Here is a 144,179-nt window from a genome sequence, read left to right as displayed (position 1 = left end):
TCGGAACCCCCGCTCCAAGCCCGTTCCCACACACATATACAGCAGAAGTCCCCACCCCGGTCACAACAGGTGATGATTATCGCGCAGCTGGACATTCCGCCGATTCACGGAATGTGGGGGGTTTGATCGGATCTCATACGGTGGGGGCTTTGATCAACTCGAGGGTCTTTTAATGAGGGGAGCTTCCTACTGTACGGGGGGGCAATAAACAGTATCCGCAGAGCTTAGGTGGTGGCTTGGGAATGAGGAAGACAAACGGGCACACAGGAAAAGGGGGTTTGCATCAAAGGGCCTGGGACCATGAAAGGAATGAAGGGAAGTGTCGCGCTGGGAACAGGATGGGGTTCCGAGGCAGAGCCGCGCTGAAGAGGGGTTTATGACCCAAGACATGTGAGAGCGGAGGGGGGGTTGTCAGCGCGCGGGGGGTTTTGCCTGCGAGGTCGGGAGAGAGAGACGCTGGCTATCGGTGAGGGGCAGGGAGGCCACGGTGCACAAAATGGCTGCCGCTTACGCGCACGAATGGGCCCAAGGAGAGCAAGATGGTGCCGATAATGTTGACATTTTCAGTCTAATCTTTAACAGTCCTCCCTTTTCAACATATCTAGCCAACTTGCCTACTCAATGTCAATCTTCATCAAATTCCCAACCTCGGCATCATATAATGCTCCCATGCGTTCGTTTCCAAAGTCCACGGCCTTAGGGCAAATACAGTTTGCACATAATGAACACAGGGGTGGCAGACATTGAATTCCTAAGCATAGGCCACATATTACTACTACAGGAATTAGGATAATGGTGAACAGTCTCCAACCCCAGTTCTTAACGGTGTTCCAGAACCAACCACCAAGCGACCATTCTTCCTGATCCTGGTGGACTTCTGAAGAGAGTCTGTGAAGATGTTCGATGGCTTTATACACTGAGGGCGAGTTGTCCGGTATGTATGTACAGCAGCTGGACCCAATAATGCGGCATGCTCCACCACGGTCCGCAAGAACCACATCTAGGACAAGGCGGTTCTGTAGGGCCACCAAGCGGACCGCTTGGAGTTCAGCGGTGTTGTTGGCAAAGATACCAGCTGTGATGTTCATTGTTGTCTCAACTGCCTGAGTCAAATGTCGGATGGCACGGCTGTTTGCCATCGGGCCCCAAAGAGGAACAAGTCCCTTCATAGCATCGAGGAACTGCGCTCCTGTTGAGTCGGCTTGCTCAATGTCCTTGGCTCGTTTTTGCCTATGATGATTCGCTGGGGCCACATAAGTCGGAGGAAGGACGAAGGAGATGAAACAAGTGCCCCCCCAGCCTTTGGGGAGCCAGGTGTAGGCCTTTGTGCCGCAGACGAAATACATGTTTGGGGACGACACAAAGGAAGATGGATCCGTGGTGTCCAAAGTTCTGGTAAACCGGCAAGCACTGCGGCCCACCAGCTGTGTCCCATGTCCTTCTATGCACATGTGGCCTGTGACGTTGATGACTGTTAGGGCCACAGTCAGAGTGGCAGCCGTTCGTTTCCGCAGGTAGGAGAAGGTGGGTCTGGTTGGATTGTTGAACACCTGCATTTCAATTCGTTCTTTAGCAGGGATGTCCATGTGGATGGAGTCGTTGGAGGTCTGTGGGCAGAAGTGTGTCTTTGTTTTGTTTCGCCGGACCCCGTGGGAAAAAGGCGTTACGGTTTTGCTGGAGGTGGCGTTGTCCTTATAACTTTCTTGCAGGAGGATCAGCCAAGCAAGGCAGGAGCCATGAACCGAGAAAGGTGAGGGGATGCATGGTATCGAGTGTCCAGTGGCGTGGGGTAGCAACCCACAGATCCAGCAGTTGGTGGCATTGGTGGCAAGATTGTGCTGGTGGAGGAGCTGTACGAAAGAGTTATTCCAAAACTCCTTCCGCCTCTCTCTGAGTTGAGGGGAGAGCGAAATCAGATAATGTTCCTTCATGGTGGTAGGCTGAGCAGTGGTCAGGAATGTTTCGTGAGCAGGTGCATTTTCTTCCACAATCCAGAGTGTGGTCATGAGGAGAAAGCAAAAAAGGATTGCGATGAAGAGTGCAATTGTCTTTGAGCTGTGGAGTCTGTCTGTTCTTGGGTCTCTGTAATGGGTATTTCCTGTTGTCTCCATCATCTTCTTATTTGGCGCTTCCATCATCTTCTTATCTGGCGCTTCCATCATCTTCATTTTCAAGGTGCTCGGTAGTGGGCAGAACCACAGACTTAGTTTAGCTTCTCTCCAGGCAACCCTTGATTGCTTTGGGTCACCGTTTTGAGATTCAACTTAGTTTGTGGTCTACTTAGCCGAAGCTCCCTCCTTTCGACGCAGGAAATACCCTTCTCTGGATGGCACAGTGGGATCAGAGAATTTTGAAAGTTCAAGTGCTTCGGTATCTGGATAGCAGGTTAGTGACGGTCGGTCCTTGTTCAGGAGCTCTTCTTGGTCGCCGATGTTTTCTGTCGTGGCCAGGGTCGGGGAGACCTTCTTACAGTGGTGCGCGTGCAGCCAATGCCTTTTCCCCTCCACACGAAGAGCCGTCCGGGTGGTGATTAACAATTGCCAGGGGCCCGTCCACCGGGGTTCCAAACTCTTCGTCCGCTGAAAGTTTCGGATCAGCACGAAATCCCCGGGTTGGATGGCGTGACCCGGACCCCTGGAAGCATCGGGGATGGCCTGCTGCACCTGCTGATGAATGACAGACAGAGTTTCAGTCAATTTATACAGATAATCAGACATTAGGACGTCCGGGACGTCATGAATGGAAGTTGGCTTTGGTGCTGACCAGATACTCATGGGTCGGCCGAAAACAACTTCATAAGGGGTTAAGTGATGTCTGGTGGGGGTGGAACGCATCGATAACAATGCTAGTGGGAGGGCGTCTGGCCATTTCAGACCCGTGGTAGCTACTATCTTGGCCAGTTTAAGTTTTAGTGTGGCATTGTGTCGCTCAACAAGTCCAGCGGACTGGGGGTGAAAGACTGCATGAAATTTCTGCTTGATGCCCAACCCCTTTAAGATGAACTGGATGACTTCAGCTATGAAGTGGGGGCCATTATCGCTCCATAAAATACGACAAAGGCCGTAACGGGGGAAAAACTCCTTTAACAGTACTTTTGCGGTGGCCATAGCAGTGTTGTCACGGGTTGGGTATGCTTCCACCCATTTGCTAAAGGCGCACACCACGACAAGTACATATTTCAGGCCTTGGCACCTATCTAGCTGGATGTAGTCCATTTGCAGGACCTCAAATGGGTGGTTCGGGACCCCAAATCCTCCCCGGGGCACTACAGTTCCTTTCCCGGGGTTGTGTTGCAGGCATATCAAGCATTGTTGGACCAGACGTTTGGCGGAATCTGTGATTTTATCATTGTGCCAAACCCTGGAGACAAGTTCAATCATGGGGGCTGATCCTATGTGGGCAGGGGAGTGTGCCATAGCCAGTATGGGAATCAGGTACGAATCGGGTAGCAACCATTTGTTTGTGTCTTTTGTCCGCCAGCAGCCTTCATCATCCTTTAATCCCACCCGTGTCCATTCAGTCAACTCGTGTTGTGTGCTAGCCGTTTGAATGTCTCTAATAGTGTCTCTAGCGTCAGTCCATTTTTCTGCTTGTGACCTGGTCACGTACATATGTGTTGTCGTCCTATTTTCAGCTGTCGTTCGGGCAGTGATGTCGGCTAGCGCATTTCCCTGCCCAATGATGTCTGTCACCTTTTTGTGTGCCTGGCATTTGACGACTGCAAGCTTGTTGGGGAGAAGGACGGCCTCGATCAAGGCGGAGACTAGATCCCCGTGCAAAATGGGGGTGCCGTGTGAGGTCAAGAATCCCCTTTCCCTCCAAAGGAGCCCAAAATGGTGAACCACCCCAAAGGCATACTGGCTGTCGGTGTAAATGTTTGCTGTAGTTCCTGTTGCCAGGATGCAGGCTCGGGTCAGGGCAATCAGTTCCGCTGCCTGGGCGGATCGTTGCGTGATACGGGCTGTCTCAACTACAGTTCGGGCCGTGGTGACTGCATAGGCAGCGGAAGTGGTGCCATCGGGGAGTTTGATGCAAGAACCGTCCACCCACAGCTCTCCGTCAGGGTCAGGGAAAGCCGTGTCTCTGAGGTCAACCCTACTTCTAGTCTGTTCGTCCGTGAGAGTCACACAGTCATGTACAGGGTGCACGTTGGGATCGTTCTCTGGCAAGGGTAACAGAGTTGCCGGGTTCAGTGTGGTGCATCTTTTCAGGGCGATATGGGGTGCAAGCAAAGTCAGTTCGTATCCAGTCAGTCGTGCACTCGTCAGGTGTTGCGTCTTGGTTTGGTTCAGGAGGGTGTCGACTGCATGGGGTACCAGTACCGTGAGGGAATTCGAGAGCACGATCCCCTCACTCTGTCGGATAGAGATCGCAGCAGCAGCTACGGCTCGAAGGCAGGCAGGCAAGGCTCTGGCTACAGGGTCAAGAGTGGCAGAGAAGTAAGCGCACGGTCGTTGCTTAGGGCCGATGGCCTGGGTCAGGACAGATAAAGCGCACCCCTCCCTTTCGTGAGTGTAAAGGGAGAAGGGCTTTTTGTAATCAGGGGTACCTAGGACGGGGGCTGAACAAAGGGCATCTCGTAGTTCCGTGAAGGAGGTTTGACACTCAGGGGTCCAAGGGAGTGGGAAAGGGACGTCTTTACCTAGCAGAGAAAGCAGCGGTTTCACAACGAGGCTAAAGTTTGGTAACCACTGTCGGCAGAAGGAGGTGAGGCCTAATAGGGAGCGAACCTGCTTCTGGGTCTTAGGGACAGGAGTATCTAGAATGGTTTGGATTCGATCAGGAGTGAGTTTTCTTCCTTCTTTGGACAAAAGGTGGCCTAGGTAAGTGACCTGGGGTTGGCAGAACTGCAACTTCTTCTTGAAGACCTTGTGGCCATTTTCCGCAAGGAAGTGCAGGAGTTGAATGGTGGCTGTGACTGCTAATGGAGTGGTGTCGGCTGCTAAGAGGATGTCATCGACATATTGCACTAACACCACTCCGTCGGGTAACTGGACTTGATCCAGTTGTCTCTTGAGGGCCTGGCTGTAGATGCTAGGGCTTTCTGTGTAGCCCTGGGGTGCTCGGCAGAACCTATATGAGCGTTTTTTTAGGGTGAAGCCGAAGAGGTATCGGCTGTCTGGGTGGATGGGGATGGAAAAGAATGCGTTTTTGAGGTCAATGACAGTGAAGGTGGTGGCAGTAGAAGGAATCAAAGTCAGGATGGTGGTGATGTCCGAGACCACAGGGTACTGGGGTACCACCACTTTGTTGATCTCTCGAAGGTCAATGATAAAACGGTATGCTTTCTCATCTCCCTCTCCCTGTTTCTTGATGATGGGCAAGATAGGGCTGTTGCAAACGTTGCTAACTACTTCCTCTACCACTGCTGCGTCGACTAGCGACTGAATAATCTTTACCAATGCCTTCTCGCCCTCGGGCGATATCCGATATTGTGGAAGTTTTGGGAGAGTTGCGTCTGGTCGGACAGTAATGTGCACTGGGTCGATCAACATGCGCCCTACGTCCGAATCCGCCTTGGCCCATAGATATGGAGGCAGAGTGTCAAGCAGGGATGTGTCAGCGTCGGTGATGGAAAACATGCGTCGGGGAGGGCAATGTCTAAGCAGGACAGGGTTGTCGTAAAGGAAAACTCGAACTCCTTCTTGAGAACATCTGATCGTCGCTCGGAAGTGTTTCAATAGGTCGAGTCCCATAATGGCATCAGGGCTATTGGAGGAAAGCAAAAACGTGGTGTCAGTGGTGTTGTTTTCTACGTCAAAGAGGATCGGGGCGGACAAAGGGTTAGTGGAGGGCGTTCCATCGAAACCTGTCGATGTTATAAGTGAGCCAGACAAGGGTGCCCCCGGAATCAGTCGTTTAGATAACGCACTACGTGTTGCGCCAGTGTCTACCAGAAATGGAGACTTGGTACCCAGGACCTTAGCAGTGACGTAAGGGCCTTGCTGGTCAACATAGAGCTCGACTGGATCCCTCCCTTGCCCTTGGCAGTCCTATGCAAAGTTGTGGGTGTCATCATAGTCAGATTGCTGGTATTGGTTCTGTCTGGGTCGATCAAAGGTATTTGGTCTGCCTGATCTGTCGTTAGTCGTGTCATTTGGGGGCCCTCGCTGTTGTCCCTTATTTCTCGGCCCATTTGCTATGTCCTTGGGGTCTTTGTTTCTGATCATGTCCAGAAGAACTGGGCACTGGGATTTCCAATGGCCAGTTCCTTTACAGAAAGCACACTGGTCCTCTCTAATGTCTGTACGTCCACTGTGGGGAGTCGAGGTACGGTCCTGGGACTTAGGGGCGTTCGTCTGATAGTTTCCCCGGTATTGGTCTCGTCCTATAGTCACCCCTTGCAGCTGGGCCATCATCACCCTCTCTTTCAAGTCCTTCTTCTTTCTCTCTGTTGCCCTATCGTTTTCATTTTTCTGATGTTCATAATATTGGGCCATCTGGAGGATAGCCGTAGGTTTGGAGGCTGCCCAACTACTCTCGCTAGCCTGCAGTTTCTGGGAGACCTCGGATGACAGACCCTTAACATAATTCTGGACAAACAGATGGTGTCCGGTTGCAGTGGTCATGTCCTGGCCGCTGTAATCGGAGAACACCGTTTCGAACCGGGAGAAGTATTCCGATACATCCTCCTGGGGTTTCTGACGACAGGCCGTTACTATCGACCAGTCCACTTTCTTTTCTGGAATCAGGGTTTTTAATTTCTGTACGATTTTATCTGGGAGGTCTAAAATGGATTTCAAAGGCTTCTGTCCCGGTCCTCGTTGTTTATCAATCTCCTCGAATTGTGTCCAGGTATGTCCGAGCAGCTCATGGTGGTCGACTTTCCGGATTTGCTTCCACACATCAGCTGGTAGACATAACCCGAAAAACAAGTCGATGTCAGCCAGGGTCATAATCGTTGAACCTAGGGCTGTACCCAATTCAGTATAGAAGGCAGTGGGGTTTTTACGTAGGTCAGGTAGAGATTTCCGGAATGTCAGAATCTCTTGTCGATCCCATGGCTGGTAGACCCAGTTGTACACTACTCTTCCTTTTGCAGCTTGGTGGTTTGCATCATCGTGAGTCCCTGCACCTCGTGGAGGAACCCAGTAAGGGGCAGCCTCTCGTATTGGCATCATGGTGCTAGGTTGCTCAGTTTGTGGTTCGGTCGCCACGGATGTCGTGGGTTTAGTTCCCGATTCTCGTTCAGTGAGGTGGCGGAAAACCTCAAGCGTACGCGTAAGGAGGTCCGTCACATCACACTCGCCCTCATCCCCGATATCGACCTTCCGGTACAGAGTCGTTAGGCTCTCGGGACCTTGGTCTCGATATCGGTCCTCGCATGCGTTCAAGACATGGTAACACAGTCGTACAGTAAAGTGTCGTCTGTGACTCCCTGTATATGATTTAAACATATCCGTGATGTACTCTTCACCTTCCTTCCTTTCTACCAGTGTTCTTACTATCTTGTCGATCCCTGTTCGCTCATCTTTGCTTAGTCTGTTTATTCTTGCGGAACCGGTCCCTCGGGTGTCAGGGTCGCCTAACGTTGCCGTTTGCGGAGTATTTGGTACAAGGGGTTCGGCCGGCACAGAGACCATGGGGGCCGAAGCTGTGGCACTACCCTCATTTGCACCTGGGGGTGGTGGGTGTTGTGCTAAGGGTTGGGAAGGGGCATATGGAGGGGGCATGTAGATGGTCGGAGGGCCTAACAGCAGATCATCGCTCGCTCGTTTTTGTCTCGATGATAAATCAGGGTAGAGCATGGAGGGCGTTCTAACCGGACACTGGCTTGATGTTTCCATTTCTAGTTTCTGTTTGGCTTTCTCTCTTTCCTTTATCTCTCCTTCTAGTTTCTGAGCAGCTAGGTGGGCTGCTTTTCGCAGCTCTTTTTCCAACCTACTCTCAATTTTCCTTTTACGTTGTTCAGTTTCTTTGCGCCACATGCCGAAACTATCAAGCATAGCTCTATAACTTCACCTCTGAGGCGGAAAGCCGGAGGAAATACACGCAAATTGTTTTAATCTGTTAATTCTTGTTTCACATATTTTAAAACTTTGTTTCCTGCCCTGAGCTCTGTGCTGGGCTGCCTGCCACTAAAGCATTCCACTTTCAGCGGATTTTAGCGCTGTTTTGGGGTGTTTGTTGACTTCTGCCGCCATCGCCAGCCGCGAGGCCACGCCCACCTGATAGGCCACGCCCACCTCTCCCGCCTATAAGTAAGCACTGAACCACGAGTGCGCTCTCTATAACTTCACCTCTGAGGCGGAAAGCCGGAGGAAATACACGCAAATTGTTTTAATCTGTTAATTCTTGTTTCACATATTTTAAAACTTTGTTTCCTGCCCTGAGCTCTGTGCTGGGCTGCCTGCCACTAAAGCATTCCACTTTCAGCGGATTTTAGCGCTGTTTTGGGGTGTTTGTTGACTTCTGCCGCCATCGCCAGCCGCGAGGCCACGCCCACCTGATAGGCCACGCCCACCTCTCCCGCCTATAAGTAAGCACTGAACCACGAGTGCGCTCTCTATAACTTCACCTCTGAGGCGGAAAGCCGGAGGAAATACACGCAAATTGTTTTAATCTGTTAATTCTTGTTTCACATATTTTAAAACTTTGTTTCCTGCCCTGAGCTCTGTGCTGGGCTGCCTGCCACTAAAGCATTCCACTTTCAGCGGATTTTAGCGCTGTTTTGGGGTGTTTGTTGACTTCTGCCGCCATCGCCAGCCGCGAGGCCACGCCCACCTGATAGGCCACGCCCACCTCTCCCGCCTATAAGTAAGCACTGAACCACGAGTGCGCTCTCTATAACTTCACCTCTGAGGCGGAAAGCCGGAGGAAATACACGCAAATTGTTTTAATCTGTTAATTCTTGTTTCACATATTTTAAAACTTTGTTTCCTGCCCTGAGCTCTGTGCTGGGCTGCCTGCCACTAAAGCATTCCACTTTCAGCGGATTTTAGCGCTGTTTTGGGGTGTTTGTTGACTTCTGCCGCCATCGCCAGCCGCGAGGCCACGCCCACCTGATAGGCCACGCCCACCTCTCCCGCCTATAAGTAAGCACTGAACCACGAGTGCGCTCTCTATAACTTCACCTCTGAGGCGGAAAGCCGGAGGAAATACACGCAAATTGTTTTAATCTGTTAATTCTTGTTTCACATATTTTAAAACTTTGTTTCCTGCCCTGAGCTCTGTGCTGGGCTGCCTGCCACTAAAGCATTCCACTTTCAGCGGATTTTAGCGCTGTTTTGGGGTGTTTGTTGACTTCTGCCGCCATCGCCAGCCGCGAGGCCACGCCCACCTGATAGGCCACGCCCACCTCTCCTCCCCCTAAAATGTGTTTCCCACGCAAGCGCAGCGGACGAGCGCAGCGGGAGCGCCGTTTGCGCGCCGAAGGCGCGCCTAAGGCAAGCCCGTCTGCGCCCGTCATCGCCAGACCATCACCTCTCGCCAGTCCCCCTGCTCAACTTGCACCACTTAAACTCCAGTACGACAGAAAATCCCTCCTTGCACTTAAACCAGATTCAAGATGCAAGAAACTTGAAGGCTGTTTAGGACAAACAGGTCTGTACTGTAAGTCATGTTGTTTTCAGACACCCTTACCCAGGCTAGTTAGCCACAATACTACTGCTTATAAGCAACACTTTCTTTCCATTCTCCAACTTAATGCCAGATCTCTTGTGAAACACCACGCCGAGGTGTTCACTCTCATAACAGAGGAACATCCTGACATTATGTTTATCTGTGAAACTTGGCTCCACGATGACCAAAACAGCATCCTTAATCTCTCGCTGCCAGAGGGTTTCTCCATAAAAACCATTAATAGAGATTCCAGGGGGGGGGGGATAGCTGTTGTCTACAAATCATCTTACAACTGCACTTTTGAAAAGGAAGCCATTTGGGGCTGTGAAAGTGCAAGATTTAAAATCTCCACCAACCCCCAGTTCACCCTCTCCGGATTATATATCTACCGGCCCCCTGGCCCCACTGCCAGGTTCATTGAGGAACTCCTAGATGCCGCTCACACTTTAGTGATATCCTCTCCCAATTTTACCATCCTGGGAGACCTTAATTTACACTTCGACTCCATGACTGACCACACCATTAAGAACCTTCAGGCGGACCTCACGGCCCTTCAGCTTAACCCACTCATTCTAACTCCCACTCATTCGGCCGGGCATTTACTGGACCCTGTGTTTTCCAATCTTCCAGATGCCTCGGCGGCCCCTCCTAAACCTATGGGGTGGACTGACCACTCCCTTATCAAATTTACCCTGAAGACCAGAGACTCGGTTGCGAAAAACACTTCCAGTTCCCGATATAAGAGGCCGTGGCATAAACTGGCTCCTAGCGACCTTACTAGCAAACTAGGTAACCTCCATCTTAACCTCTCAGACGGAGATATTAACTCCACATACGCGGCCTTTCAACATTGGATTAATTTAGGACTAGACTCCCTAATACCAGCAAAATGGACTAGAACCCGCAATATGCCATCCAACCCATGGTATAACGAAAATCTTTTAACCATGCGGAAAGACTGCAAAAGGGCTGAACGCCAGTGGAGGAGAGATTACAAGGACATCGATAAAGCTGCCTACCTGCTAAAATTGAGGTTATATCACAAGGCGGTGCGCGCCACCCGTGCTTCCTTCTATGCGGAAACAATTAGCTCCAGTAAGAACCCTTCAAAAACTATCTTTGATCTTGTTCAAAAACTTAAAGACAGTCCTACTCCTACCTCGGGCATAACCTCTGCACAACAATGCGAGGAACTTGCCACCTTCTTTACGGAAAAGGTAAAGAAAATCTACACCTCCTTCCCTCAGATCCTTACGGATACCTTCAAACCACGTGAGCCCTCGTCAGATAGTCCCAGTCTGTCTCTTATCCCCAGCTTAACTTCTGACGAACTCGCCCAACTGTGCGCCAAAGTCAAATCCGGCTCGCCCACAGACGCCATGAGACCCGCCAAATATCTAGAATCTCTCGATTTCTTCCTTCCTTCGTTGACTACCCTACTTAATCTATCTTTCTCCTCAGCAGTGGTTCCCACGTGTTGGAAGCAGGCCTGGGTCTCTCCAATTATAAAAAAACCTAACCTAGACCCATTACAACCAGGAAACTTCAGACCAATTTCATTGCTTCCATGGGTTTCCAAATTGGCTGAAGCCCATGTGAACAAGGTCTTAACCAACTACATGACGCAATACCAAATTCTAGACCCCTCACAAAATGGCTTTAGGCCAGGATTCAGCACCGAATCCGCCCTGCTGACCACTATTGAAAGCTTACGGAACATTTTGGATGCCGGTCAAAGTGCTGCGCTGATTTTACTCGATCTCAGCGCAGCCTTTGATACGGTCTCCCACTCCATCTTATTAAAACGTCTCGAAGCCATTGGTATTAAAGACCTTGCATTAGAGTGGTTCCGTTCATTTTTAACTGACAGGTCCTTCCGGGTCTCTGCCCCCCCGTTTATATCAGAGCCTCACCCTATAGAGCAAGGCGTCCCCCAGGGTTCGGCGCTCAGCCCGTCCCTATTCAATCTTTATGTACAGCCTCTCGCCGAAATAGCAAAAGAATGGGACCTGACACTAGTGTCGTACGCCGACGACACCCAGCTGGTCATTTCCCTGACTGAGGGCCCCTCGATCTCAGCGGCGAAATTTAAGAACGGGCTAGAGGCAGTCGCTCGCTGGATGTCACATAATTGCCTCCAGCTGAACGCTGGCAAAACAGAGGTGTTGCTCTTGGGCAAAAACCCTGACTACTGGACTGATCACTGGTGGCCATCCGCATTGGGCCCGACCCCCCCCCTAAAACTGTGGTAAAAAACCTTGGCGTCTGGGTGGATGCATCCCTTACCTTCCAGACCCACACTAAGAACCTGGCTGCCACTTGTGTGGGCCTGTTGAGGAACCTTCATCCTATTCTTGGCTTTTTTGATCGCCATACGCGTCAACTTATAGTCCAATCCACCATCTTGGCTCGACTGGACTACGCCAATGTCCTTTTCCTCGGCCTTAATAAAGCTGAGATGATGCGGCTTCAACGTATTCAAAACTCTGCCGCCAGGGCAGTTGTAGGCCTCCCCCGAAGGTGTTCCGCAAGAAACACCATCCAGAAACTACATTGGCTACGCATAGAAGCCCGCGTCCAGTTTAAAGCCCTCACTACGGTCTTCAAAATTCTCAAGACTGACTGTCCTGGTCTCTTGCGTCCTCTCCTAGAGCCCTACATCCCTCAGCGGGCCCTACGCTCCTTGGGTCAAAACTTGGTTGTTACCCCACGTATAAGGCTAAGCAGAATGGGCGGTCGCTCTTTCAGAGTCCTGGGGGCAAGGCTCTGGAACTCCCTCCCATCTCACATTCGTTCCATAACTAATCTGCTCGCCTTCCGCAAATCGATCAAAACACTTCTTTTTTCCCCATCCTAATTTCTTATTGCCTCTCCGTTTCATCTCCCCCTCTTGGTTTTGTTATAGTTTAGCGCCGGGACGCCTCGTTGCTGGGGCAGCTGTTCGCGCTCAATAAAACGTTATAACATAACATAACATAACATAACATAGCGGGCGTTGTCTTATTTTTACCTAGGGCTGTTTCTAGCGCGTTTATTTTGTCATCATCGAAGGATCCTATCAGTGGCCACTGACTTTCTCCATTCTTTTTCGTATATTTATGCCACAGTTTGTTATAGGCTATAGCGATCAATCCATGCTTCATGAACATGTCCTTATTAGGGGTGTCTTCCGGTGGAGCCGGATGGTTCATCTCTAATAAGCGGTCCGGGCTAAACAGGCTACCGATCAGTGGGGAGAAGACAGACATGACGGCTCGCAACGAGGGACAAAAAGTCAGCACTGCCTATCTTATCACTGTGTGCAAAGACTAGACAGAATATTTCTATTCTACGTTGTTTGCAGGCAGTGAATACCTCATGAACCAATAAAAATAAAAAAACAATTCAGTGGGGAGAATAAGTAGGCTCGCAAAGGTCTGCGTTACCTACCCTTTCACTATCTGTAAAAAGGGTGGGGAGAGGGGCTCTTTCCTGTTTACAGACAGAGAATCTCCAGAAAAACAGTCTGTGAACAATAGTTCAGTTTCAAGTAATTAATCAGTGGGGAGAAAGATAGACACGACAGTTGTATTACCTATCCTCCACCGTTTGCAAAGGGAGAGCCTGTTGTTTCTCCGTTTGCAGACAGAGGATCTCCAAATAAATTAACAAAGAGTAATACTAGTATTTTCTAGACAATTCAAATTACCATTTCGTAATTCGTCGTGTTTACACGACCTTACCCGGACCGCATGGACAGTTTCTTGTCTTCCGAATCCAGCGCCCGATCGTCCTCTTTTCCTCGTATTCCTCGCGGCACTCCTGATGGTTCCCAGTCAGGACCGTAAATCACTCGAGAGAGGTCTGTTCGGAACCAGTGAAGTTCGGATGATCGGCTGTCAGACGAGGGTCTATCGGACAGGCGCGCTCCCGATCGTTGCAGTCGTTCACTCTGTCGTCAGGACCTCTCCCACTGGATCCACGAGTCACTGATGGGCCCCACGTTTGGGACGCCAATTGTTAAAGGTCAGGCTACCAACCGAATTAAAAAGATCCTTAAGTATTGCCCGGTGGTGTCGCCTCTTAAACCCACAAGATATTAACCAATAAAGAGGCAGGCGCTGGAGACTGGAAGGCAGGAAACAAGGGTTTTTATTCTCTCCGGAGGAGAACACATCAGTTCGGACAGCAAGTATCGTCACGAGGTGCTCTAGCCGCATCTCTGAGGCCTGGCCTCTTATACACAGGTTTATTGCTTTATTACATACAACACATTCTTGGCAATGCTTTGATGTACGGAAAGACATTCTCGGAACCCCCGCTCCAAGCCCGTTCCCACACACATATACAGCAGAAGTCCCCACCCCGGTCACAACAGGTGATGATTATCGCGCAGCTGGACATTCCGCCGATTCACGGAATGTGGGGGGTTTGATTGGATCTCATAGGGTGGGGGCTTTGATCAACTCGAGGGTCTTTTAATGAGGGGAGCTTCCTACTGTACGGGGGGGGCAATAAACAGTATCCGCAGAGCTTAGGTGGTGGCTTGGGAATGAGGAAGACAAACGGGCACACAGGAAAAGGGGGTTTGCATCAAAGGGCCTGGGACCATGAAAGGAATGAAGGGAAGTGTCGCGCTGGGAACAGGATGGGGTTCCGAGGCAGAGCCGCGCTGAAGAGGGGTTTATGACCCAAGACATGTGAGAGCGGAGGGGGGGTTGTCAGCGCGCGGGGGGTTTTGCCTGCGAGGTCGGGAGAGAGAGAGAGACGCTGGCTATCGGTGAGGGGCAGGGAGGCCATGGTGCACAAAATGGCTGCCGCTTACGCGCACGAATGGGCCCAAGGAGAGCAAGATGGTGCCGATAATGTTGACATTTTCAGTCTAATCTTTAACAGTGCCACTAACCCTGTTCAACGTAAAACAGCGACATGTAGATGAGGGCTCAGGCCTACCCTGCGGACCAGTAGGTCCCAAATCCAGCTCTCAGTCGCGAATCATGAATGGCAGAGTCCACACCAGTGAACGCATGGAGAGGAGTAAGAGGAAGATGCAGTTCAGTCCGCCAATCAGCGGCCCGTGGCGTTAGGCCCGTGCAGGACGCTGTGCATCCGGGACCACTAACTCTGTGCAGCACAAGTCATGGGGCCTTTCTGGTTGAATGGTTGTGTCCTTTACGATGTACACTGTATTAGATTTCTGACTGCACCAGGCAGCCCTTGCTGGCTGGTGTGCCCACATCCCACACACATCCAACACAGGTGTTACTCGGTATGTGTGCCTGCTAATAAATGTGTCCGTACCCACGAGCCCATAGCCATTCACACCATATGAGCAAGTGTGTCCGTGTGGTCATTGTGTCAGCATGATGGGCACGGGCCCTGCACCATCACAGTGTGCTGTCTTCAGGGGACGTTACCATGCCACCTCAGTATTGGCAGTGACCCTGGACAAGTAGCTTCGCACGCACCCCCCTGCATGCACAATCGGCGTGTGTTGGTCCGGCGTACGTCAGGTCAGCACAGGGGCGTGCTGATTCAGCAGGGGGAGAAGGGCGTGGCTCGGACCTGGCCTTGGGCAGGAAGTGCAGTAAGTGTGTCTCTGTGTTGGGGTGTAGTCGCCACCAGGGTCACAGTAGCCGATGTTGCAATGTAGCATGCACCAGGAGGGCTGGCCCACATGTACGGGGACATGTAGGAGCACAGGACCGCTCGGGGTCTTGGCACATGCATACCAAGTGTTATGTGCATCAGTCCTGCCAGTGCATGTCTCAGTTGCCTGGCCTCATTTGCAGCGGGATCACAGCCAGCCATGGGCTGTACACCTGTGTCCACCCTTCCCAGACCATTTGCCTACACTCACGTGGCCGCACACCCTCAAAGGCCAGCGGTATGGTGTTGTTGGCATGCTGCTGGACATGAGCGGACAGGCATTACAATGGTGTGCCTTAGGAGTGCACATGATGCAACCCGGCAGCGCACACAAGTTTGGGGGCTTGTGGGGGGGGAGTAGCAGCTGTGTGGCAACGTAACACCAGTGAGGTGCAATTACTGTGGGATGAAAGGTCCTTTGTCTGAACTATCAGGCGGTAGCACATCTGCAGCTCCGAGCAGGAACTTGCATGTGGCCAGCATCCTCTGACAGATACGATTACATTTGCTTGCGACTCCTACACCACACACTGCCCAACTTGAGACTAATGTGTACACATCCCACACGCAGAAGTCCTTGGTCGCAGTTAGCGTGCGTGAAATGGCCTTCACACGTACTCCCATCCCACCCCAGGCCTCCACCCGTTGCACACAGACACTGCTCATTGCACCGAGCTGTGCCATTTCATCCACAGGATTGGCGCAGGGAAAGCCAGTGCCGCTTCAAGCAGAGCCACTGACACAATGGCAGACCATCTCGGACACATGCTTGACTCCAGTCTCGTGGACCTGTACCGTGCACGTCTGCTGCATGTACTGGGGGCACTGCCGTTGGCAGTGTGGTGGATCAGTTACCGGCTGAGCTTCCACTGTGCGGACATCACCTGCTTTCAGCCTGTGTTGCATTGTCGCTCGTCAGCCGCGGCCCGTTTACTTACCTGCAATTATCCATATTCTGTTGTTTACCACTGACCACCCTGCCCCTCCCGCGCACCGCCTCCCTGCCCCACCAAACTCCCTCCACGGGCCGCGGCTGTCGCTCGTGCATATTCGAGTGGTCATGGATGTCAACCTCTCCAATGTAACGGTAGCTGACCGGGATTTCGACATGTGTGTGCGCCCCCTGTTGGCCCACGACCAGGAGTGTCACCTTGATGCCCGTTTATGACATGCATGGATGTTTGGCATGCAGCCTGGTAACTGGACTGGGGAGATTGCACGAATCCTCGTGTGCAGTGAGCACATTGAGACACTACCCGATTGGGCTTTGGTGCACATTCGGTCCAGTGGTTGGAGTCAGCATATCTCTCCGGGTCAGCTGATGGATTACTTCGACGACATGTCACATATGGTGGAGTACGATCACTCATTGGAGATGTTGGCCTACTCTGCTGCACTCGTGTTCATGGACGAGTGACAAGGTACCTGCAGCCACAACTGGATGTACCCGTTGCACGTGTCCCGATGCCTGGTTGCATGTTGGGAATCTAGTCACGTGTCCCAAGATGACAGTGAACATGGCTGCATTGGCCTGCACTCATGATCCAGGCACGGATAACCAACCCAGGTTGACACTGACTTGTGTTGGTGATGGACTCCCCCGAGGTGGACTAGGGCACTTTCCAATGTTCCTCATTTAGGCATGCTGCTGCATTCGTCTGCATATCGTGGCACTTCTCTTGGCCGTACTGACACGCACTTGATGATAAAGTTTCCGCACATTCACTTGTCTCTGACTGTGTTGTATCTTGATTTGTATGCCAATGTGTGTGTCACAGACTCTCTGGCTCCCTGCCATACATGCATTGCTACCCCATCAGGACTGTGGGATTGCACTTGTTCATTATCATGTCCCTGTTTCATGCTTTGCTAGATGCGTATGGCTGTTTACCGGCCACAGGCGGGTGCACTTGTGTCCTGTGTTCAGCTGTGCAAATGTTGGTGTTTGTACCACATTGTGTTCAATGTTGGGGTGCTCTGCTTCCTATGTGTGTGTGCTGCATTGTATGTGGGATGTCCCTTCAGCTCTGATTTGGCTCACCCTTCTCCCTTTCAGGCAGTGTGGTTTTCACTTCTGTGCTTGTTCAGTGGTGTGATATTGCCGGGTTGTGTGACTTGTGCTCTTGGTTGGTGTTGTTACTCTTGGACATGGTTTGTCTGTAGTTGCTTAATTGTGCATATGTGCCATTCTGCCCATCTCCCCCCGTCCCCCAGGCCCTGCTGGTTCCTCTCCCTGTTGCTGTTGTGTCTGTTGTTGTGGGCAGTTTCTGGTCCCCGGGTCCTGCCACCATCTCCAGACTGATGTGGTGGACACCATTTCCTCCATGTCATCCAGCTCCTGGTGTGGCGCTGGACTCCCACCTCCGGTGTGCATTGCTGCCTTCTTGTTGTTGGCGTGTTTCTGCTTGTTTGTGCATTTCGCATCATTTCGGATGTTCTGGTTTTCTTCCATTATCCTTCTCTGCTCTCCGGCTGCATTCACCTTGTCAAAGATGGTCTGACATGTACAGCGTTTTGTTGCCAATGGTGCTTGTGGGGTTGTATACTGGCTTGTGTTGCCTCCATTGTGCTTGGCTGTTGTTTTCTGTTGGGTTTGTTTTTCTTTTTCAGGCTTTTGTTGTGCTTATTCCCGCCGGCCGTGTGTGTTGCGGGCATGGCGGTGCTTATCCCTGCTTTTCTCATTGCGAATGGGCTCATCGCATGTTTTTTTGTGTTGTGGTTTGTGTTTTTATCTCCGTCGAGGTGGTTGTATCGTGGACATTGGCTGCGGTTTCGGCAGACTATCGCATTGTTAAGAATTCCACGTTGACACAGGGTTATTTTCCCGCGATAGGCTGCGATGTGTAAAGTTGCGTTAGCATTTTTTGGTGATGTCTAGCACACGTTCTTGTGAATATACCCCTAATTCTTTTGTTTGCCAACTCTTCCAAAAACTCAACCACAAATAAACTTGCCTCTTAATGGAAAATGTCTTTGACTTGTAAACTAGCCAGGTCTATTTTCGTTGCCAATCCTTGTCCTTCTCTTTTTTTTCAACAAATCGTTTTGAATTTTACTCTTTTTTTTCTCATGTGGTGAGCTTTTGTTTAATTTTTAATTTATTTTATTTTTGGAGATAACGAAGCGCAGACTTTTAGAACGCAATATTATATTTATTGGCCTCAATCCTCAGTCCGTTGCTTACTTTTGTTTCTCGTTGTGTTTGTAATTGCACTAGTGTCATAATTGGATTTTAAATTTGGCCAATTATATTTTATACACATGGTATTTTATTGCGCACATTGTGCAGAAAAATACCAAAAACTATCCCTGCTTTTTCTTATTTTTTACTGCATTCTCAGTTTACAGGAATTCTAATTAAGCAGAAGAAAGTGTTTAATGGTTTCTGTTATGATTTAGTGCAAATGTGGCCCTCCAGGCATTCTAATAATTACACTGTTTACTGGATAGACTTACAAAGAACGGTTGCACAACTACTGCAGGTCAGGGGTCTGGGGATGCTTGGCACAGGATGCTTGTCTCAGCAATGGTCATTGGCCCCCTAGCTAAGAAATGTGTCTGTTTGGGAAGGGGCCACGGTGACGCAACAAAGCTCTTGAAATGGAAAGATCTCAGCTAACAGCTTCTCAGAGGTTCAGTGAAAAAATGCCTGCGCTTTTTAAAAGGTCAAGAGCTCGCGCGAGTTTTACTGCTGCAATGTACAGTGTTTTTACGTTTTTAATTGCTGTGCCTCCACTCTTCATTTTTTATAAGATCTTTTATCAAAACATGCCCTAATTTACACGTCATCTTCACAGGGAAACTGCGTCAATCACATCCTTCCAGACATAATGCTGGGAAGGTTTTGCAAATTCAGGGGCATATTAGCAAGGAACCTCGTTAAAATTATCGCCGTTTTATCGGCAGGAAACTGCTGATAAAACGGCGATAATGGGCTTGCTAATATGCGTTATAGAATTCCTATAGAATCCCAGGTTAGATGTGCAGGACATCTAACCTGAGATTCTATAGGATTTCTATAACGCATATTAGCAATCCCATTATCGCCGTTTTATCTGCAGTTTCCTGCCGCTAAAACGGCGATAATTTTAATGAGGTTCCTTGCTAATATGCCCCTCAGTTTTTTTCACCTTGGTCACTGGTATTTCAACAACGTGTGAGGTACAGTTGTGCACTGTGAAATGCCAGCCCCTTTAGGGTATACATGTTTCCCAATGGAAAACCCTCTCCCTACATCATTGACGTTTAGGAGTCTTCTCTTCCCCTTCTAACTCTGGAAAGGCCTTTATTTATGTTCTTGGCTACGAGTAAATCTCCAACTGTTATCAGGGTGGGCAGTAACAGTGGCTTAGCAGGCAACATGAGTTTTGGGACGGCGGAACCCTCCATCCTCCTCACCCCTCTTACCTCCGGTCGTCGCGGGGCGGCCAACGCAGGGACATTCACCACCCCCACCCCCGCTCTTACCTGCTGTTTGTGGGAATTGCCAAACTTTCAAGGCCAACCGCACTTTAAAACACCCACTCTCTACCCCTTCTGGGGGACTAGCTTACGCATGTTTTTCACAATTGTGGGGCAAAATTACACGGGGTAAATTGATTTATGACGGAAAGGTCACCTTGCATTCGTAAAAACTCATCCATATCCACTTGCAACACAGTTCTACTAGCAAACCCCAGGCCTCATTTACAATGATTTTGCATAGGACAGCGCCACAAGTATTTTTGCTGTGCTGCCTTACGCCAAATCTAAAGGGCAGGAATGCACCGTGTTTATGAGATGCAGTGCATTCCTGTCCTTGCAGCCAGCACCGATGCACAATATGGTACCTAGCACCAATGCAGGCACCTTTGCTTTATGGTGCAAGGGTGTCTGCGTTGATGGCAGGATTGTTTTTGTGCAGGAAGGGTCACCACCCTGCACAAAAACCAACCAAACAGGCATTTTCCTCTTTCAATGTATCCTGCCCTGGGGACGCGTACAGCTTTGATACATTCCCAAGTTTACCGATACTTTTAAATCTAGGAATGCATCAAAACCTATGGGGTTTGCGCAGGAACACCCACCACAACGCCCTTGGAATGCCTCCCTGATGCAGTATAAGGAAGCATACCACTAAGTAGAATTAGATGAGCAGTCCAGACAATTAAGAACGGTTGGAACTCCAGATGGAGTATTTCAGTTTGGTACATTGCCTTGTGGGCTGGCATCAGCGGCTGTCGTTCTCCAAATATTTATGCAAGATATGTTCCAGGATAATCACCAAGTAGTGGTGTTCCATGACGATATTCTGATTTTTGGCAATACTGAAACGCAGCAATACGTTGCTCTTAATTTTGTGTTAAGTATTTTGGAAAAAAGAGGAGTAACTTTATCGATTGTCGATATGAAAGAACAGGAGTAGGAAACAGCAACTGAAGAGTGTTTTGCAGTTTGCATTAATGACAGAAACATGTGTATGGAAGAAAAGGATAGGGTGGGGACTAAGGGCAAGGACAGGTGAGGGCAAAGTTCAGTAGCTGGAAAGAGGGGAAGAGTAGAGTGGAGAGGCTTGGGGACTAGGGGAAGGAGATGATATAAGGTCAGGAGAGACTCAGGAGAGTTTGCCCAAAGTCTGGCTGGGTAGGTGATGGTCAAAGAGAGAATCCAAAGTCCATCTCCCCTTTAGCTCGCGAGGTAGCTCCACTGGGCATCAGTCAAAATGGCTAGGTCTCAGCTGTCGAGGGAAATTTGCAGAATAAAGGTCCTGGTGGGTGGGCAGGAACGGGGACGGGTGAAGGCTGGTCTCGGTCCAGACGATGATCAATGATTATAGACCCGGGCAGCAAAGAGCATCGTGGAGGGTCCCACTGAGTCGGCATCTAGAAGTCAGGCAAGGGGGAAGAGTCCTTAAAAGTTTGAATTCAGTTGCCCCCCATGAATCTCTATAGCCCAGAAGGGAAGTGGGAAGGCGGCCGTCTTGAGATCCGGTCGAAAACACTGGGTTAGAGACATTTGAGCCACTTGTTAATATAAAGATCGTCATGGAGACAAAATCGGCCTCTCAATGAGACGCTCCTCTTAATCTGCGGGCACAGGTTCAACAACGATTGGGCAAAACGCCTAGGTCTCTTCACGCAGCACCCCAAGAGAAGATAAGACGCTCTTCATAGTCCTAATTAGGCTGCCATTTTATGGTCAGGCACTATTTACAAGGAGATCGCCATGAAGATGAAAAAGCCTTGCAGTGAAGCGCTCCTCATAATTAACTGGCAGCATCAGCTCAATTGTTAAAATCGCCCAGACTTCAACGTGCAGCAACACAGGAGACGGTAAGCTGCTCTCAGTAATTCTCATTAAACATGACGAATGACGTGGTAGCGCTCCCCTTCTCACCGGCACCGAGGGAGTTCTCACCTCTGTTGGTCCCAGTGTTCACTCTAGGTGCCCCGCTCGTCCTGCTGTTAGTCACCGCACTGAGTAGCTTCCAGCTCAAGATGTAGACCGTCACCCGGGAAGGGGTAACTGCTATCTGGGCGAAAACAGAAGCCGGCGGCCTCACGGTGCAGCTCCCATGGCACTGGGCAAGACCTCTCTTGGCGGGCAGAGGATTCACGAGCCAGATGGCTGGGGGACCACAAATTCCAGTATTCTGAGCGCCTTTCAGGACACTGTGTGGCCCTTTGCGTGTGGTACATAGGACACTGCATGGCCTTTCGCGTTGCTTTACATAGGAAACTTATGAATTGCGTGGCCCCTCGCGTTGTGATCCACGTCCACTCCCTAAGAAAATAGGTATAGCGTGGGGCCGTGTGTTGTTAGGGAGAGAGTAATGTGTTGTGCAATGTCCATTAACGTAGAAATGCGTCCGAAAAATCGACGCAAAAAAACAACAATCTGCCTGTCAAACCCAGGAAATGATGCAATGGGTGTGGCTGCATACCAGGAAGTGTACTATTTTTTTTCTCTTTATGTTTGTGGCTGGTGGTTGGTGCATGTGCTGAGAACATAACTGAAAGAGTGTTGTAGTTATTTTACTGTTTATCTTGTGGAGTCTGTGTCCTAGTGTGCTTTTATAATAGTCTTTGTCGTGTTTTTGTGTGTAAGTATTGTAATTTAAAAATCTTTTTGTCTGAGTATTGTTGGGTGTCTGTCTATTTTAGGGTATATTGTGGTTACATACAGTTAGGGATTTAAGGGGGCTTATAGTAGTTAGGTTAGTTAGGATAGGCCATGTGTCATATAGTGCCATGTCTGGGAAGGGGAGAGGCCACAATTTTAATGAGGTGAAGGCAAATGCCCTTATCTGGCTGATTATGCACTATCTCCCATGTATGCCTGGTGCTGGAGAGGGTGAGCAAAGGGTACCCTACCAAGGAGAGAAACACCAGGTGGGAGAGTGTGCACAGGCATATGTGCAAGGTATCAGAGGAGGAGCAAACCATCCACCATCTAAAGCATTGATGGGTGGACGTTGTTTCCCATGAGGCAGATGTGCAGGACCTACTGGGGTTGGAGGTTGCAGGTTCTATAAGTGTATAGCCATTTACTATCAGCTTGCAGTCATAAAAAGCAATCTATTTTCTATAAATATTTTGCTAAATATAGTAGTGATGTGTGGAAGGAATTCTTGTGTCACAAGGAAGGACAGTGTGACACAAATGCTAGAGTGTCATTACATATAATTAGCCATGCTGCACAAGGTATGTTTGTGTGACAATGCAAATATATATGTCCAATATATTTGTATGTGCTTTCCTGCATTGCACTGGTACACGAAACAATGTAGATAAATCTGCTCCAAAATGAAGTATATGTTCGTGTGTATGTAACATATGTGTGCATCAGGAGCAGTTATTGGCCCTAATATTTGCAAATTTTGGCCTCACCCTTCCACCTTACAAGGGGATGCAAGCGTGCGTGACACAAACTCTAAAAAAGATTTTGCAAGGCCACCATGCGTGACCCTAAGTGGCTTAGTACATCTAGAGTGATGCAAGGGAATAAATCATCCACACACCAGTGGATGAATTGATTTAACACAGAGAAGGGTGGTAGATTCCCCATAATGTGGAAACATAAAAGGCCTTTCTCTACAGTTTTGAGAGGTGGGAGGGATGTGAGCATCCTCTTCTGTGGGTGAGGGAAAATTTTGGGTGCCAGATATTTCAGTCTAACCATGTGCCCTTCTCGTGGAATACCCAACAAGAAATGAAATACACTCAGTGTCCTTGTAGAATGTCCAATAAACTATGCAAAACTAATAGAACATGTCTAGAAAATAATGGAAAGACAGCTGTCTGCACAGTGTAGTGACATTTGCCCCTCCAGATCCATTGCATAAAGCCAACCTTAGAATTGAGTTTTCAGAAGAGACCGCTGGCTATTACATTCTAATGTCAGTTGGGTATGTTTTCTGATTAAGTGGTACAATGTGGAATCACGACACACAGGCTCTTATTCCTGATTCCCTGCTTGACCAACATTGGGTAAGAGGTTGGAAAATTCACTCAATGCCATTTTGCCTTTTGTTCTCAAACCTAACAAAATGGGTGTGTTTAGAAACAGGGAAAACGTTTATGTCCAGATTAAGTTACTGTGCACCATCGAATAATTTGAAACACAACATTTGTACAGATTAACAAGTTCCAAAATGACATTTTGCACTCGTTGAACCATCCAAATGTCTGTGTAGATGTTAATGCAAACGGATGCAGAATGAAAGCAGTTCCATTTGTGGAATCTGGGAATGTTGACCCAAAATTGCACAAACGCTTGTGCTGTTTGTGTAAACCGGCACTTCATATAGTTAAAAAAAACTTTTTTGAATTTGAACATTTCAGGAAGTACACAGGTTAGAGTCATACAAGTCATGCATATCGATGTGCACACGCAGTAACCGGCACTCCATATAGAACTTGACATATACGTTCATAAACTTTTATTCGATTACCACTTGTTTGTAATCATAAAAAGTACACATAAAATACAGTAAGCGTAAACAATTTCAATGTCAATGTACTGAACAAATAATAATTTCTGCTATAAAGTGGAAGAGAGTTTAGAAGAAAGAAATTAAACATTTTAAAATATAAGAGAGTTGTAAAGGAAAAATACATCGGTTTTAAAATAAAAGTTTCATATTCATCACAAGCTTTGCTGTATTTTAATGCTGGCTTTTAAAAAAAGTGGCTATGTACTTCGCAACATGTGGTGAGTCCAGAAGCTGCAGGAAAAGAAATGCGGGGTGACATAATCTATGGCCTGAGGGTTGAAGAAGTGGGAGAATCCAGGGTTTTCGTATTGATTTATAATATTTGCAGAAAAAAGTAATATGGATTGTAGATTGTAAGGAAACTCCGTCACATGGACAGTTCATGAGAGTGCGAGACCAGTTTGGAACTTCGGGAAAGTAAATAAACGGAAAAAGGTGTTAAAACGGAATCTAGTCAGGAGGTATTTCTCATAGTTAGACAGATAGTAAGTCAGATAGGATTGAATGCCTTTGGTAATTTGGATTGCACAGATTTGAGTGTTCGAAGTTTTTGCAATCTCCGACTGATTGCGCAGTTCTCTCAGATGGACCATGCACATCTTTTTTAGCTCTTTGCTGGAGATATCTTCGACGCTGGATGGTTCGTCAAAATAAGACCTGCGACCAAGGTCATTGAAAAAGTTCCGCACATAAACCAGCCAGGGAATCTTGTGCCAGTTGGTTAGGGCTATACAGTCTGCGATCAAGGATCGTGTCAGGTGACACTCAGGTTTTGACCATATACGTTGCCACAATAAAATTGGTTGGGAGCGGATTGTATCTATAATATAATCCATGCCAAGTTCTTTGTGTGAAGCATAGTTCGGGGCACTTTGGGGAAGGGCCAGCAGATATATAATAAAGACAATCTCTGTTATCTGTATGGGGTCTACGTGGCCATACCCCCATACTCCAGCACCATGGGTAGCCACACTATGGCACTTAGCGTAATAAATTTTCAGGAGTTCAGGTGAAGCGGGTTTGCCTAGCTTTCTCGAAAAGGAGACCAAGGCCGATGTTGCTCGCTGAAAGAGAAGGTTCCTATTGGCCGTTGCCTTTCGCCAAACCAGGGAGTCATCCACGAGAATGCCCAGATATGGATAGACAGAGGTTTTCTCCAGTCTTACATTGTTCACCAGTATCGGTTTGGGATGCTTGACCTTAGGTCCAATATGCATGGTAAATGTCTTTTTTATGTTGATTTTCAGGCCAAGTGAACTCATGAAACTACTGTATTTGTTGAGTTGTTTTTGTAGTTGATTCAGCGTTCGGGCTAGGATCACGGAATCATCTGCATATAGCAGTGTCGGTATTGGACGATGATTTATCTGGGGTAGATCCTGGCTCCCTTCCAACATGGCCTGCTCTAATCCATTTGTATAGAGATTGAACAGGAAGGGAGCCAGTACGCAACCCTGTCTTACTCCCTTCGCTATTGAGAAGGAGCGGGATAACTCACCGTTGATACCAAATCTGACGCAGCCTGTGGCGTCAGAGTAGAGTTCCCGTAGGAATACTATAAGGGGTGGGTCCACTCCAAGTTCACTAAGTATTGACCAAAGTTTCGCGTGCTGAACACAGTCAAATGCCGCGCTCAGATCGACATAGACAAGAAAGATGTTTCCCCCTTTTGCACCTACGTACTTTCCAGTCAAAAGGGCGAGATTCAGGGCCTGCTCGACAGTCTCAAGACCCTTCTGGAAGCCGTATTGCAGGTCGGTCATGATGTTTTTTTCCCGGGCCCAGAGTTGTAAACGGTCCAAGAGCACTCAACCTGCAATTTTGCCCATAGAGTCCAGAAGGGAGATTGGCATGTAACAGGCCGGGTCGTTTCGGTCGCCCTTTTTGAAGATGGGAAGGAGGATTGACGTTGACCATGACTGTAGCAGTACAGCAGATGTTACTGCTGCCAGAACCTGAGTGATTATTGGTGACCATAGTTCGATGTTGTGAAGAAAAATGTCCAGTGGGTCTCCATTTGGCCCAGGAGCTTTACCTGGTTTTGACTCCTTAAGTGCTTTAATGACTTCCGTGCAATTGAAATGGATGTTTATCGGGTAGATGTTATTTTCCAAATTGTAGGCACCACTATGTTCTGTTCCTCCTTTGTCCGGTTGAGAATGACCAAAGATTTTAGAAAAATGCATGACCCAATCGTCTGCCGTAACTGCGACGTCTAGGTGCTTCCCCTTGGTAGTGTCGGCCAAAAAGGGGGCTCTTATGACTTGCCAAAATAGAACACTGTCCTTACATTGGCAGCTATCATGAAGTTGAGCCCAGAGGTTTTTCTTAATTTCTAGTCTTCGTTCCCGTCTAGCTATGTTATAAAGTTTCCTTAAGTTTGAAATTTCCACTGGGTCTCTCACAGGTCTATGAAGGCTTCCTTTAAGGACGAGAGGGCTTTACGGCAAGATGTATCAAACCACCTCGGAGAGGTGGGGTTATTGTTCCTGGATTTACCAGAAAGTTCCTTTTCAATTGTCTTCAAGATGTTCTGGAAACTATTCACAATTGTCTGGGGAGTGGAGTCTGATGAAAGGCAGTCGAATACCCATGGTTTAGTTTTTCCGAGAACCCTCTCTGTTACTTCCTCTGGGTCTACCTTGGCCCATTTGACTGTGTAGCCATTTAATTTATTCATAGTTAGCTTATTTTGTTTTAGATGGCTCGAGGTGAAGGAGTGTGGTTTAGCCATTTTTGGCTTGACTCTTACACTAATCGGAAAATGGTCGCTGCTGGGATCAGTCCCAGTAGCGAAATTAGTCACTTGGCCTTTGAGATTCTGGGAAGACAGGATGAAGTCTATCGTGGTTGAATAGCCTCTACCATGGAAAGTTGGAGAAAAATCTTTTTGTGGTTCCACTAAATCATTTACGAAGTCCAGTTCTAGGGAAAATAAAGACTCGTTTAACTTATTGCCACAGGTAGAGTGGGCGAAATGGGACAGACAACTGCCATGTTCATCTTGGAGGCCACAATTTCCATTTTTATAGTTAGAGCATAGTGGGAGATTAAAATCACCACCCCAGATTGTGTATGCCAAGTTAGAATGGGAGTCGTTTTGCAAGGATATTAAGAAGGTAGTAATTTCAGTTAGTGTTGTTAAACAGTCCATTGTAGTTGAGTTATTATAGTAGTTAATCAAAGTGTAAGTGGAATCTTTGGTGAATTTTATTTGCAGAATTTGGAAAGTTGGATGTTCTTTTAACTTCCGAATGGATAATGAGGGGACAGTATTAGCAACATAGATGGCAAGACCCCCCTTTGGTCTACCCATAGCTCCCTGAATTGCTGGGATGTGGAAAGTTCTATAACCCACTAGGTGGTTTGGAGTGGTGGACCATGTTTCCTGGAGGCAAAGTATCTGGTGTTCCCTTACTGTTTCAAGCCACGTCTGCGATGTCAGCTTGGAGCGGAGGCCTGCGACATTCCAGTACATTATTGATAAATTCAAGTTGTTTGAATCAAGTAGTGTCTGGAGAACGGGAGGTTGAGATGGTAAGCGCTCTGATAAGGTCGTGGTGGCTACAGTAATGATACTCTGGTCATGTGGATGGTTTAAATTAGTGTTGATTGCGCCCATTAAGGTTTCTGGGAAATTGACCGTTGTTTCATTCAGAATAGTGTTACGAGATTCTGCGGTAGTCTGAAGCTGGGAACTAATGGTGATAACCGGGATTGGTTCTAGTTGGGCCTGAGAATTAGGCAGGTATGGTTGTAAGCCGGGCGTTAGTGGAGCGACCATAGTTTTTAAGGCCTGGGTCTGGATTCTTTTAGCCTTTAACGGTCAATCTACCATTTCCAGGCAATCATACCTGTTTTTGGTTGAAAGACCCTGCCAGCCCTCCATTGAATAGTGGGATCTGCCTTGTTGCCAGGGCTGGTTATGCCAGTCTCTGTTCCTATTTCTGTTCCCATAGTTGTGGCTATATCCCACCTGGTTGAGTTTGAGTTTGAGTTTAAAATTACTTGTACAGCGCACATACACCAGCGGTTTCTTGGCGCTACAACTGATAAGATCCAGGGCTAAGAGACAAGGGAAGCTATTGGGAATTTAGTCAAAGGCCTTAGTGAACAGGTGAGCCTTGAGGTGTTTACGAAATTGTGAATACAGAGTGAAGGAGCGGAGTTCAAGGGGGAGGGAATTCCACAAGATCGGGGCAAGGGTGGCAAATTTCGAGCCTCCCCACTTCTTTCTACGATAGCGAGGGATGGTGAGGAGGGACTGAGAGGAAGAGCGTAGTTCCCTGATGGGAACATAGGGGGTGATCTCAGAAGAGATGAATGCGGGTGCCAAGCCCAGTCGAGCCAAGAAAGTGATGGAGGCGAGCTTGAATTTAACCCGAGCTTGCACAGGGTTCCAATGTCCTTCCTGGGGATGCTGCCAGTTTAAAATGGGAGGGTATCGATGTGTATTCAGTGGGGGATAAAAGAAAGAAAGATGTTGGGCGTCAATTACGCCCTTTTTCTCCAGAGAGGGCCATGAGCAAATATGGTCCACGGTGGTTGGATCCCTACAGTTTACTATGATACAATCACCGTGGATCGATTTAGGCTCGTTCCCTATACAGATTACTCTGCGAACAGTGGAAATCCCACCAGAATGATAGGGCTCTAATGGTCTATTTAGGCTTAGCCACTGCAGGACCTTATTCTTGAGTGACCGGGCAGTTTCATCCATACCTTCGGTTAGTTCAGGAACACCTGTTAGAATGACCGTGTAAGGGGTTGCCTCCGGAGGGAGGTGCACTGGTCGTCTGGGTCTTGATACTTTTTAGGTGCCGTTAAGAATTGTGTGATCGTTGTTCTTATAGGTGGGACTGTCGGTGTGTTTTTTACGACTTGGTTTTTGTTTGTATCTACTGTGGTATTTGCGTTATTTGCAGCTCTTGCAATTTTTACAGGTTCTAATCCTGATAGAGACTGGGGCAAATCAGTAGATGTTTTGACCTTTTGCATGCTGGGCACTGAGTGTTGTTGTTGTTTTGCTGGTGCAGCAATATCCTTCGATTTTAATAGGGGTGGGGTGGGCAGGGAAGACTGTTTGATTCCTGCATCAGATTGTAGAGGTTGAGGAACTTTAGCGAGATGGATGGGGTTTCCCTTCCCTTGGTTAGGTGGGTGTAAGGTCGACACGGTAGGGTAAGTGCGTGATAGGACTGCTAATTGGGCTTCTATGTTCCTTACACTAATTTGTATTGGTTTTAAGTGTTGGGAAAAAAGGTCTTTGATTGTAGTTAGTATTTGCGAGGTAGATTTACAAACTCTGCATGTGTTATCTATCTCCTCTACAATGGTGGTAGGAGGTATAGAGTTATTTGCAATTAGTGCATTAGTGCTAGGTTGTATGGATGTAGGGACCAATCCCTCCCAGATTCCAAAGGGGTGTCGGGCGCCACTACATTACCGCATGGCTTGCTGCTTCCTCGTTTGGGAATGGCTCCTTCCCTCAGTCCCCGAGTTTGTTTATCTACAGTAGATTCCAGTGTAGTCTGCGTTTGGCAAGCCTCTAGATCCGGGGTGATCTCTAGATCGTCTGTCAGAAGAGAGTCAGACTCTAGTTCAGTTACGGATAAATCCACTAAACATGGTACTGTGTGAATATCAACTACAGCGGCAGATGATAAGAGAATCGCTGCATTAGGAGCTTGTTGACATATACATAATTAACCTTTTGCAGTGAGCGCATTCTGATAAAGGGGCAATGCTTTCATATTTCCAGTGTGGAAACAAGCATTGATAAAGCCAATAAGGCTGACTTTAATGTGCCAAAACGTAAACACAGGCACTGACAAATGTTCTTTATATGTGTTGCCTCCATAAATGCTGGTTATTACATTAAAGCCTGCTATAATGGTTTTGCCAGTGCTGACAAACTGTGGCACAAAAGGATTGCTTTCTGTATAGAATGCATAAGGGAGATTTAAAAAAAAAATGCATGTAACCAACAGTGTAATGATTGAGTATACCTTTGAGGTGTAAAATAGTCCCTCAAGCAGTGGAAGCCTTTCCTGGATGGTGTACTGGTACATAGCCAATAGCATGAGGTGAAACGGTCTTACTCCTCTGGGTGGAGCCAAAGCCCACTCTCTATTTTGAAGAATTCATAAGACTATGTCGAGCAGACAGTGGTGATGCCATGCCAGACCTAAAATATGCCTCTTAAATAAAGCATAGCTCTGACAACATGGCTGATTGTAATAGGTTACATCCTCACATACACCCTTTGAGTACTAACCTCCTTAAATGATAATCACAAATATGTTCAAGGAGTATAGTAGTAGGAATTTAGGTGAAATGTCTTGGAGACATTTTTTTATTATCAGTGACAGCATTTCTTTCCATGAACAATTCAAACCATGGTTCTAACTTCCAGCTAAAGTAGCTGTTGTTTTGTTTCGTGCTTGAAATCCTTAAAACAATTGTTTTTACAATCTCTTCAACAGACTGTATTAATTATTTGCAGCCGGGTCTCATTGACCCCACAGGCTAGGCACGTAAATAGCACGCAGATTCCATCTTGTTCTCCTCACAGAAGGAAATGCCTAGTTAGAGCGCGAGCCGATTGTCGTGTTTACATACGGGCTTTTTGTTGAAAGAGCACGTTGCGCGTGCTTGTCCTGCTTGCACTGCACCGAGACTTTTGTGAGTCCACGCTCAGTTGTGACAAAAATAGAGATGCCCCTGAACGTGATGTTTTATTATTTAGGTAGGAAGATACCAGCGGATGAAGGGACAAATTAATCCAAATTGATTAGAGTTTTAAACTATGTTGATTTTGGGTGACACTTGTGCGGCTAATAAACTGAATTACTTCGTATGTTAATGTATGCAATTTTCCAAGTTTTTCTAATCTAGTTCTGTATTTGATGTTCAATCAAAACAAGTTATGCATCTATGCATAGTTATGTTTTTGCCAAAAAGGGAACCGATGTAAACACGAATAGCTCTGGCCTCTGATTGGTTGTGTTCTTCATTGATTTGTTGGTTTTGTATGTGGTTTTGTGGATGCATGAGTTTGTGAATGCGAGATTTGATGGTTGAGGAAATAATGGATGAATGACTACATGGAAGGATGAGTGAGGGAGTGAGTGATTAAGTACATGATGGGTGAATGTGTGCATAGGTTAATACATTAGTGAGTGCATGGTTTAATTAAGAGGTGATGATGGATGGATGGATGGATAAATGGGACTAATCAGAAGAGTTTACGTAGTGTGGGGACGTGGCTTGCTATCAACAGCTATAGATCGATATGTGTTCTCAACCTGATAAATATTGTCTCAACCCATCATCCATATCTCTAAAGCATGCCAAAGGATGGCTGCAATAGACTAGGAACTGCCACCATGAGATCCAAAAGAAGCATTATTCCAGGAATCAATAGCATCAAGTCTTGGATGCCATGGGCATCATTATTCCAGGCATGGGCACCATCAAGCCAAGGATGCATAATATGCTAACATTTTTTTAATTCAGTGCCTGCATTAGCAAGCTTTGTGAATTATTATACCACTGATCAATGCAGTGTGCCAGAAAACACTTTGGGGCATATCTACAAGCCACTGGAGCATCACTTTTTTTGATGCTCAGGTGGTGTAGTGCCATTTCCCATGTGTACAAGGTGGCGCTAAGCCACTTTACATGGCTTAACGCCACCTTGTAAATATGTCCCGTTCTGCAGCAGTCCTCTGCAGCAAAGGGGCGTACAATGGGTGTTGCTGTGGGCGTTCCACCGATGCCGTCCCAGATTTACAAAGCGGAGGCAGGGCCAAAAACAGTGCTATTCTATTGCCATGGATTCCCAGGCATTAGAATGGCGATATGAGAAGAAATCATTGATTTCTCCTCGTTTTCTGCTCTTTCCAGCACACATAGAGAGAGCAAATCTCCATGAATGAATGCTTATGTGAAGGAAGGTGTCCCTTCCTGTACATAAACAATTACCCCTGCAGCGCAGGCACCCTTGCAACATGGCGGCAGGGTGCCAGCACTGACACCAGGCAGCTTTTTGTTGTGCCATCACTAGTGGAAACATAGGGGTGCACTGTAATCTTGTGAATACGCCACATCCCTGTGTTTTAACCCCTTCGACGCTCATGACGAGCTGGGCTCGTCATGAGGTAGCCTCCTCGCACGCTCATGACGAGCCCAGCTCGTCATGAATAATGGGATTTACAAATTCTCAGCGTGCCAGCTGAATTCCCCAAGCACGCATCAGGTTAAAAATGTTGCGGTGCTGATGATTTTTTGCACCGCTCTACTCTCCGAAATTTGTTTGTAAATATGCTCTTTAGTGTGCCGATGCCAGCATTATTCTAAGGGTGTTACCGTCAGGTTATGGATGACCTCTACATGCTAGTAACTATCACCAGTATGCCAGGCCCAGCATTACCTCAGAATTAGGTGCCAGCACACAAGGAATGTAAAGTATCTGCTAAAAATGTTCACCATTATGCAAGGGACGGTGTTCTGCTAAGGGTGGGAATCATCATACCATGAAAGTCCTTATTAAGTCAAAAATGACCATCATTATGCCAGAGATTGCATTTAGACATGGATACCGACTGTAAGCCAAAAATACCATAATTATGCTAAGAATAATCACCAATATGCTAAATGTGGGTCCCATCACATCAGATATGGATCAAGAACGTGGCGAAATGGGAGCAGAGTGGTACTAGATACCTTGGTGAGTCTAAGGTACCGGATCCATTAGAACTGAATATTTCTAGGATGAATGAAAAAGAACCACTCACTCACTCTTTGTTTCTCTCTCTCTCACACGTAAACATTTTGTAAACTTTTTTGGGCACGAACTTGGCCCAAGGGCACTAGAGCACTTTCTTCACGTAAGCACCAGATTAAATTACATGAGATCAGGATCATTTATTTTTTACGTCGTGGGGAGATTAAGCGGTTGACCCAGAATCAGGCGTTATTGAGCCGACGCCGGATTTGAACCTGATTTCCCAAGTGCAAAGTCAGCAATTAGGCCAAATCTTCTCCTTGTATATAGATACACATATACACAGGTAGAGCCACACAGACAGATCCACAGGCACACACCCAACCCTAGAGCAATCTGGGCATAGCAAACACCATGGCTATGTCTTCTTCTCCCAACATGTTCACAATAATTATAGAACAGAAGACAGCCTTTAATCGAGTAATAGCAGCAGGAGCGTACTGGCCATAGCGGGCACTGGGCGTTTTCCCGATGGGCCGGAAGAGGAGGGACAGTTTTCGAGTGGTGGGGGTCTGTTTTGCAGCAGTTCTGCAATATTGGCCCCCGTAACCAAAGGGGCAGCAATGCTACAGCAGTGCTTCTCAATAGCCTCCGCACCCCCGGCCGGTCCAGCTGAATTGCCAGGGCTGGTTTGTGTTCCCAGTCCAGCCCTGAATAGCAGGTGATAGATTTCAGTCTCAAATAACAGATTTTCTAGGGACATTCTGGACAGGTGATCACGTCAGCAGCACAGAGAAACAAGCATTGGTATAGTGAATAGGTCTCGCCTTTGGTGCCTTATAGGTGTTTAGCTATGCAGCACATTATGCTGGGTGCTGTCCAGCAATATATTGAAGAGCTATACAATTGCTACACACTCGGCCATACAGTCTGATTCAGGAATACATGCTATAAAACAGCCACAATTTTGTGAAGTAGGCGCTACACACTTTAAAGTGACCGCCCCATTAAAGTAGTAAGTACTTTTAAAACTTTATTTCACTTAAGATAGAGCAATAACATACATAGTAATGCTGGGAGGAAATACTAACCTGCAACAATCTAAGTAATGTGTGGTCTAGCAAAAACGTAACCTGTTTAATGGTCGCTTGACTTCTGTACTTTAGATTTGTAACAAAGATAATGTTTTTTCACTATCAATATGCCAAACGCTATTATTTTGATAAAATAATTGTTAGTATCAGTTGGGTGTGTATCTATCCATTGTAATGTGACTGCGAGAGGGCCCATTGATAGGACCGCCAGCCGCAAACCACCAATCCTATATGCAGCACCTTCACAGTGTAGGGCAGAATAGCACGTTGTCTTCTTGGCAAGGGCCATATATTTCTGCCGTTTCTTGGACATATCCATGCAGGTGATGGCACCCTATAGATGCGTGCTACCTCAAGAGCCATGCTTGTGTGAAATAGAACCCAAAGAGAGCCCCTGGATTCCTGCAAATTTAGATGCAAGGAGCACCTGTACTGCGATGGAAGACACACTACGAAATTTAGAAGGGAATAAATCACTTGTTTTGGTATTCAGATCATTTATTTGAGAAAGTACAAAAAACTGCACAAATATCGCACTCGAACGTCAAGTGCATTATTCATGTAAATTGAAATGAGAAGTACAATAAAAGAGCCATTATAAATAGTGTTTTTGGGTCTTTTTACACCAAATGGTTTAAGGTGTTTTACATCAACAATGCATTACTGCATACACATGTAGCTGCCATAACACTAGAACGAAAGAAGAACAAAATCTTTGTCAGGCAATACAAATGGCTGGCTTCAAGTCTGCACGCCTCTATGCAAGTTTTGCTACAGTGCAAATGTCTGATTGTTCGTCTCAAAGTAAAAAATAAAATGCTGCAGAAATGCAGACAGACATGGGAGTTGTGTCCGCAAGTGACCAGCATTGGCAGACATTCCCATTCTGACACAATCTCACACAACTTGCGTCCTCCATAGAGTAATGCATTAATTCATACCTTGCTGATGCGAACAGATAGACAAGCATATACATACACACACACAGGGGAACATATAAAGACAGAAAAACCTACACAAATAGACATCCAGGTAAACACACACAGACACATGTGAACAGAGACAGACAAGCATGCAGATGCATAAAAAGACAAATACACACAGGCCTACAGATTGTCAACCGTATGCAGGACAACTTGCAACACCAATTATCAGAAACATTCCCATGTGTACAGTCTGGCAAATACAACCCATGTGCATACGCCAGTGATGGTGGCACTCTGTCACACTGAAACAGTTAGGCTTCTGTTTTATGTCTCCACTCTCCACCTACCGTAAAAACAGAGCCGAATTAAGCCTGCCAAGATAGCCATAATGGAATGGGAAACAACTAATATATATATAGTAAACAAGCAGGAAGTAACTGCTGGCTGGCCTCTGGAAGTGCTAGTAGCTGCGGGGACTGTGTATGTGCAGACACGGGCAGTGCTAGGGGAGAAGAAGGAGCGTGCCTGAGCTTAGCCAGTGAAAACTGGCAAATTTGCCCCATTCTCCCCCACATGCCTCCCGGGTCAGCTGCCTACTGCCCAGGCATCAGTAAGCACACCGTATTATATAATGTGTTTACAAATATTGCGCAATATTGTGTGTTCTCTCCCTCACCAAAAGCGAGAGCTTTGGCAGAAGAGGCAAAAAATATTCAAGGTCAAAATAGTCTGTTTTTTACTTTTTCCGATAGAGAGCAATGGGCTTACAAAACAAATGCACATCATTAACTTTTTATTCAGGATGCAAAAATGCATATTATTCTTACATACTTTGAGAGTAGTGCTTAACTTCACACCACTGATCGGGCAAACCGGAAGCTCGCTATAAACGGTGCAGCTGGCGGTAAAGGAATGAGAGCGGAAAATGAAAGGCAAAAAAGAGTGCACAAAACAAATGATAAATAAATCAAAGAGCAAGGGGTCATGTAACAGGGGAGGTCCCCACGAAAGTCAAAAACACACCCAAAGGCGCGACAAAGAGCAATGGATTACTAATGAAAAGAAACAAATGCAGAAAGGCACAAGAAGAAATAATTGGAATGTGTGGGTGTGGTCTAAGCCCCCAGAGTTGATACAGCATGTTGAGAGACAGCACCTGCACGCTGCCTAGGCTCGACCTAAAAACACTCGGGACACCTCTCCCAATGCGGGCTCCAACTTTCACTGCACCACTCAAGTGGTCAGTGCACAATAAATACTCCACATGTCAGGTATGCCAATTACTAAATAAACTTGTTTTGAACCTGAACCAAGGGCTGATGAATACTGGGTGGGCAACATGTGAATGCCACTCATAATAACCAATAGCTGAGGGTGGGTGAACTTCTGCCTACCCATTTTGTATGGATAGGACAGCTCTGCCAAGCATCTTAAGTTGTTCTGCCAGATCTTAAACTTAGCCCAGTTTATAATTTTACCTCTTCACAGGGTCAATGGTAGGGCATACTTGAAATTCTTTGCTCAACCTAGTGCACCATATTTGAACTAAACAAGTCCGTGGCAGATACACTGAAATTATGTTACACTTAAGTTATGAGGAGAGGCTTAGTGAGTTTGTGATATTTTAGAGTGACAATGAAAACCAGTTCCACTAAAGTTCCCAGAATACACACATTTGTAAAGTTAAAGCAAAGGACTGAAAGGATGTGATTCCCAGTGACATGATCACACTAGATTTGTGCCTGCAATTGCTTGGAAATAAAGAAGGCATTATGAAGCAACTCATTATAATGAAAGTTGATAATCACGATTTTTTTGTATTTTTCCCAACAACGAAAAATCCATCCCACATACATTTTTATTGTTACTGGGTTCCATATGTGCTGTTTGTGGTGCATGCACTAACTTGTGGCATTAGCATGATAGCACTTGTGCTGGAGACAGTACAAGTGTCTGAAGGATACTTCAGATTTACCAACAGTTGGCACAGACCAGCAAAGGCGATTCTCTGTACCTTGGAGGGCAATATTTTTTTTCAGTTTCTGGGACTCTCCAATGTGGTAGTGAGCCGACTGATAGAAATCGTGGCAGCAGCATCGTGGTAGAGCTGTGCCTGCATACAAGAACCTCCCTTTTACTGTGGGTCAGCAAAGACTGAGCTAGCACAAGCAGCATTAGGAAACTGATAACAGTTGGTGTAGACCAGCAAAGGCGATCCTCTGTACCATGGAAGCCAATATTTTTTTTCAGTTTCTGGGAATCTCCAGGGTTGTAGTGAGATGACTGTTAGGAATCGTGGCAGCGGCAGCATGGTAGAGCTGTACCTTCATACGAGAACCTACCTTCTACTGTGGGTCAGCAAAGGCTGAGCTAGCATAAGCAGCATTAAGAAACTGATAACTCCCAGGCACACCAAGACTGGCATGACTCCTTGTGGGTTTCAGTGGGAAGTCCCCATAACATTATAGAGTTGGCTCCTGTTAACCCTCAAAGCCGAGAAATGAAGGCCTGCCAGTCCTACAAGAATGGAGGCATTCCCAGTGGGCCAGGGAAAGGTTGTCCCATACTTTGTTTCATGATATCTTGAGACTGACCTTGCCACCGTTGTTCTAACCACCTCCAAGGTAATAGCCCACAAGTGCTGGTCAAGTATAATATCCCAGAAAGGATTGTGATTGACAATGACAAAGATATCTATAAAGGGACTTACTAAAAAGAAAGGGTCAGTGGCATTGTGCTGGGGAGATACCCAAACCACAAGAGTGCAAACATCTTTAAACTCAGTGAATATTGAAACAATGGAATGGTACAACGCAGAGTGCAGATATAATGGTGGAGACATTGCATGGCTTCATTGGGAAGTTGGAAGCTCCTTTATAGGCAGTAGAGTGACAAAGGGTCAATAATGCCTAAAATCAGCAATCTACTCCAACACTCCAAGGTTTCTCCTTGTTTAATGTGGAGCATTCTACCCTTAGTAGATGGCAATTTCTGACAGCTTTATAGCCATGTCCACCAGACCCATAAAGCAGGGGAGAATACAGGTATGCATCAGGGTTCACTAAATTATGCTGCAAGAAAAGCCTAATTATTTGGTATAATGCGGCATATTTTGAAGCAGTATTACTTTACGATTTCATCATTTTCATTCGTCGTAACACTGTATGAGCAAAAGTTTCACTTAATTAATATCAGTGTAACAATTAAATACATCAATCATCATCTGAAAGTTGGCGTATAGCTGCACAACAAAAGGCCTGTCACTGTGTGGCAGCACTTTATGTAGTGTTTTATAGTAACTTTTGATCTGCTTGAGCCGGAATAACATCTTCTTTGCTAAAATGTATACATTATGCACAAGATCATGAATTATGTGACAAGTGCAGCAAATCCATAATTATGCGGAAAACACTGCAGTCACAGAATAGCATAATTTCAGTGGCCCTGATTATAGCCCTTCTGCCTACAGCTTTACTAGCTTTTAAAGACCATTTTGCTTATCCTTGCCTGTGGATTAGAGTTATAATTTGCCAAGAGGATTTTTCAAACACTGGTACAGCCTTTGGCAGTGGACTATAATGCTAAATTGGAACATGAGAAATTTGAGATAAATAATATTTATCCAATATTTATTTTTCAGTTTCTCCCTGTTTAATTTAGAACATTCTGCCTCTGTGTTTGAAATATTTGGATAGCATTAGAGCCTTGCTTAAAGGCTCCAGAAGTGGATAAAAAACATGGGGGCTGATTACATGGCGGACGGACTTCAGTCCTTCTGCCATCGTTTCGTATTTGGGACCGCCCGCCTACGATACGGCAGTCCCACAGGCAGTGCTTAATGTGTAAAATATGAAGTGCAGGTGCTGAAATATTTTTCGGAGGCCACATCCACTTTTTTAGGCCCGCCCACTCTCGACACTGGCTCCACCCACTTTATTGGCCCCACCCACATCTTCAAGTGGCACTGCTAAAAGTCAAATATAATACCTGATCTGAATTTCAGAAAGGGAGCCTTCGTAAGGTTTTGATAGGAGGTTCCCCGTGGCGTGAACCATTTTGAAAAAGATGAGAGCAAATGTGCATTTAAATCACAAATTTGGAATAAATTAGCTAAAACCACTAATGCATTGAAATGGACAATTTCAGTGCTCTGTGTGCTGATTTGGGGAAGGACAATACTGGGGGTAGGGCATGCCAGTTTTTAACAGAGTCTATGATTTCAAGGGTACAACTTTGACATAGCTTAAGTTATGTGACAAAATAAAACCCAATGTTGTGAAAACACTAGTCCAAACAGATAAACTGAATAAAATCATGCAATACACTTGAATGAGTCAGTCAGCCACTGTCACTTCCAGTGGCATGGGAGTATAGTGTAATATTCAGTTAAAGCGACTGCTTTAGAGAAACGAAAACAAAAAAGGATGATTACCAATTGTACTATAACTTCTCTCTGGAGCTATATGTGCATTTATAAGACATTAAGAATAGTAAAAAAGAAAAACATGAAACTATGTAGTTCTGTATGACACAGGCAACACAGATTTGAAGAGAGGCATATGTTCAAAATATGACTTTTTAATGAAAGATTTTAGCTTAAGATAAAGCAAAGAAAAATGTGATCTCCACCAAAATGTGGTTTGCGCTATATAACATTTTATAAATAAATACCAAGGCCAAAGGAATAGGTAGGGGGGCAGTTTCAATTTGACCGTATCTTGAATAAGTCATACCTATTAGTGCAAAATAACCAGGCATAGTGCCATACAAAATGTAATTGTATAAAGACAAACTAACAAAAAATAAAATATATAAATACAAATAGATACATGTCGTAAAATGAAAATCAAAAAAAGCAATTAAACTGTTATAAAAACAAAATAAATAAAATATATTAAATAGAACAATAAATATAACATCCAAACGAAGAAGACACATAAATATAACAAAATATTAAATAAATTGACACTGTCAACAAAGGGGTATAAATGCAAATAAATAACCTATATAAACAAGAACAACTAAATATCCTAACACAGTAAAGCCTAACTTTTCCAAAACATTGCAATGACACACATTTTCTCAGTTGGAATGGGCAACATCTATTTTTCTAGAAAACCCCAGAAACAGTCTAAATTGCTTGTGCATTCCATGTCCTCCTCTTTCCTTGCTTTACTCCTAGTGTCATCAGCTGATCTTCGTCCTTTTGCAAGCCAGGACTGAACATAGGGTTGAATCTCCTAAATGGTGGACCAACAAGATTTAAAAACATTAAAGAAGATATTGTTTGAGTCACCGATGATGCTCTTGTGGATGTGCTTATCAGATTCATTTGAGAAAAGCCCCGCTCACATTCTGCAGTACTGATAGCAATAGTGTGTATGGCCATCAAAAGTTCCTTGAACTGCCTTTTAATTTCTTTGCCTCCAGATTCCTTGCACTCTCTGTAGGCACGTATGGTTTCTCGGCTGGCAATGTTGAATCTTTTACACAGAGACTCAATATCACTTTCACCATAAAGAACAGGTAGCTCATCAGGCCAGTACTGTTTGTATAAAACTTTCACTTCGCTAATGAGTGTATCATACTCGCCTTTTTGTCAGCAGAATTCGTTCCTCCTGTAGACAACAAACGATGTCTTAGATTTTCTGCAAGGCTACGAAAAAACTGACCCTGTTCAATGATTTTGTCCGTGGTCTTTCCTTTGTGCAGCACCACACCTTGGAATATATTTTCTTCCATGGCCTTTTTACATAGTGAGAAATGGTTCCCTTGCCGTCTACCATTGCCTCAAACACAGCTATTTGCCGACAAATAGCCCGGTGAGAATCAATAATTGTAGAATCACGTTTCTGTAACTCAAGTGATAACTCGGATAACTCCTGAAGAGCATCATACATGAGGCCAAGATTAGCAACAAACTGTATAGATGATAACCGCCTTCCTAATCCTGTGTACATATTTCGTGTTGAACTGTCACGGGAACCATCATCAGCTGCACTATTAAAGTGCTTGTAGAGAGCAGGATAAGCATTCCAAATAGCCTCCACTGTTCTGAAGCTTGATGCAACCCAACGAGTATCTAACACTCTACCTATTCTGCAGAGCTGAACGTCAAGAGCTTCAGCACATTCCTTAAGCTCCAAATGGTTTTTAACAGAGGTGGAAAATAGAGAATACAGCTTATCGAGTAAGTTTTTTAAATGATTTGTAGCACCAATATCTTTCATGACATCATGAACGGCAAGTTCCAGGCGATGTGCTGAGCAGTGCCAGGCTACAATATTGGAAGAGATTTTTTCTTGCAACCTCTTTACAACACCACTGTGGCGGCCAAACATCACTGAAGCTCCATCACAGGCAACTGAAACCATGCATTTGGAGAGAAAGTCCTCACTTATATTAATTGGATCTTTTTTTAGTGCAGACAGTAAACTGTTTACTATGCCATCAGCTGACAAATCACTCAGCTCAATGAGGTCAACAAACATATTAGCTGGGGAGTCCATGCCAGTTAGCTGCATTCGCATGTACACAATTAAATAACTTTTCCTATTTAACGCAGTGGCTTCATCTAGTAAAAGACTTACTTTGGGGGAAAGCTCAATAATTTTGGCAAATATCTTCCTCTTCATTTCTAAGGATATGTGGCGTTGTATGTTTGAACAAGCTACATTGGAGTGCAAAATTCGACCCATATCTAGTCCATTCAACTGGTGGCAGTCTATCTCCATTTCAAAACCATACGCTGGCCTGTTTCGCTTTGCTTCCTTATAAGCTACACGGAATATTCTGGCTGTTGCTGACATTTGTACAGATTGTGCTTTTGCAGTTACTTGCAATAAAGTATCTCTCTTAGCGTTTTCTAAGATTTTTAAAGTTGCAACATGAGCCTTGCTTAGTGCATGTTCTCCAATCTTTTTCCTCAATGACTTATGCTGTTGTTCTATATTGGTGCCATATGCCTTCACAGTAGACTCAGTCCATTCTTTGGACAATTTCATTCCCCTGGATTTCTCAGCACCAAGATTGGCGACACACAGAACAGCCAAGGTTAGGGCCTTTAACAATTAACCATGGATGCTTGCGTTGGAAATATATTTTTTGGTCATGTTTCCAACCTTTAGGAAGAATGCCTTTCCTAAAAACTCTGTCTGAATGTGATTTCAGTGATAATATGTCAGACTGTTTGCTAGTGCTTGGAGTTTCCTCCATCTCTACAGCAATCTCCACAGCATGATGCGGCTCATCTGTAAGAGGACGATCTTGTGTCTTTTCTTCTGTAGGGGTGATGATAACGCTGCTGCTAGTAGTGGTGTCACTCTCATCATCTAGTGCCTTCTCTCGCACTTCATCTTCCTTGTTCCCTTCTTCCACTGTAAGTGTATGGTCTTTTCTAGCAAGTTTGCTAGCAGGCTCCTCATCAATCTTGGGCTTAAATTTTATGAAGTAGCTTGAAACCTTCTTCTGTCCACTCTGAGACATTCTAAGGATGCAAAGTGAAAGAAAACACTCTAGACATGTGCGAAGTGTGATGTCAATTCATCAAAGTAACATGCACTAATAATATTTATTTGCAGGTTGCACCAAAGACATTTCTGCATCTGCACATATTTAACATCCATGTGGAGTAGCTACCAGATATCGCTAGTTGTTATTTGTTAATGATGTGTGTAGGCCATAGGCTACCTCTTTGAAACAGCTGTAAAGATTCAAGATGGCTTGACTTAGGTCTCTGAAGCAAAGTAAATCCTGTGAGGAAGACAGGTTGTATAGGGACCCCCTACTCCTGACCTGCTGTCACATTTGCTATGGCACCTCTAGGGCTTGGCACTCTAACTTCAGGCAATCTCAGGCTCAGGAATGGGCTAGTGAGGTGAGCTGGCCTCCCTAGAAAATGGGGGAAACTCACTTACCCAGATAGGAAAAGCAGACCCATGCCTGGGTTAATGCAAAGCCTCAAGGGCACTTTGCAGGCAGCTTGTAGGCTAGGCCTGTGTTTAATGGTAAGAAGAGTGAAACTGCAAGCTACCCCAATTCTCGAGCCTATCACAGAGATGCTGTACTGGCTGGCAGAGATTCTTTGTTGAGATTCCTGCAACAGCTGTGTGTTGTAGTAGCAACTATTAGGTGTGTATCAGTGTGAGGGATAAGTTACAGGATGTTCTGGCGTAAGCACCTGTGCTGACTTATTTAAGGCATCAAACTTACACATTTGAAAATTAAACTTCAATGTATTGACATTCGGGAATAGGAATCCAATGCCTAAAGTATTATAGATAATTGGGACTAGAGTTTTGTTGCATGCCACACTAGAGAAATATAATTTCTACGCAGCAAAATAAAGTACATTTCAACACAACCTTGTTGTCCTAAAAAAATTAGAAACATCGCTCAAAGTTGCTGAACAATCACAGACGTGTAACGCCCTGATTGGGAGCATAATGTAGCAGAGTCCTCAGTATTCTTTCTCTCCCTTACTCGCTTCTATTTTTCTCTCTAACCCTGTGTACCAGTACCACTAACTGATTGTCTTTCCCTTCTCTCTATCTCCCTCCTCCCCTCAACACCCTGTCTTTCTATAGATCTTTCCTTCTCTTCTCAGAGTCCTCGCCCATCTGATGCTCCGTCATCTCATCTCTCTCTTGCTATCTGACCTCACGGCTCACGCTCACCCCTCTTTACCTCGGTCTCTCAGACAGTGCTAGTGTTATGCAGCACCACCAACTAGGGGAATATACAACAGGGCACAGACATATGATTTGTAGCAAGAGGCAAATTGCACAGAACAAGTAGTGTGCGTGCTTTTACAGTCTTTCACATACTCAAGATCACAGGAAAACATTTGTGAGCTGAGCTGCCACAACTTATTTATAATTATATTTAATTTATGCCTGGGTTCAAATAAACTGCATACACACAAGTTGTATACACTGCAAACTTGCACAGTTATGTTTCAAAGAACAGGGTTACTCATACAGTCATAAAAATGAGAAGTTACTTCAGGGCAGAAATCCATTTGTACAAATAACCTGCTCAATTTAAATATATAAACACATTTAATAACAAACATTTGCAATGCAATAGGTCTCGCATTTACGCAAGTTTAAGCTATTGGCATTGTAAATGAAAATAAATGCCTTCTATTTATGTTTTAAAAAGAAATAAAAGGCATTGCCATTTGCAATGTCAATAGCTCAAACTCGTATAAATGCGAGACCTAATTGCATTGCAAATTCTTGTTTTTTTATGGCTGCTTCCACCATGTTGCCAGACCTCATGCATCATGTCCATATGGTAAACCACAAACAGCACCCTTTAAACCATCTTCTATCAGGGGGGGGACAAGGGCCTGATGCAAATTAAGGTACTTCACAACCTCCCTCGGGTTATATATACTAAAATCATACAACAACAAGGCCTGCTGTGCAGTGGAGGTGTAATAAAAATACATTTCCTGGGACAGTTTATAAAAGATATACAGCCTTTCATACATACAGACTAGACGCATAGCCCTTGGTGGCGGTGCATACACCGGTGGCGTAACGCTAAAAAGGATTCCCCCCAGAGCTTGAAATTGGAATGTAATGCTGCCTGCGCCTGGCTGCCCCCTTATCATTGAAATTAAAGGTCTATTCGGCACCTGCCTTCACCTCCCCCCAGGGGTGCAACTAAGGAGTAACAGGTTAGCAAATGCTCAGTTTTATATATTATGGCCCGAGTGTTACTTTGAGCTAGTCCTCCTAGTCCGTGTATTTCAATCAGCAGCACTAAGCATTCTGGGACATCCGTGTATTTCAATCAGCAGCACTATGTAGGCCCATTCTCAACGAGGTTAACATTAGAAGTGCACTGCAGGTAGGTTCATGAAAAGCCAAGAGTGGTGGAAAGTAACTCTCGTGTGGCAGAGTAAGTGGATAGCCATGCAGTATTGGCAACATTATGCTGCGAAAATACCAATGAAAAATATACCAAGGGTGTCCAATGTTTTCCTTTAATCATGTATAACTTTGGTGAAAAAAACGTTAATTTAATTTTAAAGACTCCAATCAAAAATTCACACAAAAGCAGGATCTAAATGTAATCGGGACATCGTTTCCTTCTTTGTACCTTCCACTGTAGCTACACCCTAAATGAAAAGCTTTGCAAGAAAGGTCCTTTTACCAGTACGTCTGCATGGCTCCTGAAAAACATTCGTGGCTTGAGTGCTCGAAGTTTTCAAAAATAGCTTAAATACTGTTTTGCACTGTTGTTGCTGCTCGAGTGATAGGAAATCGAGCAGACAGATTTTGTTTTTATATCATGTAAAGATTTTTTGCACGAGGGCAAACGTGGAGGGATATTATTGTGAGCCATTGTGAATATATATTAAGCGTATTTATATATTTTTTTTGTGGCATATATTTTTTGCCAGTTTGCCACCAAGAACCCCCTCATCCCCATTCCCCACCCTTCCTTCATCGTCCACCTGACCAGAAAAAAACAAAGTGTGGGAGATGAGATCAGTCAGCTGACCGGCTTAACTTAAAAACTACGGGCCTTATTTATGAAGGCCTTGCGCCGCCGGTGCGCCACTTTTAAAATGGGAAAACCGGCGGCGCAAGGCCTTCATAAATAAGGCCCCTAGTTTAGTGCTTCTGTACTTTTCTCTGCTTATTAATTCGTAGGCTGCTTTTCTTACCGTTATCGTGGTGGTGGGGCCGGTCGGCAGGCCAGGAGTCAGACACACACTCTGAGAGTACTGTGGTGGTAGGGTAGGTCAGTGGCTGCAGTCATGCCACGACCAGACTGCACCAGGCAGGCACGGTGAGGTGACCGCCACCGTCGCCACCACACAGTGCACAGGCCAGCTCTGACTCTGCCCAAGTTCGTCGACGTCGACTGGTCAGCGCGGTACTCGTTGGTGGGGCCGGCGGGCTAATTAATGTGGACTGGTGGGTGGGGGCCTTACTCGTGGCGTGGGGAGCTGCCTGCCGCTGTAACTGCGCAGCACGGTTATGCTGGGGCGTGGCTCATGGCTGGCTGGACTGGACTGGTGGCAGAGGCAAAGGCAAAAGAAATCTGCGCGCGCTACCGCGCGCATAGCCCCTGACTGGCCCCCCAACCCCCATCAGAACCTCCAGGGCAGCTCCAGCCCGGCCCCCAGCCCCCACCAACTTCCGCGGCCCGCCCACCCAAAACAGAAAATATCAACAACTCACTCTACTGTGGCCGGCTGGCCACGCCACCATGATGAATGATGAAAAAGAAAACGAAACACAAACACGAAACGAAAGTTACGAAGAAACACTGTCTGCACACATTATATTTTTTTAATCATATTTATTTTATTTATTATCAATCAATCAACTGATAATCTAATCTCTCTTCGACTTGGCCTGGCTTGGGGGCGACGGGCGAGGCTCAGTCACCCACTCACTCCTCCGAGTCCCAACACAACTTGCAAGTAAGTCCAGTGCTGAAGAGAAGACGCCGGTTACGGTAGTGTTGATGTTGATTGAGACTTCTGACTGAGTCTGTTTGAAATAATTCACAGACAGTATGACTCGGGCTCGCCTCGGCGGCCGGGCGGCGACCGCTGGAACGGGATAATATGACAGATGGAATGATTGATTCTTTTCTTGATTAAAATTACGTGCAGGTGCAGTACTGATTACGTGGTCTGGTGGGTCGGTACTCGCCGGTACCCAGAATGAACACAAGCGAGCACCACCACACGCACGCTGCGGGGCAAGCCTTTGGCCTGCAGTGTTGCACAGAGACAGAGAGAGAGTACAAGTAGCAACTGCAAGCAGGTGAACAAAAAACACATGTGTGTGTCGGCGTGCGCACAGCAGATGATTCATAGACCCGGCCCTGATATTTAAGTGCCGGTGCTAAGCACCGGATAGCACCGGCACAAATTAAGCACTGTCCACAGGGCAAATTACGATGCAACCGCCACCATGGCGGTCACATTGCCCATGTTTTGTATTGCGGAATGTGCTGTGCTCTGCAGCCCCCAACGCAGTACAAAACAAACACCCCACACATATCCCTGCACTACGTGGCAGGCACCATGTGGTGCCCTACCACATGATGTAGGGATATGTGGGGGGCCACCATAGTTGCCCCCCAGTGCCTATGTCCCTGACGCAGGAAGTTAGGAGGGTCTGCTAGGGCCCCCAAATCCGTTTCCACCTTCTATTTTGCAGCGGGTTGACCACCGCAAAACGGCCGGCAGAAAGGGATATTGTAATCCCTATGGCGGTGCCTGACAGGTGCTGCTGCCAGTCAGGGACTACTAGGGAGGTCAGACAGGCAGTCAGATAAAGACCGCCTGTTGGAGCCGTGGTGGTCGGTCTTGCCGACCGCCACCTGTCCGCCTGCCATTGTCATCTGGCAGGCAGAAATGCCTATTACGATAGTGGAGGAACCACCACCGACAGTCTATCAGTGTCGGTCTCTCCACCATCGTAATGAGGCCCTTAATTGTTGCTCCCACAGGTGGAACATAGTTTTGTCTAATGTGAAACTTGATAGTCTAAATCAGTTTTGAAAAATGCACTTCTTAACCATGTTTCCTCACTTGTGATGATGGGCAACCATGGTCCTTTATCATTTACCTACCGGAATCTATTAAGGCAGTGCTGTAAATGGGTAGGCACTGTAAGGCCCTGAATACCTGCACTTAGGACAATTAATATGGACTATTCCAGCATTTCTCAGCAGGGATGCATTGTTAGCAGTACGACAGAGCCTGCGCTTCTTAGTAGGGTTAAGGAATTCCATTCCCAGCTAAGGTCATCGAGAAGATCGTCAACAGACAGCTCACCAGCTACCTCGAAGATAACAGCATCCTGGACCCGTCCCAGTCAGGATTCTGCAGCAACCACAGCACCGAGACCGCCCTCATCGCCGCCACAGACGACATCAGGATCCTGCTGGACAACGGCGAGATGGCGGCCCTCATCCTCCTAGACCTCTCCGCCACCTTCGACACTGTCTGCCACCGCACACTAAGCACACGCCTCCACCACGCAGGGATCTGAGACAAGGCCCTGGATTGGACCACCTCCTTCCTCTGCGGCAGAACCCAGAGCGCCCACCTCCCCCATTCCGATCCAAAAACTCCGAGATCATCTGCTGCGTACCCCAGGGATCCTCCCTCAGCCCGACACTGTTCAACATCTACAGGGCTCCACTCGCACGCATCGCACAACTTCAACATAATCTCCTATGCCGACGACACTCAACTGATTCTCTCCCTCACCAAGGACCCCCTCACTGCCAAATCCAACCTCCACAAAGGAATGAAAGCCGTCGCTGACTGGATGAAGTGCAGCCAACTTAAGCTGTACACAGACAAGACGGAGATCCTCATCCTCGGCTCCAACCCATCAGCCTGGGACGTCTCCTGGGACCCTCGTCACTAGGGGCACCCCCGACACCAACCGTCCATGCAGGCAACCTGGGAGTCATCCTTGACTCAGCGCTCACCATGAACAAGCAAGTTAACGCAGTCTCCTCCTCCTGCTTCAACACTCTCCGCATGCTCTGCAAGATCTACAGGTGGATCCTGACAGACACGAAAAGAACAATCACCCAGGCCATCGTCAGCAGCAGACCCGACTACGGAAACGCCCTCTATGCAGGAGCCCCGACCACGCTCATCAAACGATAGCAAATAATCCAAAATGCCTCTGCACGCCTGATCCTCGACATTCCACGCCACAGCCACATCACCCCCCACCTGAATAACCTGCATTGGCTCCCGGTCGACAAGAGAATCTCCTTCAAACTCCTGATTCACACACACAAGGCACTCCACAAGACCGGCCCAGCCTACCTCAACAGTCGACTCTCCTTCTACGTTCCCAACCGTCACCTCCGCTCCGCCGACCTCTCCCTGGCCACCATCTCGCGCGTCCGGAGAACCACCACTGGAGGCAGATCTTTCTCCCACAGCACCGCCAAGATCTGGAACACCCTTCCCCTTAACCTACGACAGACCCAAGACCTGATGACCTTCAGGAGACGACTCAAGACCTGGCTATTCGACCAGTAGCGGCACCCCCCCCCCCCTCCTCTCCCTCAGTGCCTTGTGATAGATTGATTGAGTAGTGAGTACACTTCTCAGTAGGAATAAGGAATACAACGGTAGTAAGTGACTGCAATTCTCTCCATATATTTCAAGTGCTGATCAACAGCTGAATTCACAACATGCAGTGAGGTGTAATGGCGAAAGAAAATTAATACTTAACTGAAATTTGTGACAGAATTATTTTTATATGTTGATTGAATAAATAAATCACTGCAAGTGACCCATGCATTTGCAACACTCAGCTTATGTACAGCACAATAAAAGCTCCTCTTTAGATTGCAATTCATAATAGTCCAGATGATTTAGAAAGCTTTACCAAATCGTGGTCAAATGTTTGCTCGAAAAATGATATCGACAGTTCAAAAGTTAAAGCCCTTCTGCTATGACTCAGCCGCACGTCATTTTCTCCACCGCCGTCTGGTGCACATTTCCTTACAAGCACATAAAATGACACCACAGAAACAAACAGGTTTGTGTGAGGCTCTGCCTGGGAATACACTGCGAATGGAAAATATTTGTGAGTGGGCGGCTGCAAGACTCATGCACCTACCTCAACGTGATACATCAAAAAGGTTGCCAAGGGCCTGGTGCTAGCAAACAAAATGGAGTCCTCACCCACTTCCGGTTGGGTAGCACACGAGATAGACTGGGAACATTTATTCCTCTCATCCCTGTGTCCTGACACCATTGCACCTGCTGCATTAGTGATAGCTACAGTGCCATAGCCACGAGGACATAGGGGCGGGGATGGGGGCATTTGAGGGCTGGGCTAGCCCATAATAATCTTTGCCCTCCCCACCTCCAAACGACTGAGGCAACTGGCACACTAAAGAGGTGCAGGAGTTCAGAAGGTGAATGAACAAGAAAAATCCTTTAAGTTTTGTTTTTATCTTGTTACATTTGCTGTGTGTTCCAAAATATTTTTAGTGTCAGGCTATATCATCTGACAAATTGCTCCTTATTTCTTTAATGTGAAAATGTTGTTTATTTTTCTTCCTTTGATAGTTAAGTGAGAGCATTTTGTAAAGTGAACTATGTCACAATCTCTCTGTGGTACAGACATGGCAACTGGAACTAGGCAACAGTGGAGGTCTAAATTATGTGGCAGTGTTGATTAATGTATGTGCCAAGAAAACACAAATGATGCGGCTTAATGCTCCACATCTTTTAATAGAATCGATTCTTTATTTTGTCATTTTTACACTATATTACTGTCTGGGAAAATGTTCACTTCATTAGTACTGGTTCCACATCCAAATACAGCTATAGGTAACTGAAAGGGCGCCATTCAACCTCAGCAAAGGAAATTCCACAGCACAGCAGCACATGACGCAAAACAAATAGTAACTTTTGATCTGTTTGAGCTCGAAACAAAAGCAGTTTTAAAGAAAATCTGCAGGATATGTATCTGATGATGCATTATGTGGCAAATGTGGTAAATTCATAACAATGCTGAAAATGCAGCAGCTGCAGAATCGCATAGTTCTGTGGCTTCAGAATCTCATAATTCCAGTGGCCTTGACTACAGCGAGTGCAAAAAGAAATACTTTAGGATATCATTTTGTTTCTAATTCACAAAAAATATAAAATACCTGTAAATGAACTCTAAACATATATCAACATATACCAGTAGTTATGAAAGTCCAAATGAAGTACATTTTGTTTTATAACCCTGCAGTGTGACGGAAACAAAGATTTTAGTAGGATCACAACAGATCTTGGTGATTCAAGAGATAAATATGTTATTGTATCATATTCTCCATTTGTATAGCGTTTACTATCTCTAAGTGTGGCATTGAAGTGCTTATCTACATGTGCAGCAAGCTACATCATATAGGGTGGTGTGTGGTTAGAAGGATGCTGTCTTTGCTTTGAGAGTCAATATGGAAAGTGTTTTCATGTTGTGCATGATGGTTTGCAGCAGTGTGGTGGATGATGAGGTGTGAGAGACACCGACGCTTAGTTTATGGTTTCTCAGTAATCTGGCAGCTTTAAACAGCTCTGCGGGTCCATTATGGTATTTCCTAGGATTATAGTCTGCCTAGTTGGTTACTGCCCTAGGTTGTCCAATCAGAAATGTAGGAGCAGATTTACTTAAATTTCAAGCAATGCATCTCAGCAAAGAAACTTGCTGCACTGAGTTCCGGGAAAGGCAGGGAGCAGAAATGCATCATTTTTACAAAGATATGGCACATTACTGCTCTCTCCAAGCACTGGCACACTGTGTGCTGCCTTGCGCCAATGCAGGCACCCTTGCCCCATAGTGCAAGGGTTCCTGCGTTACAGGCAGGGTTGGTTTTGTGCAGGAAAGAACAACTTCCTGCACAAAAACACCCCTTAGAGGCATCTTCCTCTTACAATGTGTGCTGCAGAAAACAGCACACATAGAATGGGAAAGTAACAAGGAGAAATAAAGATATGTCTCTTCATTATGCCTCACTGTGGAAGGCATAGCTAGCATTTTGAGACATTCCCAGGTTTACTAGCTTTAGTAAATCTGGGAATGCACCAAAATCCTCGGGCGATGCATAGGTCAGCTCTCCTTCACCTACCTAGTTATCAAAAGAAGTTTGCTGGGTGGTGTCCTGTCCAGGACAAGGGCACTAGGACCCTGGGGCAGCGCAGGGGCGAGGGGACACCGGACACCACATCCGGTCAAGGGGTGGGGAGAGGACATTCTGATGCTGGACCTCAAAGCATGAGGTCGTGATATGCATATGCTGTTGTAAGGGAAAAGAATAAAGGCATACCTGTACAATACTATCGTGTCCTGCGTATTCTCCTGGGTCTGGGAACACGACATCTGGCGACAAGGCGGGATCGGAATCATCCGACGTGGAGAAATCGCGATTTTAACCAAGAGCCCACCCTGGATCGCGTCGTGACCAGAAGGAGGAGTGCAGCAACATTGATTGAGCAGCAGCGACGCGGGAGCCCACCCCGACCGCTGCACGAGGAAAGGAACAAAAAAACGACCCCTCCGGTAAGCGCCTAGCAAAGAGCGCGAAATCCAATTGAAATAGAAAAGCAGCGCGAGCTCTAGTGACCCACGAGAGTCTCGGCGGCCATTTTGGGGTCAGGCGCGGGAGCCAATAGAAACTGCAAAGAGCGCGGCGGCCATTTTGGAGTCAGGCAGCGCCGCAATTGGACGTGAAGTCCCGCGAGAGCACGGCGGCCATCTTGAAGACAGGCATATAAACCAATAGGAGCCAAGAACGAGCGCGGCGGCCATCTTGAAGACAGGCGAAGCGCGAAAAAGAGCCAAAAATACAAAAATAAGGGATAAAGGCACCGAAAAAGAGGAAAAGAAGACCACAAAGGGTGGTTAAAGTAAAAGACAATTAACAAGGGGGCCATACAAGTGAAAAAGAGAGAAAATAAAAGCAAAAAGGAGAGAAGCAAAGTAAAGCACAAAAGTGACAAAAGGGCAGAAAAAGTAAAGCAAAAAAAAAAAAAAAAAAAAAGTGACAAAAAGGCAGCATACAGAACATAGTACCAGGGAAGAGGGCATAAATACATAAATACAGGTGCAACTAAAGAAGAAGAGGGGCCAATAAAACAACAAAGGAAAGAAAAGAAAGGAAATAAAGAAAAAGGCACAAACAAGCATATGCAAAGGCAAACAGAGGCAGAATAAGGAAATAAGGGTTGAACAAGGAGCAATAGAACAAAGAACAGAAAAGAAGGTAACAGCACAACGAACAGGTGCAAATAAAGAAGATACAAGAGAACAAAGCACAGACAAAGAAGAAAATAAAGAAAGAACAAAGGGTGACAAGGACGAATAAGAGAATCGAACTAAAGGAATTGAGCGCTAATAAAGCACAAGCGAAGACAAAAAAAAGTGAATAAGAGAAAAAGACAACAAGTAAAAGGACAAAGGAAAGAAAAGAAAGGAGATTAAGATAAAGGCACAAACAAGGATATGCAAAGGCAAAACGAGGCAAAATAAAGGACAAAAGAAAGAAAAGAAAGGAAATTAAGGCAAAGGCACAAACAAGCATATGCAAAGGCAAAAAGAGGCAGAATAAGGAAATAAGGATTGAACAAGGAGCAATAGAACAAAGAACGGAAAAGAAGGTGACAGCACAACGAACAGGTGCAAATAAAGAAGATACAAGAGAACAAAGCACAGACAAAGAAGAAAACAAAGACAGAACAAAGGGTGACAAGGACGAATAAGAGAATCGAACTAAAGGAATTGAGCGCTAATAGAGCACAAGCGAAGACAAAAAAGAGTGAATAAGAGAAAAAGACAACAAGTAAAAGGAAAGAAAGGAAAATAAAGACACACAAGAGAAAATAAAGACGACAAAGTGCAGAGCACAGAAAACAGAAGAGTGCCAGAAAGAGCACGGGAAACAACAAAAGAAAAAGACAACAGAAGACATAACAAAAAAAAAAAAAGAGTGCCAGGAAGAGCACGGAGAATAGAAGAGTGCCGGAAGAGCACGGAGAATTGAAGAGTGCCAAGAAGAGCACAGGAAACAGAAGAGTGCCAGAAAGAGCACGGGAAACAACAAAAGAAAAAGACAATGGAAGAAATAACAAGAAAAAAAAAAGAGTGCCAGGAAGAGCACGGAGAATAGAAGAGTGCCGGAAGAGCACGGAGAATAGAAGAGTGCCAGGAAGAGCACAGGAAACAGAAGGGTGCCAGAAAGAGCACGGGAAACAACAAAAGAAAAAGACAATAGAAGACATAACAAGAAAAAAAAAAAAGAGTGCCAGGAAGAGCACGGAGAATAGAAGAGTGCCAAGAAGAGCACAGGAAACAGAAGAGTGCCAGAAAGAGCACGGGAAACAACAAAAGAATACCATAGAAAAGAAGAAATGACAGACCCCAAGCCAGAAAGACAAAGTGCACAATACAGAAAACCACCACCATTCAACTTGTCGGAGCCACAAGTAGGAATAAGGTGGGAGAATTGGATCAGACATCTGGAGAGATACATGGAGGAGACGGATGTGACAGAGGCAAAGAAACTGGGTCTATTACTAAATTATGCAGGCGATGACATTGGGGACCTCCTAGTGACGCTACCAACAAAGGAAACAACTACTTATAAAAAACTAAAGAAATGTTTAACAATGAAATTTGACCGGCAAAGAAATATTGACCTTGAAAGATACAATTTCGCAACTGCGTCTCAACAAATAGGCGAAACACCAGATGACTTTGCGACCAGGCTGAGGAAACTTGTAACACATTGTGAATTTGACTAATTTGACAACACACAAGCAATAAGATTGCGAATAATAGAAGGATGCCGTGACAGGAGCTTCCGTGCAAAGATACTAAAAGAGCCAACATCACTAGAAAACATCCTGGCCCTAGCAAGAGCGGAGGCTAGAGCGACAGCAGACGCAAAAGAAATGGAGCGAGGAAAGTTCACAGAAGAAACAGCGCCGTGCCTGTCGAGCAATGTCACAACGCAAATGATGGGTCTTATGGCAACTGAAAGACTGGAAGAAGATGATGCCATCACAAGCACACCACCGAAGGGGCTAACAAACAAAGGAAAACGTGTCACGTGGACCGAAGAGCACCACAAAGAATTGAAAGAGACAAGACTTGCTATGACGGCCGAGGACGACGCAGCACATGCTGACCGGGGACAGCGCAGAAAGCCAAATTCAGATAGCAACGAAATAGAACTGGTAGCAAAGGTGACACAACATCAACAAAAAAAAAAATTACCGAAGACAGGTGGTGGAAATGAGAGAATGAAGAAGAGTGAGACTATCACACACAAGAAAGGAAAAAGCGTGGAACAAGAAGACACTGCTGTAAGAGCTCAAACAGCAAACGCAACAACAAAGGCTCAGGAGAAAAAAGGAAGACATGCGACGAAACGGAAAAGAAAGAAAGGAAGCATTGTGATGGTCAAAGAAGGACAAGCGAGGAAATGGAGCAACGAGATCCCCGGAGGCAAATTGAAGATGACAAAAGCAAAAGAACGGATGGCAAAGGCGGCAGTTTGGCCAGTGTCACGTCACAGGGCACCTCTCGCATGTCAGCAAGGCAGACGCAAGAGAAGCGGAAAGGTCAAAGCAAGAACTATAGAAAGGCACACAAAAGGAAGAAGCTCAAGCGGATATCAGAAAACAGCGATCAAGAAGGAAGCACATGGAACGAAAGAGACTAATTGAAGAGGTGTAAAAGAAGAGGCCTCTGGGCCATCGAACAACATCTCTCTCTCTATCTCTCTCTCTCTCTCTCTCTCTCTCTCTCTCTTTCTCTCTTTCCTTTCTCAAAATGTTTGTTTTGCAACAGGGGGGGAGATGTCCTGTCCAGGACAAGGGCACTAGGACCCTGGGGCAGCGCAGGGGCGAGGGGACACCGGACACCACATCCGGTCAAGGGGTGGGGAGAGGACATTCTGATGCTGGACCTCGAAGCATGAGGTCGTGATATGCATATGCTGTTGTAAGGGAAAAGAATAAAGGCATACCTGTACAATACTATCGTGTCCTGCGTATTCTCCTGGGTCTGGGAACACGACAGGTGGGTTGTTTCTAATCTGTGGATTGCAAGCTAAAGATTGAGCTTGAGGGTGCAACTGTCTTTGCAGGTTCTGTTGCCGGGATGTGTGGTGGCATACTTGTCTTGGAAATAGCAATGTTTTTAACTGTCTTCTGAAGTGTATGGGTTTCTGGATGCTTCTCTTCCTGGCTGGTAGTGTGTTCAGTTCACTGACAAAAAATCACCCTACCGAAATATTTTGACATAAATATCGTCATCCTACACTTATATTGTAAATTACAAAAATACAGGACAAAAAATATTGTTGTCACTAATATTGTACAAAATATCGATTTTAAAAATATATATAAATATAAATCTTATACATTAAATAAATTAAACAGTAACGCTAATATAATACAAATTAAATATATTTAATTAATTTTAAAATAAATATAACTATTATACTTTTTTTAAACTCACATATATATTTAGTTACATATATCAAATAAAAAATATTATTAAACAAATATTTTCTATTTAAATTATGTTGTAATCATTTATTTAAAATGTAATAAAATAATGATTAAATATGTTTATTTCTGTATATATATAATCAGTAACTTAAAAATATTTTAAACCATTCAAATTTTGAATGATTCTCAAATTAAATGTGCCTTAGCATAGAAACACTAATGCACCTTCCTTCTCAATGTTTCTAAATGATTCTAATATTAAATGTGCCATAGCATGAAAACACCAATGCACCTTCTTTCTCTGTGATCTTATGCTATTGACTCAGCCAAAAACATGTATGAAGGCCCACATTTATTGCCATAAAAGGACCTGGTGTGTCTTTGGGTGGTGCTTCTTCCCCCTCTCGAGCAGGTATTCTCACATCCCCCTATCAGATTTCGTATAGCCTTGAAGAATTTATTTTCCAGCAATAATCTCAACAATCACATTAGAAATTTCGTCTCAAACCAAAAATAATTTCTTTACCTACAGTTCTCGTTCGGTATCAACAATCAATAACAGCACAGCACAGCACTCTATGACGTTACAACCAATAACAGCGCAGCACTAATGCCAAATGCCCAATCTCAGTGAAGCACACTGTGACGTCCATATCAATTCTCGCAGCGGCTCATCCTCCATTACAATTTTTCTCTCGAACGTTGCAATACAAGCACAACAACAAACATAGAGCAAACTCAACAACTTTGACAAATCCACTAAATAATCAATAGTATTTAATATCACAAGAAAAGGTACGGAGTAACACCTACTCTGAATCACACTCGAGGGAAACCTCGACTAGCAGGGAATCACCTGGATTAGTGTAGCTTCACCCCTGCACAAAAGGATCCACCACACCAACCACACATTTCTTTCACTGAAAGATATTTGCTAAGTCTGTGGCCAGAGTTCCTGTTGTCTGTATTGTTGGTTCACATGCTGAAACCTATAATCACAAAGATTATGAGCTTGAGGCCATGTAAGTGTTATCATACGCAGCTAAGTGTGTCGTATCTTATTGTTATTTTGAAGGATTAGTTTGTGTTAACCATGAAGCATACTTTTGATATTCAAACCTGGATGGTTAGCATGTCATGACTGGTTATATGCATGGTCACTAACATGTTTAACCCATTATTATCTATGTTTGACAATTGTGGACATAAAATCAGGGATTCAGTGCCCCTATTACGTAGAATCTCCACTGAATATAGCATCCATCTTCTCTCATAAACGTTCTTTTTTCATGCTGTAAGAGAACTAGAGGCCTCATTTAAAGTTTGGGCTATGTGGGACATACACCAAAAAGCGGTCAACATCCCGTCCATCCTTTTCAGAGTGCACAGATGGCTATTCACTCTAAATAGGGCAGAAGAAAGGTGGCCCCATTTTGGTGGGTGTCCTGCATCCCCAATACTCTAAATCAGTCTCTAAGGCCTTCATTATGAGGGGCCTGTTAATTACGATGAGCTTGCCAAAATGAGTTGTCAAGTCAACTATCAGTTTTGATGGAACACTGCTCATTAGTGGTACTCTAGCTGGAGATATCACCTGTCTCAAGCAGGAGAAGTGTCTTGGTGGAATACTAGGTAAAAAAGTGGAATTTGTCTCGGTAAGCCCTGATTTCTCAATTATATTTCCCCAAAATTCATAATTCCCTATTTTTCTTGCACTCAGGATTACTGTGAGCCTGGATAATGGTAAATCTAGGTCAGGGATATAACAGGATTGTTAACGGGCTATTCGTAATGAGGGCCTAAGTGCCTGAATGGTGTTAGGCTACGTTGACATGTAATGGCCTAATATTTGGGAGTCGATTCCGATCCTGGAAAAAAAACGTCCGTACGATTCGTATCCGGAGCCCTCTCCGTACGAATCATAAACATACCGTACGACCCGACGAGTACGATCCAGACCGGGGTATGAGGACGTGATTCGTACGGTCCATGTCAGGTAAGGGCGATTCGTACGGAAAAGCACACAATCACATACACACCGTACGGCGCGTACAACCCATGATCACAGGGGTACGGTGCGTACCCCGGCGATCATGGGGTGTACGCACCAAACCCGGGGGGGCCATTCCGTACCTGTTTCGAGGCAAACTCTGCTTCTCCGGATCTTTTCGGCTCCCGCAGAAAAAGCGTTGTACTGTGCGTACCCGACACAAATCATACTTTCTGGGTAGGAAAAACCAGCCGCGAACCGTACGGATGTCGCGTACAGCGGGTTCAGAGGAAGATTCGTACGGGGATTTGATTCGTACGGTTTCTGTACGATTCGTATGGAGTCCAGCTCCTGGTACGAATCGTACTTCGTCGTACGTACGGGCGACGTTGCAGGGTACGATTCGTACGGGAAAAACGCTCCAGCAGTTTTTCCCGAATCGAAATCGACCCCTTGATGTTGGTAGATATACAATGGCCAGATCACATTTTCTAGTCTTTTCTGATGACGTTTTTTAAGAAACTTCTTAGTCACCCTTCTTTTAGGTATTAATTCTATAATAAACAAACGTATAAATAAAGGCACTATGTGTGGTTATGGATCGGATAAGGAGGGGTGTAAAGTGAATAGGACATTTTTTTTTTTTAAAGTTCAAGATATCAGATGTTCCCAATTACAGAAACAGTAAAACACGATCACCAGCATACAACCACAACCTTAAGAGAAATGGAAATTAACCTATTAAAAAATCAGAACTTAACTAATGCTGAAAGAGGAAGTTAGTGTACCCTATATTATTTATCAATGGTATGGGACAACAGTGGTGTTGGCAGCCCCTGATTTAGCAGCTTGAGCGTGGCTCCTCAAAGCACAGGGCACGAATCCGAGTGGAACTTGTCAGTAGGACATTTAGCTCCAGCTTGGTTCGCGTGTTAAAGTGTCTGAGCTTTATCGGACTAGTAGTCCTTAGGTCAGTTTCTCTTTAGGGTGACCTGCCTGTTGAGGACTATAACCCCCAGAGGACCTCCAAGTGCTGCTTAATCTCCCAAGAGAGACAGCGAGATGAAGTCCAAGCCGCTAGATCCTAGTCTGGATTTATCGTAGGTTGATCATTGGTTGGAGAGGAGGCAGGCTTACGGCTAGACCGGTGAACCTCAAAGCAGGGGAACCGGGTTCGAGTCTCGGCAACGACGCTCAATATCCTGTGATTCTAGGCAAATAACTTAATCTTCCCGTGCTTAACAAAAATGAATGTGTCCATTGGTAACGAAACTGGTCCTCATGTAAAGGGCTCTGATACCCGAATTCTCAGGCCTAGTTCGCGCTATATAAAACTCTAAAAAAAATGAATAAAACAAAGTATAAGGAGAGCAATGCTGCAAACGCCTTTATCTCACTCATCTCCTATAATCATGTGCAGCTGCTGGAGTGTTTTATCGGTGTAGGAAGGCAGGCCTGTGTGCTCAAACCTACATTACCCATATGTACAAAAGATTTCTGTACTTTCTAAGGGTTAAAAGTAAAACTGCTTTCCCTACCAGACTTTTAAGACGACAAAACTATGTCAATCACTTCTTTTTGTACAGAAGACATTTGAATGGCTCAATGCAGAAAGCTCTGCCATGTCATTTTTATGACTCTAATCTTGGTTCTTAAGAAAGAAGAACACCAAACTTGCAGTTTTTCAGTCTAAGTTATAATTTTCTTTCATTAATTTTTACTTCACATTGGGGAAACAAATGGCACAAGTGGGTGGTAGTGGTGATTTAAATTAAAGATTGCTTTGGTTTAGACTAGTGACAAGCTGAGCAAGACAAGTTTATTCTTGTTATAAAACTGTTCAGAAGGGACAGGAGGTGAGAGGGAAAGATGGGCAACAGCAGGGGTGAGAGAGATTTAAGGGACAAACAGGCAGAGGCGCTAGAGAGGAGAGAAGGAGAGAGAGAGTGAGAGAGAGAGTGTCAATGGAATTGGGAGAGGGATGAGCGACTAGAACGGCGACAAAGAGAAGGGTGGAGGTGAGTGACGGTAAGACAAAAGGACCAAGGCAGTAGAAAGAAGAGGGGGTTGTATAGGAAATATGCAAAATGATGAGAGAGGGAGGGAAAGGTAAATGGAGGAGGGAAAGGATTGCGGAAACAGACAAAGGAGAAGGGATGAACGGGAAAAGGGAGGTGAGAGGAAAAGAGGATGATTAAGAGAGGGAGAGCTAATAGAAGAAAGTGAAAAGGCTTGCTCGCTCATGCAGCTATTCTGGATGTAGGTTCCAGGTGGGGGGTATTTATTTTTTCTGGCTACTACCGCTACATAAGAGTAGCTAAGATCACTCCAATAAGGCTACTCCAATTCAACATCATATATACATGTCCTTTAACTATGCATATTCCACTCCACAGTGTGCCTTATATTTACTATTGATCTTATGGTACACTACTATATCTCTGTTAAAATCACTCCAATATGGCGAATTTATTTCAGATTCTTGAATCCTACTATGTTGTTTCCTTTTAGTATGTTTATAGTTTAGACGCTATAAGGTTTATAAAGCCCCTGCTAGACACCATGCCCATGACTACACACAATTCGGGATACCAGTCCACGTAAATTAATAATGATAGTTAAACCAATTGGGAAGGGTGGGCTTTAAGCCTGTTGTAAATTCTTGTGCTACCTGGTAGACAAGCCCTAAATGGGTCCCACCACCCAACTCAGAGAAGACAGCGATGACTGGAGTAGACTTTAAGCCTCCACTTATCATCTTACCCTGTTCTGAGCTTGGGATGGGAGAGATATGCCCCTTGACTATGAGTCTACCGGTTGTACTTGCAGCCTATAGTAACTCTTTTAACTGCATTTTAGTCAGATTTGTGTAAATTCATACATTGCCCATACTCATTAATGGTATCTACTAACCTCATTCGTACCTTATCATGATAAGAGGGACATGCGGTAGGAAGAAATTTCTTGATCACAACTGTATTTACAAAAGATCGAATTGTATTGTATTGTAATTGCATTTATATCGCGCATACTACCCCTGACGAGGCGTCAAAGCGTTTTTCGGTGAGTAGCACGCTACTCCGGGACCCATAGAGGATTAGTGTTGAATTAGTAAAGTGAAACATGCTAGTACATTTTAAGTGGTGGACAGGTTAGTCAGTTTTTTGGATTTGGAATGATAGCAGAAGGATAGAGGAGGACAAAGGTTTGTATTTAAATAGCGCTTGTTGACGCACGTTATTCAGGAAGCCTACAAAGAATTAGTGGTGAATTAATATGGTGAAATATGAAGTAATTTCAGTGGTGGATATTAGTCAGTTACTTGGAGTGAGAAGGATAGAGGAGGGATAAAAGGGGAAGAAAGATTTGCATTCATATAGCACTTGTTACCCCTGATGGGTGTTGAATCGCTTTTCTGGCGAGTAGCACGCCACTCCAGAACCCATAAAGGACTACAGTTGAAAATTAGTATAGTAAAAATAAAAAATAAATATGAAGTAATTTGAGTAGTGGATATGTTATTCAGTTATTTGGGTATTATATTAGTATAGTTTAATATGGAATTTGAGAAGTGAACAAGTTAGTCTGTTAATTTCAATTGAAAAGGATAGTGGAGGGATAAAAGAGTGAAAGATTTTCTTTTTTTTAATTTTAAATTTTTTTAATTTTTTTGTCTTAGCAATAGGAGGAGGCTTTTGGATGAGTAAAAAGGAGTTTTGGAGGGGAGGACTCAGAGGAAAGAGTTTGGAAAGGTTTGTTTTAGGGGATCGGTATAGTAAAAGAGGTGCCAGATGATGCAAGGAGGGGTAGAGTAGGAGAGAGTATAGAAGGGGTTATTTTGGCAATCATAGTAGTGGTATGGGGTTTGGGATAAATGAGAGAGTGGATGTAGAAGATATATTGATAGATGTATAGGATGAGAGATAGGGTAGTGCATTGGAAGGAGTAGTAGAAGAAGTTTGAGATGAGTCAGAAGGTTGGGCTAGAAGATATATTGAGCGAAGTATAGGATGAGAAATAGGGTAGTGCATTGGAAATGCTAAATTAGAAGAAAGTGATAAATGTATAGATCCATAATTACATTGAAAGTATATAGATACATAAAGGAGGTAAGTATATGTAGATTAAAGATATTGATAGAGGCACAGGATGAGAAATATGGTAGTGCATTGGATATGCTTTTTCAGGAGAAAAAGTAACAGACACACAGATCCAAGTACATGGAAGGTACATAGATGTACAATGGAAGTAGGTACATGTAGACCAAAGATGATTTTTATTTCTTTATTATTATTATTTTTTCTCTCAACAACATAATTATTTTACATGTTTATACAAAGTAATACACAAAGATAGGTACATATCTATAGTGAAAAAAAATGCTTGTATACAGAGGGATATGCTGTAAATTTCTGTTTGTGTATGGTGCTTATGTGGGGAAGAGCCAAATCTTGAGTAGTTTTCTGAAGATAAGGTGGTTGTCGGTGGACCTTCTGTTGGGTGGTAAAGAGTTCCATAGTTTGGCTGCTTGAACAGAGAAGGATGTGCCACCCATGGTTTTTTTCATGTATGGTGGGATTTTAAGGCGAGATGCTCCCTTAGAGCGGCGGTTCCTTTGTTAAATGTGTTTGGTGATTTTATTCCTTATGAAGAGCGGTCCCGTTCCATGTATTGCTTTGTGGGTGATACAAAGCAGCTTGAATGTGGATCTTCTGGCAACCGGTAACCAATGCAGGGCTTTCAAGGCAGGGGAGATGTGGTCTTGTGGTTGGATATGCAAGAGTAGTCTTGCAGCCGAGTTCTGAATCTGTTGTAGTCTTTTCATGGTCGTTAAAGGTGATCTGTGGTAGAGGCTATTGGCGTAATCGAGTTTGGACAGAACAAGGGAGATGGTAGCTTGGACCTCGTGTGGAAATCCCAAATGAGGGAAAATTTGTCACATCGTTTTTATAGTAGCAAAGCTTGATCTTGCTAGTTTATCCACTTGGGCGTTCATCGACAGCTTGGAGTCCATGGTCATTCCGAGGTTTCTTACTTCCTTCGAAACTTTAGGCAGTGATCTCAGTTCATCAGGCCATGCAGAAAGCGGGTTGTAATGTTTCTAATCGCCACACGTGAGTATTTCAGTTTTTTAAGCATTCAATTTGAGATGGCTCCAGGTCATCCACTGATCCACGACTCTGAGACAGCTGAAAATTGGTGATTTTCCAATGTCTTTGTGGCATTCCAGTTGAATGAGTATTTGCGTGTCATCTGCATAGTTATAGCACGTGAGGTGAAATTTATTGATCAATACTGGTAATGACTTCATGTAGATGTTGAAAAGCATGGGCGAGATGATAGAACCTTGAGGGACCCTTGCTTTTGTGGAGTATGGTTTGGACGAGAAAGGTGGGTATGGATGACATTAGTTCTGTTTCGAAGGTAGGACGCTATCCAGTCTAAAGCAGTTCCCTCTATTCCGGCTTCATAGAGTCTTTGTTTCAGAGTGTCATGGTCAACCGTGTCAAAGGCAGCTGAGAGGTCCAAGAGGAGTAGCGCAGCAACGCTGTTGCAGTCAACTGTATTCTTTAGGTCATCCCAGATGGCAAGGAGGGCAGATTCAGTGCCTCTTCCTGGACGGAATCCTGTTTGGAAGTCTGAAAGTATGTCATTCTCTTCAATGAATTGTGACATCTGGGCAAACGCTGCTCTTTTTATCAGTTTACCCATTTGTAATGGGTCTGTAGTTGTCAGGGTTCAGCTGGGCTGAGTTTGTTTTCTTCAGCAAAGGGCGTATGTATGACTTTTTGAGTTCTTCTGGAAATATTCCAGTAGTTAAGGAATCGTTGATGATTCTTCTTACTGGAGTGGCAGCAGAGGTTGTTAAAAGAATTGTCTTGAAAGTTTGTGGCGGACAGGGGTCAGAAGGGCTGTCGGCAGGCCTGCTTGCTTTGACCAGGTCCATAAATTCATCGTGTGAGATGTGTCGGAAGGAACGGAGAGGCTTGATTAGAGCATTCTTGGATTGTTGTTTTGTACAAGGGTTAGTGCTGGTGCTTTGTTTCTGTTTTCAGTACGATTCCAATGTGTCTGCTTTGTCCGTGTAATGATTTCCCAGTTTGTCTGTGAAATCTTGAGTAACAGGATGAGTTCCTTCTAGGCAATTTGGTTTGCGAAATCAATTCACAGATTGATTCCTAAAAAGCAGATTTGATCTTCACCGCGAGGCTCTGCTTAAAGGAAAAACAATAACACAGGAAAACACACAGGGCCTCATTTATGAGGTATTACCGTAGGGCAGTGCCACAGGCCTCCCTGCTGCGTTGCCCTATGGTAAAAAACAAGCACTGGCATAGCCAATAGGTCTCTCCTTTGGGACCTTATAAGTGTTTAGTTATCCAGCACAATATCCTTGGTGCAACATCATCAAGTGTTGCATGGCTAAACACTTATAAGGTTCCAAAGGTGAGGCCTATTGGTTATGCCAATGCTTGTTTTGAGTGAGTGGCTCATGCAGGTTTGCCACTGTGAGGTAGAGATGCTGCGAGTGTTTTTACAGGAGCCCCTGTGACATTGCACCTCTTCAAAATGTATCTTGGGACTGGTGTAATACTTCTAGCCCCTATTCCTGTCTTCTCACACCCAATGCATCCTTAAATGTCCCATGTACAGCTGGGGTTGAAACTCCTATTACCCTTGCCCTCCAGTGACACTTTACCTGTCACGAGTGGCGGTGGTGGTGGTGGACGTGGTGGTGGTGGACGTGGTGGACGTGGTGGACATGGTGGTGGTGGATGTGGTGGTGGTGGTGGACTTGGTGGTGGACATGGTGGTGGATGTGTTGAACATGGTGGTGGTGGTGGACATGGTGGTGGTGGTGGACGTGGTGGTGGTGGTGTACGTGGTGGTGGTGGATGACTATTGGGTAGGAGGGTGCTGGCAGAAAGTGGAAGGAGAGGAGGATCTCAAAGGGGGAACCTGGGTGAGCAGAAAGAGGTTGAATATTAGAAACAAAAAACGGCGAGTATATAGAACACAAAAAAGATTTAACGGGGTGATCCCTTCTTATAGCGCAGGTGAATGTTCCTTAGCACACCGTTTTTAGTAAACATGGGGACCATGGGGTGATCAATTGATTAATCATGCATGATGATCGCTTGCGATTATTTGATTAATCACACATGATGATTGGGTGTGGAAGCTGGTGTTGTTCGAGTTATGGCATTGGCTTACCAATGTGTGATTCTGGGCAAATTAGTTTATCTCCCGTGCATTCTAAAAGGCAATGTGTTCCTGTGTGAATGTGCTCTTGTGTAATGTAACTGGGTGTCTTGTAAAGGTCTCTACTACTCTTGAGTTCAGTTTGTGCTATATGAATTTACCGAACAAACAGCTAGCAGACCTTGTAGAGCAAGAGCCTATTATATCCGTTCATGTAGCGCACGCACAGCAACGAGGGCTCTGTACCGTCCAGTAATGCACACTACACAACAAACAAATATCTTTTCATGTAGGGCATGCAAAGCAATGAGGGCTCTGTACAGCCCAGTACTGCATTTAAAATTGGAAGCGCATTAAAGCGCAATGCTCCGTTAATTAAAAAAACACGTCGTGCTTGTCCCCATCCCCCATGGGTAAAATGCTCCTTCGAAAATGGTGAAGAAATGTCTTACGACTGCCCTGTTCTTAAGTCGAACTCTGAATCTTTCTCGAGTCCTCGAGCAATGCCTTTGAAATCCAGTGACCCTGGTTTTCAACACACTAATTTTCAGGCAAACTTCACATCTGTGTGACTGATTTTTTAACAGGACATCGAAATTATGCATTTTTAGCGTCATTAGTGAGTCCAAATGTTACTGGGTGTGGTGGAAGAAAAACAGGAGGGTAGTCGAGGGAGGTTTGCAATAGCTGGAATGATTAATGCATCTGGTGCATGGGATCTCTTAAAGGAATAATTAAAATTATTACATTTGATTGCCTTTTCCTGTCCCTCCCAAAGTACAACCATATCAGGGAGTTCAATCTAGAATGTGGTCTTACAAAAACTACCCCTTGTTTAAAATTTACATACCCACGTCTTCAGCCTTTGCTTTGATTCGGAGATTACATTCCTGGATAAATGCTGGAAGGGGACTTATGTAGCATGTAGAATGGCATAGGGAATTAATCTTTCCTATACAAACTATTCTATAAAGCATGAATCAATAGGTCCCTGTTCATTGGTCTCCAAGTGTCTGTTTACATAATTAGTGAGCGAGGAAATAGCAGTGCTAAATTTGTAAAAGAATAAGTTTAAGAAGAAGGTTTTGCTGTGGTCGGTGCTGTCGAAGATTGGGGTGCCGCACACCAAGGCTGGATGGGCTTGATTCAAGTTCCTACCTCTGTAATCCACCACCAGACACTCCTTGCTTCTTCATCTCACTTCTATAGGTTCTTTCTCATCTATGTGTTCTCCCTTCACCACATTTATTATTTCTTTCTGTTCCTCCTTCTATTACCCTTTTGTGTTTTTCTCTCTGTTGCTCTGGACAGTGGCGGCTCGCACAGGTAAGAGTGGTGAGGCAGAGCGGGGTGGGTGGTGTTGGAAGTTGACAGGCGACTGGATAAGTGATATTAAATAGATCAATAAATTAAACCACTTACTTTGTGCTCGCGGCATCGCAGACGTGGCGATTGCTAATTACGTGGTTTTATTTAATTAGTATTACTCAACTTCAACCACCACCCACCCCGCCCCGTCCTGCCTTACCGCTCTTACCTGTGCGAGCCGCCACTGGCTCTGGATCAGAGGCTGTTTAGGGAAAATAAGTGTTGATCCGTAAAAAGTGCCGGTGGGCCCCACCTGCAATCACAGTCTCAAGTTAAATACTATGAAATATTTCTAGCTCACACTGCAACAAAAACTGCCGGAGAGCTTGGCAGCACTGAGAGGTATCCCTAATTACAAAGCAGTTCACTCTGTAGTAGATTCACGAGCAGTAGCGGCCCGTTACGGGAGTTCCATGGGGCAGAAAGGCGGACGGGGGAGGGGCAGGGTGGGGGGTAGTAAACACCGGAATATGGATGATCGGAGGTAAGTAAACAGTTAAATAAATAAAACGAATTTCGTTGAGCGCCCTGCATCGCAGAATGCGATGCAGGGGGCATACTGTGATGCAGGGCGGGCAACGAAATTCGTTTTATTTCTTTAATTATTCATTTACCTCCGATCATCCATATTCCGGTGTTTACTACCCCCACCCAGCTCCTCCCCCGCCCTGCCTTTCCTCCCCACAGAACTCCCGTAACGGGCTGCTACTGTTCACGAGAGTACATCATTGGAGAATAGAGACCTTTATATTTATGAATAAACATTCCATAGTTGGTGCTAATCAAAGGTGCATGTTTCCAAGTGCTCTATGGCACTGTGACGGTTCGGCCTTAGAGTTTTGTTGGAGCATGCAAAAAAGGCCAGTTATGCTTCATAGCGCCTCCTCCTTCCTGGAACAAATACGCACTCATGCACTTTCTTCCCCTTGTGTAAATCTCACGACCCTCTTTCACACATCACAGAATGTAAACTTTAAAGCAAACTATTATAAGCAAACTTTTATTCCCGTCGTTAGCACATCTTTTCACCATAACCAAGTAAAAAAAATGAGATTTGTATTTTTTTGTAAACTGATAATCACTTTGTGTGTGCTAAAAGTGAATGATAGGACACAAAACTATATCCTTTAGTATAAAATACAATCAGCACATTTTATTTACCCAGTTATAGAATGCTGAAGGCGGTGTGGTACCAGAACATCATTGTCAAAGTGCTTAATTTGTAAAAGAATATCAACAGGTGCCTGTTGTAGTTAGCATCTGCAAGAAGAATTACCAGAGAAGTCAATCTACTCAGAAAACATCTCATCTCTGTAAGCATCACAGCCCTAAGGCATGAAGGGACCATGAATTGATGGTTGGTCCAGTTTGTCAGGGAACGCATACACGTGTATCCTTTCTCCAGGCAGGTCCTGGGCTTGCTATTGGAGTTTCATGGAAATCACTGTGCCACTCTGGAGAGTGTTCGCTTTACAGTAACCTGCATACTCCAGCCCCAACTCACTGTGTTGAGATCTAATTCCCTACACAAATATGACAATAGTCATGCCGGAAATTTTAGTTGACCCGCAATTGATTTCTTTTTTTTAGTTTCAGAAAAAGTTTATTAATGTAAATAGGGTGAAAGCATACAAAATAAGGCAATAATGATGATGAGAAGAACATACAGCAAAACATATAAAATCATTAATTAGGGATGAAATAAAGAAATTAAAAGCAATATACAAATTTAACTGGCAGTAGTTAAAGCATATAGTAATAAAATACATTAAGAATCTTTATAATAGAAAATCAAAGATCATAATAATAGAAGAAAATATAATAACTTGAGGAAAATCATGGAGGTTTAGTAACTTCTTGTTGCAGAGGGGTTTGAGACAAAGAACTTCTATCACTCATATCAAAGAATAAAGTCGCTGGATCCCACAATTCCCGTCTCTTTGAAGCAAGAGTCAACGGATAAACAGATTTTGTGTCTATCCTATGGTTATAACATACTGCATACCACCATGCCTGATAGGAAAGTTTGGTAGAATCTTTCCAAAATTTGGTAATTTGTTGGAATGCCACTGCTAATAATAAATCAATTATTTTTACATTAAGGGCATAATGATCCCAAATCGGAGAGACACTACCCAAGAGAATGTGAGAAATGGAGAAGGGGTGATTGGAGGCAAAAAATGTATTAATTTGAGACCATATTTTGACCCAAAAAATGTGAACCGGGGTGCAGTGAAAAAGCATATGAACTAAGTCTGCATGTGGGGAGGAACAAGTCCAGCATGTATCTTCAGTGTCTGGAAATCGTTTGTTAAGAGTAAATGGCGTCAATAAAAGTCGGTTACACACAAAAAATAAAGTCTGAGTAGTATTTGCAGCTCTAGAGGATTTGCGAATCTTCAGCCATATTTTGTCCCACACCACAATGGACCAGGAAACATCTAAATCTTTTTCCCAAGCTTCTTCTGTCTTGGTCTTAACACGTGGTGTTATTGGAGCCTGAAGAAGTGCATAAATTTTTGAAGCTCTAGTACCTTTAAGTAATAATAAACGTAAAGTTAAAATGTTAGGGTGTTCTAAAGATGAGTGGGGGGGAAGTGATGAAAGACTTATAAGCAAGTTGAAGTGCTTGTGTTAATAGCGGATATTTAATGCGTAAAGTGGGAGGAAAGTGAAATGTATTGGCAGCTAATGAGTATGAAATTATTTGAGTTTGATGGAATAATTGATGCACCCATATAAGTCCTCTCTGCCTCCAAGATTTCCTAAAAATCGGTTTGCTGTTTATTAAAATGGAAGAATTATGCCAAATAGGTTGTTCAAAAAAAGATGTGATAGGTATAGATGGGAGAATTTTAGAGGTATATTTAAGGATGGGAGTGGATAAAGATTGTGGCTTACGAGAAAAAGAAAGGTATTCTTTAAAAGAAAAAAGGAGATATGAAAGATTGTTCCAAGGTCGACCAAAGGGGAGAAGACAAGGAGGAAACAGAGAGCCAACAAGATGCTTGATTTAATAAAAAAGATTTATGATAGAGTGAAAAATCCGGAAAATTCACCCCCCCTTCTATTTTGGGACGTATCAATTTACATAAGGACATACAAGATTTTTTGTGACCCCACAGAAAAAGTGTAAATGTGGAATTAATTTTAGTGTAGTACTTCAAAGGTATAGAGAAGGGGATGTTAGAAATCGTAAAAAGAATAATGGGTGAAAGCATCATTTTTATTCTATCTAGTCTTCCCCACCAAGATAAGTATAGAGGATGCCATTTTGTGGTAAGGGTATGAATTTTTTGTATGCAATTGTCCATACAGCGAGTAACCGTGCCGGAAAGTGTGGGTGTAAAATGAAGACCTAGATATTTAATGGAATCAGGACTCCATGAGAAACCTGAAGCACTAAAATCATACTTATAGGTAGATTTAGTAAGGGGTAGAATCTCACATTTTCCCTATTTAATTTATAACCAGAGACTTGTGCAAAGGAATTAACTTCATCCAAAAATGCAGGAAGAGACGATTTGGGTTGTGATAAGAACAACATGTCAGCAGCATATGCTGCCATTTTAACTGTGGAGTGTTGAAAATTAAAACCATAAATATCATTATTTTGACGAATACGAAGTAAAAAAGGTTCTAAGGCCAAATTGAACAAAAAAGGAGAAAGTGGGCAACCCTGTCTAACCCCACTACCAAGGGAGAAATAAGGGGAGATGCTACCCTTCGCGGAAATAGCTGCTCTGGGATGAGAATATAAAAGTGAAATTAAGGTAGAAATTTTTGACCCAAAACCAAAACATTTTAACGTCTGAAACAGATACGACCACTCGACTCTATCAAAAGCTTTTTCAGCATCTAAGGCTATGGCCGCGAGAGGTTGTGAAGAATGCAAAGTCTTGGAAAGTATATCAAAAAATAACCTAGTATTATCTGTAAGCAATCTGCCCTTAACGAAACCAGATTGTTCTTTTCCCAGAAGATCAGGTAAGTAAGATTCTAAACGAAGAGCTAAAGCTTTTGAAAAAATGTTGTAATCTATGTTAACTAGGGATATGGGGCGATCATTTTTGCAGTATTGTGCATCTTTACCTGGTTTAGGAAGAATACAAATAAGAGCATCAGAAAAGGTACCAGAAGCAGAACCAGAGTTAAGAAAAGAGGAAAGGAGAGTATGCAATTTGGGGATAAGTAATTTCGAGAAATGAAGAAAGAATTCAACCGTGAAGCCATCAGATCCTGGAGCTTTACCACTTTTAAGAGTTTTTAATGCAAGGAGAAGTTATTTTTGAGTAAGATCTGTTTCCGACCCGCAATTGATTTCTACTTCTTCAAAGTTCCTGGTGCATGGTGTTTGGACATTTGCAGAATGACTATAGTGAAAAAATGCAGTTAAATATTTACTTTGGCAAATAGACCTAATGTAACAAAGCACTTTTGCAATCACAAACCTTGCAATTCGCAAAATCATAGGGTTTGCAACTGCAAAATGGCTTTCCTTTATTTATTAGTAGTGCAAAAACTTTTTTACTTGTAAACGGGCTTTTGCGGACCTGCCCAAACCACAAATAGGAGGGAGCTGAAAGGGACGTACTCTTCCCCTATTTCTGAGTTGGGGAGGAATGTATCAATGTATCAATGGTTTGCGACCTCAATTGCAGTCATAAAGCATTAATCAACTACCAACACTTTGAAGGCGTAGTTGATTCACAAAGGGGAATGACCTCCTCTCCTTTAAGAATCTTGAAAAAAGTTTTAGAGAGAGTTGGTACTGGCCCATGGGACCACTGTCAACTCTCAGTAGAACCTTTTAAAAGAAGAAAACTTCTTTTTTTAAATGCACTGCTACTTCCTTTTAAGAAAAAAAGATTGCATAATAAAAAAAGGTTTTCATTATTTAAACCCAATCAAAGACATGGTGGTCTGCTGACCCTTGCAGGCTACCTTTCCTGTCATTGTGGCCTATAACTGGGGAAGGTTGCTTGTTTGTGACTTGTCTGATGAATATTTATTATGCAACTAGTTCCTTGACAACCTCCTTGAGGGGCATATGTAGGTAATTCACATTTTGCGATTCTCAAATAGCGATTTTTAAGGAATTGCTATTTGAGAATTGCAAAATGGAATGTAGGTAAAAAATCGCAATTTGTTTGCGAATCTCAAAAATTCATTAATTGCGATTAGCAAATTGCGAATTGCAATTAAGTAATGAGTGTCCCATTCATTCCTATGGGCCAAGAGGCCCATAGAAATGAATGTGGATACATTCTCAAATTGCGATTTTCTATGAGAAAATCGCAATTTGAGAATCGCAATTCCAAGGGTGCCAGGGTGTCCAAAGGACACCTGTTGCACCCCTGGAGTGTGCCTGAAAATACATGTGGCGCACATACATGCCCTAAGGGCATGTCTGTGCACCACATGGCACTTTGAATTAAAAAAAAAATAATAATTTTGGAAGGAAATTGCAAAATACCATCTACTTGAAGTAGGTGGTATTTTGCGATTCCTTAAGACATATTCGTAATGTCAAAGGCACTCCTACATAGCATTTAAGGAATCGCAAAATTGTGATTCCTTAAATGCTTGAGCAAAATAAGGAATCGCAATTTTTGCGATTCCTTATTTTGATATGTGGCACCTACATACCAAGAGGCCGTTTGCGATTCGCAAATGCCGGAATTCTGCAAATGCCGGCGTTTGCGAATCACAAACGCCTACCTACATATGCCCCTAAATTCTGTATTTTGCTAACCAACCTATTTGTACATAGGTTGGCTCGAAAAATAAGATTGTATTCACAAAATATTGGTGCGTAGTTTGTGACCACTTTTGGCTGCTGTAATCTTTATACAACAGGCGCTGAGAACCTAATTGTGGCTATTGATTTCAGTTTGCATTTTTGCTTTACCAGTAGAATTTCAATCGTTGTGCCACCTTATATAAATAGACCAGTGTCCATAAAACATACAGCTTGATCTGTTAAAACCATTTCTAACTATCCACTTGGAATCTTCACTAGAGAGCCATGTTTAGAATATATATTTGCTATTAATTTTTAAATGGGATGATCATGTGTGTTGTAGATCATACAGGGAACTACAAATGAGATACCCCGAAATGCTGCAGTCGGGGCGGATGGGATGGGTTGTGGATAGTGGAATTCGACAGACGACGGGCTGAGTAATGTTAAATAAATAAGTGCAACCACTTACTTAAGAGGTTTTATTTATTTATTTAATTTACTTAGCCCACCGTCTGTCGAATTCCACCACCCCGCGCCACCACCTCACCACTCTTACCTGTGCAAGCCACCACTGGTGCTGTAGAAATATCAATAGATGCACCTCTACAGAGCAGACCATAAGGGACCATTAAATCTTTTCATAGTTACCATGCAAGTGTCAGACACAATTATAACTCATTTTTTTACAACTCGTCAGATTGCACGTTTGCCTTTTTTAAGCCCTCAAATTAATAGATATCATTGTTACCCAATTTAATGGTTCTCAATTTACAATGTAGTACATACTCGTATGCAGGTCTTGTTGGCATTTAAATCTGAGAGCTGCAGTTGTCTGGCAGACATATGTCACTCGCCATCATTTTGCCTTTTTTTGATTTTTGACCATAGCACTATGGGCTGCACATGCGAAAGGTTTTTTGCATTCGCAAACGGTCCGAATCATTATTTGGAAATCGCTAAGCGAAACATACCTACATCTGGCCCTATAGCCTCTGTGTTTGATTTAGCCTGGTATGTCTTTACATGTAAAGTACATTTAGAGCAGTAATAAATTAGTCCTACAGTTTTAACCAATTTTACATTATATTTTATTATGGCGATTGCTCTTCCTGAATGTGAACAGCTGTTCTTTTTTTTTTTTAGCGTGTTCAATAAATCATATTTTGCAATACATTAAATCAAACTTAGAGTTGTGGGTGTTTATACCTCCCACGGTTTGTTTTGCACTGTTATGGTGAAATGTACCGAGGGGGGTCTCCGACGCATTCGACCCTCCACGGACCTGCTTTTATCACCCTGCTTGTTTGAGACGAACTGCCATGAAAAATCTATTCAACAAGGAAGTCATTATAACAAGAGCCTGACAGCCACAATCCCCCAATGGCCCGCGCCATTCTGTTTTCCGCATATATTTTCTTTATAAAGCATTATATAATGATTGTTTGCATGAGTGCCATATGTGAAGTCCTGGCCCTGACACTAATTCAACCATATTTGCCTTAACTCACTCGAAATGAATCCCACAATTCCAAAGCTAAATAAATCGCTCTTGTTTTCATAGACTGCTACAATGTGACATGTTTACTTTGCACCAGAAGTATTTTAGGAAGTGATTTTAGAAGAAAAAAAATACCCTGTTGGGAAATGAACCCCTGGACAGCTGTTTTTTTTTTACCTCAATTCAACATATGTGATGGTGGTGGTGCGAAATGCATTTTTTTTTACACGTGCTGTGCAGCTTTGCTCTCAGAGCATGCTGCCTATGATTGAAACACAGATGAGGGCATTGGATTATAGTAAAGGACAGTTTTTGGCAATGATGAGGCATAAGCATAAAACACCTGGTGGCCTGCTTCTGGTGTGTGTGAAACACTGTGTCTTCTCTACCACAGTTTCTCTGCATTGGGGGGAGTATTTTCTGTGGGTGTAGGCAGGGCCGGACTGGGAACAGCAACCAGCCCTGGCAGATTGCTGCCCGACCGGCCCTGGGAGCGGGAAGTGGGGGAGTCAGGGGGGAGGAGGGGGGAGTACGGGATGTTAGTAAAAAGCACTGCTCCCGCTTTTGTTACCGGGGGCCGATATTTCTGCACTTCTGCAAAACTGGCCCCTAGTGTCCAAGCCAGCCCCGCGGCCAGAAAACCGGCCACCATCCCTCCTGCCCAATGGAAAAACACTAATTGCCCGCTACGGCCAGTCTGGTCCTGGGTGTAGCCCTCGTTCAGGGTTGGTGTGCCTCCACACTTTCATGAGACGGCTAAATGGATGGGTCCTCTGGCTCTTGATAATACCGTAACCTGCTCAGTCTAGGGTCCAGGGCAAGGGGAAGCTAGGAGAATACCTATTTTGCACCCACTGATGTCCACAGGAGCTCGGTGTTTGTGAAAAGACTGAGCCTCATTTATTATGCCATGCGACACTTTTACGCCGCCGGTGCGTCACTTTTTGTGACGCACCAGTGGCGTAAAAAATGCACCTTGTTGCGCCATATTTACAAAGTGATGCATCTAGGTAGATGCGTCACTTTGTAAACCCCTGCGAAACATTATACCTGCGCCAGGTATAATGTATGCAAGGGGGGCGTATTGACGCAGGAAGGGTCGTAGAAGTGACGCAGTGAAATCTATGAGATTTCACTGCGTCACTTGTAGGACGCCGTTACGTCAGAATCTTGCGCCTGCTTCACAGCAGGCGTAAGACTGACGCAGGCCCTTTCACATGGGGCTTGCCCCATGTGAAAGGACGCATTGCTGGAGTTGCGTCACTTTTGTGACACACTCGAGCAATGCGTCACTTTTGCGCTTACAGATACGTCAGAAATACTGACGTATCTGTAGCTCCTTGCGACATGATGCGTCATACATTAAATATGACGCATCAGGAATGTCGCAAGGAGTGCGCACTGAGAAGTGACGCATCGCTGCTTTCATGTAGCGATGTGTCATTTCTCATAAATGAGGCCCACTGACTTTAGGGACAGAGCTACAAGCCCTCCTTAGGGTACTGCTGCACAGGTCCATGCAGTCATTGATCCCTGGTTGCCTGGCAAAGCTGTCAATGGTCTAAGCCTAACCTGAGGCTACTGGGTGTCTCGCTCTGGTGAGACATAGCTACAGATCACAGAACTGTTCCTTTTTGATTCTATTCTCTGTGGGAGAACAGAATAGCAAGCAGTGGCTGCAAGTTGCCAATAACAAGGGACATCCCCCCATCCTCTAACTGAACTTAACTTCCCTGGTGTCCGGGCGCATATTCTAAGGAGCTGTGCGTAGCAGATCTTCATCCAACCTATGAGGCATCTGTGTTAGTGCTTCTAGAACTTACACAGTGGCTTTTGGCTAATTGATCTAGGTCAAAGAAGGGTTTGCTCCTATCCTCACCTTCCGAAGTCCTTGCATTGTCAGTCCAAGGATTCTGCGTTGTGTTCAATAGTGTGACTTTTACAGTGCGCATACCTAATCATTGTGACACCACTGTAACTGCAAAAAAACATTATGGAACTTGTTTCTGCTAGATTGTTGTTGGATGGCTAAGTAACATAATGCATAAATTTCCCGTGAGCATTAAGGCAGAGAACATAAGAAAGTGAATACTACCGACCTTGGAAATGGGAAACCAGGTTCTAATTCCACATCAACTGAACATCCTATGATTTTGGACAAATCACTCAGGCCCTGATTCTGACTGTGTTGGAGGAGTAGTTGGTATTTATTGCATCGATAAAATCCGATACTGTGTGGTTTGAAGTTTATTGGGTTCTATAAATAGTACCTATTCTGAGTTTTTGATGACCAACATGCAGTTGTAGTGCATGTTACAGTAAATAGCGCATTGTGTTCCCCTGTTAAATTCGGGGAGGTTTGACCTACTGGAATTTAATGAAAGGGGACGTATTTAATGTACCCGGTAATTATCAGGTGTGGTAAATATCACTCAACAGACAGGGGCTATTCACAAAGGTAAGCATTCGGTAATGGCTTTAAAATATGTCCTTTTAATTCTAACATGCAAACGTTTTTAGGTGACGGGGTCTTGCATTAATATGGCCACAATAAGAACTGTGCACTGTATGTCATTTTTGTGTGGATACTTTTTGAAGTGGACCAACAGATGCGGAACCCAAATCAAAGAACAGTTGACCTTCACAACACAGTAAACCTCTCATACAAAGATTTGTTTTTGTTTTTATTATCTGTGTAAAAATTTTAGTAGTTATTAAAAAATATTTGTTTTCATTTTGCATTTTTAGTTCCATAGTGGGATGTGGGTTTATAGGGGAATAGGGTGGGAAGTTATTTAATTACCTCAAATTGTAAAGCCCTCTGATATCCTTCCGGATCAAGTTCGCGCTATATAAAACTTTATAAATAAAAAAAAATAAAAAATAAAATAAACTTACTCTTGTGAGTGGTGTATGTGGGTCATTTACTCTTACACCTTTGAGTAACTTTACTACTTTTGGCTAGTCACAAATTCCAAGTGTACACTTACATTAAAGTGTAGATTTACACGACTCATTCCCCGGGTAAAAGGGGGTGGAGGCAAATGTATGGCATAAGTCATTACTACAAAAAAGAAACAGCAGAAAGTCCAGCACCCCCTGTGATCAATGATTGATACTGCAACACCCTTCCAGAAAAAAACAATGGAGACAAGGACTTAAGTTAATAATAATGTTAAATTAAATTAATTTATTTAAATAAAAGTGTTTAAAATATATATGAGTACAATTTAATTATAAAAAATATATGAATATAAAACATATTTAATATTTAATTATAAAAAAGTATCTCTGTTTTTAAATGTATAAAATAATGTACCATTAATTTTATTAAACTATGATTAAATTATGTTTGAATATTTCTATACATCACTTTTAGTAATTATAAATATATAATACAAATATTATTTTTTTACTTTATGTGGGAATGAACTTTTTTTAATTTAAACATCAAAAAATGAAGTACTTTCATTTACTATATTTAAATTAATTAGCAATTTAATTCAAATTTAAGTTAATAGTGCTGTAGCATTTTTACTTTCACTATACATTTAAAATAAATATATCACATAATTTACTGTGATATGTAACTTAAAACATTTTTTATTAATTAAAAGTAAAGTTTAATAAACTATTTTAATGTTTTATATACTTTGTCATAGGGAGATTTCCACCTCAACTATGGAGGATCCCTATGGTAAAGTATAGGGAAAAGTTAAAAAAAACGTTTATTTAACTCGAAATAAATACTACAAAATATTTTATGTTGAATTTTAACAAAAATTTATTTTATATATTTATTTTGAATGTAGAATAGAACAAGAAAAATGCTGCAGCACTAATAACTTATTTTGGTATTAGATATTTATCACCGCCATTAGGATGGCGGGCGGACTTTGCCCGCCCTCCACCCTTGCGGAAAACAGGACCGCCCGCGAACTGAGCGGCGGTCCCGCACTGCATATTAGGATGCGCCTGCCACAGTGGCGGGCGCATCAAGCATTTTTAACATTGCACCGCCCGCCACAATGCTAAAAATGCATGTATGCATTTGCATACACAAAGCGGCAGGCACCGCGCGGTGCTTGCCGCATTGTGTATGCAAATGCAGGGGGGTACCACAGGTACCCCCCATGTGCACCCTCCACACCCCCTTCACCATCTGGGCCCGCAGGGGGACCCCGAAGTGAAGACCGCAGCCTTTCCATGGCGGCATTTCCGCCACGGAAAGGCATCTGTTTGAGCCCATCATAATATGGCTGGCGGTGTCTAATAGACAACGCCACCATATTAAACGTCCACCGCGGTCCCCCCTGCCATCCTAATATGGCGGGGGGAATTTAGGTACGGATGGCGGGCGGATTGCCCCCGCCAGGCCGGCGGTGTCTACCGCCAGCCTGGCGGGGGCAATCCGCCCGCCATCCTAATGGGCCCCTTAATATTTTAATTTCAGAGATTTCTCAGCAGGCTTGTGCCTTTGTCAGACTAACAGTACTGACAAATCAAATCACGTCTCCTACTGCTATTTAAGAATCAACAGCATGTTGGATAGGGTTGTTGAGGCTTGGAGGTTTACAACCTATCAAGGACCTGATGCAGGAGCACAGTCACTGTTGTTTGGGGGGGGTGTTGTTTGTACACGTATAAAAATTCCCACCTATGCACTTGCTCATGGTTTGGTGTGTTGAGGCAGCATAATGGTGCATCACAGCTGAGGCACTAGCAAACGTTTTGAAAGATATAAAGGTATAGAGGGTAGCAAGTGTGATGAACTCCTGGACTTAAGGCAGATCTAACATTTTGGAGGCTCAACATTACTGGAAGTTGGTACAAGGTTTCCAAGAGAGCAGTGACATAGGCTAATGCATAACCCATCCTAAAGCAGTTTGCTGCACTGTAGATGCCTTGCAGTGTGTCTGGGGTACCGCTATGATCCAACTCTACCCTATCTTACAATTATGCTACATAGTCATGGTTTCAAACTTTGGTATGGATCTCTATGTGTACTCCGAGTAATTTGGTAGTTCTTCGTTAGTCTTTGTTGCAGAACTTACGGACAATGGCGCAATTAAATCTGCTTGCATAACTAAATGTAATTCGAAGGAAAGTAATCTTACAGTGATAGCACGTATAGTGGATGCAAGCAGCTGCTCGCACTGCTATTCATATTCTATTGCAATTAGCACTATTTCTTAGTGAATAAGGAATACTCACATCCATTTTGGATGTAAGTGCCATTTTTGCACTAAGAGAATAGTGCTAAATGCAGAATTTTCTTCTTGTGTAATTCTGCATATTCTCGCAGAAATTTTAGGTAATTCCACTTGATTATGCTATAAGGAATTAAACAAGTTATGCCTACCCCTAATTCTTACCATCTAAATAAACAATGTAAGAAGCTTGTAGAATACTCAGGCGTTAGATCCGCGGGTTGGCGCTGTCCTGGTTCTATTTGCACACTCGGATGTTGAATGGTATCATGAGAGGACCACAAGACTTAGTCAGTATTTTAGTCTGGCTACTAAGTAAGTGGTAATTTTAACCTCACCCAAAGTACAACAGCAATGAGCAGGTCGCATTTTCTAAATTACTGAAGGCAACATTGTTTTGGTTAAAAACATACTCACCTAAAACATATATAAAAAATATATTGTTTTTAGACAATTTATTAAAAAAACTGTAACTTATGTTAAATGACAATTTGTAAAATAAACTGCTACATATACAGCCTGATTCATGTACGGGCCGTTTTGCGTGTCCCTAATAGCGATTAATAGCGACTCGCTATTGAGGAAACGCAAAACGGCATTCATGTACTTTTCGTTGAAAAAATAGCGACTCGCACGCGGGCGCTAAAGCCGTTAGCGACCTACAAAAAACGCAGAAAAATCGCTATTTCCGGCTACCTGCGATCGGGATTGCGAGTCGCAATCCCGATCGCACGGGATAGCGACTCGCAATCCCGTGCGATCGGGAATGCGAGTCGCAATCTCGCGGGATCTGGAAAACAGGAAGACGCATTCCGAGCACCGTGATGACATCACAACCAGGAAGCAGCCAAATCCCACCCCCAAACACCACTGTGACGCTATCAGTCGAGTGTTCACGACGGAAAGCTGCCGCTAAACCGCCGTTAGCGACTCCCGACCCCGCCGAAATAGCGACCGCCATGTCCGACGAACCTCAGCCAGGCCCCAGCAACAGCGCTGGCCGCAAGCGCAAACTGAAATTCTCCGAGCAGGAGCTGGAGAACCTAATAGAAGGGGTGGTGGCCAACCACGACCAGCTGTTTGGTGCCAACTCCCGGAGGGTCCCAGAGCAGGAGAAGCGGAGGATCTGGGTAGGGATTGCCTCCAGCGTCAACTCTGTGGGCGTTGCGGACAGGTCTCTGGAGGAGCTGAAAAAGCGGTGGTACGACCTCCGAGGGCGTGCCAAGGAGAGAGTGGCGGAGCGCCTTGGTGAGGCATCAGGCACCGGAGGTGGTGGACCGACTGTCCCACCCAACACCCCCCTGGAGGACCAGGTAGAGGACACCTTGGAGAGGGAGGCGTGTGTTGGCGTGACCCCTCTGGACTCCTCCCGCCCCACCCAAGACACCCAAGGTAAGTGGCATGCGACTGCGACCCTGTCCCCTATGACCGCCCCTGACCAAATAGGCTCACTCATTGGCCCTTAGTCATGCCTATGTTGTGCATCAGGAAATGCCCTGAAGCATTGTGGGAGACGTAGTATGTCCACAATGTAGTAGTACCACAATGCGGCCAGAAAGGTTCCAAAGTGCGCAAATACACAGCCACCCAGGGAATGACACCCAGCATGCATGTAACATCTGCACGTCTGACAGTCACATGCACCTAATGAGTATCCACTTACCCTCACAGGTGCGGGTGATAGCAGTGACAGCGAGAGGCTGCTGATTGATGAGGAGGCCCAGGAGGAGGAATCCCTACCTGATACCCAGCCACCAGCCCCTGCGGCAGCGCCAACACCAGCAGCCAGGCCCCCCACCTTACCTGCGGCAACATCTGCAGGCCCACCGGCTGCCAAGGCCAGGCCCCCCGCCTTACCTGCGGCAACATCTGCAGGCCCACCGGCTGCCAAGGCCAGGCCCCCCGCCTTACCTGCGGCAACAACTGCAGGCCCACCGGCTGCCAAGGCCAGGCCCCCCGCCTTACCTGCGGCAACATCTGCAGGCCCACCGGCTGCCAGAGCCAGGCACCCCACCAATGTGCCTCCAGTGCCTGCCGCACCTGCAACACCAGCTGCTACAACACCTGCAGCACGTCCGACAAGATCTGGGCCAGCCACATCCGCTACACAGCGGCCCAACAGCAGGAGGGGCAATGGCCATCTCCATGCATGCATGAGCGTGGAGCGGCGCATGCTCCGAATACACCAGCGCCAGTCGCAGCAGCAAGGAGCCATCCAGCTCCAGCTGCATAAGATTGGCCGCAATGTGGCGGGAGTCGGTGAGCGGATGGACCGCATGACGGCGGCCATGGACCGCATGACGGCGGCTATGGAGGACAATACTGCAGCGCTGGTGAAGCACTGCAGTGTTGCAAGCAGGCGCCACCACCAGCTGCTGAGCCGGCTGTCCACCTATAGTCGCTCCAATTATGTGTCAGCAAATGCCACCACCCAGCTGGCGCGGCGCTCGTTGACCCAGCAGCACCAACTGGTCCAGTGCTGCGAGGACATTACCCGGGTGCTGGAGCACTTGACCACCGCCGTCACCGCACTGCATGCACCTGTGCTACCGGCCATTGTGGGGGGAGACGATGCGAGTGAGGGTGCCTCGAGTGTCAGCAGCCACTCTGCCACGCAGGCCCCCCCACCTAGGCGCAGCACCAGGGCTACGCCTGGTACAGCTGCCCAGGATGAGGAAGAGCCTCACAGGCGCCTGGGAATTGTGCGCCGGAGGCGCCAATGACATTGTGTCAGGGACACAGGCGCAGGCTGAAGCTAAGCCTGCCATGAACCGTCTCATGCAGTATGCAGGAATACTGCATTTTGTAAATAGTTGTTACCATGACCCTTTTTTCTTGTGAATCAAACAAATACATTTATTTTGCTGCACACATTCGCCTTGTGTAATCATTACATTTTGCATGCAATTGTGATATGTGGGGTGGGGGAAGGGGGTGGGCTAGAAATTGTTAGCTGTGATGTGGTTGCGACGTCTGTGGCCTTCAGCTGGGTTCTCCCCGCGTGCATGGTGCGCATGTGCTGGTGGCCGGTCGTCCCCCTCAGATTCACTGCCTGAGATGTCAACTGGTATCCGGCGCTTGGTTGCAATGTTATGAAGCATTGCACAGACAGCCACAATGCGGCAGCACGCTGCAGGACTGTAATACATGGCCCCACCTGTCTTGTGCAGTATACGGAACCTGCTCTTGAGCAGGCCAAATGTCCTTTCAATACAGTTCCTTGTCCGGATGTGCGCAACATTGTAGCGGCGTTGCTGAGGTGTGGCAGGGTTGAGGTAAGGGGTCAGGAGGTATTCCCGTAGGGCGTAGCCACTGTCACCTGAATGAGAGGAGCAGATGTTGATTGCCTGTGCAGCGCAGTTACTTCATAGCAATGTGACATTGTCGACAAAGTGTACTTACCAAGTAGGTGTCCTTCCCCAAACTCTTCCCTGATCAGTCGTGTGTGGAGTCCGCTGTGCCTGAAGATAAAGGAGTCATGGGTACTCCCTGGGTACTGGGCCACAATGTCAGTGATGATGGTCTTGGCATTGCAGACCATCTGTATGTTGAGGGAGTGGTAGGACTTCCTGTTGCGGTACATATACTCCGTGCCAGCTGGTGGGCAGATGGCGACGTGGGTACAGTCTATGCAGCCGAGGACATGGGGAAAATGGGCAACATTATAAAATTGAAGTTTTGTCAGGTCCAATTCCTGTTGGCTCGTGGGAAATGTGATGTGCCGGTGGAGCTGGCTGAGCATGGCGTCAACAAAAGTGTGGAGGCAGCGTGACATGGTGGGCTGGGATATCCCCCCAGCAGCGGCTACTATGCCCTGGAAACTGCCGGAGGCCAGGAGGTGCAGGCTGCACAATACCTGCACATGTGTGGGCACAGAATTGTTTCGCCTTGTTGGGTGCTGCATGATGGGGTCGAGTTCTTGTATCAGCCAGGTGATCATTTCCCCATTCAGCCTGTATTTAGCATAAATCTGTTCTCTGGTTTGGCCCAGCAAGGTGACCCGCTGCCGGTAAATCCTTGCCTGCCTCATGCGTCTCCTCCGTGCTGCTCGCTGTAGCCTTCGCCGCCTCACCACCATGTACATCCCAGGCATTGTGGAACGCCTAATGCTGCTGCTGAATGTCCTTATGTGTGATTGGTCAGGCCTGGACCTGTTGGTGATTGGCTAACAGTTTTTCAAATTTTGGTTAATCATGGCTTTTATGGTTACCACCTGCTTTGAGTTGTCCTTAAATTGCGCCGCGCAAACGTGCGATTTAGCGCTTTTTCGCTAATGTATTTCTTTCATGAATGCCGATTGAGACAATATTGCGTTTCGCTATTGATTTCGCAGATTCCGTGGTTGGTCGCTATTTCCGTATCGCTATTGCTCGACTTCCCGGAGTCTGCGACTATTACAGCGTAATCGCTATTCCGATCGCTATTATTTTTTAGCGAATTCGCTATTTCGTACTTGAATGCTGATTCCGTGTTTTGCACCCGCAATTGCGTTTTCGCAGCCATTGCGGGCGCTATTTCGCTTCATGAATCAGGCTGTAAATCTCTTCAGCTCTTCACTAAAGGGACCGAACATCAAGTCTGAAATCTTTACAAACATGGGTATTTTTTGCAGCTGTAATGATGTTTGTTTCAAAGGAACAACTGTCTGAAACACAACTTTAAGAGCTGCCTCCAGAAGCTTGTTCACCAACCATAAAGTGTACTTGCATCATTGCTGTTATGAATGGTCACAATTACATGTGATGTGTTAGATTACCAATAAACCCACAAAGGGCGATTGTTACAGATCTGAGGAATTTATTTGAAATATCACCAGGTAACACTTTGTAGGCTCTGTGCATCATCACAGACATTTTGAACATTTTAGACGATTAACCACTGGAACTGTTCTCCATTTTCATCTCATGCTTTTCATGCACTATAATTAGGAAGAGCACCAGCATGCCCTTATGTGGCATCTCATCAGGGTAAAGTCACTATATCACAAACAATATATTGCATTATAAAAATAGGACATCACCCTAATCTCTATCGCGCATGGTAAGTCTATGTAAATAGAGTTGGAGGTAAAGAATACTAATGATATACTTTGCTTGTGATAGAGCGTGGATGTGCTCTTCCATTTGTAGGGGTAAATTATAATCACGAGTAGTTCGCATACACATATAATCTTTTGTTGTGCTAACATTTGGTCATTAGAATGTGTAATGTAGTAAGGTATAAAGTGAAGTGATAGGGATATTTTCATACAACGTGGAGGGATTAACATTGTTATCATGTTCTACATCATGAAGCCTTAACGCTTGGTTTCATAAGTGACTAATGAGACACAAAATGGCTGTTATATATATCGCCCTGATTTAAACATGCACAGTAACAATGCTTATGTATACGTGTGATTAATGAAGTTTCCTATTGATTCTTATGTTGGCCGAATTTGTAGGCATCATGTGTACTTTCCCTGGCTCTCTAGATGAGTTGTTCGTAGTATTGATGTTTATGTAGAATCTTTCCTTTCTCACATTTCTGTTGCAGGTGGAGAATTTCATCTTGTTAGTTAGAATAACGCTTTTGTTCTAGGAGCTAGGCTTAGGGAGTCGCGGATACATTTGAACAAACGTTGTTGATAATGTGGGATGTTGTTCTTTCTCACTGGAGAAGGCCTGGGAATCAAGGTAATCGAGCCAGCCCTGGGAGCAACGCAAGCCCATGGAAAGTTACCTACGAGGAAGTGTCTAGCTGGATGGGATGATCGCGTGATGTGACGATGGGTGTGTCCTATGATTTTGGTGTAGGGGTTAGGGACAGAGTCCGCGGGAAAATTGGACGAGATCTGGGGGGGGAAGGAGCAGCTTAGAACCAGCTCTGTAGCTTTATGCTACGTGACCCATTCAACGTGAGTGCACTTCTAATGATGACGTCACATGCTGACACTTTTTTCCAAAACTTACCTGGGAAATGCTAAGTAGTGATGTCACATTAGTGGTATGTTGGGACAGACTAATGCTTTTTACTTACGAACCTCCAATGTAGAAGACTCTTGATGTTGGGACAGTTATATTCTGCATCCTGATTCTTGAACTGGTCATTCTCTGTCTGTTGCATCGACTCAACTTCATCTGTATATTTGGCTTTGTATTAGTTCCAATGTATTTCTACACCTTCATCCTGAGGTGCTTGTATGTCCAATTGTTCTTGGCTTTGTATTAAACTAACTAAACTTAGAACCGGGAGTCGCTGATTCTTCGAAGTCATGGACCATTGGAAGTGTGGGATATGCTTTGCAAATGATTTTTCTCCCCTCCACACTTTTAAGCAGGAAACAAAGAGCCATCGACCAAGGGTTCCAGAGTAAATCTAGAACATGGAATACGGCCCCATCACCTGGGATGTAGTGGTAGGCAATATTGTTGTAGGTCGAAATGTCGACCTCAACAGCATGAGATACAACCCTAATTAGCATCTTTAGTAGCATAACATTTAGATTTCAGGTCTCCTGGTGCTGTATTACAATTTTGTCTATTGATTCAAGGCCCCTTTCTTACATGCTATGGGACTTATTTATATTTTTGTGGATAGGTACTGTGTCACAAAAATGATGGTTGTCTCATTCACTGGACTGCAAGTGCGTTATACCTCATGGAATTTGGAATACGGCAGATGGGTTATCTGTTATACACTTGGAGCTGAGAGGGGCGGTAAACCCTTAATCAGATCCGAAGGGTGGAGAGGTCCTTTCGCCTTTCGGAAAGAAAAGGGAGATACGTCCTCCCTAGATATGCATACAAAACTCACAAGGATCCCACCTAAAGTCACAGATGTAGCGTACTGGGGAGTGCTTGCTCTCACTAAACACCACATATCTAGGGGCGGAAAAGGAAAGACGTCCTTTTCTTTACATAACTCTTACACACTCTAGTAGTGTCACGTTTCATCATTGGGTTCACCCAGACTCCTAAAGGTCATGGGGAGCTCAACCATCTTCCAGGGAGCGCTTAAAAGAAAAGTACTAGCGGGCATAACTATAGAATAAAAATCCCTCAATCGCTCCAAGGTATTCCTTTATTGGCGGAGTGGTTGGGGATATTAAAACAAAAAATAGCAAGGGGTGATTAGGATACAATGGTCCTATGACCCGTTAGTGTCAACAATGTTTCAGCCCTACTCTGAAGGCCTAAGTAGGTCCGGGGCTTTCAAGCTGGGATATCTACCACGTTTTGATAGAGTATCCCACCCCCATACTCTAAATAAAGCCTCAAATGTGTTAGCTCTGTTCAAGCCGCCATGCATTGTTTAGAGGCATTCGCTCTCCGCTTCTGTGCATTTTCCCTTTGCATGGGAAAGATCAAAAAGACAAAAGGCCTGAATATGTGCCACTTATGGGAACAGCCTTTTAAAATACCACCAAAGAGCGACACAATCAAAAATTCATTGAGAAGAGCAGGGTGGTGCTGGGGCGATTTACCCATCAGCATACTGTTGTCGCCTGTGATGGTGAGCAGAGGGCTGTCCCATTGGTATGTGCTGCGTGGTGCTGGACTGGTCCTAGCAGGAACCTTCTGGGAGGCCCTCTGCGCCCCCGGTTCTCAGTGACAGTGAGTAGCGTGATCCGCAGAGCAGGTGTAACAGTGCAGGACCAGACTGGGAAAGCAAACCGGCCCGGGCAATTGAATCGGACCAACAGCAGAGGGAGGGGTTGAGCTTGGAAAACACTGCAGCTGCTATTGTTACAGGGGGACGATATTGCAGCAATGCTGCAAAACTGGCCCCTAGGGGTCCAAAACTGGCCCCCACAGGTCCAAACCGCCCACACCCTGGCGGCCCACCAGGGAAACGCCCATTACATTCTACGGCCAGTCCGACCCTGACACAGTGACATAGTGGTCCTCTGCAACACACTACTTCTGTGATGCTGCAAACTTTAGTGTGGTGGCACTTTGCTCACAGTGCTTTCTGTGTGTGCAATCAATGCACAAACCAAGGCCATGTTCTATTTTAAGGTATTGGTCAACCATCTTTGATTTAACAAATTAATGAAGTTTGGGAGCCGTGGCCTTAATTTACCTCAGTTAAAGAACTACATGAAGATTGTTTTGTTAAATTGCAATGCAGGACTCAATCCTGTTCTCGCTGTAGCACGCACTTGCCCCATATTCTAAAGGCTTTTCTTCATCTTGCTATATTCAATAAAAGAGTACTAATACATTATGCAGCATCCACCACTTTGGGTTGTAAAGAACAACATTTTATGTTACTGAACCCAAACAAAGTTTTCCTATAGTTTAGCTCGTTTAAGAACAATGGAAGGATAAGGGTGTAATATATGTCACTTTCTATACCACAGCGGCTTTTCAGGTGTGAATTTGGCTATATAATGTAATATTTATATACATTTTACGGATTATAGGGCTACTCAAAATGAGATACTTCATTGTGGAGTCTGCACCGTCTCTTTACCTCTCACTCACTTTCTCTCTGGCAGTATTCTGTATAATTACAGGCTTACTCCTACAGCTGAATTTTCTATATCCGAAATTATTGAGAACAAGACTATTCTAATTGCAAGTGACTGGGGCAATGCACCGTCACCCACTGACCCACCACATCACATCCGGTTCCTCCCTCTCCTCCTACACTCAGGCTTCTGTTATCCTTCTCTTGAAGTAAACATCTCGCTGCTTCCGCTTCCAGATCATGGCAGGGACGCGTCCCTTCTCATGTCCTCTGACTGTCAAATTGAAATTCATGGCCTGACTCCAGTGGCCTCCTCCTGGTGGGTCTCTGTGTCAACCAACTGCTTCCCCTCTGCTTCTAAGTCCAATGGACAGCCGAGGTCAAACCTTCTGCTTCCTACCCACTAAATCTGAATGTGGCGCCTTTTCTTCATGGTCATTCAGGGTGGTGTACATTGTGTTTTCTGGGGCCTGCTTTAAGAGTTGGCTGATCAGTTTTTAATGCTAGCGGTAACTTCCGCTACCCCACATATCACAACTATTCGTGTTTGTGGTTTTTATTGCACCTGGTACTTACTGGATGTGGTAAAAAACGCTCCCACATCCCATTACAATTCATCAGGTCAAACCTGCTGAAATTTAAAGGCAGAAAAAGTTCTGAAAAATTGTGAGACGTGCGGATTTTGCCGCAGTAAGCACCAAGGGCCTCATTTATGAAAAGTGACGCATCGCTGCGAGAAAACAGCGATGTGTCACTTTTCATTGTGCCCTCCCTGCGACACCAATGGTGCGTCATATTTACAGTATGACGCATCATGGTGCAAGGAGTTACAGATACGTCAGTATTTCTGACGTATCTGTTAGCGCAAAAATGACTCATTGCTGGAGTGTGTCACAAAAGTGACGCAACTCCAGCAATGGGTCATGGGCAAGTCCCATGTGAAATGTGCCTGCGTCAGTCTTACGCCTGGCAGGCGTAAGATATTGATGCATTTGCGTCTTAAAAGTGGCGCAGTGGAATCTTATTGATTCCACTGCGTCACTTCTTTGACCCTTTCTTACGTCAGAAACCCCCCCGCATACATACTAGCGCAGGTATAATGTGGCGCAGGGGTTTACAAAGTGACGCATCTACCTAGATGCGTCACTTTGTAAATATGGGGCAACTAGGCACATTTTTTACGCCGCTTGTTCGTCACAAAAAGTGACAGACCGGTGGCGTAAAAGTGAAGCAAGGGCTCATAAATAAGCCCCCAAATCCGCTTGTTATGCCCCCATTTCATCTGAACAACTTGTAATAGGCAATGTTTTCGGATGGTGTCTGATGCAATAGTTATTGGGAAAAGCCAGCCCAATCGTGACAATGGCTTTCATTGTTCTAGTGTAGACAGTCTTGCATTCTGCATTCCGCTGCATCACTCTAGTGTTTTCACCAAGTACTCTGTAACTTTTCCATTAACCTCGCCTGTTTTCTACTCTGAGCATGTTCATGATGCCTCTGCTGTGCACAACAAGAGAGCTCAACCCTGGCCACATTGGCCCTTAGGTATATTCACACAAGGTAAAAGGCCAGGCCCATGGGTTGCACATCCACTCTTTCAGAAATGCAGCCATTTAAATTGAGCTCCACTGCACCTTAGGATTTTTCAAAACACATGAACTTAAATACAGTATCTTCAATCACTTCTAATCTAAGATATTCACAAGCGCACTACATAACAGGCACCAATTATGCACTGTGTAATACAAGCTATGTCTTTTGAGCCAATGAGCAAGCCAGAAGTGCTTTACACAAAAGGGATTTTCACTTCACAGCGTTGGAAAGAAAGTTTAAAAAATAACAAAAAACATCTGCTTCTTATTTCAAGGGACCTTTAATATTTAAAGCTACTGTAGGCTGCGTCCACAAGGCCCAATCCCGAAGTAAGGTTTATGGTTCACAGGGGCACAATCTAAAGCAACACTGCAAAGCGTTTCATTAAGTAAAGGCACTGTTTTAAAATGTTCAACAGTTACAATCACATTCTATCCTCATGAGCAATTTTGCTTAATTGTTATATGCACACTGAGAAGTTAGAGAAGCCTTGGTCACTCCAATATCCTTGCATCAGTGAGCTCTATCCACTTGCACCACATATTTTTGTTCTCTGTTCAGTGTACAGAGAGATAGAAAACTTTTTACATGCTTTTGCTGATTGTCTTTATCATGATATATAATTTTATACTTGTGTGCGCTTGGTTTGGCACTACTGCTGAACTGTGCTGCAATTTAGTCACAATGGGGTAACCCAGTATCCCTCAGAACCTGGGCAGAAATGTAAAGATATACAAATGCTTCTGTCGGGTGTGTACTATTTCTTCAAATTTTTCTGATTATTCAACAGACTATTCATATTCAAATGAGTTAATCAAAAAGAAATGTAAATCCAAACCATCTAGGGTACACCAAAGACTTTTATAAATTGCTTTATTTATAAATACCCTTATTTCAATATTTACAAGGCTGTTATCGGTACATAGTGACGCAACATGTGTGAAGAAGGTGACATTCAGTGCTCAGTGATATTTGTGAAGGTGTCATATATACAGTGGTGATTTTGTGTAGGGGGAAAAAAGCGGGGGGAAATTTTCCAGCGATGCGAGTTATTACAGATAGTTCTGCGGACCACTTTTTAGTTAGTCTCATCGCAGAGTCCTTATAGCTGGTCTGAAATGTTCTAATGTCGATGTCGGTACACCAGTGCCTACCTGGCACAATGCAAGAACAGGGGCATATCATTGTATGCCTGGAACTTTGGTGGGAAGGGGTACATTGTGCCATAACTGGAAAACTTGGAGGTGCAGTGATATCATTGTGTGGAGAGAATATGGATGAAACAGACATATGACATGGTTGGCATATGGGAGCAGGGGCATATCATGGCATGGGTGTCATTTGCAGAAAACATAAAGTTATATATGGAAAGATCAGGCGTCTTGTATTCCAGGACATGATGAAGTATATATATATATATATATATATATATATATATATATATACAACAACGTCTTGCCACTTGTGAGAATGCCACTCACAAAAGGTTTCTCTCTAAGGTGAGTGCGGGGCATACAGCTCAGCTCCTTTCTCTCATGCCTGCTTTCAATGGCCCAACGCGTTTCAAACTTTCGTTCTTTTTCACGAGCCTCCTGAATAAAACAACTGCAGCGGTTAGTGAGGCACCATTCAGCTTTATTGAAATGTAGCCACAGCGGGCGTGTCTTTCCGCTTTAGATGAGCAGTACATTATGGTAGATGTGGTGTTCACTAACAACAATAATGTCCATGTGGATGCCGCCGTATATTTATCAATAGTTCAAAATTAATACCCCAGTGGGTTGCTGAAAGATGTTTGCTCGGCTGCTGCCAAATATCAACTCACTCACTCTTGAGCCTTGCGTTCCTTGTTCGTTGCTCCAACACCGTCGGGCTCCGAGGATCTGCACACGTGCGGTGGGGCATTCTCACGGCCCAGCAACGGCCGCTAAACATCCAACAACAAAGTCATGCCACTTGTGAGAATGCCACTCTCGAAAGGTTTCTCTCTAAGGTGAGTGCGGGGCATACAGCTCAGCTCCTTTCTCTCATGCCTGCTTTCAATGGCCCAACACGTTTCAAACTTTCATTCTTTTTCACGAGCCTCCTGAATAAAACAACAGCAGCGGTTAGTGAGGCACCATTCAGCTTTATTGAAAAGTAGCCTCAGTGGGTGTGTCTTTCTGCTTTAGATGAGCAGTGCATTATGGTAGATGTGGTGTTCACTAACAACTATAATGTCCATGTGGATGCCGCCGTATATTTATCAATAGTTCAAAATTAATACCCCAGTGGGTTGCTGAAAGATGTTTGCTCAGCTGCTGCCAAATATCAACTCATTCACTCTTGAGCCTTACGTTCCTTGTTCGTTGCTCCAACACCGTCGGGCTCCGAGGATCCGCACACGTGCGGTGGGGCATTCCGCGGCCCGGCAACGGCCGCTAAACATCCAACAACAAAGTCTTGCCCATTTTGCGATTCGGTAACCTGTCACAGAATCACACAATGGGTTTGCAAATCGGTATTCGGAAGGAGCGTGTTTAGAGCGTCTTTTCCAAAAAGCAAATCCTAACGGTATGTATGAATGTTTTGACCATGAATGTGGACACAAACCATTCACATTTTACCACCTACTTCACGTCGGTGGTTACCCATTTGCAATCTCCTCTGGGAACGGTAGTAAATACGTTTTTTAAGAACAGACAGTGGTCCCATTGACCACTGCCTGCTCTTAAAAAAGAATGCTTTATTTAAAAGCAATCATGGACATGGTGGCCTGCTGACCCCCGTAGGCCACCATCCCCGTGATTTTAGCGATTCCTAGGTGGTCGCAAATTGCGTTCTACATCATTAATATTAATGAGGTAGGTCAATTTGCGACCCACTGGGAATCCGTATATGAAACTCTTTGAGTTTCATACATTGGAAATTGCGATTCTCAGAAACTTGCAATTAGGTCTTCGTAATTTCCAAATTAGATACCTGTGGCCCATATTGAGAAAACATGCATGACATGCCTCGCAATTGATAAAACAACAAGGCTAGTTTATGGGGAACAAGTTCACATTACAGTGTCGCTAGCATTGTGACAAAGCTGGCACATCATGGCATGACTGCCTTGTGGGGAATCAGGGCCATTTCATGGCATGCCTGGCATAGAGGCACTGCTGTAATATGAGCTACAACAGCACGTAATGGCAATAACAGACAAAATTAAAGGTTCATATTTAAAGTTGAAATTAGCATATTCTCATGAAATGACAAACTCATTTTGGGAGCAATTTGTTGTGCTAAAAACCACATTCTGGTCTTTAGGAGCAATTAATGTATTTTCTAAAAGTGATAGGTGGATGCTTGAAAACATATTTTTTTCTACTAAAATTAAAAGTTGACATTTGGAAGACAATTTATTTTCGGGACACATTGTGCTGAATCTTTTGGGAAATTGTGTGTGCATTTGTAAAATATTTCAGGCTTGTATGAATCAATAGTTCATGTTAAGGTGTTTCAAAAATCATCATTATGCTAGTCAGATAGCCTTATAGCAGAAAGACCAGGAGGCAAAGAAATTGTTTTTTGCAGCAAATTAACTCCCCCCTCAATTTGCCTAAAGAGATCTTTCACATTGTGATGGAAGTCCAATCAGCCTGCTCTGCGCGTTCTCGTGGGAATGGCAGGCCCGATTCACAAAAGTAATTTGAGACAAAATCCTAACTTTGCCCTTTGTGAATACTGAAAGTCATAAAGTCAGATTAATTTTGTGAATCAGGCCCTATGTAATGATATGTCCTTTTTTTTTTTTACAGCAAAAATCATTAAATCATATTCGCTATTTTTATGAAGGTAGTCCTTCCACAGGAAAACATCAAGATAGAGCTTTCTCAACCTCTCTCGCCCTGGCCTACATCTCTACATTTTAACTCATTCCTGCTGCACAGCTCAAAAACATCATGTGTCAAACCCAGCACTCTACTCACCAAATGAATCATCTCCTGCAAATCTAATGAAGCGTCTTGACCAGTACCTGGAAGACAATATTTTCTTACTTTTTAAAGTTCACTTACCCAGGGCATGGTCCTTGTCAATTGGAAGCAAGCAGCTACAACATTTGTTAAAAAAGGACCTCACATTTTTGGATAAGCCTAGTAATTTCCAACCAAGGTTTTGGCTTCCGTATTTAGGCAAATTGTTCAATAAACGTTTATTGTGCCAATTACATAATTTCTCTAAAAGCAGCATATGTTGCCTGTCTCCCAAGCAGGCTTTTTGCTTAATCGCAGCAGAGAGTCATTTGTTCTCTCAGTATTGGACGATCTACGTAGATTGGTGAGCAGGGGTGCTACCTTCAGATCTTTCAGCTGCACTCAACACCATCTACCACACTATACTCACAATAACTCTTGAAGAGATGGGATCCTACTGCTTCAGTGGATTCAATCATTTTTGATAGACCAGTATCACTTGCACCTTTGTCTTCAAATCCCAGACCATTCAAGTGTGATGCTCCACGAGGATCACCTCTCTCGCCTCTTCTTTTCAATCTGTGCATGCCTCCCTTAGCAAATTTACTCCATCATTTGGTAGCACAACTCTACATGTATGCAGATAATATGCGGATCATCTTCAATATTTCTGGTTCTCGGAAAAAAGCCCTATCCTTGCCATGATTAAACCAAAATGAATAACTCCATAGGCATCATCTGATAGTGAGTGTCCGTTATTTTTTTTAAACTAAAGCTTTCATAAACTGATGTTTTGTGCACTGCTGAGAATTCAGAACTGAGGAATAATGTCTGCTGTACTTTAACTATGGGCCTCTTACTATTCCGACCAACACTACAGAAAACGCTGGCATATTTATAGATCCCTTTCTCTCCTTCGAACATTAAGCCACCAAGGCTTCCAGAAATTGTTTCTTTCATCTGAGGAGTATAAAAAAACTCTCCATCTGACAATTCAATGTTTAGAACAGGCTGGACTGCATTATGGCAATGAGATCTTCCCAACCTCACTAGCTGTTTCTACATTTCAAGCAAATGCAAGATGCTTCAGCTTGACTGATTGGCCCAAGCTTGATCACATGACCCCAGTTTTGTGGTCATTTGTTACACATCTGAAGAAAAGTAATTTCAAATGTATGTCCTTTGTTCATGAAGTCATTTACTAGAGTACTCCTGTCATGCTGGCCTCTGAATTTTCAAGGTATAGACCCTCCAGAGGTTTCCAATCTGCAAACCCGCTCCTCCTATGGATACTTAAGTTTAGATTCTTTTCATATAGCTGTCAAGTAATTCTATCGCTGTGTCCAGTATTTGAAATGCTGTGCCTTTGAGTTTTGAATATAGCCTTAGCTGTTTTAGGAAATTGCTGAAAACACCGCTGTTAAATCAGGTTTTTAATATATTTCCTTTTTGTCTTGTCTTTGCTTTAAGTTGAATTTTTGAAGTTTGAGTCTATAGTGCCAAGAGTTTATTGTAAATTTGTGCTTACAAATAAACTTAACATAATTTATCATTACATAGGATAATATAACAAAATATTACATACTTATGGCCGATGGTATTCTTTCATTTGCTTGGTCACGGAGGTTACTTTCTTGAAGCAGTAACTGCTTTTGCATGACTCACATGGAAGTATTTCTTGATCTATAGTTACATTTTAAGGATCAATTTTCATTATATGCAATTAGTGTCTGCGTCTTAAATTTGTAGGTTCAGTTTGCTCAAGCTCTTTGATAAAACTGTCTAACCTAAGATATTTCTCTACTTTGTTGAGGTATTTCATTGTAAGATCTATGCATTTTTTCAGTATCCCACCTCTTTCTTCCAACTGGGTCGCGAGGCACATAATATATCAGGTAATGTACTTAAAATGTGCAGGATGAGAAAAGGAATACTTGACAAAGAAAGAAGTGAACACAGAAATATACGCTTTTTAGAAAAAGGATTGGAGATCCTATCAAATTTCATACACATCATATTTGAAGTTTATTTTTAGACAAATTCCTTATGGAAATTGTGCTGTAAAACACACTCTTTAGTCTGATTGTTTTCAAATTACACACACACACACACCATGACATGATACATATATATATATGAGGTCATCCATTGACCATAATGGAGAGTGTATTTACTACTCTAAAAACACTCACTTTGTTGCTGAGGTAGTTTATATAGTGGACCAAAGCAAATATGGCTGAGTTTTTCGTTTTTTTGATGGACTTGTTAAAAAAATACCTAAATATTCTAAAGGAACCAGTCTGTGTAGTGCCATTATCCTTCTGTTTGTATGGTTTAGTCAAGGTTTACTAGCACTGTGAGAACTGGCCCTTGAGCACAGGTGCACACAAGCACACACACACACACTCTCCTGTATGTAGCCATTTTCTGTTGTGCTACGTTGCGCAAGGGGGAGAAATTAATACGGAGGCATATTTATCAACCAGCATTGGCAAAGCCAACAGGTTTCACCTATGCAAAAGCTATTGGCTTTGTCAATGTCTTTTAGCCATGTTCTGTAGCAGTGCGCCTGCTGCGCAGCATGGCTGAATGTTAGGGAAAAAAATGTGCTATGACGCTTCAGTGATCCGTTAAGATGGGATTATTTTCTGCCTGCACAGGAAAAAATATTTTGGTGGAACAAATGACAGTAACACCTTGTCAACAAATGAAGGACAACAAGAAATTAAAATACACATTTATGTATCAATCTTTTTTTAAAGGGGGTAGGAAATGTGAGCCAAAGGCTGGGGTTGCTGGGCAAAACACAAATCAAGCAATAATAAAAAAAAATGATAAATACCTTCATACACTGGTGTGAGGGCTGCAATCTACTTAAAGCAGTATTGTCTAAAGCGAGAAGGATCATGGTTTGACTGCAATGTCTGAAACTCACAAATACATAAAAGGCGTTCACTGAAAAATACACACTTGTCTTATCTTATCTTTTAAGCAGTGCTTGGGCCATTCTCCAAGTTAGGGACAAACACAAAAAGAGGCATTGAAATCATCACTTGCTGAACAAAGAGAAGCAATGCATGAGAGTGACGATGAAGTCAACTAAAAGTTAGCAATGGTATGGTTTGAGGGACGCGTGGAGATAAATCGAGGTAAGGGGGATTTGAGAGTTTAGAGATGGGAAGAGGTAAAAGGAGGTAAGGGTGATTTTAGGGTTTAGGGGTGGGTAGAGGTAAAGGAAGGTAAGGGTTAACTTAGGGCCCCAGGGTCGGTACCATGCGGGTAAGTATTTGTACCTTTACTACACAGTACTTTACTGCACAAGTAAGTATCTTTTAAAATAATATATTTTTCTGCTATTTAAAAAAGTGACTTAGGATTTAGGTATAGGTAGATTTAAAGAGAGGTTTAGGGTTCAGGGGTGGGTAGAGGTAAAAGGAGGTAAGGGTGATTTTAGGGTTTAGGGGTGGATAGAGGTAAAAGTGAGGGTGATTTTACAGTTCAAGGATGGGGAGAGGTAAAATGATGTGCAGGTGATTTTACGGTTCGGGCTGAGTAGAGGTAAAGAGAGTTAAGGGTGATTTTAGGGTTCGTGGATGGATAGAGGTTAAGGGAGGTAAGGGTGGTTTTAGGGTTTCGGGGTGAGTTGAGGTAAAGCAAGGTAAGGGTGATTTTAGGGTTTTAGGGATGGTTAGGGGTAAAGGGAGGTAATTTTGAATTTAGGGTCCAGAGTGGGTAGAGGTAAAGGGAGGTAAGGGTGAATTTAGGGTTCAGGATTGGGTAGAGGTAAGGTGAGGGAAAAGCGATTTTAGAGTTCAGAGGTGGGTAGAGGTTAAGGGTGGTAGGCGTGATTTTAAGTTTAATGGGTAGGTAGAGGTAAATGGAGTTAAGGGTGATTTTAGGGTTCACGGTGGGTAGAGGTAAAGTGAGGTCATAATGATTTTACGGTTCATGGATGGGTAGAGGTAAAGGAAGGGAATGGGGATTTTAGGGTTTAGGGGTGAGTTAAGGTAAAGGGAGGTTAGGGTGATTTCAGGGTTTAGGGATGGTTAGAGGTAAAAGGAGGGAAGGGGTGATTTCAGGGTGGGTAGAGGTAAACTGAGGTAAAGGAATAAGAAACAAAAACCTTTTGAAAACATTGCATGTTTAATGACGAATAAAGCAAAGGTAACCACGAAATAAGTAAATGTAACAAAGCAGCAAACATTCTTAAAAACACATACTACCTGGCAATAGCCTTAAAGGTCTGGAGTATGTTTATATCTTCAGAATCAGTAACAGATACAGGTGTCAAAACTGTATGTTTGTGGGTTACTTGTTATGTAATTTAGAGGATGTTTTATTCATCGTCAAACATGCAGTGTTTTCAAAAGGTTTACGTTTCTTTGCTTGCACCTCAGAGAAAACAGTGTAGTATGAACATTATTTTATATCGTCAAGTGATTTATTACTTATTTGCATGCTTCCCCCCAATTTTTTTTGATATTAAGTAATTTGCACCTACACTGTTCTCACCAACTCGTATTTACATTGTTTTGCAAGGAACAAAAAAAATACCACAATCTCATTGCAAGCAGCGTGGAAGAACACTAAAGAGGAAATCAATCAGTACTTGATCCATGCTCTAGGGAAGAGACAAACACACATACACACTAAGCAGACATCCACTCATGTGCACTCACCAATGAAAGCAAGAAAGTAAGAGTGATAATTAGGCCTACTAGTAGTAAGTAATCAGGGAACCAAAGCCCTTTTTTACAAAATTTAAGTAACAAAAGATCTTCTCAAGCGCTCACTCAGGCGGGACCTAAAAATGGCCTGCTGCTGTTGTTCCTTGCGCTTGAGAACTAAAAGGGCAACCTTGAGTGATGCATGCTTGCACCAGGAGACCAGGGTGAGTGTGAACAGTCTAGCATAGGGTATGTACTAGAAGTGTAGCTTTCCAGTACAAATTACTATGGCTCATCAACCTCCGTAGCATCCCACAGATTGCATGTGTGCTGTGCACTGCAGCACACATGCATTGGATGGGTTGTTTGGAGTAATTAAAGTATTTCTCCTTTCTAATATCTACTTCAAAGGGGTGTTATTTGTTAATGCAAAACCAGGTCTGTATACCTTAATGGATAGAGCTTTGTGTCAAAAACTGTGACAGTTTGTGCTGTGCTAATCTGTCGTCCATGTTCTGCCCTACCAATGCCTCCTTGGCACAAAGTGATTCAAAGCATTGCAACACACTATTTGCACTGAGAAAACGGTACATTTCCAGCTCAAAACACCTTTTGCACTGGAAAGTAAAATCTGTTGCGAGAATGTGTGCTACTTAGCGCCAGTGAAAATCTTTAATAAATCACCCTCGGATCCTGTAGATTTCCATCAGGAGGGAAAACTCAACTACCAAGACAAGCTACAGCATACTTATCCCAAGACTAAAGAAGCCCCACACAGGGGCTCCAGAACTTTAGCATCATGGATCCTTATCCATAGTGTTCGGTTCTACCACCTGAGATAGAAAACGGTAAAACATTAAACAAGCTATCAATCACAGCTTTCAATATCAATGAACCAAGAAGTGATCAGAGTCCAAAATGTACAAATCTATGGCCATAATATCAAGAAAGGGCGATACATTATCGCCGCTTTTATCGGCAGGAAACTATAATGGGCTTGATAATATGCCCTTGTGAATTCCCATAGAAGCCCAGGTTAACACCAGAACCTGGGCTTCTATGGGAATTCACAAGGGCATATTATCCAGCCCATTATCGCCACTTTAGCGTCAGTTTCCTGCCGATAAAAGCGGTGATAATGTATCGCCCTTTCTTGATAATATGGCCCCTGATGATGTAAATAAGACTCCAAATAAATCTGCAGCACTCATCCTTCCTAAATAACCATTCAATGCAGTTCAGCCACTTTGGGTACTGTTCAGCACTGCATGAAATATTTGTACATTTGGCCCCAACTTTTGATAGAGTGCGGAGTGTGAGAGCATTTGTAATAGAGGGGTGGTTGGACCGCAAGGATTTAATGAACCTTATCAAAGTTCAGTAGAAGGTTGAAGGATCTGGAGGAGGATTTATACATGGGTGTCGAGAACTTAGATGGAGGATTGCCAAAAAGTCTTAAACCATCCTATTTCACATGACATAACGATCCAGGAGTACTCAAACATGTAAGAGTTTTCTCATGCAGGTTTATATCAGGTGTGAAATTCCACATGTGGAAAGAGCATGCAAATGTGTACTTGCACTCAAAACAGCTATACTCTATTTTTCTCCATGGGAAAAAAATGTGCATGGGGAACCTCCCTCCCCTATATCCACATTCATTTTGGGTGCGTTTAAAACACGTTGATTTCATCCCTGGAAACTCACTTTTTCTTGAGTTTCCCATGGGTAAATCTGCAAGATCTTCCAAAATGAAACTCTATCAGCAATAAAATGGCGAGCACTCACAAAGCATGGATTTGTGAACATTCTCCAACGTTTACAGCTGCTTCCACCATTCCTCCTGCTGATTGCGAATAAGATTTTGCACCATGCCGTGGGCAGAATAGGATTTTGCGAATTCCCGTGGGCAGAAATCTCAATTGTGAAAGTAAATTCTTACTATTATTTAAACTGGGAAACTGAAATGGAAGTTTGCCCTGCAGTTGACTATATACGCACGCACACGACCCTAATCTCACAAAATATGTTGAGAATTGTGCTATTTCTTCCAGTTATACTAAATCATTTCTTCCTTTAACACATGTGTAGAGAGTCACGATTTTGGCGGCCTCTTTCAGATCTATGAAAGGCATGCATTAAAATGACCTCTCTATTTTTTAAAGGAAGTCAGTCATCCACTTCCGGGCAGCGCGAGGGAGCAGGCCATGCCCTTCTCTTACAGAGCGGCTTATTTCTGTTTCCTGCAGAAATTCCTATCTCTGTTCTGCTCTTGGCAGGAATTGCCACTGATGGTGCAGCGACTTCAAACAGGATACAAACAGGAAACATCCTCGAGCTCTGCTTTCAGGGGTTCAAGCTGTTAGTGCTGTCCCTGCTTTACAATTCAAGCCCGGCGAGGGCACATTGAGAGGCCTCGTGCCATCCAGAGGCCGGGCCTAGCTGGCCGTGTCCTTTGTTTTGTGCAGCCAGCCTTCCTCCAGGTACCTGTGTTTGTTATCTCAGCAACAGGAAATACTTTGTGCATTCCTGTAAATCTCAGATATAGGCCAGATCTTTTTGTAAACATCTGTTTCTGAGGCCCTTCTAAAGGTGTGTGGCAAAAGGAAGTTTGAGAGGCCCTGATACAGATCTTTGAATGTAAAAGAAACGTTCGTTTCCCTTCTTCAGAGTTCGAAAAGAATCGTTTTCCGCTAGAGTTGCGTTATTCCCTTCATGGGCGTACGTGTGATGCGTGAAAGAACCCACATAACGTCAGCACGTAGATTAAAGGCTGCCCTGCACGCATGTCCTTCCCTTTGTTAATAAGTCTGAGGAAAGAAACCTCTGGGCACACAGGCTTCTAATGGAATGTTCCCATTGGGTTCACGGGTTAGGCAGTAGATGGAATATTAATAGTCACCTGGGCCCTCACCCCAGAAAGTTAAGCAATATTACAGGCTAACCCAGGGCTCGAGTCGGGGTACCACGCGGGTGGACGGCGTCCCCACACTTATTTTACCAGGAGCTCGATTACTGGAGCAAATGGAGCCACACATTCACTCTTTGCCTCTCTTGGGCGAGATGGGAGCCCATTCAGAACGCTGCTCACGCGCTGGCTTCTCTGATGCAATCGCATATAAGGGGCAAGCCACCTTTTGTGACGTCCCTCCACTTCTTTTTTTAGGACTTGTGCCTTGGGCTAACCATGCCTATGTATTGCAGAATCAAAGTTGTCTTGGCAAGGAAATAGGGTTACCACCTGACCAGTATTTTTCTGGCAAGGCTGGTATTTTTACACCAAGGCAAGTAAAAACAAGCAAAAATCGTCAAAGACAGATATTTGGACTTTTTTTTTCCTATTTGAAACAAATATTTAACACAGCAGATACAACAAAATATGTCTTTAAAAGTATTGTAGAACAGTCTAAACAACTCCTAAATACATATTAGAGCAAACAGATGCTGTATTGCAAAGTTAAAGAACAATAAAGATGGTTTTTAAATTGCCAACTTCTGGATTGCCAAAATCTCCCAACATGAACTAGTGCCTAGTAGTTTCCTTTGAGAGAGCATCACCAAATTGTGGTATTACAGAGAGGCATCTTGGGAATGGCATCCGTTAGATTTTGTATTGGTGTATAAGCCATTCACTTAGAGTGCCTGGACCAAATATGGTATGTAGATCTGTAAAGTGCACTCTCACCCGAGGGAGTATCCTGGTCCCGAGCAGGTGTCAAACTAACCAAGCCTACTACTTGTGTGATTATTCGAAAAGCCAGGTCTTCTGTTTCTTGTGGCATTCAGGAAGTGAGAGGTTGGGTCAGGTGTATAGCGGCAGGTCATTCCATGCTTCAAGAGCGATGTAGGAAAAGGCTCGGCCATGGATCTGGTTTTCTGAATCTGTGGGTTGTGTGCAAGTAGGAGTCCGGCTGAGCGGAGGTGTCTGGAGAGTTTCTGAAAGTAGATGCGATTGTTGAGGCGTGCTGGGCCAGACTTATGTAGTCCTCTGAAAGTGTGGTTGAGGAGTTTGAATTGTGCTTGATTGTTCTGGATGAAATATTGAGAGCGATTCTGGCAGTCAAGTTCTGAATGGTCTGCAGCCTCATGATGAGTTGTTTTTATCCCACCATAGAAGGTATTCACACAGTCCGGATTGCTGGTGACTAGGCATGGGTGACAGTTTTCCAGGTGTTGGTTGGGAGTCATTTGCAAATCTTCTTTAGCATTTTCCGTGTCTAAAAGCATGAGACAGTGACAACGTTCAGTTGGCGGTCAATGATGATCCTGAGATCCCTAGCGTGAGGGATGGGTGTCATTCTTAGCTCTATGGGCCACAAAGTAGAGTCACAAGATGAGGAGCTTTTCCCGAAGATTACGACTATGATTCATGTTGGTGTTCAACTTCAGACAGTGGACTTCATCCAGTCACGATTTTGGTCATGCATGCCACAAACTTGTTCCGGGAGGTAGAGGATAAGATGCGTATCATCTACTTAGGAGAGAGCGTTGATGTTGTGAAAGTGCATGATGCTGACCAGAGTGATTGTGTAAGCGTTGAAGGAGTTTGGGCTCAGAGGGGAACACAACAGGAGTCCCCAGATGAGGTTGAAGGCACCTGGGGTGAAGGGTGACAGGCTGAATGAATGAGCCTTGCCAGTCATGAAGGAGAAGATCCAGGCGAGAACAGGACGTTGCATTCCGATGTGATGCGGGTGTTGGATAAGGATGGGGTGCGAGACCTTATCAAACACTGTGGAAGGTCCAGGAGGGTGAGGGCCTCGGTCCAGGCTGTAGGTGATTGGGTGTTTTTCAGTGAACAGTATTAGTGACCAGGATTACATTGACATGGAGAAAGGATTAGCAATGAACAAACACATGAACAGAATAGTCCCAGTGCTGTATTGGTAGATGTGGCTTAGTAGCTAGAGCTGCCAAATTTGGAACCTGAGGACCCGAGTTTGAATCCCAGATTCGGTGTTAGATTCAACATTGTGTGATCTGGATAACTCAATTAAGCTCCCTGTGCCTAGAAATATAAAATCTAGTGTGTGAATTTTATTTGTGCAATCCCTACTTGATGAACATGATAACATCGTCTCTCATTTCCCCCAAGTAATGAACAACACTCCCTTGCTTCTGAGCCAGGTTCATGTTATATAAATACCCATAAATACATATTAAGAACTTCAACTATGTCCAGATTTTCCACTACTACCCCTGTTGAGCAAATGAAGGGCCAGAAAGTCTGATTCCCGCCATTACTCCCACCCATATTACAGTGATTATGACTTTTCTCCCCAGAATGTAGAGTAACTGTTTTCCGTCCAGTTTTTCCCGATTCCGAGGAGAAAATTTCTGACATTTTCCAGCACCTCACAGAAGGTCCAAGGTGTCAATGGACGACCAAGTCGGGGTTTGGAGGAGTGATCCGAGTAGCTGTCTGATCCCCTGTACTGCTCCATGGGTACGAGTGGGGATCGGGCCCTGCTAATGCCGGTAGCCCCTGCCGATTAGCCCGGAAAAGAGTTCAGTATCTCCTTGCTCAGATTTATCGTTTGGAGATTTCGCTGACTCAATAATTCCAGGCCTGGAGACACTTGGAATTGTGAGTAGTGGAATTTCGCCTGGAGTTATCACTCTGGGTGAAATTATGACACCCATGAAGTGGCTCTTAGTCCGCTATTACCAGAGGTATAGGTCCACTGCATCGACAACCAAATATTCAAGCTCCCTATCTGTCACAGTGACAAGAACATGTTGCATGTTTATTGGAATATTTGTTTACTGTAAATTCACCTATTATCATCAGTCCTTACAAATTCATCTCTTTTCCTAAAATGTCCTAATATGAGACGCCTTGCATGGTGGAATATCCACATCCAATTTCCAAGTGCTAGCTTAGCTAGTGCCAAAATGCTAGTCTTGCCCTGCTGAATTGTCGGTTGAGGCTACCTGTCAAGGTACCCAGGAGGTGCACTCAGTGATTCAGTATGTGCTTTATAGAACTTCATCTGCAGCTCGGTCATAAAACTCAGGGTTCGGTCACACAACCCCTATTATATCAGCGAGTCCTGGAACAGAAAGGCTACTGTTGTTCCGAGCCTGCATTGGTACAGAATTTGGTCAAAACAGTGGTATCCATGAATATGTTGTGATCCTTATGCCTTTGTAGCTTTGAGCTACACTCCTGAGGCGGAAGCCGGGAGCGATTCACCTTTTTTTAAAACTTAAACTGTCACAGAATAACTTGTGTATTTGTCTTTTAAAGCACTTACTTGTTGGGAAATTAGCTGTTAGAGGCAGCGGAGCCAGCGCTGACACAGCACGCTAATCGACAACACTCCTCGTGCCACGAGCAGAGGCCATGCCCCTTTTAGGCCACGCCCCCTGCCGACGCCTACTTATAGACGCCGAGTTAAGGGCACTAAGTAGAAGCTTTGAGCTACACTCCTGAGGCGGAAGCCGGGAGCGATTCACCTTTTTTAAAAACTTAAACTGTCACAGAATAACTTGTGTATTTGTCTTTTAAAGCACTTACTTGTTGGGAAATTAACTGTTAGAGGCAGCGGAGCCAGCGCTGACACAGCACGCTAATCGACAACACTCCTCGCGCCGCGAGCAGAGGCCATGCCCCTTTTTAGGCCACGCCTCCTGCCGACGCCTACTTATAGACGCCGAGTTAAGGGCACTAAGTAGAAGCTTTGAGCTACACTCCTGAGGCGGAAGCCGGGAGCGATTCACCTTTTTTAAAAACTTAAACTGTCACAGAATAACTTGTGTATTTGTCTTTTAAAGCACTTACTTTTTGGGAAATTAACTGTTAGAGGCAGCGGAGCCAGCGCTGACACAGCACGCTAATCGACAACACTCCTCGCGCCACGAGCAGAGGCAACGCCCCTTTTTAGGCCACGCCCCAACGGTCCTCACTCATTGGAACAATATAAATCATGTGCATCTTCCGGTCGCGCAGCGGGCGAGCGCAGCGGGCGCGACGTTTGCGCGCCGAAGTCCGCGACCGACTGGGGCCAGGGGCCACCCCCCCTGCTCAACCGTCACGCCAGACCATCACTTATCACCCGCAGTCCCTTCGCCAATTAAACCAGACAGTTGGGCCATCCTGTCTACACACATGGGACCCCTCTACCCAACATTCCGTCTGTAATCAATGTGGTTTTCGCCTTTCTCATGGTATAAAGAATCCCACTTCATTCTCTATGCTGTTGCTTAACTGCCGTTCGCTTCCTAAACACTCCACGGAAATTTCTCTACTGTTAGAGGAGATAAGCCCTGACGTCTTTTTCGCCACTGAGACTTGGCTACAGGAACACTCTGAACCTGACCTGGTACAAGCACTTCCTCCTGGCTATCAAATACTCCGCCTCGACCGGAAAAAGGGAATTGGCGGTGGTCTAGCTATAATCTACAAATCAAATTACGTTGTCACCAGTACCCCCGTAGACTTCCCAGACTGCGAATGCCTTCCTTTTTTCATAAAATTAAGTGCCACACATACCTTTTCGGGTATGCTTATATATCGTCCTCCTTGACCACAAAGGAAGTTTCTCTCAGATCTTACCCCGATAGCGGCAAGTCTTGCAGTTAGCACTGCTAATTTCACAATTCTGGGTGACCTTAACATCCACCTGGATGACCCAAATGACTCTATAGCAAGGGATTTATCCTTGGGCTTAAGCGCCCTTGAACTGCACCAACGTGTCACTGGGCCCACCCATCTAAAAGGTCATCTCCTGGACCCCGTTTTCAGCAATTGTAATAACCTTCACATTGGAAATTCCTCTCCCCTTCCCTGGTCTGACCACTTCCTTATCCCGCTCACTTGGACCCTGCCCGATCACTCCCCCCCCCCCAACCCCCGATGGCGCAACGTTCACGTAACTGGTTTAAACTCCACCTATCTGAGTGGGAGGATCTCCTACAAGGTACCAAACCCACTAACACATCTATCCCCACTCAAGACAATGATAACTACAACCTGTGGATCACCAGCTCCCTTGATATAGTTTTACCACTAAAAAACTCCCACCCTAAACGGGGCAATCCTACAGCCCCGTGGTACACAACGGAACTACGAGAGGACAAACGTGTATGTAAACGATTGGAGAGGAAATGGCGCCTCAGCTACCTCCCATCAGATAAATCAAGCTATAGAACAGCAATTAAAAACTACAAAACGGAAATTCATCTGGCTCAGGCTAAATACTTCGAACTCAAGATTGAGAACGCAGCTTCCAAACCCAAAGAGATCTATCGAATAGCCAAAACCCTTCTGCAACTTCCGGAACCACTGAAGCACCATAACAATACTCAGATCCATTGTGAGGAAATAGCTGGGTTTTTCCATCAGAAAATAGAAACCATCAACTCCTCTTTCCCCCTCCCCGTCACTCTACCCACAGATTTCATCAACACAGGTTGCACGACAGTCCCTCTTCACGATCTCAACAGCTTTCCTCCTTTAGAACTTACTACTTTGGAGAAACTTATGGGACAGGTCAAATCTGGATCACCCACTGACCCAGCTCCTCCCAGTGCCCTCACCCAGATCACACCTCTGATCTCGCCCACTATTCTAGACCTGCTCAATTCCTCACTCCATACTGGGATTGTCCCTCCTCTATGGAAAAGAGCAATGGTCAAAGCCCTATTAAAAAAAAACAATCTCGACCAATCTAACCCCGCCAACTACCGTCCCATCTCCCTCCTACCATGGCTCAGTAAACTCCTCGAGAAACATGTCAACTCCGTTCTCACCAACTTCTTAGAAGTCAATAACATTCTAGATTTCTCTCAGACCGGCTTTAGGCCCCGTCACGGAACGGAGACGGCATTGATTGCAGTGACGGAGGAGGCACGAAGGATCTTGGACGATGGTGGATCCACGGCCATCGTCCTACTCGACCTAAGTGCCGCCTTCGACACTGTCAATCATAACATCCTACTCCATCGTCTTGGAGGAATGGGAGTGTCAGGGACTGCTCTCAGCTGGATGAGATCTTTTCTGACTGACAGATCCTTCAGGGTTTTTGAGAGGGATGTCACCTCTGCCAGTAGACCTCTTAATTGTGGAGTGCCTCAGGGCTCCTCCCTGAGCCCTACCCTTTTTAATGTTTATCTGCGCCCCCTAGCTGATGTCGTCCGCCCATTTGGTGTGAAGATCGTCTCCTATGCGGATGACACGCAGCTAGTGGTATCATTGGACCCCCCCTAAACTCTCATCACAGCCTACACAAATGCCTGGAAGCAGTCGCCACCTGGATGTCCGGCTCTTGTCTCAGGCTTAACGGGGACAAAACTGAGATAATGCTCCTTGGAAATAACATCGCCAAAACCATCGACCCCATCTGGCCTCCCTGCTTAGGCAATTCCCCGCAACCCAAGGAGCAAATCAAGAGCCTGGGCATCTGGATTGACCACACTCTTTCCTTCAACCATCAGGCCACTAAGCTAGCTGCCACCTGTTTTGGGCTGATGAGACTGCTCCGTAAAATTCTCCCTCTTCTTCCATTCCACTCGAGACGAATCATGGTTCAAGGATTGATCCTCTCCCGCCTCGATTGTGGAAATGCTCTATATCTTGGAGCACCCCAATCCACACTCAACAGACTCCAGGTTATTCAAAACTGTGCAGCAAGAATTCTCCTGGATATTCCCCGCCGAACCTCAGTAAGAGCCAGACTGAGAGATCTTCACTGGCTCCTGGTGAGATCCAGAATCGAATTTAAGAGCATGTGCATCACACATCGCTCTTACTGGGGAACAGGCCCCCCCATTAACTCTTCCCTTGTGAAAGCCTACCAGCCCACTCGTTCTTTCAGATCCGCGACCTCCCACCTCGCCTCAGTACCACGCATCAGGAAGGCCAGATGTGGTGGTCGTTCGCTCTCCTACAACCTAGCCAGGATCTGGAACTCCCTCCCTCTCCATATCAGATCTGAACCCAACCTCCTCACCTTCCGGAAAATTCTCAAAACCTGGCTATTCAGCAAAACCTCTGTTTAAAACCTAACTCTGCCTCTCTCTTCCTACCCCTCCGGACTAGTTCAAGCTCCATACAGCGCTGGGACGCCCCTGGGTAGCCAACGCGCTTTACAAATCCTCATTCCATTCCATGCCTACAAATCCATATAATAACAGAAAACTCACGACTACAGCTAACTCTCACAACCACTATCATGGTACCCCGTACTCTGGTACCGAATTCAACACTACACTCTTAAACAATTCTTAAAGATTGACAGACTTATAGACTCCCATCGCCTTGAAGAAATTTCTAAGGGAATGAAGCACAGGATAAACTAGAACTTGTTTTTTACATGCAATCACTCTTGTACATCTGATAGACTTGCATTTTAAATCGTTTAATTATCTTTAAAAAACAGTTTTCTTTAAGAGAATACATTTGCATAAATAGAGGAATTTTCTGGGGGTATGCACTACTTATTGACGTACATCTTGGTATATGGACTACTTATTGAGTGTTGAATGTAGGTGTTTATCTGTGAAAGTTGGTGTGTACTCCCATCAACACTGAAATTGTACAACCCTCAATGTAGCCTGCAGTGGGGGGGGGGGAAGGTATACAACCCACGATGCATAGCTGATGAGAAGTAAACAGCTTCAGTTTTACTCAACATTACAATTTTGATACTTAATTGAGAGCAGGGTGACAGTTGTGTGGTTCTGCTGACATCACTAACTGAACATCACTCTGGCATTTTAGCGGCACAGAGAGTTGACTTTGGTTCTAAGTAGTGATGCGGGCTACAGGCCCATTGTTTTCATCACCTACGTTAATTATTTACAAATCAGACGTAGTCCCAAAGCTCGGTTTTTCAGAAATATGTCTACCCTTCAGATCAAATGAAACAAAACTTTTCCCAGGATTCTGTCAAGTTCTTCGATATTAGCAAACAAGAGGCTCATCCAAGATAGCTGCTTCCAATATCCAACAGCGGTCAAACTATTGCAAGTCTAATGCCTGATTTAGAGTTTGGCATACGGGGTACTCTGTCTTGCGTGAAGGCTATCCCGTCCGCCTTATTACAATAGCATTATATTCTATGGGACTTATAATAAGGTTAACAGAATATCCGTCATGTTTGCGACAGAATATCAGGCCGTAAAAGTTATTACCAAAGGCTGGTGTGCTTATTAATGCTGCACCACAAAAACCCTGGGAAGAACCTCATAGGATACCAATGGAGCTCCCCGCGTCCAGTGCCGCACCTTGTCTTTTTCTCATGATCTCCGCTCTATGGATATATCTACTTCACCCAGGGTTGTATATGTGTTGTGGGCCATGGGATATAAGCACTATGAAAGCGATGAGTATGATCGGGATAAATAGGTACACTCTTTCCACCACACCACTTGAGAAGAAATGTTTCTACCATTATCTATCAGCCTTATCAGCCAGGAAGTAAGTAGAAAAGGAGGCAGTTGTGATGTAAGTACTCACTGACAGGCTCAAGGAATTAACATTTTGTACACGTCACTTTCCTATTCCCGCTTTAAATTCCCGTTGAGCCTGATATTGCGTGTATGGCATAAGATGTTTGCCTTATGGCATAGAGATGTTGGCCTTACACTATAGAGCGACCGCATGCAAATGATGCAGTTCTACAGCACTAATTGTTAGGTCATTCAATGGACCACCATTAAACATCATGATGCAACTCAAAGGACAAAGCCTGCAGCACATGCGTCCGTGCACATAGACCATTTTCTATAAACAATACAATAGCCATTGAGAAATACACGGGCTTGGTTCACTAAAGATGGCGGAAATCTGCACCTGCAAATTTCTGACCTCGAGTGCTTGTAGACATTTTGGAATTTATATACTCCTGGTAAAAAAAGTTATGCATTCCATTTTATCATGAACAAATATAGGGACGTATATTTTTGCATGAGAATTTTGGCTGTGTGGGTGAAAATCCTCTCCCTAATTTGTTGTATTTTGACTCCACGTAGGAAATACATTTGCCCTGTAAGAAATCTCTTTCCATACACCCTCACCAATTTTAGCAGGGCTTCCGTCCCATTGTCTTTCCCACTACCGAAAGGGCTTTATTTCTGCTCTTGAGAGCAGACAATTTCCAACTGGATCCAGGGTGGGAAAAAGTTATAGTTGAGTTTGTGAATAACCACAAGCGTTTAAGTTTGCGAGCCTTCACCCACTCACCCTCACCAATTTTAGCAGGGCTTCCGTCCCGTTGTCTTTCCCACTACCGAAAGGGCTTTATTTCTGCTCTTGAGAGCAGACAATTTCCAACCTGATCCAGGGTGGGAAAGAGATACAGTTGAGTAGTTTGTGAATTACCACAAGCATTTAAGTTGTCGAGCCTTCACCCACTCAGCAGGCAATTCCGCACTCTTGTGGCCACTCTCCGCCACTTTTTCTCAATTTACAAATTGAGTACCAACTTTTCTGCAATAAAAAAGTATTTTAATAGTAGAAATAAGGTGTGTGTGTGTGTATATATATATATCATATATATATATATGTATATATATATATATGCATATATATATGTATATATACCAAATATCTGTAAATACCTTTGAGCATCAGGCATAGTGAATCCAGCATGAATAGTTAATGAAAAACCTCACATATTTGTGGTTAGGAGACAGTTTTACAAAGAGTAATGAGGTCAAACAGATGGTAGAAATGAGCTCTGCAAATGCTGACTATAAACAGAACATATTATTATATAACTAACAGTATAGTGAAACATTCACTGGCTGGGGACGCTCTTGCCATTACGCACGACAACTCTATGTCTACGCACAAGCTTCCACGTGCACAGCAGCAGTGTCACAGCCAGAAACTGAAGAAACGAAAGCTGGGGAAAGTCGTCTGTTCCTGATATAATAAGTTGTTCTTGCTTTACTCCCTTAGGTTGAACAAATATTATCCCTGCCAAAGACGGCCGTGCTGGAAGCATACTTCGAAGCGCGGGCCCATTACCACGGTCCAAGAATGTGTGTGAACCCCGCGCATCCACCGTCCACTTGGCGCCATGTTTATGTAAAATGAATCTTTGTGTTAAACCGCCAACTTGGGACCGAGGCTCCAGCCGCGCATCATCGTAAACCCGCGAGCACTTGGACATACTTATAGGGGATTCGTAATGTTGTTCCTGTCACTTCGCTGAACAAGTTGACTTGAATCAACGTTATCGCTCAACGCCACGAGGAACGCGCTTTCGCCGAGCGTAATTCATAGCTACTCCCTGCAGAATGAGGGTTATCGCATATTTTATCATCATTAAATCCGGTCAAGAATTTGACTGTGCAGGGAGTATCCTTTACATGTCATCTGACATGCACGTCTTGGTAAATATCAATAAACCCTTGGGGTCCTCTAACAGGCACAGAGGTCATTCAGAGCTGGCATTTACCCTGGAGACTGGTGGAAGCAGAAATATCCCAGAGGCGATCCAAGCACAGAACTCACATTGAGATGGAATGTATCCCTTCTACCACATTTCAACACAGTTCAATGACAAAACGTAACAAGCATTGGCAAAGCCAATAAGTGTTGGTTGGTGATCCTTTGGCTTTAAAAACGTTTTTTTTGTTTGTGAGTGTTTTTTTTATGAAGGCCGTGACACATGTAAGTAGTTCTTCATGGAGCTTCCGGGCTTTCGCCTATGTAAACCAACCATAGTCTAAAAGGCGAAATATTTTTTCATGTAAAAGCACATATTACATCATTAGTCCATGGCAACGAAAGGGGATTACTTACAGTTCAGATGTGCACATTGTGCAAAAGCACAAGGACGTCACTCACAGTTCAGGTAAGCCAATGGCTAAAGTGGACTTTCCCTGTGCCCCATGCTGTATGCTGTTGTGGGAGGAAGCAAAATGTAACAAAGCAGCAGTCAATGGATAAAGAGAGCTGCTGTATGTACAGGATATATTGTTGTAATAAAAACAAAAGGTCATGGCTAAAACCCGACCTAAAAAGACATTCTTGCTCGATCACGTAAGGAGTATATGTTGATCAGGAAAGGTGTACATTAAGGACATTGGAATGTTTCCGCCAGTCCTTCGAACACCAAGGCCCTGAGGCCAATAACTCATTTATGATGCAAAATCTTGTTTGTGTCCAAAATGTGGTGACAAATCAAGTGCATATTGCGCCACCCACAGATGTTCGCTCTTCCGATTTTCATCAGGAAAAACCATGCGCAAATCGATCACTGGAGATGGGGGTAATTTGAGCAAAATTTCAGTTTATGCACCCCAAAAGGAGTGACTTCACACATGACTTGCCAATAACTCCCCATTCCGACTTTCAAACTCAAAATTAGATAACTAACATGAAAATGGTAATTAGCACCACAATTTGTATGTGAAGGAAGAGGTGTGGCGCTGCGGCCAGGGTGCCGGACACCGGACCACAGGGTTCACAGTTCGATCCCCGGCGCCAAGTCAGCCCAGCACCATGTGACTCTGGGCAATAACTCAATTAATCTTCCCGACGCCCCCCCAGCGCCGGGAAACCCCTTCAGAGGTAGCTGTGCGCTTTACAAATTCAAGGATTTTATTAAGCCCTTACCAGGAAAATTTGTACGGTACACATTCACATCAAAGGGTCTCATTGTACTATGGACAGATGCATGCTAATGCCCAACTTATTGTCACCCATTTTATCATCCTTAGAAGGATGAACAGCCGGGTGAAGTTTTAGAGGTTCAAACCTGTGACCCTGCCATCAAGCACAGATCCCGAGAGCAAATGCATAAGATAGATGACTTAGGGCCTGATTTAGATTTTCGCGGACGGGTTACTCCATTACAACTGTGTCGGATATCCCGTCCGCCGAAATATAAAACCCATTATATCCTATGGGATTTACGGTATATTTTTATCGGAAGGGATATTCGTCAGCGCTGTGACGGAGAAACCCATCCGCCAAGATCTAAATCAGCCCCTTAGTCACTATGGGGCCATTTCACAAAGGAAAATATACATGTGCGTAGCTACTAATGTTTAGAGCTACCCCTACTTTACAAGTGGAGATGTATACAGGAAGAGGTGTGGCGCCGCGGCCAGGGCGACTGACGCTGGAATCTGGGGACCACGGTTCGATCCCCGGCTCCGGCGGCAGGTTAGCCCAGCACCATGTGACTCTGGGCAATAGCTCGCTTAATCTTCCCGACGGCCCCCCAGCGCCTAGAGACCCTTACGGGTGATTGTGCGCTTTACAAATGTGGACTTTACTTTACTTTTACCTATGTATTGACTTATATGTCTCCACCCCCAAAGATGCAGGGCAGGAGCATCCTACGACAGAATTTTTTAATGTAAAGTTACTACTAGTAACTTTTCACGTGCTGGTGGAGTACTCGCTATGAAAAAGTATAAGGAATTGTGAATATTTTTAAACAAATATTTTAACGTATTTAAATGTAGAACATAAATGTATAATCATTTAAAATATGTAGTATTAATTATGTATTAGTTTAATTATTAATTAATTAAATAAAATGTTACACCACCTTCCCTCCTCAAATAAATGTGTATTACAACAGTATTTATCAATATCTATCTATCTATCTATGAAAATATTGTAAATATATGAATTTAATTTAACATAATATTTTTAAACAATATTTTTCAAGAAAATTACCCATCCTCACTAATATTTTTTATATTTGATTACTTTTTTAATAAACTTGGTTAAAACCGATATATTTGAATAACTTAAATATTTTCTAATTAAAACAATAATTTACACATTTAAAATATATATTTTAAATTGTTTAATATGAAATGTAAGAAATAAAAAAAAGAATAATATTGATCACTTTTGTGTCACTACAACATCATTAAATGGCAAATTAATTACTTCAAGGGTGGGCTGTAGTACATTTGCACCTGTTTTGATACTTTTGAGACTTTAGTAATTTCTAGAAGATTATTTTGAATTGCAATAGTCTTATCCTTTTGCGTTGTTTGTGTGTGTTTTGTATTAGTATGTTCCACCCACACGCCTCCTTATATCTCCCTTAACCTCCCTCCTTTAAGAAAAAGACTGCATTGAAAAAAATAACTGCTTTATTTTAAAAGCATTCACAGACATGTTGATCTGCTGACCCCAGAAGGCCCCCATCCCTGTAAGTGCTAGCCATTCCCAATGGTGTCGCAAATTGCACTTGTCTCATGAATATTGATGAGGCATGCAATTTGCGACCCTATTGGGAATTGCAAACAGTGTCTAAAACACTGTTGTATATTCACTTTAGCGAGTCGCAAATTGCGAGTCGTAATTCGGCGCAATTTGTGACTCGCTAAAGTGAAGGGTCGTACATCTGGCCCTAGGTGATATATTGTTTTTTATAAAACTTTTACTTGCTATGTAGCATCCACTTTAGCGCTGTGATTTCATGTAAATCACAAGGGATGCAACCAAAATACCAAATGCCAGTGTTTCAATTATAAAAGCGTAAGTGCAGGAGCCAGTTTATTTTTTCGGAGCTAGTGCCACTATTGCTGAATGTCCAAAGTTGCTGAATACCAAAACTGTCTAGTCTTGATTCCACCTCATGCCTCTTTCTTCCACATCTTTCACTCCCCATCTTTTTCTCACTCTTGCAGGATCTTTTTCTTCCCTGTTTTTTCTCTTCATCACTGTTTTCTGTATTTCTCTTCCCTCTTTTATCCTTTTCTGCCTTTCTGTCTCTTGCTCTGGGTCAAAGTCCCAGTCCCCGAACAATAAGTTTTAGTCATGAAAAATGAGAAGGGAAATAGATCTGTGGTTGCCAACAGGACGAGAGAGCGGTCTCACTGAGAGGAGTAGATTATTAGATTATTGAGGTGTTTCCATTAGTGAAATGGTGATTACTGGCCTATTGCCTCTGCTAAATCCAGTGCTTAATTTGAGCCAGTGGTTTACGGTGCTGGGCACCTGCACTTAATTGTCAACACTTGCACTTATGATAGCTGCCACATCGTGGTGCTGTTTGTGTTATTTAGAGATGAGCAGAACAAGAGTTGTTTATTAATTCAATATACATTAAAAATTAGCTAATACCGCTCGTCCAAGTCATTCTTTTAGCGTTGGGGCCTACAACAGTCTGAATTGTCACACCTGCAGCAGTGTGATGGTTAGTAGTTGTGTGGGTACTGTCATTGGCAGCGCTGACAGTGGCAATGAGTGGCGCAAGCGGTAGTGGCCTAATGAAGAGGGCACTGGCACTTATGTTAATTAGGCACTCCTTCTAAGATCAGTATAATGGGCATCTTTTAGTTAGGTAGGAGTAACAAGTTAATTACACCACCAGGCATTTTAGTTTGTTGTGTGTGCTATACAACCAGTCTTTTCCCTTAGTGAACAAATAACTAGGAAAGGTTTCTTCACAGGAACAGCCTAGTAGTTGATATGGTGGAAGGAGAATTTTTTAGTAGATTTAATACGCATGGAAACATTTTGAGCAGAAATAGTTAGAAAAAACAACAGTACCGGTATGTATAACTTGCACACTGGCTGCTTTTCTAGGGGCTGTGGGGACCACAGACGTCCTGATGAGATTTATCTGTCGATCTTTTATTACATATATGCCTCGACCCTTACTCGAAATAGACTGCCCTCTGCTTAAAAGGAAACTACTTTTGAAAAAAGCCACCCCCTGGTGCGCAGGAGTGAAGGCAACGTGATTCCATCACTATGTAATCAGCACCGGAAGTTCTCCGTAAGCACATTTCCTGTCGGAAGGGGAGTGATTTCCCAGCACTTTCTTGTGAGATATGAACTGCATTGTCAAACCAAGGTTGCTGCTAATTAAAGATACACAGAATGGAGCTGAGGCCAGCAAATGCCCCAATGTTAGAGATTAAAAGATTAGTATTGCAGTGCGATTAGTCAATTTTTTTACCATAAAAATTCCTTCTTTTCAGTTATGAATAATTTTCACTTATTTCTATTTACGACTCAGTGTGTTACCTCCATACACATAAACAGTTTTGCGACGGAATGTGCTAGGCCTAGAATAAACCAATATAATAAGACACTTCCTCTTTTCTTTCTGAGCTATAAATTAATAATTTCATGGCAAAATCAAGATGTTGATGGAGTAATACATATATGCCTCATCTACAGGAACTATCAGTACATAATTTTCACAGTTTTTTAGGGCACAACCACGGCGATGACCTTTCATAGAGAGGAAAGCCAACCTCCCGCCACCCCACCCCCCCAGTTCTGTCTGCGGCTCACGTCACCACGTCAGGCCATGATGGCGAAGGGTCCACTAAGTGGAGACCAATAGCCTTCAAGTTTGCTGACAACATTATCGGGGATGACCTTCTTGGGTCACCTGGAAACGATCTCTCCAAGCCTGTATTGTTTCCCTTGTTGAAGCTCTACAATTATATGGATTGTTCTGCTAACTTTTGGTCTAGTATTTTCTGTTATGTTGAGTTGTCTTTTACTATGTTTTTTAATATTTTGTTGTGTCATTTTTGCAATTAGTTTCATGTGTTTGGATGTTTGCTCACCATATGCATTTTTTAGGATTTGTTGTGTTTATGATTTGTGTCCTGGGCTGTGCAGTTGTGATTTGTGTTTTGTGGTGATCTGCTTTGGTAATTATATTGCACTGCATTACTTAGAGCTGCTCAATCAATCAATCAGTGGTTTGGAAACCACAACTTCACACCCGTAAGAGTCTCACAGCTGTGGTGGAGGGTGGGGTGGAGCTGCAGGTGCGTTGAGGCACTGTGGTTCAGCCGAAGAGCCAGGTCTTGAGGTCCTTCCTGAAATGAGGCAGTGAGGGTGATTGCCTGAGGTGTAGAAGCAGGGTGTTACAGGTCTTTGCTGCAAGATATAAGAAGGATCTTCCTCTGGCTGTGGTCTTGCAGATACGTGGGACGGTAGCCAGGGCCAGTTGGGCGGAGCAGAGGTCTCTGGTGGGTGCGTGGAATGCAAAGCGGTGGTTGAGGTACGCAGGTCCCACGTTGTGTACGGCTTTGCAGGCATGTGTGAGGAGCTTGAAGGTGATTCTTTTGTTGACTGGGAGTCAGTGGAGGTCTCTTAGGTGGCTGGTGATGTGGTTGAGACGAGGGATGTTGAGGATGAGCGTGGCGGCGGCGTACTGGATGTTATGCAGTTTCTTGAGGATTTTCTGTGTGATTCTGGCATAGAGTGAGTTGCCATAGTCGATTCTGCTGCTGACGAGTGCGTGGGTGGCTGCTGAGGTATATTAAGTTAAGTATGTAGTTCAGAAAGTTGCTTTAGTCCCCTAAAGTCACTGCAAAGTCCTGGATCTTTAGAGCTCATTCTTAAAAAGAACAGACAAAAGATGCCAGTGTTGAAGGGGGTCTCAATGGAAACAGGAATAGGAGTATCAGTAGTTATCCTGAGATTACAGAGAGGAAATGACAGAAATCAGCCACTAATATGATAAGTGGCCTAAAAATATATTTTCGGTAGCCAACTGGAAAGAATAATACAAGAGGCATAATGGCCAGTAGAAACTCAATGGAAACATACAGTTCAAATGCAGAGTTGCCTGGGAATTAACTAAGTGACAAAGTTAGGAAAAAAGAGTCAATGAGGATCAAGTATATATAGTGGTGCAGGCTAGCCTAGTTGCTCCTGTAGATAACAGATTTAAATAACGACGGGGTCCACAAAGCAGCCCATCTTTCTGTGGCTATTCACAAAAATGCCATAGAGGAGCTTACGATTAACATAAACTGATGCAGTTCTTTGAAACAATTCTTTTTATTAATTAATATTGCCAAATAGTACACACGTAGAGTATACAAGCATAACATTTCCATAAAGTTGGACAGAAAAAAAAATATAAAACCATTACAAGCTAAGTAATATTCATAGCGTGCAAGTTTTAGAGTAAAATATTAGCCCTATCACAATTCAATAGATTTTTTAACTTAACTCACTAAATACTACTAGTTAGGGGTATTCCTGTTATACAATACAACTTGAAACATGCATTGGCAAAGGCAATAGGTCTGGCCTTGGCAAGCCTGTGATTTATTTTTTATATCACTATTTTTTGCAAATCTATGAAATAAACATTAGAAGTGTTTCACCAATAAAAAGTAAAAATACCGCCATCAAAATCGGGTGTGCATATGTTTGCATGATAGAAATAAAACGACCAACCGCAAAAGAAATAATAAACAACTAATGTAAGCAGAGATTGGCCTACCAACCCTGGCCCTGAATAAACCGACTTTTTAGTTGGAGGTGTACATGTGGAAGATCAAAGTGCTGTCATTGTTTCTTGAAGTGCACGTAAGTGAAATGGGAAGGGAGGACACTTAAACAGGCCAGTGAATGAATAGGACCTGACTGAAAGTTACTCTATGTACATATATATGTATGCATTCTTATAATGATTTTTTGGGAAAAGATTAGGCTGGCGAGACATCTAAAGCTGTTGCTAGGCCAGACCCACAAAGAGAGTTAGGTTAAGAAGGGAATTAGCAGTGAGGGGTGTAGTGATAATAAGCTGTTGGGTTGAAATTCCACTATGTGCGATGGCGTTCTCTCACTACAGAGACTGTCTAAACACAGAATAATTCGTGTATGGTCATAGTTCTCTCCTTTGTGAAAACGTTTCTCCATACAATGATCCTACTGAAGAGTTTGCAAACCATGTTGTCTAGGGTGTGTTAATGGCAGTTTGCATTTTTCTTAACCATCTTCTTCTTCAGAGAGGGATGTTAAGGGTGACTTCCTTTAGAAGTTTCACCATTGTCCTCCAGATTCATTGAGGAAGATGAAGCGACACCAAAGAACGGCACCAAGAAAGTTGTAGAAGATGGCATATGCACCGTAGAGGTACAGAAGAGAGAAAAAAGCAAACAAGTTGCAGAAAAATCTTCTAAGAACATGGATAGTAGAAACAAAGGAATGAGGTGCAGAGGGCAAAGAACGTATTGAAGATGAATCCTCATATGCTGAGATCAGACTTTGAACCCTTACATGGGAAACCAGGGCTGACACCTCTTGCTATGGCCCAGGAGACAGAATACCACCATCATGTATTTGCATAGAATAACATTATAATGCGTTTTACTGAGAATAGAGTTTTTTTGTCCCCTGACCATTTAATCTCCCAGACCTTACAAATAAACCTTTGGTAAACCTCTTTCCTCTTTTTCCATTGTTCAAAAAGTTTGGTTGCAAGAAGTACAAGTGTCGCCTTCAGGTAAGTATACCTCTTTCCTTAATGTCTTGTGTACCTCAACAGTGTTTCTACAAGGCATGTGGGATCCTGCTCCTACAACCAACTGAGTGGGGTCTGCTTAGACTCACTGCTTGAGTTGGGCGAGGCATAACCAGGTGATGTCATGCCATCTATGTCAGCTACGTCAGATACGCCATGTAAAATTACAAGTGCATGCATAAGACAAAAAATATGTCCACATCAAATGTGTTTATTATTGTTTATCTAGGACCAGTTTATGGACAGTGTGGAGCATGACCAAATGATGTGTAGTATGTTGCTCTCTGAATAACACATCTACAGATGCAGGTAAATCTCAGCCTGGCTCAATAATGTCATGGTTTGTTAGGACTCTTATCATGAAAGAATAAGATATCAGACTGTCTACCATTAGTACATTGTTCAGAAAGTCTGTTTTGCCAATTTATTCAGAGTACCTTTGCTCTAGGACCAGTAAAGAAGGGTTTAATATTGGTTTCGAATAAAAAAAGAACGACCCCCCCTATATAGTTGACACGTTGACAGATATTTCTGAATTGGAGATGATGGTGGGTCATAGAGTTGGGTACCAGCGCTTCAAGCAGGCAGTGAGGCGGTTGGCAGTATCTCCATGTTTGTGGAGATTGTAACCCATATTCTGTTTTCAAATCCAAAACTGTCATAAGACATTTCTTTATTGTCAGCGCTTCAATATACACCCATCTATTTCTAGGTAAGTACATTCCGTGTGTACTGTTCTGTATGTGCTTATGTCATAGAATAGGACTGCGTTGGGAATCTCTGATGGCTGCCAGGTTATACTACAAATCATATCTATTCTTTCTCCTGGAATGACCATTCGTTCTTCTGTCTTGATCCATCTAGGAATGTAGTCATTTCCCCCAGAAAGGCATGCAAGATGTGCCACCATGTGTCTACTCCCCACAAAAGCTTTTATATTCGAGTCAATTTCTCCTAAACACAACTTCTGTATTGCCTGTACAAGCATGCCAAAGACATAGTTGAATTTGGTGTTATGTTCATTTTGGTGACCTGAACCTTTCACCAGAATGACATATTAAGGGCAGACCAGGATAAAATGTCTGTTAACATTTTAGCATCAGAACCTTAATATCTTGCACTATGTTTTTTAGACCTTGAATATGTTTTGTAGACTTTACCCATGTGCATCAGGTTATTGGAAACCCCACTAGTAAAAAGGATAATGTGCCCAGTGGTTTCTTCGTTGTGTTGGCTGTGAGTGGTGAAACTTCACTATTGTTCCAGTTTATACGTTAGCCTGAGATGGCTGAAAAACAAGATATAATTGACATCAGTGCCAGGACACAATAAAGATGGACAGGACAATGTTAGTCATGTAATCATAATGTCATCGGCATATAGAACTATTGTCTGTTTACCAGATGGGAATGAAGACCTTCTATTTCTAAGTACTGATGTAGTGTTGCTGCTACTTGGTCAAGCACTATCAAGAATGAAAGGGGTGTACATCCTTGTAAAAACCTCTCCTAATAGCTAAAGGTGCTGAGGGAAAACCTCTGCAATTGATCCTAGTCACAGATTTAGTGTACAACCTTTGCACTTTCACCAGAAAGTCAATCCCTAAGCCTTTTCTCTCTAGCGCATGAAATAGTTGTTTATTTCAATACAATTGAATGCTTTCTCAGCATCTAGAGAGGTTGATCTTTTGGTCTACAGCACCTCACACTTGCTCAGAGGGCGCAATTGCATTCTCATATTGCAACCTGAGGAGCAGCCCATAAGAAAACCTACTTGGGTAAGGTGGACGAGTCCGCTAGGATGATGTTCATGCTTGTAGTTAAGATTTTGTTAAGATTTTCACATCGGATTTTAATTAATAGATATGGTGGTAACTTGCACATGCTAGTGGATCTTTCCCAGGGTTCTGTATTAAGGCCTACCATATCAATCTAGCATGGGGTTAACAGTCCACCACAATTTTGATTTCTCAAACTTGGTTATAGTCTTAAGACAATCTAGGAAGGAATTCCGTTTTATTACCATTCAGACCACATATCGAACTTCCCACCATTGTTTTCCCCTGTATCATTATCTCTGCATAGACAAAGCATAACACTGGGTCTGTTGAAGGTTGTATGATATGATTTTGAAGTGTTTTAATCAAAAGGAAAGCCTCCCCTCATTTTTGCATGCTCCAATAGTAGCGGGCCCATCTCTATGTTAACCTGTGTTGTAAGCGCAAACCTCTTTACCCAACCAACTCCTTTTAGGATGGTGGTGGAGGGTGGTAGATGTGCTTCTCGTGCTAGTACTGTGCAGGTTCATATTGAAGCCACATAAGGCAGAGTTGCCTTACGTTTCAGGTAGTATGTTAGGTTATTTACATGACTGGTATATCTTTTAACTTCTGTCTAGTGGGTAAATTTGTCATAAATGAAATGCTCCAATGTGAACTTGAGTGATCCAGATCCGCACAGACGCCGTGCCTATGTCGGGCAAGGCTATGTAGGTCGTCAGGTCAGTGAGAGGTGACATAAATCGGGAGGACTTGTAGAAGGCATAAATCTGAGGGGGAGGGGTGGACAGCTGATAGAGAATACCATGAAAACAAAAACAGCAACAGCTAGAACAGTTATTGAAGGTCAATTTTCCATAAATAATGAGCTGCAATCTACTGGGTTATAGAGACCTAAGTAGCACCAAAATGCCAGTTTTATGTCTGCAGTTTCTTTATATGGGTAAGCTTAACCTTCCGTCATCCCTCGCCCCATGAGGTGCCCAGATATTCATGCACTAAGAGATTGGGCCAACTGCCTTTTATTAATCATACCAATGTCAGTAGATGGAGATAATACATTTAATTTGTTTGATTAATAAAAATCATTTCAAGTACTTTACAAATTCTTGCCAAGCTGCAAGGTTAGAAAAAAAATGAATATTGGTATCCAAAAATGTTTTTAAAATATGTATTATCAAATCTAAATGTATTTGATATCTGTATACACGATATAAATACTATTCATTTTCTCTGTAGCCCAGATCTCAAAAGATGTATTTGTTATCAGACAGGATGCTAATGCAGGTGGAATAGCAGTGCTCTACTGAATTAGACTTGGACATGTCAAGCAGTAAGGAGTAAGCTGTTTCATATTTTTGCATACAGTGGGGTGAATTGAGCTTTCCCTCAGTTTTCTTTAATTCTGTCTCTGCCAGGTACTAATATTTTATCAGTCTACATATCAACTGAGGGCCAGTCGCTTACAGGCAAGCAGTCATCACTTTGTCAATCATGCAGACTCCAATTCTGTTAAAATATACCTGTAAATACTTCCTAGCATAACCAATAAGCATATGCAAGTGCAGATAATATGTTCCAAGCTCTCAAAATGATAACCACAACCTCAATCTTATATACTTTGATCTAATCATTAGTTTCAAATTCATGGTCAGGTAATATTGGGGGAGAGTCAAAGGCTATTTTGCCAATAGAAGATTACCTCTGGATAATTACGTTTCCTCAACATTTAGTACAAATTGGGTTTCATTTGGAGCAGATGTAGCCAGCGATTTAATAAGATGCATTCTTTATTGTTGTCCCATACTTCCTATAGTTTGAGAATTCTGTCTAGTTAGGACCCCCATGATAACTGTGTATGTTTGTGTGTTCCCGTGATTAATTTCAGATCTTGTTTATTAATGTACCTAATGGAGCAGAATTTAATCTTAAACATTATTTTACAAACTGAAGTCGAGTTTTTGTGAGATTAGTTATTAAGCAAAAGTCCAACTTCATAGAAGTGCTATGTGGTAGGCTAAACACAAATCTTACTGCTGCCAAAATAGCTTTGTCTAGATCTCTGTGTAGTTTTGCTCCATACATTGTGGAACCATACGTAATTGACAGAATATATTTGTCCCTTAATGTCTCAAAAATGCAAAAACCCCTAAGCGATATTAAAACTTCTATATCGTTTTCCTATGAGGTAGATAGCTAATGCCGTTCCAAATAGCACAAAGCTGCTTCTAAAAGCTTAATCTCTGATCCTAACAGACTTCCAGGCATAAGTATGCATCTATTGTTAATACCTTTCTCCTCCAATCAACCATGTGTGATTGCATATTTGTATGTATGTATTTAATGCTTACTAAGCGCAGCTGTCACCCAAAGGGTATCCTGGCGCTGAGACCAATCTAATCATCAGGTGGAGTGCATTACATTACTCTTGGAAACAGGTAGGTCTTGAGATCCATTTTAAAAGAGGACAAATCTTGTCTACTCCTCAACATCAAAGGTAAGGTGTTCCATAACGTGGCGGCCGCGAAACTAAACGCGCGGCCGCCCATCCTCACTCTGTTGATCCTGGGAATCCTCACCAGAAACGCCGAGGAGGATCTCAAAGGTCTGGCCGCTTGATACCAGGAGAAAAGATTTTGAAGTGGTATCGGTCCTAGTCCATGCAGAGCCTTGAAGACCAAGCACGAGGCCTTGAAGGCAATCCTCTGCTGGACCGGTAGCCAGTGAAGATCAGCCAATGCTGTGGATGAAGAGGCAGAGCGAGGACGAGATAGAGCCAATTTAGCCGCCATGTTTTGAATCCTCTGCAACTTTAGGATCAAAATCTTAGGGTCTCCCAGCAGCAGTGCGTTACAGTAGTCTATCCTACTGAGAATGGAACTACGCACTACCTCAGCTCTAGCTTCCCGAGGGAGTAATGGCAAGATCGCTGCAGTCCTATTTACAGAGGCATCCAATTGTAGATTGGATTCGAACATAACTCCCAGGTTGCGGCCCGATTTCGCGGCCTCCACCGAACCTGGAATAGAGGTTGGCCAGAAGTCATCCGGTCAAGGGAGCAGTGGAGTACCTCCGTTTTTGACCCGTTAAATTGGAGTGAGTTGGCTCGCAACCACTCTGCTGTAGCCGACATGCAGCGGTGAAAGGTGTCCCTCGAGACTGTCTCAGTGCCCTCAAATGAGAAAATCAATTGAGTATCATCGGCATAATTGATGACTGATATGCCAAATGACTTTATCAGATCTACCAGGGGCCGGAGATATAGGTTGAAAAGGATCTGACTGACCGCCGATCCTTGGGAGACACCTTGATTCTCCTGTCGTGTGGCTGATCGAAAAGGTGGTAACGCCACAGCTTGCTGTCTGTTGCAGAGGTAAGATGTTAGCCAACTTAAAGCCCGACCAGTTATTCCGACGCTCCGAAGACGACCCAGTAGAACCTCATGGTCCACCGTGTCGAACGCGGCCGACATGTCAAGCAGCACTAAAAATGCTGACTTTCCCCTGTCGACACACGTTCGTAGATCGTCCAACACGGTGACCAATGCGGTCTCGGTGCCATGGGCCGGCCTGAAGCCAAATTGAGCTACGTCCAGACAGGAGTTTGTTTCCAGGAAGTTGGACAAGGCTCTCGTGACCCACTTCTCAATAATTTTTATTGCAAATGGTAGAAGCGAAACGGGCCTATAGTTAGCTGGGCATAAAGGGTCCAGCGTAGCCTTTTTTAGCAATGGTGTTACTATTGCCAACTTCCAGCTGTCTGGAACTGAGGCCGTGATCAGCGACTGGCAGCAGATGGAATGGAGTGGAGGAAACAGCTCATCTTGGAAGGCCTTCCAGATCTTATGAGGCATTGGATCAAGCGGTGAACCTGAGGAAACACCATTGGCCAAGACGCTAAATTCCTCTAGCGAGGGAACAGGGAAACTGGAAAGCTGGGAAGGCACTGCCTTATTATCCGCCCATACGGATTCCGAGTGGCATGGGAATTCCGTCGGGTTAGATGGAGGCGGCACGAACTGTCCAGATGTTACGAGTCCGTTCAGGATAATCCTGATTTTCTCCTCAAACGCGAGGGCCAAAGAGTCACAGAGTTCCTGAGAAGCCGGAATAGTTGGTACTGCACAAGACGTATTAGATACATTATTAACCAGCTTGAACAGGGTCTGCGATTTATTAGAAGCCTTCGCCAGTGCATCTTCCAGGAACTTTGCTTTTACGCTCCTTAGCTGATTTTTATATTCCTGCAGGGCCGCTTTATAAGCTGCCCTATCCAGCTCCCTATACCCTCTCCTCCTAGTACGTTCGGCCTGTTTACAGCGGAGCTTGAACTGTCCAAGATCTTCAGTGAACCAGGCATTAACTCCTCTAGGCCTGTCCTTCCCCTTTCGTAAAGGGGCCAACTCATCCAAAGATGTCATAATTTGCTGGCAGAGGACAGCATAGCTCTTATCCACACTATCCTCCACCATGAAGGTCCTGGGCAGTAATGTGGGTCGAGTAGGCTCCCTAAGAAGGCGAGACCATTGTCGATTGAGCTTAGTGCCACCCGGGCTGCTTGGTTTTAACAAAGCAGGCAGAGCAATAGACATGATGATCAGAGAGTGGTCGGTCCAACACTGATCCATGACCTCTTTCACTACAACTAGCTCCTTCTCGGCAAATACCAAGTCTAGAATATGCCCCTTTTCGTGAGTAGGTGACAAAACCAACTGTCCAAGTTGAATGTATTACACGCTTGGCAAAGTTCTCTGTAGGCTAGATCTTGAGGGCCGGAGGGCCAGAGATTGAAATCACCCAGTACCAAAAACTTAGCATGGGAGTTTGAAAGGTCATAGATCAGATCAACCAGTGACTGAAGGGCCATTGTTGTCGAGGAAGGTGGCCTGTAACATAGAAGACCTGCAATCAGAGACCCGCCCTGGGCTGTGATGGAGAAGCCCATAAGCTCAAACCCCGGCACTTCTTTTACCACCAACTGCGAGAGTGAGATTGAGTCTCTGAAGATGCAGCCTACTCCACCCCCCTACCAGAGACTTGGGGAATATGTCTTATGAGATAGCCTGGTGGGCAGGCCCAACCAAGTTCCACCCCACAGTCCGCCTTAACCCACGTCTCAGTTACAAAAAGTATGTCCAGATGTAAAGATTCTATGACAAGGGCAATTTCAGCATAATGCTTTACAAGAGAGCGAACATTTAACAGTCCACAGGAAAGGCTTCCAGGGACAGATGTAGTCATCGGATATTGCTTACCCTCATTGGTATGCCTCGGAGCAGCGGATGAAGCCTCACAAGAGTCTACCGAAGAGGAGGTAGCCGTAGCGAGCACGCCGGGGGCGCCCGGGACGCGAACGGGCGCAAACGGGCTTACCTCTGGCGCACCTCCGGCGCGTCTACGGCGCGCCTCTGCGCGCACACGCGGCGCGCCTGCTCACCCATCCTTATTTATATTATTACGCCGCGCGGGCTTCCGGCTACTAGAGCCTCTAGACCCGACCAATATGGCGCCTGCAAGTGGCCCAAGCGTCACGACCCACCCAAGATGACGGTCGGAGCGCCACAACCGGGGACTCCACTTCCTAGGTCCCGCCAAATGCGGGTGAAACATGATTAATATGCAGGTAAGCCTAACTATGCCCCCGAATTTGCTAAAATAGCAATCGCCTGATGATTAGGCAGAAATGAACAGCAGCGCGATACAAGCGGCGCAATTAAAAGCAATATGCCCAGGAGTATGCAATACGATTTTAAAAGTATACACAGCAATGTTCAGCAATGCGCGCGATAAAAAGTGGTCTTGATTTTCCTATGTGCACAATCTTTTTTGGGACAAATTTAATTTTAGATCATTGTTTTCATTATAGATTGCAAGACTAGTTATTGCCCTTTGTAAACCAATCGAGCTATGGTCTAATTGTATAGTGTTATGTGCAGGTTATAACATGGGTAAATCTAAAGTATTGAATTTAGGAGGAAAGTTTTTTTGTGTCTTAAGTGTTATTGATAAGTCTGCATTATATAATTGAAAAAGAAGAGGAGCAACAAACAACCCTGATTAACCCCTTCCATGCTGGGCCGATTCCGCCGCTGTGCGGTAAACAAACGAACAGGGCGGGGCCGTGACGAACCTCAGCCGTCATCAGCACACGAGCACCGTGGAGCGTGACGGCTGGGGTTCGTCATCAGCATGGAAGGGGTTAAACCCTTGATTATTGGTATTTTCTTGGAGATGAAGGTTCCATTACTAAGCTTAATCCTCACCCAAGTGTTAGTATTCATGTCAAATAGATTTTTACAGTGGTGCTGGTATGTCTCACACATATTTTTTTCCATACATTTTCACTTTTCACTTTATCAAGAGCTACACTGTAGTCCAGGTAGCAAACCATAATGGTGTTCCTTTGGCCAGGACGTTTTACACGAATAAATTGATAATCATTGTGTTATCAAGTGTCTCAGAACCTTTCCTGAAGCCTGCTTGATATAATGGTAATATGTTGAAAATGTTCACCCAGCCTTCAAGTTCGTTCAGTAACATTCGGGTGAAACTTTGGCTTCACTATCTAATAGTGCGGTGGTTCTATAGTTCTGTGGGTTATTGATGGTTTCCTTCTTATGTATTGGGTGCAATAATGACCCTTTCCAGTTGTGAGGAATCATTTCTGTTGTTAACAATGCTTTATACAGCTGCATCAAAGGACCCTTCCAAGTATTAAGATCTGTTTTGAAAACCAAAACGGGTACACCATTGGGCCCTGGTGCACAAATACCTCTGGAACAAGACATGGCTATTATTATGGTTTCTTTTGTTATATCCAAAATTGTTATACTTGTTGTATCAAGAACCTTCTCCAGCGAAGTATGTTACAATGTAAATTGTATAAGCATGGAGTCCAAGTCTCTGCGTCGATATTGTATTTGGAGATACGGCCCTGTTTTTCAGTAGTCAAACAGATAAATGGGAATAACCTAAAAACTAAAAATAAAGCAAGAGCTAGAAGAATTATTGAAGGGTAAATTATACACCTCAAGTCCCTACACCTAAAAAAAAACACCCACACAGCCTTCTTCTAAATAATTCTTCACACAATCAAACACTCCTATTCTTCCCAAAACACCAACAAACATCCGCTCTGCACTTCATGCCCACACACAAAAACACATATTACTACTCATCACATATGTCTATTGACAGTTTCCAAGCAACAAAGGCACCAAATGCCCACTCCACAAATGCACAACAACAGCACTCACTCACTAGTCTATCATTCATTGCAGAATCAATTTGGCGGGCTGTCCCTTTGCATGGGGACATAGTAATTTACTTTGTCCCCCTGGAGGAACGACGAGTAGCCTACCAAATAATAACCCGGGCACATACTCTTCATAACTGAATCATGGTGGTATTAAGACTTGGCATCAGTACTGAATGAAGCTGTTCCACCATGCTATCAAAATGTGATATAAAATCGCATAGGAAAAGAGGAGGTGGTTTAGCCATAATATACATTAAGGAAACCAAATTTCACCACAGCTGAGGATGTTTTCTTACAATATGTGAGACCCTCCTTGTCAGGTGCCACCCTACCCCAAACTTCTCCTGTAAATTCCTCCTTTTGTTCAGACCACTACCTAGCAATGGAACATTGCCAGACACCTTACTAAACGCAGTTCCCAACCTTCTTACCCAATATTCAGAAGTATGCTTCCTTGTTGTCTCAACATATGGTTTGAAAAACCTAATAAGCCCCACCCCAGAATGATCCTGACTGGTCTAGACATGCTCAAACTGCAACAGTTCATCCTAAAACCCATCCACATTGAAGAACACATCTTAGATGTTATTTTCAGAAACCTAAACCTAGTCACGTTCCTAAGGAATAATCCAGTCATGTGGTCAGACCACCACCTGGAGGCCCTCAATCACGAGACACCACAACCCACCCCAGCTAAACTCACCTTCAACTACAAGTTGTCCTTGGTAAAATGTGCATTTGGAGGACCTAGGAATCAACCTTACCTCCATGACAGATCTCCACACAATAAATTCCAATTCAAAACCTCTATGGATGGCTCCATGAAGTGATTGATATTTTAATTCCCCTGAAAACATCCATACACGGCAAAGAAAATAAGCCCCTTGGATGAATGCAGAATTAATAAAGATAAAACAATACACTGCAAAATTTCAACTCATCTGGCTCAAAACAAAAAACACAAATGTAACAGAATGTACAAGTCAACAGTCTCAAAAAGCTAAAAAAAAACTAAAGCTAATAGTCAAATAGAACCCACAATGCAAAATGTGGCAATAAAATTTAAAATAAAATACACAATTTCATAATCCAAAATGCACAGCAGAAACCCATACCATTTCTCTAGATTTCTGTCGCAAACTGAGAAAGCATTACACTGCCAAAGCAGACTTTGGATTTGTATGTAACCCATAATAAAACAAACAGCACTAACCAATTTCTAACAAACTCCTCCAGCGGTAGGTTATAATAGTCTCTGAATTCCTTCAAAGAACTTTCACCAACTGAATTTAAGGATCATGTAAAAGCGTGAAACCAGCTAGTTACTCCATTGACCCTGGTCCACCACAAATTTTCAAAAACATTCATTTAACAACTCCAGCTTCCATCCCAGTCAGAACACTAATCAACAACTTCTTAACAACATGAGTATTTCCAGAAAACAGCATCTACCTGAAATCCTTACTGGAAATGATCAATGTTTTTAAGTTCATGCGCTATAACTATGCAGACGATATGGAAAGCCGCAAGGACATTGGAAACTGCAACTCTTCAGTTGCCTCTGGGCCATTCATTTGTGGATGTCAGTGAGCCACCACAAATCTATTGCTTCAGAAATTGAAATACTCACCTGTGACGACTTGAAAATGTATAAACCTCTCTGTGACTGACCTCAAGATACCAACCACAATACTTAAGGAGGTAAGGAACCTTTCACCTACTGTGGACTCCAAGCTGACAATGAATGCCCACATGGTTAATGCATTTTAATCGAGCTTTCTTACCATGGAAATGCTGCAAAGCATCTTCATGCCCTTTAGAATTCCCCCACAAGGTCCAAGCAAGAATCTCTCTTGTCCTATCAAAACTTGATCATGCTAACTACATCACAGCTCACCTTTATCAACAATGAGAAGATTATAGAGAAATCAACATTCTGCTTCCAGACTACTCCTACTCCTACGTGTAAAGCCACAAGTGCATAGCTCCCCTGCTTCGGTGGACCTACACAGTTTACCAGTTGCCAGAGGATCCACCTTCAAGCTGCTTTGCATCACACACAGAGCAAGAAATGGCAAAGACCACTTTAAATCTGGACGAAAATCAAAAAATACATACAACAAAGGAACCCCTCCTCTAGACTGGCACCATGCCTTAAAATGCCAGCATGCAATATAAAACCATGGATAGAGCATCTTTCTCTATCCATGTAGCCTAACTATGGAATTTGTTCTCCCCAGACATAAGATTCACTGACAACCATCTCAGTTTCAGTCGATTACTCAAGAGTTGATTCTTCCCTAGACAACCACAAGTCTTATAACACAACAATGTAAAACAATAGCATGTGCACAATATTAAAACTATACATTAATTTGTTTTATAATCACATTAAAAAATCAATTGTATATATAATAATAGATGTGTATTTATGCATTACAAGTAGAGCATTGTATATTGATACGTATGTGTATATGAGTGTGTATATATGGATTTTGGCTCCTTTCTATGAAAATACATATATTTTTGAGTATGTAAATTTAATTATAGGAAGGGCCGGACTGGGAACCACAACCGGCCCTGGCAAAGTGCAGGGCCGATTTTGCAGCTATGCTGCAAAAACGGCCCTGTAACAAAAACGGCCCCCAGGGGCCTACAAACGGCCCCCACCTGTGCGGCGCACCGGGGATTGCCCGGTGCCCGCTATGGCCAGTCTGGCCCTGATTATAGGCAAGGTACCTGTATGGTTATAACAATATATATTACGTATTATGAAAAAAATGTAAACAGTCTATGTATATTTATGACCAACATACATGTCTGTGCCTGACCATGTAAATATTATTACATGTAAGCACGTACAGGTGTAGCAATGCATGGATCAATACATTGTTACATTGTGCTCAAATATTACTAAGTGGAATGCATATATGTGTGTATTTATATTCAGTGGGTTTGTCTGTACACCTGTATATATTACTTCTTAGTTATATTAAATATATATATTTTAAACATCTTTAAATGTATAGTTGTACATTACATGTTTGTATGTCATATTATATAGAAAGAATGTAAGTAGGTGAGCGTGTATATAGGTTTATAATTCATTATAAGATAATGCTTATGTGTTACAGCATGTAAATATGATTATAGGGAAGGTACTTGTAAAGGTATAACACTTTATTTAGAAAAATATATATATTTTTTAAATATATTGTCAGTGTATGTATATTCAAACATGATGACATATAGGTAGACAACATCTATATACATATTTCTATGTACATGGTATTGTGCCCCTTTTTTAAGGAGTTACATAAATATAGAAAAATCACATTATTTTAAACTCAATGTTTATTTTTGCGCAACTCACAGGTAAATGTCTGACAATGTAAATATTGCTACATGTATGTACACATGGGTGTAAGTATAACAGGGTTTGTGTGTATATGTAGATAAATGTATACATGTCCCTATATTTGTAGATGTGTGGGTATGTCTTTATACATGTATATATTCATTTTAAGTTATTCAGAAAAAAATGTCCTTCCACCTCCGCCCATCCCTCCACTCTCTGACTCATTTCAAACATTTCTTTCTACTATGAACCCCCAACAATCCTTTCAAAACCTTTCCCTCCTTTACTCAAGTTATCCAAATAATAGGTATACATTACCACCACTCCTAATAATATCTCACGTCTTCCCTTTAATAATCTACTTCAATTAATCTATCCCTTTCGAAATACTACATTAAACACATGAGATCTCAGGAGTACAGACTTAACTAACTTACCTCAGCTAATGCACAAGAAAAATGGAAGCACATATTACACATTTTAATACTAATTCATCTCTAACCTTGGGATCCGGCGTAAAGTGCTACTTACCGTAATATGCTTCATAGCTTCAGAGGGGGTTGTAAGCGACATAGAAATATAATTTACAATTGCAATGACAATTGCTGACCATTATGCAGCTGTTTATTGCACACTCTTGAGCGGAGCTTCTCAGTCACCATTGCAATGCGGTCGAGCTCTGTGTGGTCCAAAGCACTCTCATGAAACTCACTAAGAGCCAGGTCCGCTTCTCACCAGTTGTTGAGCGCGGCGCGATGACGTCATGACATCACCGGCCATTTTGTCGGATAGGGAAACTATCACGGAGAGCTCCGAATGTTCCCAGCGCTCTCCTGCAGTTATCAAATAAATACTGTACCAACCTACCCTGGCTTCCAGCGTGTCCTTTGGGGGAAATACCACAAAATTACAGTGGCGACGAGTTGGGAACCCCCCCCCAAAAAAAAAACTGGAAAAAAACGAGCAAAAGATTGCCGGACCAACCGTGCATTGTGGGGACACCACGAGGAGCAGCCAGCAAGGGGAGAAGAAGCAACTGCAGGAGAGCGTGGCAAAGGGCAGTGCCAAAGCAGGCAGACGACCAGGGAGGAAAAGATCCGCCAAGCACTACAAGGAGAACAAGTAAGCAGCAGTGCAGGAAGACACTCCCACAGAAGCGACCACCGTCTTACAGGCTAGAGGGTAGCAGAAAGGGGAAGACACCCCACCGGAAGCCCGTCTCCCACCGCAAGCAGCCAGTAAACACCCAGGGCCCTGGCGGAGTTAGGGCAGCACGGAGAAGGAGGTGCCTCTGCGCCCCAACCGACCCAGACACACAGAGAGCGTGCAAGTGCACCAGGCAGCCCAAGGGGACAAGAGACAGAGCCAGCGAGACGCGCCGAAATGAGTGCACAAGCATCCTCACTCACGACGCTGATCCCATTCTTACCCAAACTGGGTGACCCCGTAATGAAGTGGGAGGACTGGAGAGAATATTTTATGAATTACATAGAAGCCTTGGAGGATGAAAGCGGAGAACCTTACCCCAGTCAAAGGAAGAGGAGACTATTGCTACACATCTTGGGACCAGAAGGGATCCGGGTCTTCCAAAATCTAGTACCCATCACAAGGCCAGCTGCAGATGATGACGTGTTCTGACATGCAATAGAAGACCTGAACACTCACTATCGGCTGGCAGTGTGCTCATCCATAGATAGGTATAACTTCCAACAAAGGAAACAGGAAACGGGCGAATCTTTAGACGACTATGTAGCTGCACTAAGAAAACTAGTGATCACGTGCAAATTTGGGGTCTTGCACGATGAATTCATAAAAGACCAGATAGTCATGCACACGACGAGCAAAGCCGTCCAAGACAAACTATGGGTGAATGGGGATGCAACACTGAAGGAAGTTATCGCCATGGTGAAAAAGGCAGAACTGTCCAAGAGGTGCGCTGACACAGCAAAAAGAGAATCCATCCCGAGGCCCATGGTCAACAAAGTTGATGAAGCAGGACCAACGGAGAAAAGCAAAGCCACAACAACGGAAGGGAAAGCGCCAAATAAGTGGACTGTTAGACCCACACAACAAAGAAGACAGAACAAAGAAAGCACAAATGCATGCTACAGGTGAGGAAGCCAGTCCCATGCAGCGTATGACAAACGCTTTCCGGCGTTCCGAGCAAAGTGCATGTACTGCGGGATAGTAGGGCACTATGAGAAGGTGTGTCACCGCAAGACAAGGTGACCAATGGTGAAATATGTGATGCAGGAACAGGAGGAGGAAGACGACAGAGAACTGGACGAAGAGGATAATGTGCTGTGTGTCGAAGAACAAGTGCTAGGCGATGCAATTGATGTTTAACTTAGAGAGCCCAGATATATGTTTCTATGTGGCTACATATATTTTAAAATGTACCTTTGCACGGAAATCAATCATTGTATGAACTCAATACATGGCCCAGACTTATATGCACTTTATTATTGCTAGTTTGCACATGTATTATTAGACGATGTACCAATATGCACCTTAACATTGCTAATTTGCACATGTGCTGGAAAATGAGTATTTTATACACTATTTTATACAGCATTATATAATAGTATATACTATATGTACTTTATTATTGCTAGTTTGCACATGTATTATTAGACGAATGCACCAATATGCACCTTAACATTGCTAATTTGCACATGTGCCGGAAAATGATTATTTTATACAGTATTGCTGGTATTTGATAAATCAGAGTCTGATGTAATTCAATGATGTATATGCAATTTTATTCTGAATTGTTGCTATATGGTTGTATTCATACATACCGAATAAAGCACTTTTGAATTGAAGTGCTAGGCATCGACTGCAGACGTTCCAGGAAACCACTATGCGACTTGGTGGTAGGAGGGATACCGATTAAAATGGTTGCAGACTCAGGCTCCCCATACACCATAGTCCAAAGGACGGTGTGGAGCGATAACTTCAAACCCAGTCTACAACCACATTTAGAACCTCCGTACATAAGACCAGTCACGTCCACGGGAGAACCTATTCCGATGGTAGGATACCGAGGCTTAAAGTTTGAATTCAAGGGCCGCAGTGCTGAGTGCAAGCTGTACGTCGCGGAGAAGGGGCCATCAGTCCTAGGATGGATATATCAAGGCGACCTGGGCATACACTTGAACCGAGGGGAGACACACAGGTGCTGATGACCAGCACAGAGGGTCAACCCAACCTCGAGAAGATGAGAAGTGAATTTCCCAAAGTGTTCGGAGGAACAGTAGGCAAACTAGAAAAATTCACGCACAAGATAGATCTTAAGGAGAACACCACACCGGTATCCCACAAAGTGAGGAACATACCCATAGCGGTCAGGGAAGCAGTACAACAAGAGCTGCAGAGACTGGAAGACAATGGTATCATTGAACCCATAAACTGCTCAGAGTGGCTAGCTCCGTTGGTGGTGGCCATGAAACCGAATGGCAAGGTCCGTCTATGAGTGGATCTCCGCGAGTTGAATAAGTGCATAATTGTCATAATTGTGGAGAAATTCCTGTTGCCACGGATAGAAGAAATGCTGGCCAAGACGAAGATGATCAAATGCTTCTCCACCATTGATCTCACGTCAGCCTATCGGTTCCATGTTTAAATATCGATTACAAAAATACAGTTTACAAAAATATAGATGTAAAAATATCGATTACAAAAATATCGACTCCCTATACTTAAACAGGTAAGTACAATAATATCGACTCAAAAATATAGATGTAAAAAATATAGATGTAAAAAATATCGACTTAAAAAAAATATTATAACTTAAATTAAATAATTAAATATTATTAATATTATTTACAAAATAAATAACATTACATGTATATTTTAACTATTTATAACAAATAAACTTAATTTAATCATTATAAACTTAATAAATGTGTAAATATACATATATTTTCTTAAATACATGTTATTATTATCTTTATTTAATTAATAAACTTTAATAATTATATAAAAATAAAATAAAAACATATATAAAACATTTTGAATTAAATAACATTTTCTATATTTAATTAACACATAAAAGTATTTAAAAATAATAATACATACATTTAATTACAAAATTAAAACATTAGTAGTTAAAACATTTGATAGCGAAGGGGTAAAAATTACTATTCCCACTCCAAAGGGTGCAACAGTAGGGAAAGCGCTGGATAGCGTAAGGGTAAAAATTACTATTCCCACACCAGAGGGTGCAACAGTAGGGAAAGCGCTGGATAGCGTAGGGATAAAAATTACTATTCCCACTCCAGAGGGTGCAACAGTAGGGAAACCGTTGGATAGCGTAGGGGTAAAAATTACTATTCCCACTCCAGAGGGTGCAACAGTAGGGACAGCGCTGGATAGCGTAGAGGTAAAAATTACTATTCCCACTCCAAAGGGTGCAACAGTAGGGAAAGCGTTGGATAGCGTAGGGGTAAAAATTACTATTCCCACTCCAGAGGGTGCAACAGTAGGGAAAGCGTTGGATAGCGTAGGGGTAAAAATTACTATTTCCACTCCAAAGGGTGCAACAGTAGGGAAAGCGTTGGATAGCGTAGGGGTAAAAATTACTATTCCCACTCCAGAGGGTGCAACAGTAGGGAAAGCATTGGATAGCGTAGGGGTAAAAATTACTATTTCCACTCCAAAGGGTGCAACAGTAGGGAAAGCGTTGGATAGCGTAGGGGTAAAAATTACTATTCCCACTCCAGAGGGTGCAACAGTAGGGAAAGCGTTGGATAGCGCAGGGGTAAAAATTACTATTTCCACTCCAAAGGGTGCAACAGTAGGGAAAGCGTTGGATAGCGTAGGGGTAAAAATTACTATTCCCACTCCAGAGGGTGCAACAGTAGGGAAAGCGTTGGATAGCGTAGGGGTAAAAATTACTATTCCAACTCCAGTGAGTACAACAGTAGGGAAAGCGCTGGATAGCATAGAGGTAAAAATTACTATTCCCACTCCAGAGGGTGCAACAGTAGGGAAAGCATTGGATAGCGTAGGTGTAAAAATTACTATTTCCACTCCAAAAGGTACAACAGTAGGGAAAGCGTTGGATAGCGTAGGGGTAAAAATTACTATTCCCACTCCAGAGGGTGCAACAGTAGGGAAAGCGTTGGATAGCGTAGGTGTAAAAATTACTATTCCAACTCCAGTGAGTGCAACAGTAGGGAAAATGCTGGATAGCGTAGAGGTAAAAATTACTATTCCCACTCCAAAGGGTGCAACAGTAGGGAAAGCGCTGGATAGCGTAGGGGTAAAAATTACTATTCCCACTCCAGAGGGTGCAACAGTAGGGAAAGCGTTGGATAGCGTAGGGGTAAAAATTACTATTTCCACTCCAAAGGGTGCAACAGTAGGGAAAGCGTTGGATAGCGTAGGGGTAAAAATTACTATTCCCACTCCAGAGGGTGCAACAGTAGGGACAGCGCTGGATAGCGTAGGGGTAAAAATTACTTTTCCCACTCCAGAGGGTGCAACAGTACGGAAAGCGTTGGATAGCATAGGGAAAAAATTACTATTCCCACTCCAGAGGGTGCAACAGTAGGGAAAGCATTGGATAGCGTAGGGGTAAAAATTACTATTTCCACTCCAAAGGGTGCAACAGTAGGGAAAGCGTTGGATAGCGTAGGGGTAAAAATTACTATTCCCACTCCAGAGGGTGCAACAGTAGGGAAAGCGTTGGATAGCGTAGGGGTAAAAATTACTATTTCCACTCCAAAGGGTGCAACAGTAGGGAAAGCGTTGGATAGCGTAGGGGTAAAAATTACTATTCCCACTCCAGAGGGTGCAACAGTAGGGAAAGTGTTGGATAGCGTAGGGGTAAAAATTACTATTCCAACTCCAGTGAGTGCAACAGTAGGGAAAGCGCTGGATAGCGGAGAGGTAAAAATTACTATTCCCACTCCAAAGGGTGCAACAGTAGGGAAAGCGCTGGATAGCGTAGGGGTAAAAATTACTATTCCCACTCCAGAGGGTGCAACAGTAGGGAAAGCATTGGATAGCGTAGGTGTAAAAATTACTATTTCCACTCCAAAGGGTACAACAGTAGGGAAAGCGTTGGATAGCGTAGGGGTAAAAATTACTATTCCCACTCCAGAGGGTGCAACAGTAGGGAAAGCATTGGATAGCGAAGGTGTAAAAATTACTATTCCAACTCCAGTGAGTGCAACAGTAGGGAAAATGCTGGATAGCGTAGAGGTAAAAATTACTATTCCCACTCCAAAGGGTTCAACAGTAGGGAAAGCGCTGGATAAAGTAGGGGTAAAAATTACTATTCCCACTCCAGAGGGTGCAACAGTAGGGAAAGCGTTGGATAGCATAGGAGTAAAAATTACTATTCCCACTCCAGAGGGTGCAACAGTAGGGAAAGCATTGGATAGCGTAGGGGTACAAATTACTATTCCCACTCCAAAGGGTGCAACAGTAGGGAAAGCGTTGGATAGCGTAGGGGTAAAAATTACTATTCCCACTCCAGAGGGTGCAACAGTAGGGAAAGCGTTGGATAGCGTAGGGGTACAAATTACTATTCCCACTCCAGAGAGTTCAACAGTAGGGAAAGCGTTGGATAGCGTAGAGGTGAAAATTACTATTCCCACTCCACAGGGTATAACAGTAGGGAAAGTGCTGGAACCCAAAACAATAAAAAAAAAAACTATCAATTTTTTAATTAAATTTAATTTCCAATATAAACATAATTATTATGTACATTTAAATATTTTAATATTAACAAAGATAATAAAAAATATATATATTTACACATTATTTAACACTATAATATCCACCACAAACCTAAAAATAATTACACAATTACATTTAATCTTTATTAATTAATTATTGATAATTAAATTATTTTTTTAAATAATTAATTAATTATTTAATTGACAGATTTCACACCATATACACTTATAAACACCACAACACAAACCTAAATTTAATTACACATTTACAATTAATAATTACTAATTAATTAATGGTAATTAATTTATAAAGTATTTAATAATCAATCAATAACAATTTAATTACTTCACACCATTTACACATATAAACTCCACTACACACACCTAAAATTAATTAAACAATTAACATAATTAATTAATATAATTAATTAATTAACATAATTAATTAATAATTGACTAATTTAAATTAATTAACAAATAATTATTAAATTAACACATTAATTAATAAATTAATTCTATATATTAAAATTACTTCCCACACTATTTCCCTATAAACCCACAACCCGCTACAGAACTAATAACACAAAATTCAACATAATATACATTAATAACTATTTAAATTCAAAAACATATATTAAAATGACAAACAATTCTCATTAAAAACACTAAAATACATGACATTATTAAAAAATCGATATTTTTGTAAACTATATTTTTGTAAACGATATTTATTACAACTATATTATTGTTATCGATATTACTTACCTGTCTGTCGATATTCTGGTTAAACTATATTTTTGTTATCGATATTTCTTCATTTCGATATTTCTGCAGGGATATTTATGTCAGACGATATTTCCCTGACGATATTCCTGCTCTGCACCCAGCCTATCACCAGATAGCACTGCACCCTTCGAGCCGGAAGCTGACGTCCTTTATAACACCTTTCGGATGCTACCAGTTCCGCCGCATGCCTTTTGGTCTAGCATCGGCAGTGGCAGTGTTTCAAAAACTGATGCATAGACTGTTTAAAGACATAGAAGGAGTACAGTGCTTCCAAGATGACATATTAGTGATGGGCAAAGACCAAACCGACCATGACAAGAAGCTGGCTAAGGTACTCGAGGTTCTGGAAGGTAATGGCCTCACGGCAGAATGAGACAAGTGCCGATTTGGAAGGACGTCAGTTACCTATCATGGGCACGAGATTGGGGTGCAAGGCATAGCACCCAAACAAACCAACGTCAAGGCGATATGTGACGCACCAGCACCTAAGAACAAAGAAGAGGTTAGATCCTTCTTGGGGATGACCGAATATTACAGCAAATTCATGCAACACTTCGCCACTAAGACGCACCACCTGAGGCAGCTGATACGGGACAAAACACTATTTACATGGACCGAAGAGGCACAGAAGGAATTCAACATAATAAATGAAGACATCAGCAAGGCGGTACCTCTTCAAGGATACGATCTTGAGGGGCAATCCCTATTAACTACTGACGCCATTGAAAAAGGACTAGGAACAGTCCTTATCCAGGAAAGAAAGAACGGAGATGTGGCGATCCTCAGCTTTGCATCCAGGTCCCTATCCCCGACTGAAAAGAAATTCAGTGTAATAGAAAAGGAGATGCTGGCAGCAGTGTGGGCCTTTGGGAAGTTCCGGCAATTCTTGTGGGGCACGAGATTCAAACTCAAGACTGACCACAAACCCCTGGTCAAAGTACTCACATCAATTGGCCATGCCAGCACAACACCCCACATCGCCAAGATGACTCTGAAGCTGTTAGACTACAGCTAAGATGTGGAATACATCCCAGGGGCAAAGAATAAGGTAGCCGACTACCTCAGTAGAGCCTCCGCGATGGAAGAAGCCCCAGCAGGCCCCGACGAGAGAGAGGTCCTGGTGGCCTTCACTAAGGACCCAGAGAAAGTGATAAGCAGCCAAGAATGGACAAAAGCCTATGAAGAAGATCCAAACATAGGTGATGTTAAGGGATTCTTGCTACAGGGATGGCCAGAAAAGAAACACCTGCGGGAGGCACTCCGGAAGTTCTACGAGGTACGCGAGGAGTTGTCCACAGGAGATCAGGGGATATTCCTGTTTAGACATTAATACTGCACCTGTTAGCGATACTGCATGAAGGACACCTAGGTATCGTGAAAACGAAGATGAGAACGAAACAGATGTACTGGTGGCCAGGAATGGACATCCAGGTGGAGAGACATGTAAGGGAATGTGACCAGTGCCAGTGCGCGGACAAGACCCAAACATCCCTAAGACCTTCATTAGGGAAATTCGCCAACCCTTTGAATCCTTGGGAAGAGGTGTCTATAGACATTCTGGGACCCGTGCTAAGATGCCCAGGGTACCACGAAGTATGTGTGTGTCCTCATTGACAGGTATTCTAAGTGGCCGGAGGTACATATACAAGAGGAGATGGACAAGGAAACGATCCTCCGATTTCTCACTGGCATATTCCTCAGAGAAGGCATACCCGCTCCATCTTAATGGTCCACAATTCACCTCAGAAAAATGGCACAAATACATGGAACGGAATGGGATCAAGACCAAGCATACAGCCATATACCACCCGGCCAGCAACGGCCTAGTGGAAAGGTTTAATCGCGTCATAATGGGTTCAATACAAGCTGCCATTGTGATGGGCAAGGACTGGGAAAAAGAAGTGCAGAGTATGTTGTGGGCTTACCGCATCACACCCACCAGAACAGGGTATAGTCCATTTCAGATCCTGAGAGGACGCTTTCCGTTCACTAAGGACAACACGGCGTGGGAAAAAAAACTGTCACTAGTAAATGGTCTCTTGCTTTAGTGCAGCACAATTTTGAGAAAGCACAAAGAATATACACTGATCACTACAATAGGAGACGCAATGTGAAGGAAGTCCCCCTAGATAGATGGGAGTGGGTGAGAGTCAAACTAGCCCTGCTGAGAAGGAAAGGGGACAGCAAATATAATCCACCCATGCAAGTAAAGGAGGTGTACGACAGAGCAGCTTTGCTGAGCGATGGAAACGTCTGGTCCCAAAACCGCATGTCCAAATGCAACAAGAGTCTGCAGTGGGCAAATGAAGAAAGATTGGAGACTTCACAAGACCAAACCCCACTCACGGACAAAGAGGTACGGTGTGGAGGAGAAGAGCACCCTGGGACAGGAGTGAGTAGTACGGAGTCCGAGATTGAAAGTAACACCAATGTAGGAGAACTCCTAGAAGAGATGGATGAGGCTCTGACAAGAGAGAAACCTCAGGTAATCGAAGACAGGCAAGCGAACTTAGCGGAGGACAAACCTGGGAACGCCTACACCACACCGGCAAGACGTACAAGAGTGGGCAGAGCAGTAGTGAAGCCCTCCAAATACAGAGACTATGAACGGGGAGATGGGAGAGTTAGTATGTTCCCATGATGGACTTAACTTTTCTCTATTGTTATATGAGGAAGGGAGATATGTAGCGTCGCGCTCTAGTTGTTGAGCGCAGCACGATGACCACATCGCCCATTTTGTCGGATTCGGGAAATTATCACGGAGAGCTCCGGACGTTCCCGGCGCTCTCCTGCAGTTATCAAATAAATACTGTACCAAACTACCCTGGCTTCCAGCGTGTCCTTTGGGGCAAATACCACAACATTACAACCAGTTTCTATCTGTAAGCTATTGCCTTACGTCACACAAAAAAAGGCCAGGTTCCTCAGAAGTGAGCAGAGCTAGAAGTGAGCAGTGCTCTGTTATAAGGAAGCCTTCTTCAGGTCATCCTGGCCTCGCCCTACTCTGTTACACCTCGTGAACGAGGGCTATAGTCGGATCGCAGTAGCATTTTTATGTCATAGGAAATACAAAAGATTAGGGGGGATCTGTGGTGCGAATTGGCGTGCTTGAAACATACTTGACTAGTATTGTTTAGCCTCTTCGATGCGTCAGACGTCCGGCGTCACAGTGGGCATGTGCGGAGGACGGCCGGGGGCCATCCAAACCGCACACGTATCATGTTTTTCAGCACCACGGCGGAATGTCCGCTGTGGCGAAGAGGTAATTGCCTCTTCATAAAGTGACTAATGCTGTTAAGCGACATATTTTCAAAATGTGCATGCATTTATTCAACTTGAGCCGTGTGTGTCTCTCTGTGGGATATCGGTGCTGTGAATCTATCTGTCTTGCGCACAGCACTTTAACAGGCACGGGCTTAGTGTTGCATTGCCCTGACCAAGCAGGCAGGGTGTGTGGGGGCCGTGGGGACTTCTACAGAGGTTGCCACTGAGCCTCATTTTCATTGTCTTTCTTTTTATGCAATGCCACCTTACCACTTACTATCTATCACAGATATATGGGATGAGCAAGGTTGTGCATGAATGTATATATTGGAGTGTTTCTTTTCCTTGGTCTGTGTGACAGTTGGAGGTACTTGGTGATCCAAAGAATTTTGGTGCAAGAAAAGCAACCACAGGAAAGAGCTCAGAAGGGATGCTTTTTTTTAGAGTTTTATATAGCGCAAACTAGACCCGACCCATTGGGTATCAGAGCGCTTTACATGAGCACCAGTTTCATTACAGATGAACACATTCATTTTTGTTAGGCACAGGGAGATTAAGTGATTTGCCCAGAATCACTGGATGTTGAGCGTGCTTGCCGAGACTCAAACCCGGTTCCCCAGGTCCGAGGTCGACCGCTCTAGCCGCAAGGCTACATCCTCTCCTGCTTCACACCAATTCCTTGGTATTCCTCATGGGAGGACCCCAGCATGAAACTGATTGTTCCAGGGACAGTTGGAAGCCTGGGCCAGTGGGAATTTACCTGCTAACGCTCCAGCTTATGCCTGAGTTTTTATTTCTGGACTATAGAATCCTGAGGCGGAGTGAACCCTTGAAGGTATAGCATCTAACGGAGTGTAGTACTGGTGCTCGTTGGCTAATCATCTGATTGGCAGCATAGGTCCTACCATCACTGGCCACTCTTGGATTACCCATATGTTCACCCATAACCTTGCCTATTTATATTAAATCTGCAGCAAACATTATTCAACACAAACTGGTGTGGTTTTTATTTATTGGCTTATGGTCTTTATTCCTTCCGCAGTCATTCATTAAACCTTATATGGATGGATGGATGTGTGTATGTGTGTGTGTGTGTGTGTGTGTGTGTGCGTGTGTGTGTGTGTGTGTGTGTGTGTGTGCACGCGCCTTGCTGTGGGATATCAGCACTATGTATTGCAACTATATGGAAAATGTTGTCTTAAGAAAATAAGAGTTTATGATGGGTTGTTAGTGGATCTTTTTCAATTCTTTCAGAAGAGCTGCAACAATTGTAGCTCAACAGTGATGCATTCCCAAAGAAAACCAGACAACTGGATTGATCACACATGGTAGGCATATTTCAAGCATCAAATAGTGTGCTCTTTGCCGGATGCTTTCAACCAAACTCATATGTGCTTATGTCTGAATGGCTGCATCTCACATCAGATCCTGGAAGCTCACATATGGAGACCAACAAACATGCTCTTCACATTTTGTTCTACTCATGTTTATTTTATTTATTTATTTATTTGAAAAGTTTCATAAAGAGCGAACAAGACACTTACGGGTATCAGAGCGCTGTACAGATGTGGCGAAAGTACAAATAAAACCAAACACAATGGTACAAAAGGTGTAGTTAAGTCATTACACTATCAAACAAAGGGGGGAAACAATCCAGGTCAGGGGTTGGGGTTAACAGACAAGCATACAATAAATCGCAACAACGGTGTACAATAAGAATCAAATTTGTAGACAAAGCAGGAGAACAACTTGATGCTGTTAATGTTCACTCAAGAATAGCTGTTTGACATGTTTCTTGAAAGATGCAGTGGAAGGATTGGATCTGATCTCGGGAGGCAGAGTGTTCCAAATTCTTGGAGCGAGAACGGTGAAAGCACAATTGTGAGATCTTTTCTTTTTGAATTATTGTAGGACTGGCATGAGAGATAGGTATGTAGCAAATGTGCCAAAGAGGTTTGACCTCAGAGCTATTCTGTTTTTATGTGCAGTCTGATAGATTCTTCAACTGAGAAAGGCTGCAATTTGCTTACACACCCCAATAATGTTATGTAACTAAAACAGCAGCTTTACGGGTCAGCTGCTAAATTAAGACACTTGTACATTGGTTCAAAAGGAGCTGACATTTACTTTAAAAAGAATATATTTTGATACCACATTGGTCATGGCAGACTACTTGGAAACATCAAACAAATGATTTACTGTCAGTAACGCCTCATCTAGAAGAGGCTCT

The 144,179-nt window shown here is 43.9% G+C and overlaps 1 pseudogene; it reads right to left on the bottom strand.

The window, feature by feature from the left end:
- Positions 1–40,013: 40,013 nt before the first annotated feature.
- LOC144769032 (E3 SUMO-protein ligase KIAA1586-like) lies at positions 40,014–125,186 on the bottom strand (annotated as a pseudogene).
- Between the last annotated feature and the right edge of the window lie 18,993 nt (positions 125,187–144,179).

Source organism: Lissotriton helveticus, chromosome 7 (assembly GCF_964261635.1).
Source record: "Lissotriton helveticus chromosome 7, aLisHel1.1, whole genome shotgun sequence".
Taxonomy (NCBI): domain Eukaryota; kingdom Metazoa; phylum Chordata; class Amphibia; order Caudata; family Salamandridae; genus Lissotriton; species Lissotriton helveticus.
Note: the sequence above shows the minus strand (reverse complement) of the source record. Positions and strands in the feature narration are given on the sequence as shown.